At 45.9% G+C, this 136675-nt stretch overlaps 2 protein-coding genes across 2 annotated transcripts; both read left to right on the top strand.

The window, feature by feature from the left end:
• Positions 1 to 31540: 31540 nt before the first annotated feature.
• On the top strand, positions 31541 to 103636 carry LOC120844619. Its single transcript, XM_040216489.1, has 5 exons — positions 31541 to 31772; positions 31880 to 32023; positions 33657 to 33758; positions 33881 to 34052; positions 103528 to 103636. Exons 1-5 carry the CDS (start codon positions 31541 to 31543, stop codon positions 103634 to 103636), a joined length of 759 nt encoding a protein of 252 aa, XP_040072423.1.
• Positions 103637 to 105431: 1795 nt separating this feature from the next.
• Positions 105432 to 110666, top strand: LOC120844618. Its single transcript, XM_040216488.3, has 9 exons — positions 105432 to 105555; positions 105714 to 105977; positions 106140 to 106352; positions 106605 to 106700; positions 107678 to 107743; positions 107906 to 107971; positions 108053 to 108219; positions 108342 to 108501; positions 110332 to 110666. Exons 1-9 carry the CDS (start codon positions 105432 to 105434, stop codon positions 110457 to 110459), a joined length of 1284 nt encoding a protein of 427 aa, XP_040072422.1. The 3' UTR covers positions 110460 to 110666.
• Positions 110667 to 136675: the final 26009 nt, after the last annotated feature.

Genomic DNA, 136675 nt, shown 5'->3' with positions numbered 1-136675 from the left:
CGCCTCTCAGTGCGCTGAAAGCTGTCACCGCTATTTTTGCCTGCTCGGCGAGTGCGGCAAGCTTCTTTGCACCGCACGCGCTGAGCCAGCAAAGATAGCGCTGATAGCTTTCAGCGCACCAAGAGGCGCACTGCTGAAGCTTGGGGAGCGCAGAGGGAGGGGCGTGAAGACGTCGGAGTAGGCCACGCACCCTAGCTCCTAGTCTCACTTCCAGGCGGCGCAGCCTGTACCGCGAGCCACGCGCTCCTCTGTTCGCATTTCATTTTTCCCCGATAGTACAATGTACAGTGGTGTGTAATTTGTATATACGCTCCCAAACAGGTGAATGAACGATTAGCCTTTTTTAGACACGTGGAACAATATTTAACAAACGACAAAATGATTGTGTTATTGGGTGACTTTAATTGTGTGTGCAAACCGTCTGATAGGTCTAATGAGCTTGTGCGCCCAGACAAAAGTGCCCATTTCTTGAGTGAAATGACTGAGCGATTTGACTTGGAAGATGTAGCCACCGTACAGCAAAAACAGCAAGCCTTGAAGTTCACACATTTTCAAGGGTCAACGCACGCCAGACTTGATAGAATATACATTTCGGTAGAGCTAGCAGGTAGTTTAAGTAGCTATAACGTAAAACCTGTGTTTTTTCGGACCATTGCCTTGTTGCCGTAACGATTGGGGAAAAGAATCGAAATACCTCTAAGTTTAATTGGGAACTTTGGAAACTAAATTCAAAACTAATAAACGACAAGGTCTTTGAGAGTGGTGTTAAAGAGGCCATAAAATGTACTCTGGCTCACAAAGACTTCTCCGTTTTTGAAAAGTGGGAGTTTTTTAAGACAGAAGTCAAACAGCTTGCGATAGAGAGAGCAGCAACTTTTAAATTTAATGCTCGTTCAGAGAAGCGTAGGTTAGACGAAAACCTACGTCATTTATGCGCATTTGAGTGTCAGAACCCTGGACAAGGAGTGAAAGATATAGAGAGCATCAAACGCGAAATCGAGCGGTACCATGAGGAATGCTACCATGGAGCAGTTGTCCGAGCAAGAGCGGAAAAGTACCTCCTAGGAGAACAGCCTACAAAACGAGCCTTAGCAGATGAAAAGAAATATGCACTCAAAAAAGAAATATTAGAAATAGAGCACAAGGGTACTGTGTGCACTGATAACGAATCGATTCAAGAAGCTTTCACAGAATACTATAGTCATCTTTTCAGCAAAAAAGTGTTATCTAGCAACGCAGACTGCCGTGACGCGTTTATAAAGGAAATGCCGCGATTACCAAACGAAGTGACGGAAAAACTTGAAGAACCAATAACGATGCAGGAATTGGATTCTGCAATAGATAGGTACCCTCTTGTAAAACTCCCGGCCCAGACGGAATAACTTCAGAACTATACAAAAAGTATAATGATGTTATATGCCCTATACTGTATGAGGTTGTTCAGGAGGCATACCAAAGTAAAGCTTTACCGCTTTCTTTTCTGAGGACGTTTACGGTACTTATACCTAAATCTGATGAAGACGCCAAGCGTAGGCAAGTATCTGGTTATAGGCCAATTACCTTATGTAATGTCGATTATAAAATTTTCGCCAAAGTGATCGCAAGTCGTCTACAGGGCGTCGTGCGTGAATTGATAGCAGAACACCAAACATGCGGAATCAAAGGAGGTCGATACAGACAAATGCTCATGTGGCACGTAGCGTTTTAGATTTTTGTACAGACAGGCAAAGTCAAGTTGCAATTTTACAAATAGATCTCGAAAAAGCATTCGATCGTGTAGGTCATGAATTTCTTTTTGATATTTTACCTCATTTGGGTGTTGGGAAAATTATACTCGAAGCAGTAAAGATGTCATATACGGGATGCTATACGCGCTTGATAATTAATAACGTTACAACACGACGCATCCCCGTCGCATCCTCCGTGCGGCAGGGCTGTCCTATGTCTCCCTTATTATTTGGCCTATACCTCGAACCCTTCTGCTTAAAAATTATTGCCAGTAAAAACTGCCGTGGGATCAGCATGCACTCTGCCGAGATCAAGATATTAGCATACGCGGATGATATTGCGGTATTCTGTAGAGATAAGAGAAGCGTAAGCGAAGCACTTTGCATTGCGCGATCATTCTGCGAAGTTACAGGTGCCTCTATCAACTGGGGAAAGTGTAATGGTTCTTGGCATGGTCAGTGGGCCACAAAACCAATCAAATTTGAAGGTATTCCGTGGACTGAGGCGCCTTGCAAGTATCTTGGAGTGCCCTTACGTCATTATCGGGCTAGTAATGCATATTGGTCTGAAGTAACTGAAGACCTGAAAAGACGGACCAAGAAATGGGCAAACCGCGACTTGTCAATTTTTTCAAAAGCAACTGTGTCCAATATTTTCCTAATTGCAAAAATATGGTATCTCCTGCAAGTTCTTCATTGTGCCAGGGTTAACATTCAGCGGTTTCACAGAATTTTTGCTATATTTGTTTGGAAGTCGTCATGGGAACCGTTGCGACGTGATAACCTCTTCAGAAGCGTAGGTCATGGCGGAATCGGCCTCTCGCACTTGTTTGTTAGACAACTGGTGTCTAGGTTTTGTTTTTTGAGAGATCAGAAACATCCGTTTATTCGGGCCATAATTCAAACTAGGCTGGCATCTTATCTACCGACCTATATTGTCTCGTCTTACGAAGAACCTTCTAAGAGGCTCGTAGGGTACCCAAAGAAGGTGGTTGACGCCTTTAATTTTCTCAAGGTACGATTTTCTATTGAATACCTGTCTGGTGTCGCACGTAAACGCCTCACACGAGACCTTCTTGATATGTTGTTTCCAACACCTTTGTACCGAATTTTGTATAACAATTGTCCAGTACAAGATGTCCTTTGTCGAGTAAAAAAGATGTGCGTCCCACCAGCGGCTAAGACTTTCTTTTTCAAAGTCCATAGTTCTACGTTACCAGTGAAAGTGTGGCTGGAGTCAAAATACATTTTTGTCCCATGGTCTGTGAACTGCCTGCTTTGTAAACAGCCCGAAACTATTGAGCATGTCTTTATCGACTGCTGGGACGCCGTCTTTTTTTGGGACGTACTCCAACGGACCTTGAAAAAGGAGTTGTGTATTACTGGTCACGGTATTCGCTTTCTACCGAAGGAGAAGCACGAGCTCGTTCCTTATGACATTTTTTTTTCTTTTGGGGCTTTATGCTATTTGGACTTCCCGCATGGCTGTAAGACACGCGGACGTGAATGCAAAACCTGTATGTTTTTACTTCCGTGAAAGTGTTGCACGCGTCAAAAATGTGTATCAGTCGCGCGGAGAAACGGCGGAGTGGCTTCCCATCCTTGATGACCTTCAAATAATGAACGAAGCATAACATGTAACCGAGAAGCCATTGGGAACATGATTTTAACTACGCATCATTAATCACTGTACACACTTCATGCAATAAAGAAAAAAAAAACTCCTGTTTAGCTCAGTTGGTAGAGCGCTCCACTGGAAATGGAGAGCTCCCTGGTTCGATACCAGGACCGGGCGGATTTTTTCGGCCGCACACCAGTCACCTAGATGTGTTTGGAGATTTTTGTTTTTCCTTTTTTCCCCTTCCCTGGGAAATGTTTTTGTCATGTAAGTTTTTTTTTTAGTTCTAGAGGTTGCAAGCAAATTGATTCTGAATGCAGATGAAAAACAAAGCATACAAAATAAACTTACAGAAGAATCCATATAACTCTTCTTGCAATACCAAAGTATCCTTGCAAATTCTCGAATTGAAAAAAGATAGTGCCAGGATATCGCAGTCTATCGTATGGGAGTATTCACTGGAGGCCATACATGTGTGCATGACTGCTGAGCACGTGCTGATGGCATGCATAAGCAGTGTTTTTCCAACATGCATTACAAACCATCAAGATTGCCGCTCGGAGCAGCATATTAATGTGAGCTCGTTCTGAGAATGCGCTATAAATCGCCCACTCAAATATGGCATCCAGTGAATACAAGCCCAAGTTTTATTCTGAAATTCTGCCACGTCTCGCTCTGGAGGAGTGCTTTAACCTGACCACACGGGTGCACTGCGGCGAAGCAAGACATGCTAAATCGCAATGACTACTTTGTCGCTGTCGCTTTACCGCAGTACATCAGTGTGCAATGAGAAGCGCACTCAACGAACTAACTCACCAGAGCAGACCACAAAAATAAGAATTATTGCGAAACTTCCGAGTACATTCAACGTTTGACGTGAAATCAAATGGAGTAGTACGTTATTTGAGACGATTATGGAAAGTTCTGAAAACCTGCACAAGCATATCGTAATGATCCGGCCTGGTGGAGAGCCCTGAGGTATTCACTTCTCAGTATTAAAGTGAAATGAAGTTGTGGCACAATGTTGGTGCAAATTCCTTACATTTTGGTGAAATGTAGCAGAATAAGCCCTTTGGCACAGTTTGGCACAAATGGCGCAGCAATCACATCATTGATTTAAGTTGTGACTGACCCTGGGAATATACTTTGTGCAGCGACTCAGCCCCATCGCCCCCCCCCCCCCCCCCCCCCCGGCACGAGGAGAGGAAATACATTGTGTTTCAAAATTGCCTCCTGCAGCTGTTCCGGCAGTGCATCACATGCCATGCAACATGCACACTTCAAACCTGGACCCAAGGCACAAGGATCAAAGTGAAGGCCGTGTGTCCCGACAAGCATACCAGGACTTGGCTGAGTCAACCACTCATCAAGATTAAGGCTGCTTGCAACGTCCTCCTGTCCACAGCTATTGTGGCCACTGGTTCCAGCCCTTACAAGGTGCTGAGGCTCCTGGAACTTATCAACATCCAGGCTATTGCAGAACGGACATGCTTTCTTTACCAGACAGCGATCGTGCAGCCTGCAATTGAACGAGTGAGTGCTTCAGCTCACTTACTGTCTGCCAAGGGCCATGTTTCTCTAAGTGCAACTTTGGAGCCGCATACTCCCATAGCTTTTATTAATGTGCGACCTTGCCTCTGAAGTCCAGCAGGCGATGGGTACCACCAACAATATGCTTAGACAGCATCCACTAAAAAAATTAGAAGTTTGTTTTCATATTTTGCATTTGAGTTGGCATGTCCCTGTTGGAAAATCTCGATGATGGAAAGATGACGGAAAAGGCTCATACAAGCGTAACCGTAATATGGGACATCCTATACAAGCGAAAAAGGCGGCTCCAGTATAGTGGAATAAGGCGGAATGATACAGGTGGGCGGAACCATACAAGCGTGTCGTATTATGGGACATCCTATACCAGCGTAGTGGATATAGGCGGAACAATGTAGGCGGACGGAACCATACATGCATAACGTAATATGGGACATCCTATACCAGCAAAAAGGCGATACCAGCATGGTGGAGCCATATGGCTCCAGCGTGTTGGTTTCGCCTTTTCACTGTTGTACAGGGCGATTTAGTTTTAAGCTTTACATATATGTTTAGAAAGGTCGTGAAAGCTATATTAATGCGGTTTGTGCAGGCGAGTTATACGGCCAGGCGTACGTAGTATAGGGACCTAGTCGTAACGATCAGTCAGATAATTAAATACAATTTGTTAATCAACTTTTTAATTAGTGAAAATGAAAATATGGTTTCAATTAGAAACTTGCTGAGTCATTGAAAACCACAAAACCAAGTTTTTTTTAGAAGGATATAATTCAGGGGTAGCGTTTTATGCATTCTGTAAAAAGCTTTATTTGGACGAGTTTCTAGGTTTCAGTTTCTTATCAGAGCTCATCTCTGCGCCCACGGTCCTGTTCCCCAGGGGCATAGACACGCAACACACATGCGCCTTGCTTCCCTTCATCCTACAAGGGAGGCGAGGGGGCGGCTTCGCACTGCGGTCACCGGGCAGCTGGACCGCAGGTGCAAAGATGCGCTCTGGTAAGAAACCGAAGTCTGGAAATGCGTCCAAATTGACCATTTTTTTATAACGCCATAAAATGCTACTCGTCTTATATCTTTACAAAGAAAATTGATTTAGTGTGTTTTGATGATGCTTAGCAGGTTTCTAATTGGAACCATGGGTCTATTTTCCCTGATTAAAATTTCACGAACATACTATACTTAGAGAGAGGCTGAAGCAGTTTTGTATTTGAGAAAACACTTTTAATCTTCATTCGACCTCCAGAATCTCAAATATCAAAATTATTTGCTAATTTAATTAATCAAGGCTGCATAGTCATTTTTAAAGCGCTGTGAAAGCACCTCCCTAGAGAGCGACGTCACAACAGCAGCTTTCAAAATCTTTGTTCACGCATCTTCAGCGCCTATCAAAGCTATGCACGCACATGCTATTTTTTAAAAGGGCAGAAAAATGTGTCACGACTGGTGCCAGTGCCGAAGAATATACCTAGAAAACTTGCGATTGGACGCGCGGCCCTTAAGCGACACACGCTTGGCGGCCGAAAGGTCTTCTTACGATGTCACTGTTGGTGGGATGTTTTTTGTGTTTTCTCACGTTTAGTTATATCTTTGAGGAAAACGAACGGGATATTCAGATTCGCGGGATAAAACTACGCTAGAATGAACCTCCATCTAGTTTTCTGAAAGAAGTCTGGCACATCTCTGTAATAAGCCGACGGATCATTACAAATTAGCCTTTTATACTATGCCGCCCTGGCCATATAACTCACGTGCACAGACCGCGTAAACGTAGCTTTTACGGCTTTTTTAAAAAAAATCTGTAAAACATCGAAAAAAAAACTCTGTAGAATGTCCCCCAATACGATACGATTGTATGGTTCCTTCCCCGCTTGCATTGTTCAAGAAAGACTTGTGGACATCCAGCGTTAACGCTGGATGTCCACAAGTCTTTCTCATTGGAATGCTGGATGTCAGCGAGTCTCTACATCAGTGAGTGGTTTCAAACAAGCATGATGTTTGCACACCAGTAAGCTCTTATCCGAGGCTCACCAGGACCACTAAGAGCAGAGGCGAAATGTCGTGACCTGGTAAATTTGGTTGCAGGTATTTATTTTTACAAGAACTGCATGCAGCAAAGCTTAACTTTGCTTAAAAGAAGATTATTAAAAATTCAATACTGAACAATGGTGTCCCTTGAGCTGTCAGACCAAACTCCCACTCTTGCCACTCAGGAGTTCCTAACTTGTGCGTAGAGGATCAGCACAACCTAGATTTGTGCTGCGAGCGCACCTGCAATATAAAAGTTGAATAAACATGAGATGAAATATGAGACGTTTACAATTCTATGTAACGTGAAATTAGAGCACAGATCTTGAAGAGGAGGATGGGAAGGTATGCCCCTCCTCCCCCTCCCCTCCTCCTCTTCTGCTCCCTCCCATTTAGCAGGAAACTTCCCTGAATTTAGCGGGAAAATTTCCCCACTAAATTTAGCTGGTTAAGTTTCCCACTAAATTTAGCGCAGAAATTGATGTCACATGACCTCAACACAAATGCAGTTTTTCCGCTCAAAGTAGCAGGGAAAATGACGTCGCATGACCGTGTCACGTCAGCCATAAAAAAATTCAGTTTCTCAGCTAGACTTAGCGGAAATATTAACGTCACATGACCACAACATTAATTCAATTTCCTGCCAAGTTTAGTTGGGTGGTTACACCGACAGCGACGCCGCGAAACGCGGAAACGGGTGCTAAGAGCTGCGCTAAAAACTAAATGCATCAGGTGAAATAAAGTGAACATTAGAGATACTGTAAGAAAAAGAAGAGAATCTAAGATACCGTTCTCAGATCCTTCCTTTTGTCCGTTCTCAAATGTTTTGATTTCAAGAAATGTTTATCTCTTTATTCATACCCAGAGAAACCCTCCCAGTTTCAGCATCAATGCAATAAATCAATGCAGACTAGACCTTGTAAATCCACATGAAAATTAATGTTTGCCACATAGTCATGTATGAGTCAGTGGCTCAGATCTCTAAATACATTTGTATTGAGGAACATTCTTGAATAAAACTTCTGGGCTTCGAATTCAACAGTTTGTACTTCCATAAGGAACACTGTATGGCACTGATTTTTTTTTGTGACACATCAGAAACAGCACAGCACTGTCATCCTCGCATACCTAACAAGAATTTGTATTTTTTTTTTAGCATGGCATGTGCTATTCTAATGCCCATACAGCATCCTTTAACAAAATTTCCTTTGTAGAGCTTTTTATTGGTTCTTATTTAGCTCGCACGACAGATTCGGTACCTTGAATTCTCACTCGGCATCAACAGTTTTATATATTAATGTAATAGCGAAAGACAAGATGTATGGACTTGAGTACGGCTCAGCAAGCACAGATGTTGAGAAAAGTACTGAAGAAAACTCAAATGTCAAAATAAAAATAAGCTGGAATGTGGAATTATGGACATGGACATGAATACAGTTAGCAGATTCAATATGAAGAATATGTGTTAGACGCACGCTCAAAGAAACCTGTTGCATCTATATTCATTCAAATTACTTTGCAGAACCCAGCGCTGCAGTCTCAGGTGGGAGTTCGCTGAATGAGTCTACTGAAAATGAGTGTAGACGGAAAAAGCAGTTTGATCTGCGATAATGAACATTACATAAGTGACATGTCATTATTACTGTTACAGTGCCGAATGTTCCAAACTGTCAGTCGCATCATTCTGTGAGTTCCCTCCGTACATTACAGGGTTTGGCTCTCTCGAATGCTTTGCGAGAAAAATGATGAACTGGAAATATCTAGAGTAGTTCTAGAAAAACTATTTCCAGAATCTTATCTCAGCATTGCAAAGAATATAAAAAGTTTCTAAAGACAAGGTTAGTGCAGGAGTTGAATAAACTAAATACTTTGTTTTTCGAAACCATCTTGCCGTAGTAAACATATGAAGTTCCCCTAGGTAGAGCTAGTCATTACGGATGATTGTGCCCATTGCGTACCATAAAAATTTAATTTGCGACCTACAATATTTACAAACTCAATTAACTCTGAATAAGTGGACCACTTGGCATTAAAGATTGGCCTCACCATGACTGTCTGCCAACATCTACATAATAATTTCCATGAACCTATGTATTTCAAGAAAATATTTGGTGCGAGCTGCTTAAAACACAATAGCACTTTTTAGCAAGTGCTGATTGTTGGGCAAGTTGGTACGGTACGTTAGAAAACATGATAGTGCTTTGAAGACGGGGACATAGGAAGGACAGACACCACAGAGTGCTAACTTTCAACTGATTTAATTCAAGAACCTCGGCGTAGAAACACACTGCGTCACCGCACCACATCTCAACCAATCCGTGGCCCTGCCACGGACCGCAAGTACGCCAAATCCTTATCCGCCAAGTCAATTGACGCCACACTGACACAACACGTGCCGGAACTATTTATAGCATCAGCCTCCATAATCTCTCTAACAGTCATATCTTTGTGCCTAGCAAGAACAGTAGACTGAGCAAATAATGGTTTGCACTCGCAGTCATGATCTGTCGTGTCACTGTCCGACTGCGGGTGCAAACCATTATTTGTTTCGTCTATTGTTCTTGAGAGGCACAAAGATAGGACTGTTAGCGAGATTATGGAGGCTGACACTATAAATAGTTCCGGCACAAGTTGTGTCAGTGTGGCGTCAATTGACTTGGCGGATAAGGATTTGGCGTACTTACGGTCCATGGCAGGGCCACGGATTGGTTGAGATGTGGTGCGGTGACACAGTCCGTTTCTACGCTGAGGTTCTTGAATTAAATCAGTTGAAAGTTAGCGCTCTGTTGTGTCTGTCCTTCCTATGACCCCGTCTTCCAAGCGCAATCATATTTTCTACCGCACTTTTTAACACTAATAGAAAGCCTGTAGTGGGCCACAACTTAAGCAGTTTTCACTTCATTATAAAGAGCAATTACACATATGTGAACCATGAATATAGGCCTGCACTGAATTTTTTTCTTAAGCTGAACGTGCTATGCTCTGTTTACTATATAAATCTTTGCAGAGCTGACAATGTGCAAGTTCCTGTTTTTTTTATATTTCACATGTCCCGACTGGTGAGTGTGGTAGGGACATAAGATTGATGACACCAACGAAACACAATGATTATTTTAAGAATTTGTTTGGGTATAGCACGAGCAAGGCGATCTGCGGGAAGTTATTTCTGTGACACCGTCGAACCTACATCCGCGGGCTTTAAGTTCACATGTTAATCATGTCTGCAGACTCCTTTCTGTAATTGGAATTTCATCCAACCCAAGATTTGAATATGTTTTTTTTTCATTTTAGGCTTAGTAGTGCTTTTGCTGTTCTATTAATAGGTAAGAAAAATGCTTATTTCAAGTGGCATACCTAACACCTGGTGGCACGAGGACTCCCCTGTCGTGACGCAGACCGAAAGTCACAGCCAGGGAGATACTGCGATGCTCTTGTTGCTGGGATTACCTCCCCCATGGTCCTGCCCAGACCACAGAAAAAGATTGAGTCCAAGCTTGTGGCCACTAGGATCTCCAGATCTTGAGGCACCCAAGTAGCTGAAAATGAAAACAAATCACAATCAAGTACTTGGCAGAGCTACATTAGAATGGCTAGCATATTCTTTCGTGATCAGCACATAGATCCTCTTATTTTAGTCATAGTCACCCCCCAGGACAAAGCTACGTAGGCGTTAAAATGATGGGTACCGAATTTAGGTGAATGATCAAATGCATTCATTTAACCCCCTTTCGCCCCAACCTGAGACTTCTGTCAAATATTCACATTCAACTGTAAAGACTACAAATAAAACTACTACTGCAATGCAAAGCCGTATAGTGGGAGAGTTTAGCCAGCGGGTGTGGCAACGAAGGCGCCGGAGAGGAGGAAAGGGAGGAGAACGCCGAAGGAGGGAGAGAGAAGGCAGCAGAGAAACAAAGAGGAGACGACCACCATTTTGACGCAAAGCTGTCTGCACGGAGCACTGTTGAGGCTACGTGTCGTCTGCTACGGGCTTATTTATTTTTTTTGCCTAAATAAAAGTGCGTTCAAACATGGAGGAACTTCTTTCTTTAGGTTTTTAAGCCACCGAGGAATAACACTATATCATTTTATTGCCAGAGCCTGCCAAATAAAAGGAAAGAACCGAAATTTGAATATCGATCCCATGCCGGGCGAATGAATGAAAATGGCGGCCCTCCCCGCTCAGCTGGGAGCAGCCTAGAGTTCACGCGCATGCGCTCACGCCTCTTGCTCTGTGCCGCGGGCTGATCAGCTCACTCAGAAGGGAGACGTTACGGCAGCGAAATCATAGACTGCCAGACTCTCCCCATATATGGCTCTGCTGCAATGGAAAGGTTTTCCTACCCTCGTGCTCAGCGAGTGTCGACTGTGGATACAACTCCGGTTCATACACTCGCTGAACATGAGGGTAGAGTGTACCAGCAGAGGGCAGGTGTCTGTATACAAAGAGTTTAGTTGGCACACCAAGAGGCTAACGAATAAGAATGGGTACCACTCTGAGCAAAATGCCAAAAAAGCGTGGATCTCGGCTTGACACTAACAGCGGCCCACAGTATCTATTTTAGTGACAAAGGGGTACTAAATCATTATTTTCAGCTTCCTAACTAAACTAAATATTCTTCCCGGCTTGCTTTTTAGGAAAATCTCAAAATTTACAAGAACTACTAAGACAACGTCTAAAAAAAAAAAAAAAGCAATGGCAAAACCAGCATTCGAATTCGCCTGCTCTCCAGTAGCACGACATCTATGGCAGGCAGACCTGCAGAATGAGCAAGCAGTTTAAGAAACTGCTTGCTCATTCATTTAAGAGTATGTCCTATGTATAATTTTTTTTTTATGCTGCAAAGCAAGCGCTGGAAGGAGGTTTCACGACATTAACGAAATTTCTTGCAATCAGTTGAGAACAAATTAGAGCAGTGAACTTGTCCTTGCTTCTGGCATAACGTTTTAGTGTTGCCCATGGAAACTCACATAAATTTGAAAATAAAAAAAAGACTAACCTTCATAAAAAAAATCTAACTTTGGCAAAGAAAAGTTACCTTGCCCTATTGGAAAATCTCGATGATGGAAAGATGACGGAAAAGGCTCATACAAGCGTAACCGTAATATGGGACATCCTATACAAGCGAAAAAGGCGGCTCCAGTATAGTGGAATAAGGCGGAACGATACAGGTGGGCGGAACCATACAAGCGTGTCGTATTATGGGACATCCTATACCAGCGTAGTGGATATAGGCGGAACCATGTAGGCGGACGGAACCATACATGCATAACGTAATATGGGACATCCTATACCAGCAAAAAGGCGATACCAGCATGGTGGAGCCATATGGCTCCAGCGTGTTGGTTTCGCCTTTTCACTGTTGTACAGGGCGATTTAGTTTTAAGCTTTACATATATGTTTAGAAAGGTCGTGAAAGCTATATTAATGCGGTTTGTGCAGGCGAGTTATACGGCCAGGCGTACGTAGTATAGGGACCTAGTCGTAACGATCAGTCAGATAATTAAATACAATTTGTTAATCAACTTTTTAATTAGTGAAAATGAAAATATGGTTTCAATTAGAAACTTGCTGAGTCATTGAAAACCACAAAATCAAGTTTTTTTTAGAAGGATATAATTCAGGGGTAGCGTTTTATGCATTCTGTAAAAAGCTTTATTTGGACGAGTTTCTAGGTTTCAGTTTCTTATCAGAGCTCATCTCTGCGCCCACGGTCCTGTTCCCCAGGGGCATAGACATGCAACACACATGCGCCTTGCTTCCCTTCATCCTACGAGGGAGGCGAGGGGGCGGCTTCGCACTGAGGTCACCGGGCAGCTGGACCGCAGGTGCAAAGATGCGCTCTGGTAAGAAACCGAAGTCTGGAAATGCGTCCAAATTGACCATTTTTTTATAACGCCATAAAATGCTACTCGTCTTATATCTTTACAAAGAAAATTGATTTAGTGTGTTTTGATGATGCTTAGCAGGTTTCCAATTGGAACCATGGGTCTATTTTCACTGATTAAAAATTTCACGAACATACTATACTTAGAGAGAGGCTGAAGCAGTTTTGTATTTGAGAAAACACTTTTAAATCTTCTTCATTCGACCTCCAGAATCTCAAATATCAAAATTATTCGCTAATTTAATTAATCAAGGCTGCATAGTCATTTTTAAAGCGCTGTGAAAGCACCTCCCTAGAGAGCGACGTCACAACAGCAGCTTTCAAAATCTTTGTTCACGCATCTTCAGCGCCTATCAAAGCTATGCACGCACATGCTATTTTTTAAAAGGGCAGAAAAATGTGTCACGACTGGTGCCAGTGCAGGAGAATATACCTAGAAAACTTGCGATTGGACGCGAACTTACAGACCGCGTAAATGTAGCTTTTACGGCTTTTTTAAAAAAAATCTGTAAAACATAGAAGAAAAAACTCTGTAGAATGTCCCCCAATACGATACGATTGTATGGTTCCTTCCCCGCTTGCATTGTTCAAGAAAGACTTGTGGACATCCAGCGTTTCATTGGAATGCTGGATGTCAGCGAGTCTCTACATCAGTGAGTGGTTTCAAACAAGCATGGTGTTTGCACACCAGTAAGCTCTTATCCGAGGCTCACCAGGACCACTAAGAGCAGAGGCGAAATGTCGTGACCTGGTAAATTTGGTTGCAGGTATTTATTTTTACAAGAACTGCATGCAGCAAAGCTTAACTTTGCTTAAAAGAAGATTATTAAAAATTCAATACTGAACAATGGTGTCCCTTGAGCTGTCAGACCAAACTCCCACTCTTGCCACTCAGGAGTTCCTAACTTGTGCGTAGAGGATCAGCACAACCCAGATTTGTGCTGCGAGCGCACCTGCAATATAAAAGTTGAATAAACATGAGATGAAATATGAGACGTTTACAATTCTCTGTAACGTGAAATTAGAGCACAGATCTTGAAGAGGAGGATGGGAAGGTATGCCCCTCCTCCCCCTCCCCTCCTCCTCTTCTGCTCCCTCCCATTTAGCAGGAAACTTCCCTGAATTTAGCGGGAAAATTTCCCCACTAAATTTAGCTGGTTAAGTTTCCCACTAAATTTAGCGCAGAAATTGACGTCACATGACCTCAACACAAATGCAGTTTTTCCGCTAAAAGTAGCAGGGAAAATGACGTCGCATGACCGTGTCACGTCAGCCATAAACAAATTCAGTTTCTCAGCTAGACTTAGCGGAAATATTAACGTCACATGACCACAACATTAATTCAATTTCCTGCCAAGTTTAGTTGGGTGGTTACGCCGACAGCGACGCCGCGAAATGCGGAAACGGGTGCTAAGAGCTGCGCTAAAAACTAAATGCATCAGGTGAAATAAAGTGAACATTAGAGATACTGTAAGAAAAAGAAGAGAATCTAAGATACCGTACTCAGATCCTTCCTTTTGTCCGTTCTCAAATGTTTTGATTTCAAGAAATGTTTATCTCTTTATTCATACCCAGAGAACCCCTCCCAGTTTCAGCATGAATGCAATAAATCAATGCAGACTAGACCTTGAAAACTATAATCCACATGAAAATTAATGTTTGCCACATAGTCATGTATGAGTCAGTGGCTCAGATCTCTAAATACATTTGTATTGAGGAACATTCTTGAATAAAACTTCTGGGCTTCGAATTCAACAGTTTGTACTTCCATAAGGAACACTGTATGGCACTGATTTTTTTTTTTATGACACATCAGAAACAGCACAGCACTGTCATCCTCGCATACCTAACAAGAATTTGTATTTTTTTTTAGCATGGCATGTGCTATTCTAATGCCCATACAGCATCCTTTAACAAAATTTCCTTTGTAGAGCTTTTTATTGGTTCTTATTAAGCTCGCACGACAGATTCGGTACCTTGAATTCTCACTCGGCATCAACAGTTTTATATATTAATGTAATAGCGAAAGACAAGATGTATGGACTTGAGTACGGCTCAGCAAGCACAGATGTTGAGAAAAGTACTGAAGAAAACTCAAATGTCAAAATAAAAATAAGCTGGAATGTGGAATTATGGACATGGACATGAATACAGTTAGCAGATTCAATATGAAGAATATGTGTTAGACGCACGCTCAAAGAAACCTGTTGCATCTATATTCATTCAAATTACTTTGCAGAACCCAGCGCTGCAGTCTCAGGTGGGAGTTCGCTGAATGAGTCTACTGAAAATGAGTGTAGACGGAAAAAGCAGTTTGATCTGCGATAATGAACATTACATAAGTGACATGTCATTATTACTGTTACAGTGCCGAATGTTCCAAACTGTCAGTCGCATCATCCTGTGAGTTCCCTCCGTACATTACAGGGTTTGGCTCTCTCGAATGCTTTGCGAGAAAAATGATGAACTGGAAATATCTAGAGTAGTTCTAGAAAAACTATTTCCAGAATCTTATCTCAGCATCGCAAAGAATATAAAAAGTTTCTAAAGACAAGGTTAGTGCAGGAGTTGAATAAACTAAATACTTTGTTTTTCGAAACCATCTTGCCGTAGTAAACGTATGAAGTTCCCCTAGGTAGAGCTAGTCATTACGGATGATTGTGCCCATTGCGTACCATAAAAATTTAATTTGCGACCTACAATATTTACAAACTCAATTAACTCTGAATAAGTGGACCACTTGGCATTAAAGATTGGCCTCACCATGACTGTCTGCCAACATCTACATAATAATTTCCATGAACCTATGTATTTCAAGAAAATATTTGGTGCGAGCTGCTTAAAACACAATAGCACTTTTTAGCAAGTGCTGATTGTTGGGCAAGTTGGTACGGTACGTTAGAAAACATGATTGTGCTTTGAAGACGGGGACATAGGAAGGACAGACACCACAGAGTGCTAACTTTCAACTGATTTAATTCAAGAACCTCGGCGTAGAAACACACTGCGTCACCGCACCACATCTCAACCAATCCGTGGCCCTGCCACGGACCGCAAGTACGCCAACTCCTTATCCGCCAAGTCAATTGACGCCACACTGACACAACACGTGCCGGAACTATTTATAGCATCAGCCTCCATAATCTCTCTAACAGTCATATCTTTGTGCCTAGCAAGAACAGTAGACTGAGCAAATAATGGTTTGCACTCGCAGTCATGATCTGTCGTGTCACTGTCATGACTGCGGGTGCAAACCATTATTTGTTTCGTCTATTGTTCTTGAGAGGCACAAAGATAGGACTGTTAGCGAGATTATGGAGGCTGACACTATAAATAGTTCCGGCACAAGTTGTGTCAGTGTGGCGTCAATTGACTTGGCGGATAAGGATTTGGCGTACTTGCGGTCCGTGGCAGGGCCACGGATTGGTTGAGATGTGGTGCGGTGACACAGTCCGTTTCTACGCTGAGGTTCTTGAATTAAATCAGTTGAAAGTTAGCGCTCTGTTGTGTCTGTCCTTCCTATGTCCCCGTCTTCCAAGCGCAATCATATTTTCTACCGCACTTTTTAACACTAATAGAAAGCCTGTAGTGGGCCACAACTTAAGCAGTTCTCACTTCATTATTAAGAGCAATTACACATATGTGAACCATGAATATAGGCCTGCACTGAATTTTTTTCTTAAGCTGAACGTGCTATGCTCTGTTTACTATATAAATCTTTGCAGAGCTGACAATGTGCAAGTTCCTGTTTTTTTATATTTCACATGTCCCGACTGGTGAGTGTGGTAGGGACATAAGATTGATGACACCAACGAAACACAATGATTATTTTAAGAATTTGTTTGGATATAGCACGAGCAAGGCGATCTGCGGGAAGTTATTTCTGTGACACCGTCGAACCTACATCCGCGGGCTTTAAGTTCACATGTTAATCATGTCTGCAGACTCCTTTTTGTAATTGGAATTTCATCCAACCCAAGATTTGAATATGTTTTTTTTTTTCATTTTAGGCTTAGTAGTGCTTTTGCTGTTCTATTAATAGGTAAGAAAAATGCTTATTTCAAGTGGCATACCTAACACCTGGTGGCACGAGGACTCCCCTGTCGTGACGCAGACCGAAAGTCACAGCCAGGGAGATACTGCGATGCTCTTGTTGCTGGGATTACCTCCCCCATGGTCCTGCCCAGACCACAGAAAAAGATTGAGTCCAAGCTTGTGGCCACTAGGATCTCCAGATCTTGAGGCACCCAAGTAGCTGAAAATAAAAACAAATCACAATCAAGTACTTGGCAGAGCTACATTAGAATGGCTAGCATATTCTTTCGTGATCAGCACATAGATCCTCTTATTTTAGTCATAGTCACCCCCCAGGACAAAGCTACGTAGGCGTTAAAATGATGGGTACCGAATTTAGGTGAATGATCAAATGCATTCATTTAACCCCCTTTCGCCCCAACCTGAGACTTCTGTCAAATATTCACATTCAACTGTAAAGACTACAAATAAAACTACTACTGCAATGCAAAGCCGTATAGTGGGAGAGTTTAGCCAGCGGGTGTGGCAACGAAGGCGCCAGAGAGGAGGAAAGGGAGGAGAACGCCGAAGGAGGGAGAGAGAAGGCAGCAGAGGAACAAAGAGGAGACGACCACCATTTTGACGCAAAGCTGTCTGCACGGAGCACTGTTGAGGCTACGTGTCGTCTGCTACGGGCTTATTTTTTTTTGCCTAAATAAAAGTGCGTTCAAACATGGAGGAACTTCTTTCTTTAGGTTTTTAAGCCACCGAGGAATAACACTATATCATATTATTGCCAGAGCCTGCCAAATAAAAGGAAAGAACCGAAATTTGAATATCGATCCCGTGCCGGGCGAATGAATGAAAATGGCGGCCCTCCCCGCTCAGCTGGGAGCAGCCTAGAGTTCACGCGCATGCGCTCACGCCTCTTGCTCTGTGCCGCGGGCTGATCAGCTCACTCGGAAGGGAGACGTTACGGCAGCGAAATCATAGACTGCCAGACTCTCCCCATATATGGCTCTGCTGCAATGGAAAGATTTTCCTACCCTCGTGCTCAGCGAGTGTCGACTGTGGATACAACTCCGGTTCATACACTGGCTGAACATGAGGGTAGAGTGTACCAGCAGAGGGCAGGTGTCTGTATACAAAGAGTTTAGTTGGCACACCAAGAGGCTAACGAATAAGAATGGGTACCACTCTGAGCAAAATGCCAAAAAAGCGTGGATCTCGGCTTGACACTAACAGCGGCACACAGTATCTATTTTAGTGACAAAGGGGTACTAAATCATTATTTTCAGCTTCCTAACTAAACTAAATATTCTTCCCGGCTTGCTTTTTAGGAAAATCTCCAAATTTACAAAAACTACTAAGACAACGTCTAAAAAAAAAAAAAAGCAATGGCAAAACCAGCAATTGAATTCGCCTGCTCTCCAGTAGCAGGACATCTATGGCAGGCAGACCTGCAGAATGAGCAAGCAGTTTGAGAAACAGAGTATGTCCTATGTATAATTTTTTTTTATGCTGCAAAGCAAGCGCTGGAAGGAGGTTTCACGACATTAACGAAATTTCTTGCAATCAGTTGAGAACAAATTAGAGCAGTGAACTTGTCCTTGCTTCTGGCATAACGTCTTAGTGTTGCCCATGGAAACTCACATAAATTTGAAAATAAAAACAAAAAAGACTAACCTTCATAAAAAAAATCTAACTTTGGCAAAGAAAAGTTACCTTGGAAAAAATATGTACAATACAGTTGTACAGCGTGCATTTGTGTGCTTAACCAATTTTGAGGCAAATCGGCGACAATGAAAAGAAGACGTTTGAGTACAATTAAGGGAAAGACAGAAAGGATGCATACCTACAACAAAAACATTTAGAACGACCACGGGCAGGAAACTCTGGTGAGGCTCTCGGAGTGACTCCCTCATATGGGCCTGCGCAGACCACGTAGAACAAGATCGGTCAGAGCTTGCAGCCATAAGGTGCTTCATACCATGAAGTTACAGAAGCGGGTGCAATTGGAAGCAAAGTGCATTTCATTTCTCTGAAAAACGAAGAGTTTAATAGGTAGCTTGCATTCATAAGGTGATACAGTCATGAATGCACAGACTTTTCAATGCAGCGCTATATCACCAACTTGTTAACCATGCCGGGCAACACTAAAAACTGAGAGCATTATTTTAAACTATCTCAGCTTAAAGTTAACCACGACAGAAGCTTCAAGCCATCCTTGCAAATTCAGTGCACAAAGCAAGCCATGTGACCTAGTTGAACGCCATGGTACGTCGAGCTTATAATCATGCGTCATGCTGTTTTTGCTGCAAAGGCTTGTAGTTTCAAAAGTGGTCCAGCTTAAAGAGACTAAAAGTATAGACGTTTATGAGTGGGGCCCTCATTTAGTCTGCAGCTACATTGCGAAATAGGACGTTCCAACCGGGATGTTTGCTGCCTGTAACCACACGACCAGCTTGTGCCCAGCGATTGTTCGAGCTGAATACATGTCCTCGACAGTGCCATTATTTGACAAGCATTTCTATGACTGTTAAACATGACTGACTTACAGAGAGACTCCACCTCAACGACTAATGACTTGGGATACCTAACTGAATACTGATATATCAACTAAATGCAAAACAATTACCTGGCAAGCATTAAATTTTTCAAGAGGCTGGGTCGACTCCGCATTAAGTTGAAGGAGTCGATGCGTAATAGGACAATACAAACAAAAATATGCCTTAGAATTCCTTTTGCACCCCCAAAATGATGTGTTTTTGAAGGTAAGGTACACAATGTTCTTGATTTAGAAAGTGCCTCAGCTGTACAAATGCATATGCAATAAGGGCACTTGCCAAGCCTATTCTACTCAGCTCTGTGCAGGTTGAGCTAAGTTAGATAATAGAAGTACATGCTCACTGACACCATCAGAAAGGCAGGGAGAAGTCTCCGTTGTTCGACCTCCAGCCCGTCTGCTACCTTCGATGACGTTTCAGCGCCTGATGAGCCTGGAGCGAGCACATCTGTCTAAAGCGGGGTGAAAAGCACAAGCATGTGCTGGAGGACACCCAGCCATTCTCTTTTTGTCATTGGCTATACTACATATTTTTAGTAAGACATATTTTTAAGTGAGGAAAAGTACTGCAAATATGCAGTCCACCTTAAAGATAACAACAGTTGCCATTCACCATTTTCCAAATAAGTGCTCCCACGTACCGGAACATCTACACATGTGGTGCGTGAGTAGGTTCAGGACTGAGAGGCTAGAAAACGAAGCGCTCGCAAGGCTTGTCTGGCCCTTCCAACCATGCGGGTACATTCGTTGCAAGTTCCCGATTTGTAGACAAAATGATTTAGAATGAGCAAATCTTGTCTACGCCCGAGGTAGAACATTGAATTGCGATTCCCCCATATTGTGCGAACCATCCTTCAAACTGCGGTACCACCTGCAAATAAACTATGTAGTGCTGCGGCACGCGTCCTTGCTGCCTGCTTCAGAGGAAAACCACTGCTCGTGTTGAAGACGACATCCCACAGTGGACAGGCAACAATTTTTAACGAACAAAAACAAAATTGATATCATTCAATAGACACAGATAGGCTCACAAAGTGTCGGCACCATGATTGTTGTTGTTGGTTTTACTCTTGCATACAAACAAAGGTGACTTCCTCTCTCCTCCATGGACAGTAAAACCCCCTTATCTTGGTGGCCCCTATTTCTTCTCGAATCGGTCACAGAGGACATAATCGCAGTCACTGAATTCCGCAAAATTAAAGGCCGCGAAAAGTAAAGGTTCGCCAACATTAAGGGGTTTACTGTTCTTCTGAGTGTCACATGATGTTAACATTTCAAGGAGGCTGAAGGTATTGGTTTAAGAAAAAATTGACCTATGAAAAAAATGCCCTTCTCCAGGTTAGGCACGCGAGGTTCTTTTGCACTACCTATAAGGTGGCAAGTTTATTTCGGCAGAGCTTTTGGTAAAACGGAGTCACAAAAGTAGCTATACTTGGCGTCAACTATTTTGTGCTGCATTATAAAGCCAGAGCAGATTCCACAGTGCGTGCTTCAGCAGAGCACTGTTTGTTGCGAGAGCATATGTGGTTTAGTGTTGCATCCCATTTGCATAATCTAGAGAAACTAGCGCTGACAGAGTTGGAGCACTCCAAATATTAACAGCCGACTGTAGAAGCATTGAGAGATGCACACATGCGAACTGTGCATTTCTTAAAGGTGGGTCCGAGCAAAGGTAAAAACAATATCTATACTTACGGCGGCCATATTTGCCTTTCCCAAGCACGACCACTTTTCCCTCGGTAGCACCATCCAGTAAGAAGCACCAGCAACACGCCCATGAGACGCCGCCGCCTCCTGGATTGAATGACGACCCGCCTGAGGTCTTGGAAGGAGATCCGGAACACTGCTTTAGGCCAGATGTTGTATCTGGTGGGGCAGAGACTAAAAGCAAAAATTAACAAATTTATCTGAAGCGCTACATTCCTATAGGACAGCAGTATTTTTTTTAGGCCAGTGACTCGCTTTATTTAAACACAAATGGTTGGTTTATATGATGAACCATCAGCCCCTATTTTTCTTAAGTGTAACGCAGTGTCTAACGTTACGTCCGACGGAACCCGAAATAAAAATTTAAGTTACGCCCAACGTAACTGTCAAGCATTCGAGTTACGTCCGACGTAACCCAAAATAAAAATTAAAGTTACCGTATTTACTCGAAAATAGGTCAAACTCTATTTGTTGGACCCACCAATAAAAAAAAAAAAAAAAAAAAATTCAAATATAGGTCGACTTTTTTTTTTTATTTTTAAGAACAGGGGAAATTTTGGGCAAAAGAAAGAAACCTTTATTTACATCACTTCACAGCTTGGTAGACATCCTCGCAAATCCGCCACAATACTTCACTGACACCGTTGTAAAATGACGACAAGAAACGAAAGAAGGTGCGAAGCGACGGAAGACAAACTACAAAGACTCAAACAAAGCCGCCGTGTCGCCATGAGCAACACGCGAGCCGAGCCGCCTCAAGCAACTAACAAAAGTAACATCTTTTTTTTTTTCTTTTTTTGTGCGCGTTTGCGAGGATGGAGGACAAAGTGCATGGCGCATCGCGTTCCTCTCCTTCCCCATTGCCCAGCAAGGGGAACGCTAGAGGTGCGATGGCGAAATCCAATGCCCCAAGAGGTGCGCGCGATAGCGGCATCGGCCACCGCTGTTGTTTTCGGCTGTTTAACAAAAGCTTTTGGAAACAAGAAGCGGCGCAGCTCTACGGCAACGCCGGCTCGGTGACTCGATAGCTTCATGCCTCCGGTACGGTCGCAAAATTTGGTCGCGAATGTAGGTCGAAATTCTTTAGTCACGATTTCTGAAAAAAAAAAATAAAAGAAAAGAAAAAAAAAAAAAAGGTCGACATATATTTGAATAAACACGGTAGTCAGCTGCGCGACGAGACACACATTATGAAAGCGATTGGTGCGAGCGATCAAGGTGATGAGCGACGTTTTCTAGAAGCCCAGGAACCGAGCGGCGCAAGCAGCGAGAGTGAGAAATCTTCGTCGCTCGGCGCCGGCACTCGTAGCTTCTCGTCGTCGCTCGTCTCGTTGATCGCTATATTGCTTACATGCTGTTCAGAAAGGTGCTCTAAGTGGTTACCATTGCATTGGGACCAGCCTCGCATTCAACCGTAACCAGTCTTGACTTTTTTTTAAGCCGCCCAGGTAGAAGTTAACATCGTACATACATCGTTTTCAAGCATGGCTCCTCGTTCATTGCTCGATTTACTTTTTCGTAAATGACAAACCGCAATGAAGCACAATTATTCTAGTTCAAAATTGTCACGAACACTTGGCACGCATGCTTACACTGTAGCGCACCTAACGTAATTTAAAAGTAGAACGAAAACGGGACGAGATTCGCTTACCGCTTTACGGAAACAGAGTCCTTCGGATCCTAGGCCTAACGGCCGAAATCGGAAGTCGCCTGCGGTCCGGCGATCGGACGAGTTGAGCCGGCCGCGCTGTGCTGACCCCGGCTGACCACGCCTGGTTGAACCATGAGAGGCGTCGTCGAGTTGAGAGCCAGAGACGCAGTAGAAACGGACCGTAAAACATGTCCCGTAAAACGCAGAAGGAGCCAGCGCCAAAACCGCTACGTCTGGCTGCGTCGCCATCTCCGCGACGACCGGAAGTGTGTAAACCGGGACTGGCCGGGAAGTTAGAAAAGGCGCGGCAGCGGAAGCCACTGGGCGGAAGCTTTACGTTTCGGTTTCGCTTTTCTCCGACATCGGCCACGGTCGCGGGCTGGTATGTTTGCGGCTGGTTGCGACGACGCGAGGGGCCACGAAAAGACGCCGAGTTGGCCGAGTACGAGTCACGGCCCACGATACGAGCAACGGGCCATTTGCCCCTGTCGACCGGCGATGCGGTATCCGCGGCTTAGTGTCACAATCGGTTTGTTGCCGTGCACGTTGACTCAAAGCTCGAAGTTATGCAGTTCCGTCAGTTCCGTTCCGGCACCAGCCGCACCACGTTTTCCGGTGCATCGCACGTGGAGGCCTTTCGACGCATTCAGTGAACGTAAAGATCGCGCCCGCTGTCTTCGGTGCTGTGGAAGAAGTTGGGAGACGGAAGAAGCATCAAAACCAAGGCGTTTAGGACTCCAGTCCGGGCCGCCGGTCCACTCTGAACGAGAGGCGACGTGTGTGTGCACGCTTTGAGGAAGCCTCCACGTTTCGCCGCGCCAGACCTCGCCGATCGCTACCAGACCCCGAGTCCGAGAGGCTCTTGCGCAGCCAGGAACGGCAGCGAGGTAGGAGCTGCTCGTTCTGCGCAACCATGCAGTGCTCTACAGTGATCGGAGCTCTCGGTGTCATGCGTGCTTGCACCGAAGCCTTTGTGACCCCTTCGGACGCGCAAGTCGTACTTCGCAAAGGTTTGGACGGGGCCGCCCTCACCGAGCAGCTCCGCTAAATTCCGCTTACTTATGATCGCAATAAAAGCTTGCGTTTGTTCTCGGGAAAAAAAATTGCGGGACCGCTCTCCGCGCCGCCGACGAGGTTGGCCGCCACCATGTTCTCAGCTGTTCACTCGCTCCCGCAGCGAGCGCCTTCCGATAATCCTCCCCGTTCCAAAATGCGATGCGATCTTCGTTTACATGGGCTGAATGAATGCGCACTCGCCATCTCGATCCACCTCTGTCTAGCGACTTTAATGCGATGCGCTTTGCGCATTATGCCGTTTACATGACCGCATATTGAATGCGGCAACTGGATTCAATGCGACTAAGTCGCATTCATGTAAACGCGGCTTATGTTATTTTTCGACATGTATGATGTATGTAACGATACCGGTGGTAAACGATGGACGTTTTTGTTGGAAGATGGCGGTCGTCTTTCTGCATGTATGGTTTAGTTATACCGGTGGTCTTGTGGTATAGGCGTTTCGTTGGAAAGATGGCGGTCGCCTACGTCATCGGACGCAAAATCATACCAGCCATACCGAGTCATATCGGCGAGCAAACCGGCTGCCAGTATAGACAGACCCGGAGCCATAGCGGTGCCGGTATCTCCAGTTATGGAGAACGCAAAACCAAACTAGCTGCATGTATAATAACAATAAATTATGATGGTGTCATACCAGGACTGTACAAGCAGCAGGTTTGTTTCTTGTACGTTTTTCCAATAGGGGTGGTAGCACAAGTGGTGATGCAGAACACCTGCTGGACAAAGCACAAAGGACAGACGGACAGCACCCACTGCTCAAGATGACAATCTATTCTATATAGTATGTGGCACTGCATGTGAAAGACAAAGGTAATTTCGCTACAAGTGTAGCTGCCCACTCATAATTTGTTAACAACGAAAAATTTATCAGTTTGGACAAATATTAAACAAATGTTTCCTAAAAATGTAATTATTATTATTTTTTAATTTTTTTTTTGCAGGTGTGGAATCGAGAGCAAAAGAGGCTTCTTGAAGAGAGGCGGGGAAAGAAAGTTCACTTGGCTGGAGACGGGAGATTCGATTCACCGGGCTTCTCCGCTAAGTACATGACGTACACGTTCATGGAGATGGACATCAACCAAGTCGTCTACTTCATACAGGTCTGCCTTGGAGAGGCAAGAATTTCATGCTTTCAGGAAGGCTTTTTCGTCCTTCTAGTAAAGTTAATGGGACTGTGCAAGGTGACTGTCTATCGAACCTAAAAAGACGAAATTGAAATAAAATGTTTGGGGCAGTTTGACCATGTAGCCATTCAGTTTCCTGACTCATGTGTGGCTAATAACTCGTATGCAATGCTACTCACACCTTCCTTTCAATAAAATTGCTCATAACGTAATATGTTGCTGCTTATTTATTTAGTAACTCGGCATTAATTGTTTTCTACCTGCATACCGTGTCGAAACCATTGAGCCGAAGCGTTGATGACTACAAGAAAAAACACTACTTTAATCACCGGTAGCTGCGTTACTAACACTTCCCAGTTCCGAACGAAAATCCCCGATCGAAATTGTAGCTCGCGCTCGGGCCCAGTCCCCGACCCTCCTCGTCTTCTTCCCGCTCCGCTGAAGGGTTTGTTCATCCACCCCCCAAAAGGGAACAAAGTTCACTTTTAAGCACTTTCTAGTCCGTACACAAGCTGTATTGGTCGTTTTGCAACCGCACAAGCGGGAAGTCGGATCTCGCAGACTCGTACTCTTCCGTCTCTTCCGGAAAACAATGTTTTCACAACTCCCCTCTTCCAGAGCTGGCGTGGTTGCTGGCTTTCGTGAAGAATAACCAGGTCCCCAACTTTGAGGTGTCGGTTTGACCTCCTTGTCTTGTACAGTGATCGGAGTTCTGTTAGGTACTCCTTTGACCATCGTTGCCAGAACTCTTTCAGGAAGTCTTCTCTGAGTTTCCAGAGCCTTCGCAGCGATTCTGCGTCTCCGTTTCGCAAGTCGGAGTCGGACGGTTTTGGTAACGACGTAGGTCTTTTCCCTGTCGTGAAGTGCGACGGTGACAGTGGCTGAGGCTCTTGCGCTTCACTGTACGCGTAGGTCAATGGTCGAGAATTGATGATTGCTTCCACCTCAGTGAGGAGAGTCACTAACTCTTCTGCTGTCAGGACTCTTCGTCCGATGGCTTTCTTCAAAGAGTTATTGACTGACCTGATCAAACGCTCATAAAATCCGCCCCACCACGGGGCACGTTCTGCAATGAACTTCCACTGTATCCTGCTGTTTGCGAAGTAATTCCGCACTTCTTCATCTCGTAGAACATTCCAAAGCTCGCTTAAGTCTTTCTTGCTTCTCTTAAATGCCAATGCATTATCAGAGTAGATCACCCTTGGCACGCCTCTTCTTGATACAAATCGTCGGAGCGCACGCATTAATGTTTCTGCCTCATGTCCGGTACCATTTCCAAGTGTACTGCCCTAGTAACTGCACACATGAACAACGTGAGATATGCCTTCCTCTTTGTTTTCCTCGCTGTGACCCATACGGGTCCCGCAAAGTCAACACCCACGACCTCAAAGGCTTCCGCTTCTGTGACACGATCTGCGGGCAAGGGCGCCGTCACTTCTGACATTGGTCTGGCGTTCAGCCGTTGACATCCGATGCATTTCTTGATTTCTTTTTTTATCATTTGACGAGCTCTCACGATCCAGAAGCGCTCGCGCAATTGCACGAGTGTGTCACGCACTCCCGCGTGCAATAGTCTACGGTGTGCTTCAGTTATCAACAACTTCGAAAAGTGGTCGTCCTTTGGCAGCACAACGGGTTGCCTTTCTTCAAAGGAATTTTCGGAGAACTGTAGTCTTCCTTCTACCCGAAGTATTTCATCGTTATCCAGAAAAAGAGAAATGTCTCTTTTAGCAGAATCTGGCGGTAGTTTTTTGCCGTCTTGAAGATTCTTTATCTCCTGTTCGAAGGCTCTACGTTGTACATTCTTTATTATATATTTTTCGGCTCTGTTCAATTCTTCCGCGGTTAATGGTCCAGTTTGAGCGCTAATTCTTTTAGACTTCATTATAAAGCGGAGTACCCACGCCATTGTTCGCCGAAGTCGCATAGCTGTGCTAAACCGCTCAATTTCTGGAACCATCGTTTGGTCTGCTGTTGCCGTAGGTAACGCTGCAACCTTTTTCTTCTCTGTTTCTTCTATATTGAATTATTGCGGTTCAGACTTCTCTGGCCGCCGCTCTTGCACTGTTAACCAGCTAGGTCCTTTCCACCATACTTCACTGTCGAGCAGCTCCCTGGCTGTGATTCCTCTGGTCACCAGGTCAGCCGGGTTCTCTTTGCCTGGGCAGTGTTTCCAAGAGCAAGGTTCAGAGTTTCGCTGGATTTCAACGACTCTATTTCTTACAATCTGTTTCCAGTCGTTTGCTTCTCCGAGGATCCAATGAAGAGCTATCTTCGAATCGGTCCTCAAGTGCACTTCGTGGATGTTCTCCTGCAGGTTGGTCTTAATGTAGACACTTAGTCTGGTTGCCAAAAGACATGCCAAAAGTTCTAGCCTCGCTACAGAAAGTTCTTTTAGAGGTGCCACTCGAGACTTGCAAAGCAGGATCGTGGATGTCGTGGAGCCGGAATCATTCGTCATAGTTACGTATGCTACGGCTCCATACGCCTGAGGACTTGCATCGGCAAAGATGTGCAGGTTTGTCCTGATCGTCACTCCCTCTATTCCCCGTCTGTAGAAACGTGGCACCATGACGTCACATAGCAATGGAAGATCCGCACACCATCGCTGCCATTCACTGCGCAGGTCAAGAGGCAGTAGGTCGTCCCACTCCATCTTCTGTTTCCAGATTTGTTGAGATAGGATCTTTGCTCGCACGACAAATGGCGCGATGAATCCTAGGTGATCGTAGAGTCTGGCTGTAGTCTGTAGGACAAACCTTTTTGTGTCTGAGTGCTTCTCTACGAAGTTCAGAACATCGTCTGGTGGAAATGTTAAGAGGTCTGTGGCAGGGTTCCACGTTAGTCCCAGCACCTTAAACTCCCGCAACCTGCCCCAATGGGTGTTCCTCTTGGTGATTCGAGTCAACCTCATTTAAGAGCGTTTTCGAGTTAGACACCCACTTGTGCAGCTTCATTGACGCTTGCTCGAAAATTGCTGTCAATTCCTTGAAGATCTTAGTGGCTTCTTCTTCGCTGGATGCACCGGTAAGAATGTCATCCACGTAAATGGAATCTTGCAGCAGCACCGCGGTGTCTGGATAGTCGTTCTTCATTGTTTCCAGGTGATGTTTTATCGTCGCAGACAATAAAAATGGGCTCGATGTAGTTCCAAAAGGAACTCTCGTCATCCTCCAGATCAGAATTGGAGGAAGTGGTCTTCCCACCTGTGGGGTAGTTTTATATTACAGGAAGCGTAACGCATCGCGATCATCTTCTTGTATACTTATCTGAAGAAAAGCCTTCTCGATGTCGGCCACTAGCGCGATACAATGTCTTCTGAAGCTCAGAAGCAACGCGACAATATCCGGGTTCAGATTGGGGCCACTTTCCAAACAGTCGTTCAACGACTTCGAGCTTTTGCTATGGGAAGAAGCGTCAAATACCACTCGCAATTTAGTGGTGGTGCTCCTTTCGCGACAAACTGATTGGTGTGGCATGTAGAACTTCCGAGATCCAGTCTGCTCATCTGACACTTCTTCTGCCATTCCACCTTCGGTGTACTTCCGGATCGCGACGTCATAGTCTCTCATCAACTTAGGGTTCTGAGTTAACTTCCTTGTTAGCTGCTGAAGCATCCTCTCCGCAACTTGTTTGTTATCGTCTAAGTTCACTACGGGTTTCCACGGGAGGGCCACCTCGTACCGAAGACCGATCTTCTTAACTGTTTCTTTGTAAGACGCGATCACGGGTTCTGTCTCTGGATGAGGTTTGTCGGTTATACCAATCGATTCAAGGTTCCAAAACCTTTGCATTAACTCAGATGCATCCATGTTGTTTGTCGTTGCGTTGAGAACGATTATCTGTGAGCTCTTGATGACAGATGCTGAAAGTTATGTTGGACCGTGTACGGTCCAGCCAAGCGACGTCTCGATTTCTCGAAGTTTTCCGTCGAGTCTCCTAACTTGGCCCGTGACGAACTTCCAATAGCAATCGCCTCCAATCAGTATGTCCACGCCGTTGGGTCCCTCAGCTTCGCAGAAGTCCGCGGCCGTGTATCCCATTTTTTTTCAGTTGGCGACGCAATTCTTATCTTGGATAGGGCAATCGTTGACCACAAATACGGCTTGTTTCAAGTGCTTCCAAACGGAAAACTTCACCTCTCTGATTTTCAAGAGTCACAAGAACTCTGCGAAAGTTTCGTTCCGTCGTGTGGTCGCCAAATGCTCCTACCGTCAGTTTTTCGTTTCCCAGGTGCTTGCATTTGAGCTTTCGTGAGAGTAGTTCTGTGTCACAAGACCTCTGGCTTCCGCCGTTGAATAGCACTCTTACAAGGATGCGTTGTTTCAGTCCCAAGCTCCACACTGTCGCTGTTTGCAGGAGGACGGTTTTGTTGACCCCGTCTTCAATCGTAGATTGTAGGGCCACTGGACCAGCAGAAGTCAGTTTTTCCTCTTGTCTGCCTTTGTCGTCTCTTGAGCTTGACAAGAACGTTGGGTCACACACGACTGATGCGTGTTGACCTTGGCAGTTGGAGCAAGAAATGTTTTTCCTGCATTGTTTGGCCAGGTGGTTTTTCTTCGTGCACCTAAAGCATCTTCCCGAGCTCGTTAAAATCTTCCTCTTCTCGGGAAGACCTATCGTTGTTGTGCACAGCTCTGTCTCGTGGTCTGCTGACTTGCAGAAAACACAGCGCTGCTTGTCACTTTTCTGTAGAAGTGTCGCGGCCGTTCCCTTTGTCCATGGTTTTGATTTGTGCTTTGCTGCACGAGATGCTACTCTACTCTCTTTTCCTGCTTTACTTCTTGTGCCTCCTGAATCTGGTTTGTTTGTGACTGTCGTTCTTTCTCTACTTTCATCTTCAATTCTCAGAAATTGCATAAGTGATGGTAGTTGCCTTAGCTGGGACTGTTCCACAGCGTGTTGGTTTCCTTCGCCAGCCGTGTTTACAACCGCATCTTCCGGGCGACGCTGTTCTTTCTTCCGAACGACATTTCTGTTGAAGGTTAGCACAAGATCTTCTGGAATCAGCCGAAGTACAAGCGGGCAAAGGAGAGTCGAACAGGAATCTTCGTTAACCCCTAGAGACTTGAGTCCTCTTATATGCGCTTGGAGGTCATCGTGTAGTCGTCGCAGTCCTCGGACGTCTTGCGAGGTTCGAACTGGCTGCCGTTCTGCTAGTTTCATCATGTGGTCATCTACTAGCAGCGCCTCGTCGCCGTAACGGGACTTTATGATCTCCCGCGCATCTTCATAACAGCTGGCCGTTGGTGGCAATCCGGCAATCGCTGCAGCAGCCTCTCCCGACAACGCCGATCTGAGGTAGTGGAACTTCTCGGCTGATGACAGTTCTGGGTTACCATGGATGACCTGCTCGAACTGCTCCCAGAAGGGCTGCCATCGTTGACGTTGTCCGTTGAATTTCAAGAGTTCAAGTTTTGGTAGCTTGACCTTGAGTGACAAAGTGGGACTGCGGTGGTTTGTTGGGATTTCTGGACCGCTTGTACTCGCTCTTTCGTGTAGGGTCCGCACCTTGAAGGTCAGTCTTGCCGAGTAAGTGACGATACGATCGCTATACTCGACGGTCCGAGCATACTTTTGTTCGATGTCACTTGCTGCCAACAATGGTTCGAGGGCAGAGTCCGTTTCGCTAAGCTGACCGTGTAGCGCGTTGAGACGAGTCAGCAAGACATTGAGCTCTTCCTCAATCGGCAGTTCGGTTTGGGTAGCTGTATCGATTTCCGTCAGCAGCTTTGTTACATGTAAACGCAGGGCTTTCCGCTTCTGTTTCAGCCTATCCATGGCAGCGTCGTTATGGTCCCTTGCGTTCTCGAGCTGGATGGTGTCTTGTCCTGTAGCCTCGTTACATCAACGCTTGTGACACCTTCTCATCTGGCCCATCGTACAGTCCTGATCCCGGGTTTCGGCACCAAAATGTCGAAACCATTGAGCCGAAGCGTTGATGACTACAAGAAAAAACACTACTTTAATCACCGGTAGCTGCGTTACTCACACTTCCCAGTTCCGAACGAAAATCCCCGATCGAAATTGTAGCTCGCGCTCGGGCCCAGTCCCCGAACCTCCTCGTCTTCTTCCCGTTCCTCTGAAGGGTTTCTTCATACCGTATTTACTCAAGTAATAGCCGCACTGCTTATGAAGAAAACCTGAGGGTTCGCTTTTCTGTGGAGCACGCGGTTTGCCTATCATTGAGATCGACAGCACGATTCCAGCAGTTTACAGGACAGAGATAACGTCTTTGCGCAAAGATACCATCTGTGAAGATTGCATTTGTATGGAGAATCGTGTTCTCAATCTAGTTATTCGCTATGTTATTTCTGCACAATGCAATGATTGGCCCATATATGTTTTGCAGTAAAGTAGATGCAAGGGCCTTGTTCAGAAATAGTGCAGCTATTACTCGAGAAATTATGGTATGTTGTCCTTTATACTATCTGGGTAGTCCCCACCTCCATCGTTTTAATATCAGATGGCAACAGGTTTAGATGTTTTTTATGCAACCATTTTATATAAGCTGACTCATTTTGCTTCTTTTTTTTTTACCCTAATCTTTTTTTGTCATGGTTTGGATTTGAGAATGTCTAGGTAACATAATATGCAACATGCTATTATTGTGCAACCATTCTTTTTACAATTACAGGCTCTTGAGGTCAAGACCAGCAACTCCATGGAGTTGTATGGCTGTGTCAAGGGCATAGATTTCCTCAAGCGGCAAGGCATCACCATTGAAGACTTGGTGACCGACCGACACGTCGCCATCAAGGGCCACATGAAGACGAAGGAGCCCGAGATCCATCACTACTTCGATGCTTGGCACATAGCAAAAGGTGCTAAACTTTAATCATTATTCTCCATGTCCTTTGCAGCATCATACCAGTCTGTCATTAATTCGACATTAACAGCTCTGTGTACTGACTAGTTCCTTTCTGCACAGGCGTAAGCAAAAAGATGCTGGCGGCGAGCAAGTATGCAGGGTGTGGTGCCTTGGTGCAATGGGCACAGCCTGCCTCCAACCATGTCTACTGGTGTGCGGCCAACAGCGAAGGAGATGGCAAACTCCTCGTCGACATGTGGAAGAGTGAGAAACATTTTCGAAAACTATATTTTGTTTATTTCTAATACACCCAGCAGTGCCAAAGCATTATGTGAGGGAGTGGGTTACAGATAAAAAAATGCTTGTATAAACAAATCATCCCAGCGAAGCTGTAAAAATCACTAATGTGCATCTGCCAGGCCAGTAGCTACTCCACGGGTGGCTGCAGCCATCACATATAAAGGTGATTTGTGCGTTCCCTTACCGCAGGCACGGTGAGAGTTGTGAATCAGATCAGGGACTGCTTTTACTCTACTTGAAGACGCATCTGTCGTGTATTCTGGGAAATACTCGCAGCAAGTCATAGCAGTCTACCTGGAGAAAGTGTGGGTCCAGGGTCACATTTGACACTACTGTAAAAACCTGCATACACTAAAAACTTCATATAATACAAATCACTATTTGCAATCCGACAGAAAATAATATTAAAAAAAGATTAACCCACATTTAATGCGACTCCGGAAAATGAATTGCAAAAGCCAATGCTTGTTTGCTTTGAAGTCCTTTACTATTGTGGTCCTTTACTAGTTCCATCGCCTCTGCCCCTAGTGAAGTCCTTTACTAGTTCCATCGCCTCTGCCCCTAGTACCTCAATTGTTTATACCAGGATGCAAAGTACATTATTTTTTCACAAAGTGTGCCATGTCTACTTTCACCCCAGAAAGTGCATCGTTCTTTGGACACCGGACACCTCTTGTGCTGTTGCATGCAGAAAGGGGTTGTGTCTGTTGCCTCCACCCTTGTATCCTTCCCTCATTTACAGCCAACTTTTGCCCTGCTGCTGCCAATTTTCTTCCAAACTAAAGTCACTCGCTTCGCCGTGTATCACCTCCGCAATGGTCCCAATGAGGTGCTTGGCGAGATTTTGATGGCAGCGAGGCGATCGACGGTGGCGACTTTGGTTGATTAAGTGGTCGGGTGATGGTACAACAGCTAACAAAAGCGTGATAATGATTTTGGTTACTTGGGAACCGAAACTACGAGAGACTGTGTTTTAACTGACCTCATCAATGCTGAACATTGTTTGAATCCTTATATAATACAAGACACAATTCACATGCAAAAAAGTAAAAACAAAATTCATCGTATTACACACATTTCTGTGGTATATCATGCAGTAGTGCATTCGCATCTAACATTTGTCATGGCAAAAACAAATCAGCACACTACCCTTGCATTTCCTTATCATATTAAAAAAGAGCATTGAAGGATGATGTTTCAGAACAACCTATCGGAGGAATACACTAGTACATGTAGAAGGATGTAGGACACAAGCCGTAAATAACAAGCTGTAGTTGACCGTCCCAGTGGTATGTCTGTCCCTTGTTCTCTCTATATTCTATTTTCCCTAGTTCAACTGACCTTTTATAGCCGTATGTAACTTTTGACTGAAGTTCACGCCCCAATGCCAAAATCACCCAATTTTGAATAAAAATATTATATTATAGAACAAATGTGAATGCAAAAAGGAAGCCAACATGACAAAATCAGCAGAGCCCAGCTATACGAACTAGCTCCTCAAACATCGCCTGATCAGAAAGCAATTCTATAATATAAAACTGGTATTCGGTAGTCATGTAAACTGGAGGGTGACAGCAGAAACTTTATGAAACTGCAGGCTTCAACAATCATGCCTCGGATGTGCATACTGGCCACGGAGGGATCTACAACCGCTGCGTCCATGACTCTCTCATTGGAGAGAGGGAGTGGCTCTCTCCAGGTCAGTAGATACCCATTTCAATAACTTAGCTTCACTCACTTCTCTGTCTTGTATGACTGCATATGTATATTGTGGGGAGGGTAAGTAGAAAGAACCTCTACAGTGAGCAATTTTTATTTCAGGTACCCCAGCATATAAGCGTTTTGCATCAATCACGACACAACGATTGCTGCTCAGGGACCTCGAGCACGTCTCACCCGCGGGCCAGACCTACAACCTCGAGTCTTATCACAGTACTCTGACAAGATTAGCCCCCAAGTCTTTTGCATTCAAGCCCGGCATGATGCTTGCCAGGTTTGTCTTTTGTCAAAAAAGTTGGCACACCTGAAAGAACCCAGTCTAGCTTTGTGTCAGGTGCGCAGCCAGGAAGCGGGCCTATCGTGTTTCAGCCCAGCCTACAGCCCTCCAACCCTTCCCCTTCCCCCTGCCTACCGAGTGTGGTTCCACTCCTATCCTATGCTCAAGGCGCCATTTTGCATGTCCAGCGCAAAAAAAAATGTTTCCATATATGCTTGCTTTGTGATATGCTTGCTTTGAAGCATATATGCTTGCTTTGTGAAAAGTAAATTTTGTGAAAAATCAAACAAAATACGCACGACAAAAAAAAAGAAAGAAAGGAGCGATTTATTTAATTTCGGATATTTTTGCAAGACAGTAAATGCCTAAACCCTTGAGCAATAAAGAGTCGTGCATGATGCATAATTTTCACCGAATAAGATGCAGAAATTGAAGAACAAATATAAAGCTCAAAATTATGAACACAAGGAAACCATGCAAGTTTGGGCTTTCGAAAACATGAACCCATACTAAAAGGTTCCGTGAGTCACCGCGCTCACACAAGTCCCTAAATGTTTACATGTAGTACATAATCACGGTTTTCGTTTTGGGTACTGTGACGTCTGCGCCACGGCTAATACGTATAAATCTGTATTGGGTACCCGACGTCAATTTCCCCCCCCCAAATTTAGCCGTGAAACTTAACCCGCTAAATTGGGCAGGAAATTTAGCTCACATTTTCTGCTAAATTGGAGGGAAAGGAGAGGTAAACCCTCCCCTCCTCCTCACGGGCTGCGTTCTACTTTCGCATTACAGAGAATTGTAAACGTCTCATTTTTCTTAACGCTACTCTTCCGTGGAGCTTGTCAACCGATAGATCTGAGAACATTGGCGTGTACCGCCTGAGCGGAGGCATCTGTTTTCCCAAGCACCGGTTTTGAAATCCCCCTTTTCTTGAATCCTTTCAAGAAGACACTCAGTTAAGAGAAAATGGCGACAAACAGCCTTTTAGCAAATTTGTTTTTAGAAATACACAATTCACCGAACTTGGCTGCATGCTCTAGCATTTGCTTATTCCGCCTTCGCCAATGACAAAGCCGAGCCGGTCAGTCAGCAAGTCAGCCGCTTGGGCGGCCAGCATGTTCAGAGTATGATAGACAAGTTTTCGTGCATGTCACAACCCTGCTGTTTTCACAATAATTTTACGTTCTGCCTGGTTTACAGCCTAACAAAGAAGAGCGGGTGCTCAAAGCATAGGTCAACAAGCCTCACTGAATCGTGCGGTAGCCTTTAGCGTCTTACAGATTTGCTTACGACGATCGAATGGATTCATTGAACGGCGCTCCTCTACAACTGTTTGTTGTATGTGCAGTGCATTCCATTAGCATAAAATAAAGGCCCACAGCTAAAGCAATTCAGTGATGCCTAGCAGGTAGCGAAACAAACTTCTCTGTAACAAAGCGTGCGTGGTTACCGAGACATCACGTTATTCAGAGTGCAGATGCAGAGTATAACCACTGTACAGCTTTGTCTTCGTATTTGCACTATCTTCCAAGGTATTGTCCAGGCACAGGCGGCACTGCCAAGGAGACAAGCAAATAAATAAATATTTAACGAAGGGTACTATTCAGTTTTGTATCACCAACATTACCGTCTTGCTTCGGCTCGTCACTAGATAATTGAGAGCTGCCCGATGCTTTCCGGATATGCGGAAGCAAACCATTTCATCAACACAAGTGCTATCCGCCACCGCTTAGCCACGTGTTCTTTGCAAACGTAACTGGGCTACCTAACGATATTATAAAACGCCGTAAGCTAAATAATATATTTCAAAACAAAAGCGGTTCTTGCAATTGCGCAACATAAAAAGAATAGTGCAGGTAGAGCTGCATGGTATCTACGTTTCTGGATATTTGCTAGCAAAATAGCAGGTATTGAAAACAGGAAAATTAACCAGAAAGTGTGACGGGTTTGGGAGGGAAAGAAACGTGGACAAAAGGCAAGCAGTCCAGAGGAGACGACCCACCGAGCTAGAGCTGTACGAAGAACAATCTGAACCTGAAATACTACTTTCTGTACAAAAAGAAGATACCCACGTTATTACACTATAAATGGCCACCAAAATCAACGTACCAATTAGGCAGTGCTGTTCGTAAATCGCGTAAATCGCCGAAGTCACAGAACGTTCACGAAACAAAACGGCCATCTTGGAAAAATTAAATTAGTGATAATAATAATAATAATAATAATAATAATAATAATAATAATAGTTTTATTAGCACAAAATAATTCACGTACATTAATTACTGCCTCACGAAAGCACTTGCGTGCTTGTGTGTGAGAACAGGCAGTCCATACAAGAAAAACAAATCAAACAGAAAAAGAACAAGCGTAAAATAAACACATCTCAATTTTGACACCACATGTTGCAAACTTAGTTTTATGTAAACATTGCACCTTACCGCGAAATAAAAGGACAGATTAAATAACATGTCACACGCCATCCAAATACGGTCAAAGCTAAAAAAAAAAAAAATTGTCTATGTTGTTTGCCTTATACAACCATATATTTTACATTGCACTTCGCAGAAAGTTGGGTACACCTAGGAGAACACAATGGGTTTGTTAACAGAGCAAAAAGCGACAACAAAAATGCATTTTTCCCTCTCCTCTCGATCCATGATATGTTTGCAATAGTACGAAAATACCTCGAACACAGTGGGAACACAAGGAGACCGCTTATATGTAAACATTCAAACGTAAATGTAAAAAAAAAAAAAAAAAACATTAACACTCATTTTCACTTTTGCACGACGTTGAGCCATTTCCTTAATTCTTTTTTCACCTCTGTTAAGGACGAGAGATCTAATAAATTATTTGGAAGATCGTTGAAATATTTAGGAACGTAATGTTTCCTCATTTTTTTCCCATAATTGGTGTATATCCTTGGAATGTCAAACCGTTCTGTGTGCCTCAGACTTTTTTGTTTGATGGACTGTACTCTGAAATTACACGAGAAATAATATTTTGTGATGACTTCGAACTTGCGTAGGTTATCAATAGCCAACAGGTCCAGGTTGGTCAGCTGCTCTTCAAAGGTTCGATCCTCAAGATGTGTGCCGTACGTAATATTTTTTATCATCCTTTTAATTAGGTTATCTATTTTTTGTACTTTGTAGTTTGAGCAGAATGCGTAAACTGTTATCTCATACCTTAGATTAGATTCCCCTAGCATCTGGTAAATCATTCGTCTTAAGTTAATATCTGCACAACTTCGTAATTTATAAAGGTACGATGAAATTATCCGCAAATGCCTAAGTAAGTAATCGACATGTAGATTCCATGTTAAGTACTCATCAAAGTATATACCCAAGTACTTCGTTTCCGCAACGTAGGGTAGTGGTAAACAACAACACTGTCTGCATATCGTTGAATGCAAGTAAAGAGGCTCTGTAAGATTAACGCGTTTTTGACGAGTTCTAAAGCACATCAATTGTGTTTTTTCTCTGTTCACAAAAATACAATTTTTTGAAAACCAGCTCATTATTTGTTTTATATCCGCCTGCAGAGTTGAGACCGCAGTGAAGTAATTTTCATCTGCCAAGACTAAAGCCGTATCATCGGCGTACTGATAAATGTTGGACTTTAAGGGCAGCAAGGCGAGATCATTAACATATACATTAAAAAGCATGGGGCCCAACACAGAGCCTTGGGGTACGCCGTAGTTGAGGTACAAGGCATCACTTGTATCATCCCCAATTCTGACTTTTTGAGTTCTGTTGGAAAAGTAGCTTCGAAACAAGTTGAGAAACGGCCCTCGGAAACCAATTCTTTCCAGCTTATCTAGCAATATTGTGTGGTCAATTGTATCGAAGGCTTTCGTCAAATCTAAGAACAGTGCGAGTACTAATTGGTTCTTGTCTATGTTGTCGTTCATAAAGTCCGTTATATATTCGAGTAACAGTGTCGTGCTTTTTTGTTGTCTAAAGCCGTACTGACTGTTGCCAATTAATAAATACTTGTCGCAAAAGGAGGTCATTATTTTTAAGACAAACTTTTCCATGATCTGCGAGATGACAGGTAGCAGCGCGATGGGCCTATAATTGGATAATTCTTTTTTATTCCCCTTCTTTTATATAGGCCGAACTACTGATACCTTCAGCTTATTAGGTATATTTCCTGTAGCAAAAACGCCATTTAATATCGCAAGCAAAACATCTTTTAAGCTGCTAAAGTTAGTTTGTATATCTCTTACCCTTATGTTATCGTTCCCGGCTGGCTTTGTTACAGACATACTGTTAACTATATCCCTTAGTTCCGAGACTGTCATTTCTGGCAGATACGCAGAATTCGGGGAATAGCCCAAAAGCTCTGGTTTTTCTGGAGTGTTGCTTGTTTGGTTCCGTAGATTTTGTACTTGCTTAACAAATGTATTATTGAACTCGATGCTTAGCGCATTACCGATAGTTGCCCCGAAATTTTTGTTTATACATTCATCTATGCTGTCCTTAGGGGGTTTTCCGATTATTTGATTAACTGTATTCCACGTTTGCCGTAAGTTTTTCCCACACTGCTTGAGTTTCGTCACATGGAACCTTTTTTTAGCCAGTCTACTTTTAGCAGTCACCTTGTTTCGCAGTTGTCTGAATTCTTCCTTTAATGCTGCATCCTGGGGATTTCGTTTGCATCTATTCCATAATTTACTTTTTTCAGAGCTTAATTCTAATATTTCTTGGTCTATCCATTTGTTACTAGGTTTTCTTTGTGTCAATTTTATCGTTCTTTTCGAGCTCTCGTATATATCATTGAACTTCTCGACCACCGTTTTATATAGGGTGACGTGATCAAGATGGAACAAAGAGTTCCAGTTGAATCTTTTCACCTTATCATCTATTTTACTGTTGTCTAGAATCTGGTAATGTACTTGCTTATTGGTTTTGATCGTAGGATCCTCACCCATAATCCTAAGCGCAATGAAATAATGGTCGGCCACTTTTTGTTTTATTACTTCTGCTATAAAATCTAAATTACACGAACGTACAATGACATGATCAATGCACGATCTTGTCACTTTATTACTCAGGTACTCCTCTCTTGTATAATTATTAATTAAATTTTGAAGCCCATAGCTGCATAATATGTCGAGATATTCGGTTACTCCACATTTGTGTTGGCCCATGACATCGATGTTGAAGTCCCCTATGAGTACGATGTGCTCGTCATTATTAAATTTATTGAGTAATGTTACAAATTCGTCATAGAATAAAGTTAAATTGCAGTTAGGTGGTCTATATACAGCAAATATAGTAAATGACAACTCAGCCCTATGTATTGATATCACAAGAACTTCTGCGTGATTTAATGACGCTTCAATACGGTCGGATAGCCAACTATTTTTAATGTACACTAGAATCCCACCTTCCCTTCTGCTTTCTCTACGTACTGATATTGAATGAAAACCAGCTATGTGAAAAGGTAAAGGCTCTTCAGCTTCGATATTTATTTCAGTCAATATTATTATATCAACATCTAACAAGGGGTTCAATAGGTAGACATTTAGTTCATCCCAGTGTTTTTTTAGGCTTCTTACATTAATTTGAATGATGTGTAGAATCTGCTTTTTGTTTGCTATACCCTCTTCAGCTATAACTTTTTGGGTGTATCTGTTCCAGTCTTTAAATGAGTTACATGTGGCCATTTTAATGAATTTTGTTCAAGTCACTTTCACTTTCGATACGTATTGCAGCCTTCCCCTCCCTTTGTCTGACCAAAATTTTGCCGTTCTTCATCCATACATAGTTGTAGCCCTGTTCCTTTGCACAATCTTTTGCGGCCCAGAAAAGCCATCTCTGAAGCTTCGTCAGGTTCTCATTGACGTAAATTCGCTCTGCTTTCAAGGCGGTACGTTTGCTGATCCACTGGTTCCTTTCTGACCTGTCATTGAACCGCACAATGATCGCAGGAATTTTGCCTTCCCTTGCTCTCAATCTGTGCATGGACTCAATCTTATCAGGCTGGGGTACGGGAAGTTTCAGCTTTCTTGCTAGGTTATTCATGACCGCTGATAAGTCCTCCTCGTTGTTTTGAGCGATACCATGAATTTCGATGTTCATCCGTCGTGAATATTGTTCCGCGTTCTCCACTGCCCATTCTAGTTCTTTAATTCTTTCGTCTCTTTCTCTCCCGAGTTTTTCGATTTCATTCGTCCTTTTTTTCAACTCGTTCGTGACGCCTACCAATGAGTCCACCTTTTTTAGCAAGTCATCATACTGGTTCGAAAGCATGGTAGCCGACTTTTCTATTGCTTCGATCGTTTTCTCTTGCCTATCCAGTTTCTGTATCATCGTATCGTGCTTTGTTGACTGCACATTTATCTTTATTTCAATTTCATCCATTCTGCTCAAGACCTCTGTCAGTTTTCTGTTTGTTTCTTGCAGTTGTATTAACACAGCTCTTTGCCTCTGATCTTCGGTTTCATAGGCTAAGTCTGCTGCCTCATTATTGGCTTGTGATGATTGTCGCTGGTCATGTATTTTACAAGTTGTGCATCGCCAAGACAATGAATCAGCGGTCGTCATGCTTTTTAGTTTGGTTTTGCTGACACCCGAACATTTTCCAGTATGATAGAAATGTTTGCATTCCGCGCATTCTAATGCTTGGGTATCTGGTGTCACTTCTTTTAAACACACTAGGCAATCGCTTTGGTTTCCAGACAAGGGCATGATTCACAGCAGAAATTGGCAGTCCAGCGGAGAGTCAGGTGCTAACAAAAGGTCAAGCAAAGGCTTGCACCCACCTGAATGTCAAAAACGGTGTTGTTAGGCCCGTTCCGAGCACTCCGCTGGACTGTAGTTCCTCCACGTCAAGTGCCCGCTTATAGGCATCCTGCGTTGCCCAGGAGGCGCTGCAAAAAATGGCTTGTTAGGACTTGTTTTGGGTAGTACAAACTTGAGCGACTCAAACTGCCACACATATAGAAGCGTGCCTGCTCTGGCGCGAAACACGATAACGAGTGAAATAGAAAAAAAAAACAAAAAAAAACACCAAAAATGCTAACTAATGCCGTCGAAGCACAGGCCAAAGCTGGGACGATAAGAGCGTGAACCAAAAAACGCCATATCACGCGTCCCAAAGAAACTTAAAGGGGAAGAAAAAATAAAAACGTCGGAACGCCAGATGTCCTAACGTCACCACTGAGAGATGCGAGACGCGTACCCTAGCGGTGGTGGCATGAATCCGGAACTTTCGACGGTCTTGAGGCGTTGAATGTAGCCGATTTCGGACTCCCAAAGGTGTTTTCCCGTTCTTCTGCACTACAGAAAAGGAGAAAAATCACAGCGAAGGCGCCACAGTAGTGGGAGTCCCGGCCAGGTGAGCTTGTACTACCCAAAACGAGGGCGCCACAGCTTGTTCAAAGCTTCAGTGCAGGAGGCCCATATGCGCTGCATGGGCGCCGTCCGGTAGGTGTTCATCCGCGCTGTTCTTTGTTGCTTGTCATCAACGGCCCGTGCGCTAGGAAGCTGCGGCTGCGATGACTGTGCAGTCGCCGTTGATCGCCTGTTCCAGTTGGTCGTTTGCCTGAATGTCAAAAACGGTGTTGTCAGGCCCGTTCCGAGCACTCCGCTGGACTGCAGTTCCTCCACGTCAAGTGCCCGCTTATATGCGCTGCATGGGCGCCGTCCGGTAGGTGTTCATCCGCGCTGTTCTTTGTTGCTTGTCATCAACGGCCCGTGCGCTAGGAAGCTGCGGCTGCGATGACTGTGCAGTCGCCGTTGATCGCCTGTTCCAGTTGGTCGTTTGCCTGAATGTCAAAAACGGTGTTGTTAGGCCCGTTCCGAGCACTCCGCTGGACTGATGGTGATAGCTATGGGTCTTCTGTAAAAACTCCGAGGAAAAATGTAATGTTTTTTTCGTTTTCTTGTTTTAATTAATGTAAGGAACACATATTCATCTTAGCAGAAACGTAAAATTCTGGCAACAAAATAGCCTAAAGTTTGAACTTTTAGTTGTGCCGAAATACACTTGGTAATGTCTATTAACATGTTTCAGTAATTAAATGCAAACAGAACAAGACTTGGAAACCCTTGCTGATAGCCTTTCCTTGCAAGTGTGAATGGTCAAAAGCCGATGCAGTGATAGGCTGAAATACATCGGGGATAGCATGCTTAAAGTGGCCAGAATTAAACGGGGTATGTCTATCGTCTTTCCATCAAACTTTTCGGAGCTTAATCTTCTCAATAATTACCTTCTCGCATGTTTCACAGTAATCCGTGGCATGGATTCACCACTATTTTTGTCAGGTGTGGCAAGAGGTACCCATGCACCAGCATCAGAAAAAAATATGACAATTTATTTAATTACGACAGGAAGCCACGAAAGGGGAAGATGACAAGACCCGATCCACCAAAAAGGAGTGGGCCTAAGAGTGCAGTCTTGGTCCATGATTCAGGACGGAATGCAGAGAAAAAAGGAGTCCATCATGTCAACAGGAAACAATATCTGACCCGAACATGCAGGGCAATGCAGAGCAGGGGCAAACTTATGGGTCAGCCTGGGGGGAAGGGAGATGATATCATGGGCAAAATGTTGGCCAGATCTGTTTTGTTAACCTAATATTTGTTATGTCACTAAACAGCAGCGTTACTAAAACATTCAGTTGGAAAACTCACTCTTGGAACCTGGACCGCTGGCGTCCACCGAGACCAAACTAAGTACGATAAAAGCGCAACCCTTTTGCGACGAATTAAAACATGCAAGATATTTTATTTAGCTACTGCAAAATGGCCCTGCGAGATGGCGCCACGTAGAGTTCCTGTATAGGCTCTTTACAGGAGCCACAGTTGCATGACTGTTTCCCACGTACCGCCACACCGCTACTCACCGAGATTTGATCATGTGAGGAGCAGATTCAAATGCCGTGCACGAAAGTAAGCGTTGCACGCACCGTGGCATACGTTCCCCTGCTTTTGAGCGCACCGTGCTCCCATTCGCCGAATTCAGTCATATGATGAGCAGGCTTCACATGCCGTGCAGGTAAAACGGTGCTACGGGGATGAACACTCAACACTGGCTCCCGTAGGGAGCCTATACAGGAACTTTAGCACCACTGGCTCTTCTGCGACTCGACAAAACCACTAAGTGTAGCCGTATAGTTTCCTTAGTGGCTGCTGCGGGAGAAATGGCGGTGTTGCAATAGACTTCTTCCAAAACAGACGCGCCCCGTCGCGGCGAAATGCCACGCAGTGCACTGTGGGAACTAGTTGGCCACTCAGTTTCGGTTTCGACTGAGCAGCTTCATCTCATGCTATCACGCCACAACCGAATACGCTGCTTGCGTTTTCGATTATATGACTTTTTTTACGAATGTTCAATACACTCATTCTCGAGCGATACAAAACGAAGACCGGGGCACTTTCCTTGGTTCAAGAAACAACGGATATTATGCGTGCGTATGCAAACGTAGTAAGACGTGGCTTAGTCACCTCACCCCACGAGTCCATCTTTGAGCTCAGTGTCAGTAATCCCGTCCAGTATCAGTGAACTACAACTGAACTTTGGTCACCTTGAGCCCTACACGTATTTTGTTTGCCAAACGTACGCTTCTTGTTACTTCATTGGGCGAAAAGCAGGCCGCATCCTCACAGGAGTATCAAAGTTTAGCCCAGCATTGGCGCATTAACTTTTAAGGAAACACAATAATATCGACCTTACAACTGCACAAAAGTTACCATGATGTCTTCCTCATGTCATCACATATCTCACACTCAAATTTTATGCTGATAGAAGATTAAGTTTTCGCAAACGCTAAGATTGGGTAGCTACGACGGAGGCCCTAACAAGCGCCCCCTACTCCTCACTAAGCCTTCTTGGACGATATTTTACTGACGCCGAAGATCTGTGCCTGAACAGTGTGTCTGCAATAGAAAGCAAGCACATAGCAAATATTATGGCCCTTAGCAACCGTCAAATGCACTTTGAATAATTTCATTCGTTCGGCGCACCGCAGGGTTCATGCCCGTCCGGTGCACTTCCGGCGAAGGGTGCTCGACTGCTTTCTTTTTTTGTATGTGCGAATGTACCTATATTATTGCAGCATAACTTTATGCGCATACGCGATGTTGAACATTGGTGGAAGACAAGCGGGTGGGGACTTCACTTCGTGCAGTGCTGCGGGGCAGTATAGATAAGAGATAAGAAGTGTGTTCGAATGGAGCTTTTCAATGGCGCGTCCGGGTTTTACTTCGCATACTCAGGCGTATTAAGAAAAACAGTAATTGCAAAAAGTTATATTTCGTCTATGGACGCACAAAAAACAAAAAAAAAATTCCTCATCAACAACAATAATGTTAAGGCGCGAGCTCGATGTATGCATACTTATTGGCTGCTACAGCTTGTTGATTCGTACACAAGCAAGATCCCCGAGCTTCGCAGCGTCGAGATTCCCAGCACTGGCTCGTCCACATACCTAGATTGGAACGCTAACAGGAAGGCTCAAGTACAAAATTACAACAAGCATGTGTTAAGACAAGCTAAACGTCTCAGGCTTGTGCTAAAGTTTCGAGGTCTGGCCATTTAGGTTAGTTTAAAGACCACAAATGGCGTTCTCGGGACCAGAAAACATGACATAACGGCCGTTTATAGTCCACGCTCCGTGTATAATCTCTTGTCGACGTGTCGATCGAAGCCGAAACCATGCCACTCTCCTCCCTGGCTAACTAGTTCCAAGAGTGTAACGCGCGCCGTGTTGCATGCAGGAATTTATGGAACTAGTCTATTGCGTTTAGTTCGGTTCTCGAGTATAAATGGAAGCCACTATAGTCGGTTGCAAGCTAAGAAAAAACCGGAAATGCCTCTCAGAGGAAAATGTAATCCTACGCCGAGGAACGCCAGCCAATCGTTTTCATGACGTCACGATTCCGTGGACCAATCGCGATCCTTTTGAAAAAAACAAAAAAAGCTCAACATGGCTGCTGGCCTTAGCAACGCGACGCTAGTTTCTCGTGACAATTATTCTGCTTTTTCGCGCCGTGTCTTACGTGCCCGAGGTTACGCCACGAAATCTTAATGGTATCGGCTTGCGTTTGGAGCAGTTTTTGCGCGACAACGTGAGAATCCAGCGACGCTATCGCCAACGAAATTTTCGAAGCGGGCGCGAGGCTTAGCACTGGAAGACGCTGGAAGACGGTATCTTAGACAGTATCTTGGACAGAAAATTAATTGGGAAGACGGTACATTGGACATGACTTTCTTTCTTTACTAAAAAGCTATTTCGTTGACAAAAACTTATTCTAACTTATTTACATGTCCTGGATGAATTAAATAAATATTGTAGTAGTATAAGACACGTTTCCTGGAGAAAGAAAAAGCAACGTTGCTAGCGAACTACTTTCTCGACGGCGGAGGCACCTCAGATGGGCGTAATGTGCTTGTGGATGGAGCTAAAAGATTGTTCTCAGGTTGCATCCGACTATAATCATTTCTTCCTAACAAAAACTGGCGTATGTAGATTTTTTACTGAAAAAAGTTAACCTTGGGGGCCCTAGTCCCCCCACCCTTAAAATCTGCCCATGATGCATGTGCCAAGAAAATGAGGGAGAAGAGTGGAAAAGAGCACGCGGGGACGTCAGGACACCCGAGCTCTGGTTAGAATGATTGGTGGGTACACCTAAAGCTAAGTGCCTTTGTCTCCACTGCACTCGTCGAGGACGTTTGAATGCGAGAGCCAAACACTGGACGCCGGCGTTCTGCAGTCGAACGTGTTCGACGAGTACAGCCGAAACAAAGGCTGCCTTTATCTCCACTGCAGTCGTCAAACGCATTCGAATGCAAATGCGAAACGCTGGACACCGACGTTCTGCACGTGCAGTACAGACAAAGGCTTAGGTCTACCCACTAATCGTTCCAATCGGAGCTCTGCGTTTTGACATCCCCGCACTCTCACCCCCTCCTCTCTCTCAATTTCTTGGCACATAGAGTTCTGGAAGTTTAACAACAGTGGCCAGTGAAAAATCCAACAGACATGACATCCAAAAAAAAAGCAGCTTTCTTTGGGATTTTTTAGAGGTGTTCTAAATTGCACAGAGCTCATAGGATCTCTTCGCACTTGACCCGTCGCCCGTAGCACACTTAAGGACTAATCGCCAGACGGCCGTCAATTCAGAAGACCGTCCCACACGATCTCGCAGGTCCCCCGAAAATCGGAGACGTGCGGAGGAGTGCGAGAGTAGGCCAGGAGGGTGGTATACTCTCCCTGACAAGATTCGGAACGAGCAGACTTAAAGCCAGCCCACTCCAGAAGGAACGTCTGCACGTCCGCAGCTTACGTCCCCTTGGGGGAGGGAAACCAGTGGCTCCCACAACAGACACTCGCTTTTCCTTTAACAACCTTATCGAGACTTTTCAATACAGTAGTGAAATAAAGCAATCGTGCTCAGCGGCTGAAGAGCTGGGCTTGTTTTGACGTTCAGTAGGTGCACCGAGAACTCCAACTCGAGTTACTCCATTTGGAGCTGAGGGAGCCGCTACTGAACGCACCATCACCACTACTGCAAGGGAGGTCACGTGGAAATATTGTGTCCCTGAACTGCTCCTGCCGCTTCAAACACCTTAGAGTTGTCGGAGCTGCTCGTCGGTTTCAAGTCGTACCCAAACCCAGCAATGTGTGTCGCTGTTGAGGGGGGAATAACTCATCAGCTGCCCAAAAACAATATGAGTAACGTATCCCACGAGTAGCAGACCTTATAGCAAGCTCGTTTCAAACGCACTGGCATTATGAGAGTCATCTCCCATAGTGCACCGCACTCGCGGAGTGCCACACGAAGAACCGGTCTCAAACTAACTTACCGAGTGCAGCCTGATGCTGTCACCATCAGCATTGTAGTAAGAGTGCAGACCTCAAACTGAAATTAGCGCTACGCTGTTCGACATGACGGGCAGGAATGCGATTGTGAGTCGATGCAACGTGTAGTTTATATCTGTGATGACTTCAAACAGCTCGGCTGTAAGAGATATCCACAGATGGCATTAGTTCCTGTAGCCAGCTCAGTGCAAAATAGCTGTAACTTTTTGTTGAACGATACACTGGAAAAAAACTGTTTGCGCGAAAGCTTGATCCGACAAAACGCAAGAAATTTGAAGGCTAGGCACGCCTTGCGAAACAAAGGGATGCCCACACGACGCTTTCTCTGAAGCATGGTCCCTCTATACGAACAGCCCAAGTTAATTTTAGGGATAGAATATTGTTTGCCAGTTTCATGCTGTTTTGGATGGGTGTGAACTTGGTGGCGGGCTCAGTCTCGTCGTAAAGCGGTACTCGGTCTTGTTGACTGATATTGCCGTTTCGTTTGACACTGCAATGTGCAATACTCTCGAAGCTAGCTGGCTGTAGGGCATGTTTCATTCTTGATTATCGCCGCTTGTCCAGAAAGCTCTTTGACACTTGTTACAAATGCAAGCTATTACCCTCGAGATTCCAGAAATAATTTTTAAAAAGTGCAGGACTGTGGAGAGGCAGTGCAACTTGCTTTGATCAGAATCGTGGTGCGGTCAAGAAGAGCCTGTTGCACTCCTCGTCAAGTGACGGCAGAGTGACTCGTGCCCCCGAACGCTTGGATGCCCATCAAGCACCAACGTCCTGGACACATTCTGTTGGAGAACTTTTGCAAGTGCAATCCTAGGGCTACCTTTGCTGCTTGTAGTGCTACTAGAGTTGGAATGAAATTCCATGTCCAGCATTGTGTCTCTGCCATGGTGTTTGCCAAGCTGAAAAACTGTGCTTGTGTGTTAGCAGCCAGTCAAACAACTTAGCAAAAAGCAGCCCGTCGTTGAGACAAGGGTGAAACTTCCTCATTTTGAATGTGATTCAGCTGTATGTGCGAGAGTGCCCACCAGGGTCATGGACCTGCACAAACCGCTTTATTCCTGTCCAACTTTATACTGAAAAGGGTGTAGACCTATATTCAGGATTTTGAACAGTTTGATTTGGTCCTCGGTCGTGCAGTCACTCAAGTCCGGAAATAGAGGGACTACAAATGTCGGGATGGGCAGGCCTTTGGGCTTTTAAGGATACCGAAAGAGGCAACAAAAACCTAACATAGGCATTCTAAAATTAAACTTTTACCTGTTTACTTTGCTCACCTTCTGCAATGCGACATGCCATCACATTCTAGTCCGTTTCACCTTGTGTTGTACCACAGCCGACGATATGAGCCACCGGAGCCAAACCAACTCTTTGTCGCTGCCAGATGACACTGTGCTCCACGTGCCGTTGCGCCCAACGGACAGGCCATGTGACGCACCTTCGGCACTGGATTGGCTCCGATGGTTCGCAGCATTCAGAGTAAAGTGTGGTATTGCATTCTGTGCACTAGTAACTTATCACTGCCGAGCTGCTACGCCAGAAGCACTCAGCAGACCCCCCCCCCCCCCCCCAACTCTGCCGCCCTTACGCTGACAGGGCGGTAGGATCCATGTCGTTGGTGGGCCAAGCTTTTATTGTCTCATGTCCGATTTGCACATCTGTATGAAAAAGGGGCATGATAAGTGATGCAAGACTGACAATCGGCTGGTTCACCGAGCATGTAGCCTCCAGTGCCCCGTGAATGAAATCTAAAGTTGGTATATAACAGCCGTCTACTGTCCGACTCTCAGGCACGCCACCCTTGACCAGTCCAGTCGTTGATCCTTGAGCAAGGTTAAGCAATAACTGCCTCGTGCCACCTCACATGAAGGTGTCCACGGAACAAAGCCGCATTTGTGTCTACTCGCACCTTTGAGAAAATTGGTCCTGCCATAACCCACACCTCGTCGAGGCAGAAAACTTTCGGCCCCTTTATTTCCTGTGTCGTACAATACCCCAAGAGGTATCTCTGTTGAAACGGTACTATCTTGACCCCCTCGGTCTTCTGACCGAGGGGATCAAGATAGTACCGTTTCAAGATAGTACCGTTTCAAGATATAGTACCGTTTCAAGATAGTTTATAGTACCGTTTCAAGATAGTACCGAGGCCCCTTGCGGCCATTCAGCGCCTTCTACTCATTCATAAATGTTGCTCCTTTCGACAAAATGTCTGTGCCGACAGCTAGAGCTAGTGAAAAAGCGGACACCATAGCTCTTCCCAAAGCGCCCTGTTCTTCCTCAAGAGTGGCTAGTTCATCCAGGAACAGTGCAATGATGCTTGGTGGTCTGGGATCGCAAACCACCGGTCATAGTCCCACCAATGCCCGCCCGCTCGCCCCCCCCCCCCCCCCCCCCCCACTGACGTGACTCAGGTGACAAGCATTTCACTCGCATGACGTGACTCCAAGCCTTACTCACTATGGCTGGCGACAACCGATAAAACGCATGCGCTGGCCCTTTGACCCACGCAGAGTGCAGTGCAGGAAGTGAAACGATATCGGTGACCCAGTCGCTGCAGTTAGCCAGAACTGTTTTACTGCTGTCTCGGCGAAGGTGCAGGCCCGCTGTTTGATGCACGTAGGTAGAAGCCATCAGCCGCAAGCATCGGACACATGGGGTAGAAAATTTAGACCCAACGAAACAATAACCATGAGAAGAGTGGTCTAGCCGGTGAATTGCAAAAACATAAAAAGCAGGCACACAAAGAGGTATTTCTGTTAGCTTGTCCTGCGAAAATACAAAAAGCAGGCACATATAGAAGTATTTCTGTCATCTCGTCTCATGCTCAAGCATTATTTTGGATAGTATACATCAATAATCCCTGTCTCGCAATGGCTCTCTGAACAAAATGTAGTAGAAAATACAACCAGTCGAATACCAAAGGAGAACTAGAACAGCGAGGCAGATATCTGTTGTCACTTTAACATGCACATTATGGAAGAGCACAACTCTACGCGAATACCTGTAGCAGAATCGCTTAGCAGTTCTGCTGCAGGTGTGAATATACCACGAGGCAGAATACAGTATTTGTGCAGAAAACACCATCGCAGGCCTATCAGGATGAACAGTAACATTATTACCCGCCACAAATTCGACGCGCCGGGAGGGCCATTCGCGAAGCCTGATCTGTTTGTAGATCCCGTCTTTCGACAGAACGCTTTTGTAACTCCACGAGCTCGTCAAAAGCTGACATTCCCAACGCGCTCGGTCCTTCTTTAAGTGCGATTACTGAATGCAAATGCGGCGCAGGTGGCACCCGGGAGCCACATGCCACTCCCGTTGATTATCTCTATTATCTTCTTCTTTGCCCCCGACGCCACGTGATGTAGCCAAGCGCTATAAAATTCCACCACAGCGGTGTCGAATCGACGATCGAACGCCACCAGTAGGTAAATTCCACTCACCTTGTACGTTCCGAACTAGCGTCCCTCGGGCCTCGATGTGGCGAGACGGGGCCTGCTAGCTTGCATGAATGCGCTGTGGACTTCACTGTCCGACGCTCGTTCCCAAACATTGAATATCACGACCAGTTCCCAAACATTGAATATCACGACCAACGCCACTCGGCAATACCGCGGGACATAACACAAGAAAGACTGCTGGAACCGACGCGACCGCTCCGAAAAGCGCCCAACAAGCACTTGGAGGAAAAAAAGTAAACACAAAACAAACATATACGTACGCACACAAAAAATAAAATTGAAAAAATAAAAACAAACAAAACAAAAACTTACGTCACTTCCGGTTTGTGTTGTTTTGCTTGTCTTCGCTTTTTTCTTTCAGCCAATAGGCGTTGCAACCTTACTGCGGCGAAACGCTCGTCGCGGAATACGGCATGCTCCATTTTAGCCTCGAGGCGGTCAGGCTGCGACTAACGCCGCCGGTCGCGTCGGTTACGCCACGACGCCGGAATATAGAGAGTCGGGTTTTCGCTGACGTGACGTCGCTGTGACGCTCTCGCACGCGCACACGCGTTACGTCGGAGTATAACATAGCCTTAAAGGGTATTCACACGAGGGAGAAATCCCGGGGATTTCTTCACGGCACGCGCATCCCACGACGAAAACGTCAGGCTTTGCGATGTGCAAAAGCCTCGCGTTTTCATCTCGTGATGGGCGTGTGCCGGGGAGAAATCCCCGGGATTTCTCCCTCGTGTGAATACCCCTTTAACAGAGCCTTTACAATACGTTGTCCCAGATTGCGACGTGGCCCGGCATGCGGCAAGATGTACTGAGGTACGCGCGTAGTTGCCCGTCATGTCAGAAAGCGAAGCCCCGTGGTGGCCAACCCCCAGGTCTCATGCAACCAATCGCGAGCAGGAGCCCTTGGCAGATTTGTTTCTGTGACGTCATGGGTTCATTTCCACGTAGCCCACGCGGAAACCAGTACTTGCTTGTAGTAACAGACCATTTCACCAAACGGGTGGAGCTGTTCTCTTTACGAAAGTTGGACTCGCAAAAAATATGGGACTGCCTCCCTCAAGTTTTGACAGGTTTTGTCTTCCCGGCAAGCTTAATTTCAGATAATACGTCACATTTCACGAGCAAAGTGTCCGCCGATGCATCCGCGGTTCTGGGAATTCAACATAAACGGACTCCGCCGTATCATCCACAGGGAAATATAACCAAAACAGTAAACCCGGAACCTTAAGATGATGAGTGTTGCTTATACGAAGCATCGCAAAGACTGGGATGCGAAGCTCCCAGAAATGGCCTTCGCCACCTGCACCACGGTTAACCGGTGAAACTGGTTTCACCCCTGCCCAGCTCAGGTTTGGCAGAGCTTGCTTTTCCTCACTAATACTCTCTGTTCGACAGAGCCCAGGGTGCAGGACCGCAAATACACAAGTTCGCAGACGACCGGCGGAAGCGTTTCACTATCATGCTCAAGGAAGGCCGGGAGATCCTTGATGTTGGCAGACTGCAGCAGTCCGACCAGTAGAACCGGGAACGCCGAGACCTACAGTTCGAGGTGGAAGACTTGGTTCTCAGGCGCACTTACACCCTGAGTGACGCGGCAAAAGGCTTAACGTCCTCACAGGCCAACAGGTGGGATTGTCCATTTCGGGTAGGTAAAAAGCTTTCTCTGCTTACATACACACTAATTCACCATTCCAGAGGTGAGTCCACAGGACCAACTCATGTGACCGACCTTAAACAATTCCACATCCCAGAAGATCGTTTATCGCAGGATCGGACCGATGCCGACGACGGCCCGGTCCCGGAACCCCCCTCGCCGCCACAAAGGTGGTACAACCTGCGACGTCAGAGACGGCTGAGAGAGAAGTTATAGAGCGGTGGACAAGATTACTCTCATTTTTTTTTTCTTTCGAGTTTCGAGTGTTGTACCTTGTGTATTATCCCACGGATCTGAGGGCCATTCTGAGGGGGGGAAATATTGCCCAATTGTGTGCCCACCCCAGATCGTTTATTTTTTTTTAAGCTTTATAGAGACAGTGGTGAGACAGTAAAAGTAACCCATGGCAATGTCTTGTTCTGATCCGCGAAGATGGATCCTGGTCAATGCCACCTTGAATCCCGGTCATCTGGACGCCAGGGTCCTAGGAAACGTGGTGGTCCCAGTCACCAAGAGCGGCACCGGCCAGCCCTACCTCGCGGAAAAGCGGGCAGTGGGCAAGACATTCCAGAGGCACCGGAAACTGCCTCCGCAGGCAACGCCGGAGACGGCAACAAAGGACGACAGCGACCTGGAGCGCGCCATAGCGCTCATACAGCGCCCCCGTCCACACCTTCTCTGAAGACCGCCTTCCGACGACGACCACGAAGGTAGCCATTGACATGCCGAACGCTTAAAGGGGGGGGGGGGGGGGGGGGGGAGTGTGGGAGCGAGGGTCTGCCACCACGCCCAGGGGCCGCTCAAAAAGGACAGTTCAAAGCGCACAACGGCGCATAAGGAATAGGCGCGAGAGCCTATAAAAGGGGGACACGGCCACAGAACAGGGGGAGACGGACCGAGGTCACGGAGGCCTGTAGGTGGAAAGCTAAGGCAATGTTATACTTTAATACTAACATTTGTTACTCTAATAAATGCAGTTTCTTGTTTTTTGGAAACCCCGGCTTCGTGTTGTTCCTCTCGGATGGGCATGCAGCAAGGCAACCCTACCACAAATTGTGGGATCAAAACCATCCGCCAGACAAAACTCGAGCGCGGCTCATGTAAAATTGGGTTGTGTGTGTGTTTATACAGCCTAGAACTTGGTCTGCCTCACAGGGGCGACGAGTCTCCCAGCTGTAGATGAGAAATTTAGCCAGTGCGGTACAACCGCTAGCCTGGGGTCTTTAACGTGCATCACGCAGTAGTGATACACGACCGCACGCCGGTACGATGCTCATCCAGATCGAAACGGGCAGGGTGGGGCTCGAGCCCAGGATCCCTGGGTTCTGCAGCGCGAGCTTTCGCTCCACGTGCTCCGAGCTGGTGTGCGCTAGACCACTCGGCCACCGATCCCCCCGCGGCTCATGTATTAGGCACGAGAACTGAGTGAGCACTCTACTTCGGCTCGTAACAATTAACGCCTCGACGGACGCTCGGCTAGTGGCTCGCGTCCAGCCACTGCGGTGATGAGAATATCCGAACTCTAAAAATGGCTGGACCTCAGCACGCGCTTTGTACATTGCCAACCCCAATGCGTGAGTATGATTAACGTTGACTCAACGTTACTTAAACACTCAGTTGGGAAACTCGCCGTCGAAACCTGGGCCGCTGGCGTCCACCGAGACCGAGCTAAATGCGACAACAGCGCCACACTTTATCATTTGTCTGTACTGTGGTCACCTTGAGGTTTTTGAAAGCCTGTTTTTGCGTAAAAACAAACGGAAAAGACTCTTTTTGTATGAAATTTATTGGAGTTTAGTACAAAAAGAGGGGGGCGCGTTATGATTTTAATATCTTTTGTTTGCAGGGTTTTGCGGCACAATTAATATTGTTTTTATACAACCATGCCTCAGCGGTCCTTTCAGGTAGCGCGTCCTGACCTAGGTGCATTTTAACTTCAGTAGATTGACGCGGCGCGTCCGCCGGGGAGTCGGGGGTGGAACCCCTGTAACCGCTTCCGCTGTTTCTGTTCTGAAAGCCAAAATAGGAGTCACGTGCAGTTCCTCAAGTGGCCGCTGCGTTCGGTGCTCGGAGACAGATCTGGGCCACTTTTTCAAAGCTGTCTCTATGGGAGTTTCCCAACTGAGTGTTTTAGTAACGTTGCGTTGACTGCACGAGATAGGCACCAGGCCACGTGGAGGCTTGTTCTGGCTCCGAATGGACCTTTTGACAAATATGTGCTGCCACCAATGGGGCGATGGACGAACCTGAGGCGCACTGGGTTGGAGGGTCTTTGTAGAGAAAACAACGTCCACGTTAGGCTTCTTGTGTGCTACCGGTTCGTTTTCTTTTTGCTGCTCTTAGTTTTCTTTCGCTGCTCGCATTCATACATCGGCCAAACTGGCCGATGTATAGATGATAGAGCAAGGGAGCACGCAGCCTCGGTGAAAAACACATCAGCAGGACATCTGTCAGCTCATTGCCGGACCTGTGGATGCGATGCCGAGCTCACCAGCATAACCGTCCTTCATAGGAACAAGAACTTCTTTGCGCGTGAAGTGCTGGAGGCCTTGGCCATCGAAGAAAAAGGAGAAGATTGCGATCTGCCACACCCCGTTGCATACTAGGCTAAAAGGTTGTTATAAGTGTTTATTCTGCCGTTAGACGAAGAAAAAGAAAGAAAAAGGGCCTAGGCCGATTCAGTTGATATCAGCGTTGTCTTTGTCCAGTTCTTTCCCTCGTGTACTTGATTTTTTTTTTTTTGTGTTCAGCTGACCTGATTGCCAACAAACGGTTCTCACCTTGGGTTGATGATCTGGAGGACCAGCGTTGAAACCGACCGAGGGCTGACGGCCGTGGCTGCGAGTAGCTAAACAGTGTAGGGACATAGTCCGGTTGTGCCTTGTCTAACGCCGGCTGTGATCATCGCCGCACTTAGCAAAGCTCTATCGCTTGCAAACATTACAAGTCAACTTACCTGTTATAAAATGGGCGCTACATAGTCTGGACAGCTGACTTGGCTTCCAGTTCTTCAAAGGGGTCGGACTTGTCAACTCTCTTGACGGCACGAATCCAGGATAGCTAGGTTCGACATTGTACATGTACCTTTTTTTAGTACACGGAAGTGACGTCATCACGTCTGATTGGTTGGAAACAAAAGTGACGTAATTTCCCTAGAAAAATGTGGGCGGAGTCGGCAAAACTGGGCGGAGTCGGCTACCGGACGTGACAACAAAATGACGTTTCGTTTTGTACCGAGTACGTTTCAAAAGGTACTTGCTCGGAACTAGGTGTCATTGGCAGCATGTGTTCGGCGGCGAGGCGTCGCCGTCTCGTCAATTCGTCTTTTTCTTTAATAGAGCTTTTTTTTCGCCAGAAAGGCTGTATCGGGAACACCGCGATGCATTCGAGCTCGCGGAGGAGATCTTTTGGAAGCAATGCCGCCTGCCCAAGATCGTGGTGCGGTGGTTGTGCGACGAACTTCGTGAGGAACCGGAGGTGGGGAGAGTGCGTACCTCGTGGACGGTCATGACTGTGGAGCTTCAAGTGTTGTGTGCACTGCGCTTCTACGGCACGGGGTGCTTCCAAGGCATGGTGGCGAGCGACGAACACGTAGCGCGGGACCATAAGACAGTCAGCGTTGCGGTCCGCGCCGTGTCCGTCGCTATCGTGCGTCGTCTCGGGGTCCAGCGTGGCTGGATCCACTTCCCCGAGACGCCGAGCGAGAGGTTCGACGCGGAGAAGGGCTTCAGGATGTTCGGCAGGATACCCGGCGTCATCGGTTTCGTGGACGGGACCATGGTCTCCATCGTCGGCCCGTCCAAGAGCGACCCTACCGTCACGAAGGCGGCGTACTGGTGCCGCAAGTACTTCTACGCCCTCAACGTGATGGTGGTAAGTACACTCATGTTACGTTGTCAAAACGCGCCCCAAATCTCTAGAAAAAAAAAAAAAACGTATTGCCGATACGGTTTAAGTATGCCGTTTTATGGCTGTGGGGTCTCACGACTGCGCGAGCGTGTGCTCTACGTAGCATGTGAGCTTCCGTAAAAAAAAGAAAAAAAAAAGAAACATTATTTTTGTTTTAAGGTAGTTAGTTGTACCTTGCATCCAGGAAGGTGTGTTGACATGCATGTGTCAGACAAACTAACTTAAAAGGTTCTGAAATTGCGACTGCTTTGTGAACCATAAGTACAATTTACTACTTGTGGATTCAGGTAATTACATGTCAATATCTCTCTCACTTTCAGGTGTGTGACGCCGACTGTCGGATAATGTGCATCGACCCACGGTATCCCGGGTCGGTGCACGACTCCTTCGTGTGGCAATTTTCCTGGCTCCGAAGCCAACCCGAGCAAGGGCAGGTACCACGCGACGGCCGGTTCCTGCTTGGTGAGCATACTAAATTCATTCCTTACGCACACGGTGGCTCCCACTGCTTGAAAGCCACAGTACCACACGTACTGTGCTTGTTGTGAGCACACAGACACAGTTGCTGGAACTCCTTGAAGTGAGACAACACCCAAAGTTTGGCCATTAATCTGTTTATGTCCACATAACTCTCACACTCTGCAGGCTACGAAAGCCACACTACACCAATCTCACGACAGTGATAGACTATGCAAGGCATGCAACCGCAGTGCGAGTCGTTGTCCGGTTCGGCCCACTCACTGTTACTGTCGGCCTGTACCCTCTTGCTGGTTGGTTTTTGCATGAAGTTGGAGCTCTTTCGCCGATCCCTGAGGGCTCGCCTGGTCGCTTTGACGGTCGTCAGTTTGTACGGAATGGGATCAATTCCTCCTTGGCCACTTGGGGCTCGCCAAATCTGTCCTCGGGTCGTCTTTGTCCCACACACTGGATTCTTTTCCCTGACCCTTCTTCTTCGGTCTGCCTATATAGCTCCTCCTATTAGACCCTCCGTGTCCCAACAGGACCTGACTCCTTTCCAATCTAACCACCCCCTCTCCTTTCCCCATCTCCAACTCCACCGAGGATTAGGAAAGAGGTTCGTCAAACTGGCGCCTTATCCCCTTGCTTGCCAAAGACAAGGCCAGCGTGTTCTGCTCTGCCCGTGCCTAAGGTCACGGCCACACTCCCAAAAGCAACAGAGCTTTTATCTGTCTGATGCAAGGGCCTAATAATGCACTTGCATACAACACAGCACCCCTAAGGAATCGTGCACACATCCCATACAACCCACCAGGAAAACACATAGTTACATGAAATAACAGGGAGTTTGCAGGCAAGCTGGTACTAATTAATCATAATGTAAACTGATGCTGTAGTGCAGAAATATTAACACACTTTTAAGTCACACTTAAGTTACATTATAATTGACATAGTTGCACACAGCTGTTTTCTTGCCTTTTATTTTAAAAAGTAAAGAATGTAATATGTTCCATCCTCTACATGTGCAGGTGACAGCGGCTACCCCTTGGAGCCTTGACTCATCACCCCTGTCCCCGGGAACCACGCGACCTCCACCGCTTGCGGCCGGTTTAATAAGGCGCATTCCTCGATCAGGTCTGTTGTGGAGCGCTGCATCGGGCTGTTGAAAAACAGATTCCGGTGTCTGCAAAGGCACCGGGCTCTGTATTACCACCCTTCAACAGCCACCGCCATTATTTCGGCATGTGCAGTGCTCCACTACATCTGCCTTGCATCGAGCGAGCCAGAACCGGAGTCAGACTCCGACCCTGAAGAGTCAGAGTTGGGGTCTGAGCCGAGCTCGGACGGTTCTGAGCCGAGCTCGGAGAGGTCAGCGACGGCTCCCGAGAGGCTGGCTCATGCCGGCCCTCCGGTCGGCCTTCCGGTCGGCCTCTCGGACAGGGGGAAGGCTCTGAGGCAGCGCCTTGTCGCCCGGTTCGGAACCCGCCGCAGACGTGCCCGTGCGGAGCGCCACACGCTAGGGGTCCGCCGCCACGACGGTAGTCCCGACCACCAGGGACTCCGTCGGGAAGCCCCTCAGCGCCCTCGCTGCGGTGGTGCCCAGCACGGACGCCGCCAGCGACAGGGAACCTCTCGCCACCACGACTGAGGTCCTGACCACCAAGGACCCCGTCACATTCTTGCCCTCAGTGAAGCCCTCCCCGTGGAAGCCGTAAAGTGCACAGTTCGCTTCCTACTCCACAGTCATGGCCGTCCACAAGCTACATACTCTCTTCAGCTCCTACACCTTGTGAAGTTCGTCGCACAGCCAGCGTGCTGCCTCCGGATACGTGTCGAGTGCATCGCGGTGAAATCGATACAGCCTTTTTTTATTTTTATGAGCAGAAGGCACGAGACGCAGTCGACAGTGACAGAAAAGGTTCGGAGGTTTAGTTGCCAGACCAACAGGTCATCTGGATTGCCCCTGCAAAGAACTCAGAAGTAATTTAGACTACCTATAGAAAGAAATGCTTGCTTTTGCAGAGATTGCTTTCTTAGTTGCTGATTGAACCAGGGATATTGTTGTCATGGACATTGTTTCATTTTACAAATGCTTCAAAGCGTCTTGCCTTCTGCTCCATTTTATTATCTCTCTTATGGTACTTCATCAAAGTTAGGTGATTGTGTTATCTCAAGACAGTGCACATGTAGTTTGTTTTGAAAATTGCTTTATTTCTTAAAGAAAAACCTGTGACTTCATGAATAAAAGTGTGATAACATGGAATGTAATATTTCATTCTTGGAAGTAAAACTGAGCATCGACTGGAACCATGTAAGCAATTGGGCAATCTTAAGTATATATCACAGATATCTTGTTGAACACTCTGGTCTTATTTGAGCACAATAGTTAAATTTCGATAGGAAAAATATATATATATATTCTTTGACTAGCATACCACCATATAAACACTGGACCACTCTGAAAGAATTATCACAGATGTTGCGCCAAACATTCTTATTTGAGCACAGCAATAGCAAGTTCTCGAAAGATAAAAAGATTGTTTCTGACTAAAGCAGCCGTCACTCGCGCGCTCCCCGTTGGTTCCGCCGACCCCTCCGCTGCCCCCGGCACACCCGGCTCCTCGTGGTTCGACATTTTGGTTTGAAGAAGGCGCGTAGCGCACATCCCGCATAATATTGGAACAACTTTCTCTCCAATTAATTCTTAAATGTATTGCAAAAGGGTACAAAAAAGTGGTTTGTTTTAACAACGCCCAAAAGGTTTTGATTGTTTTTCAATACTTTTACCTGTACTAGAACAGATGAGACGGCCAGCGACGCACAGGATTGGTTGCTGTTCCTTCGCTAAACGCAGGAACTGCTCCCCGCGTCGTAGTAAATCCTACCCCGTATCCCGCGCGTAGGGACGCCTCAGGGAATGCGTAGCTACTTCCGCTCGTCGGTGGTTGGCTTCGGACGTCGCTGAAACGGGTGACGGGTGTCAAGTTTGCGATGACGTAGCGGCGTCAAAGTGGGCAGAGCCGCCACGTGAGTGTTGCTAGGATACGCTCCTCCTTCGCATTACGTCACTTCCATGTACCTTTTCTCAAATGTCCAACCTAGCGATCCAGGATAGCTAGGTTCGACATTGTACATGTACCTTTTTTAGTACACGGAAGTGACGTCATCACGTCTGATTGGTTGGAAACAAAAGTGACGTAATTTCCCTAGAAAAATGTGGGCGGAGTCGGCAAAACTGGGCGGAGTCGGCTACAGGACGTGACAACAAAATGACGTTTCATTTTGTACCGAGTACGTTGCAAAAAGGTACTTGCTCGGAACTAGGTGTCATTGGCAGCATGTGTTCGGCGGCGAGGCGTCGCCGTCTCGTCAATTCGTCTTTTTCTTTAATAGAGCTTTTTTTTTCGCCAGAAAGGCTGTGTCGGGAACACCGCGATGCATTCGAGCTCCCGGAGGAGATCTTTTGGAAGCAATACCGCCTGCCCAAGATCGTGGTGCGGTGGTTGTGCGACGAACTTCGCGAGGAACCTGAGGTGAGGAGAGTGCGTACCTCGTGGACGGTCATGACTGTGGAGCTTCAAGTGTTGTGTGCACTGCGCTTCTACGGCACAAGAAGCTTCCAAGGCATGGTGGCGAGCGACGAACACGTAGCGCGGGACCAAAAGACAGTCAGCGTTGCGGTCCGCGCCGTGTCTGTCGCTATCGTGCGGCGTCTCGGGGTTTAGCGTGGCTGGATCCACTTCCCCGAGACGCCGAGCGAGAGGTTCGACGCGGAGAAGGGCTTCAGGCTGCTCGACAGGATACCCGGCGTCATCGGTTGCGTGGACGGGACCATGGTCTCCATCGTCGGCCCGTCCAAGAACGACCCCACCGTCACGAAGGCGGCGTACTGGTGCCGCAAGTACTTCTACGCCCTCAACGTGATGGTGGCAAGTACACTCATGTTACGTTGTCAAAACGCGCCCCAAATCTGTAGAAAAAAAAAAAAAACGTATTGCCGATACGGTTTAAGTATCCCGTTTTATGACTGCGGGCTGTGGGCTCTCACGACTGCGCGAGCGTGTGCTCTACGTAGCATGTGAGCCGTGAGACTCTTCTCCCGAAAATAATACTTGTCTGTTAAAACGTGCAAGCTTCCGTAAAAAAAAAAAAAAAACATTATTTTTGTTTCAAAGTAGTTAGTTGTACCTTGCATCCAGGAAGGTGTGTTGACATGCATGTGTCAGACAAAATAACTTAAAAGGTTTTGAAATTGCGACTGCTTTGTGAACCATAAGTACAATCTACTACTTGTGGATTCAGGTAATTACATGTCAATATATATATCTCTCTCGCTTTCAGGTGTGTGACACCTACTGCCAGATAATGTGCATCGACCCACGGTATCCCGGGTCGGTGCACCACTCCTTCGTGTGGCAATTTTCCTGGCTCCGAAACCAACTCGAGCAAGGGCAGGTGCCACGCGACGGCCGGTTCCTGCTTGGTGAGCATACTAAATTCATTCCTTACGCACACGGTGGCTCCCACTGCTTGAAAGCCACAGTACCACACGTACTGTGCTCGTTGTGAGGCACACAGACACAGTTGCTGGAACTCCTTGAAGTGAGACAACACCCAAAGTTTGGCCATTATTCGCTGTTTATGTCCACATAACTCTCACACTCTGCAGGCTACGAAAGCCACACTACACCAATCTCACGATAGTGATAGACTATGCAAGGCATGCGACCGCAGTGCGAGTCGCTGTCCGGTTCGGCCCGCTCACTGTTACTGTCTGCCTGTACCCTCTTGCTGGTTGATTTTTGCATGACGTTGGAGCTCTTTCACTGATACCTGGGGGCTCGCCTGGTCGCTTTGACGGTCGTCAGTTTGTACGGAATGGGATCAATTCCTCCTTGGCCACTTGGGGCTCGCCAAATCTGTCCTCGGGTCGTCTCTGTCCCACACACTGGATTCTTTTCCCTGACCCTTCTTCTTCGGTCTGCCTATATAGCTCCCCCTATTAGACCCTCCGTGTCCCAACAGGACCTGACTCCTTTCCAATCTAACCACCCCCTCTCTTTTCCCCATCTCCAACTCTACCGAGGATTAGGAAAGAGGTTCGTCGAACTGGCGCCTTATCCCCTTGCTTGCCAAAGACAAGGCCAGCGTGTTCTGCTCTGCCCGTGCCTAAGGTCACGGCCACACTCCCAAAAGCAACAGAGCTTTTATCTGTCGGATGCAAGGGCCTAATAATGCACTTGCATACAACACAGCACCCCTAAGGAATCGTGCACACATCCCATACAACCCACCAGGAAAACACATAGTTACATGAAATAACAGGGAGTTTGCAGGCAAGCTGGTGCTAATTAATCATAATGTAAACTGATGCTGTAGTGCAAAAATATTAACACACTTTTAAGTCACACTTAAGTTACATTATAATTGACATAGTTGCACACAGCTGTTTCTTGCCTTTTATTTAAAAAAAGTAAAGAATGTAATATGTCCCATCCTCTACATGTGCAGGTGACAGCGGCTACCCCTTGGAGCCTTGGCTCATCACCCCTGTCCCCGGGAACCACGCGACCTCCACCGCTTGCGGCCGGTTTAATAAGGCGCATTCCTCGATCAGGTCTGTTGTGGAGGGCTGCATCGGGCTGTTGAAAAACAGATTCCTCTGTAATACCACCCTTCAACAGCCACCGCCATTATTTCGGCATGTGCAGTGCTCCACAACATCTGCCTTGCATCGAGCGAGCCAGAACCGGAGTCAGACTCCGACCCTGAAGAGTCAGAGTTGGAGTCTGAGCCGAGCTCGGACGGTTCTGAGCCGAGCCCGGAGAGGTCAGCGTCGGCTCCCGAGAGGCTGGCTCCTGCCGGCCCTCCGGTCGGCCTTCCGGTCGGCCTCTCGGATAGGGGGAAGGCTCTGAGGCAGCGCCTTGTCGCCCGGTTCGGAACCCGCCGCAGACGTGCCCGTGCGGAGCGCCACACGCAAGGGGTCCGCCGCCACGACGGTAGTCCCGACCACCAGGGACACCGTCGGGAAGCCCATCAGCGCCCTCGCTGCGGTGGTGCCCAGCACGGACGCCGCCAGCAACAGGGAACCTCTCGCCACCACGACTGAGGTCCTGACCACCAAGGACCCCGTCACATCCTTGCCCTCAGTGAAGCCCTCCCCGTGGAAGCCGTAAAGTGCACACTTCGCTTCCTGCTCCACAGTCGTGGCCGTTCACAAGCTACATACTCTCTTCAGCTCCTACACCTTGTGAAGTTCGTCGCACAGCCAGCGTGCTGCCTCCGGATACGTGTCGAGTGCATCGCGGTGAAATCGATACAGCCTTTTTTTTATTTTTATGAGCAGAAGGCACGAGACGCAGTCGACAGTGACAGAAAAGGTTCGGAGGTTTAGTTGCCAGACCAACACGTCATCTGGATTGCCCCTGCAAAGAACTCAGAAGTAATTTAGACTACCTCTAGAAAGAAATGCTTGCTTTTGCAGAGATTGCTTTCTTAGTTGCTGATTGAACCAGGGATATTGTTGTCATGGACATTGTTTCATTTTACAAATGCTTCAAAGCGTCTTGCCTTCTGCTCCATTTTATTATCTCTTTTATGGTACTTCATCAAAGTTAGGTGATTGTGTTATCTCAAGACAGTGCACATGTAGTTTGTTTTAAAAATTGCTTTATTTCTTAAAGAAAAACCTGTGACTTTATGAATAAAAGTGTGATAACATGGAATGTAATATTTCATTCTTGGAAGTAAAACTGAGCATCGACTGGAACCATGTAAGCAATTGGGCAATCTTAAGTATATATCACAGATATCTTGTTGAACACTCTGGTCTTATTTGAGCACAATAGTTAAATTTCGAAAGGAAAAAAAAATATATATATTCTCTGACTAGCATACCACCATATAAACACTGGACCACTTTGAAAGAATTATCACAGATGTTGCGCCAAACATTCTTATTTGAGCACAGCAATAGCAAGTTCTCGAAAGATAAAAAAATTGTTTCTGACTAAAGCAGCCGTCACTCGCGCGCTCCCCGTTGGTTCCGCCGACCCCTCCGCTGCCCCCGGCACACCCGGCTCCTCGTGGTTCGACATTTTGGTTTGAAGAAGGCGCGTAGCGCACATCCCGCATAATATTGGAACAACTTTCTCTCCAATTAATTCTTAAATGTATTGCAAAAGGGTACAAAAAAGCGGTTTGTTTTAACAACGCCCAAAAGGTTTTGATTGTTTTTCAATACTTTTGCCTGTACTAGAACAGATGCGACGGCCAGCGACGCACAGGATTGGTTGCCGTTCCTTCGCTAAACGCAGGAACTGCTCCCCGCGTCGCAGTAAATCCTACCCCGTATCCCGCGCGTAGGGACGCCTCAGGGAATGCGTAGCTACTTCCGCTCGTCGGTAGTTGGCTCCGGACGTCGCTGAGACGGGTGACGGGTGTCAAGTTTGCGATGACGTAGCGGCGTCAAAATGGGCAGAGCCGCCACGTGAGTGTTGCTAGGATACGCTCCTCCTTTGCATTACGTCACTTCCATGTACCTTTTCTCAAATGTCCAACCTAGCGATCCAGTGCTTTCTTTTCGGGGCGTTTGTGAAGTGTCCTTGTGTGTGTGTGCAGGAAGCGTGAAGGCGAACGCGGCGAACGTGTGGGGCTCCTTGTCGCACGCGTGCTTTGCGCATGGGATGACCGAGCTTTTCCCAAGGAAGTCCCGCAACCGACCTGTCACTGAGCGAGCAGTCAGATTGCGGGAACGCACACAGAGGCGAAGGTCCCACCGAAGCCGGAGGGGGGGGGGGGGGGGGGGGGGACTTCGTAAGTGTATCGGGAGCTTTATCTCGTGGATCGGTGGACAAGACGAGTTCTACAAATCGGGTGGCGCCTTGGTGCCACCTAACTAGGTGGTGTGTTTCGCGGAACCCATAACCGCAAAAGGTACCCATTACGTGCTGGCGCTCGTATTTGCACCCCGTTTGCTTTCACTGCGGGTGTTCGAATTCAGGTTCGATTCTCTGCATTGATGATGTTGCTGGAGAAGAGTTCTTTTTTGACTAGGGCACGAACTTTTGATACAAAATGATGTATATGTTGTACTTATTTGGTAGCCCTCTGGCTGTAGTGTATTGTGAAGGTTGTGGGAAAAAACGCGCATTGAGTAATTACAAAAAAATATATATATATATATATATAATATATATAAATAAATAATGTAGTGTCGAGTGCCGTCCGACGGCACTCTTGCAGAACGTTCACGTGCCGTGCAATGGCACTCCACTCGCGTCTTCAAGTGCCGTCCGAATGTCGTATGTAAAGCGAATTGTTAAAACGAGTTTTGCGAAGTTGTAGTGTAGCTTATTGGAATGTGTAGCGTAGCTCGCCTCATAGGCAGCGGAGCCGGATTCCATCCGCAGTGTGGGCTTACTTTTTTAAATCTTTTTCTCAAACATTTTGTTTCGTCGAGGCATTTGGCAATATTTACGTCATTTCTTTTTTACCATTAACGCTGGAAACAAAAAAAAAAACAAAAATGGATATTGTCGACGAAACTTTGCTTAAAGGGGGCCCTGCAACAACTTTTGGACTGGTTTTTAATTTGCACCAAACTTGAGCGCACTGAACTTAGTAACTTAATCTTTTCTCAAATTTTGCTTTATTTTAAAAGTTATAGGCAACTTAGAAGTACAAAAACAAACAGAAAATAACCTCCTTCGTGACGTCGTAGGTCCTGGCTTAAGTGGCCGTGAACTAGAGGAGTAGTGAGCTCATCGAGCGCTCACGGCTGCCGTACTCCGTGTCGACGGCTCGAGAGGGCTCCACTAAAGCATGTTCTGGATAGGCTGTATGAGGCGGGTGGCCAGGGCGGCTTGCATTGCATTTGCTGCGCGATTAAGGACTAATTTGGCATAACACTTCATTGGCCACAAACTACAGCAAACGCGGTGTAAAGATCAGTTCAGAACGGGAGCCACTTCGCGCTGCCATACCGCCAAATGGCCAAATCGCCAGCCAAGCCCGCGCCGAAAGCCTTCGGAACGCTCGGAACCGGTCGGATCCTCGAGCCGGTATACGACCGCAGCGCTGGCGTGTACATCCGGGACCTTTCTACGCTCGCTGTTCGTCGGAGCCTCATCCCACACACTCTCAACAAAAGGGGTTGTCGTAGGGTACTACACATGGGATAGTTAGAAGCCGTCACAGATATCGCTACCCCCCTTCGTTATACTAACAACCCCATGGGCAGTCACACGGCACGCAATCAGCAGGTAATCACAGTGAGCACCCCCAAAAGCAACATGGCGGCTGGCAAGCGACAGTGGAGCAATACGAGTAAGGCCTAGCGAGCTGGACTGCTTTTTGCTAAAATACGATTCTGAAGTGCGTGCGTCCGATCGCTGCCTTCCGTGCTCACAAAGCACTCCGAAACACGCCTCGAAGCACCGGCACCGCACCTAATACGAGTAGGGGCGACGATGTGAGGGGGGGGGGGGGGGGGGGGGGGGGGGCGGCGGCGGCGCATTCGAGGGGGTTTGTCCGCGATTGCTTTCGCGAGGCCGGCTGCATTTTACTTCGCGGCCAGAAAACATTCAAAGAAGGAAACAAAATAGCAACAAATGGAATGATGTCTTTATTGAACACAGCATCTGCTTGCTGTGCTTGCCGCAAGTGATCCGGCGTTTTCGGTCGACAGCGGCGAGGCGAAGCATCACCGATTTAAGCGGCGTCGGTTCCGATCGTTCAACGCTCCTGCTCACCTGTTACATTCGTTATCCACTTTCAAGTCCCTGGTAATCCTCACCGCGTCTGTGCACGCACTTGGCGCTATTCACCGCACGGAACACCCATTCAACTGGCTATGGGACTGATCCCATTTGGACGAGAGGCCGAGAACCGAACCAGACCGAACTCTTTGTGGCTGCTATGGAACGCCTCCATGTTTTTCACTCAAATAAGTAGACACATAAACGCGTGACTCCTTGAATTGGGCGGCGACACGCGCCACCTAACGGACAGCGCTCAAACTAAAGGAAAAAGAAACCAGCAATTCTTGCTCTGAGCGCCTCGCCAGACAATGCCGTATACATATCCCACGCCTCACTTCACTGATACGCGACATACAGACATCACAACATTTTATACATTAACGCATTCAGAAACAGCACAAGATACAACATCACATATTGACACTCTGGATTCCTATACACACGCCTACTCGACACACCAGATTATATACTGCTGTATTTTATGTGACCGATTAGGATGGTGACCACTGTCATATTTTGCATAAATACGAAAAGACTGTGCAATATTTAGCCGTATATATTCTTTTCCTCTACTGCCCTTAGGAAAGCGCTCGTATCTCTAATGTAGGGCCATTGCAAAAGTGAACTGTCGGTTATAAATAAATTTGAATAGTTGCTACACGTCACATTTTGAACAGTTTCGTTTTCCCGCTTGCCGACACTTCAAGTATACAGAAGCTTGTTTAATTAATTGTATTAATTATCGAAACCAATTTCTGCAATCACAACTTTCTGAACACACTGATGCATTTTCTTTTCTCTTTTTACATATCCAGACTGACTTTAGCGGCGGTTGGGTACACGTTGAGTACACTGAGCACGCGCAGTTGATTTTAGCTACAGTGTACTAGAATACTTGGGTATGTTGGGACCGGAGAGGCTCGGCAACGAGAGCTCGTGAGGGCGCGTGTATTGACAGTTCATGGCGGCGCTGTAGTCGAGTTATCCGGCTCGCGCAGCCCGCCTTTTTTTTTCTTTTTTCTTTTTGAGCGGTGAATGTAGCGAAAGCTAGGAGCGCGAGCTCATAGCGTGGGCAGCTGCCCTTGGTGCACTGGAGCTTGTGCCGCCAATCAGTGTTGTACGGAACGGCGTTCCAAGGAACGGCGTTCCTGGAACGCGTTACTTTTAGGAGGAACGAAGGAACGCCGCCGTTCCATTTTGCATTGGTGGAACTGGAACGGGAACGCGTTTCATTTTACTGGAACGGAAAAAGGAACGGCGTTCCTTTTTTTCGTCCAGTGGAGTAATTTGTATTTTATTTCTGAAAGGGAAATTCCAAAAGTATAAAAACAATATCCATCTATACGAAGAGCAGGATTTCGTTAACTCTTTGTTCACATACCATATGGTTTATTTTGTGTGATACTCGCTTGGTGACAGTCGGGTGCAGGAGAGCTAGTGGACATCGATTCTTTTTTCAGTGCCCAAGACTGCGGTACAAAAAGCCAAACTTTCACTCGAAGTAAAAAACACAGAAAGAAAGACGTTTGAAACTCAGCTACTTTCTTTGCTTCCACGAATCCTCGTATACCCAAAAATCTAAGACCGACTGCAGCCATCACTGAACATCCACAAATAGACGTGCAGTTACAACAAAAGAGCAGGTTGCACGATATCGAACGCACCCTTGTATCCCGAATATTGGTGACATCAAATATACACAAAAATTAATTTTTATTTATTCTCTCCTTGTTCCCTATCTTCAAACTGAACAACGAGTCCAACCTTCAGGAAGAAGGACTTGTACTTTTTAAGACTGACCTTCCAACAGCCCTACCTTCTTCACTTGCTCGTCTTGCGGACAGCAACATCGAGAAGCAGCTGTTGTTATGTTCGAACAAGTGACTTCGTTAGATTGAAACGCGTGAAGTTGTTGTGAAACGCTCGTACAATGTGGGGTAACAGTACATTTGGCTCGTCTGAATCGCCCACCACAGAATATGGTTAAAAGCTGCGATTTTTAAAGGGATACTACAACGAAATTTCGGCGCTCATTTTTTGGTCTATATGTTTTCAAAAGAGCAGTATCACATGGAACATACCAATATCTTGTTAAAAAAGTCTCGAAAAGGAATTTTAAAACGAATTAAACGATTAGCAAAGAGCACCTGGTGGATGTCGCTAACGCCTCGTTTGTAATGCTCGTCTAGGAACCTTGACAGCTAGTGACGGAGGTTGTCTCGTCTCCGGCCACGACGAGAGAAGGGGGGAAGGAAGAACTCCCCTCTTCCCGAGAATCCCTTTTGTGTGTCGCAGAAGTCGCTATTGTCCCCCTAGAAGATTATAGAAGATTAACCCGTCACTGAAAATTCGTACAAAAGCAGCCGCTTCGGTGGCTGGAACGACTAGGCCATCCTCTCGACGTCAGCCTCGCCGTAGCTTTACTCGTCTTGAGACGACCTACGTCACGATTGCGTTGGATGTCACGTGCTCTAAGCTGGGCCTTCTCCGAGCGCTTGCCAGAGTGGGCCGTTTATAACGAAAAATACAGCCACCAGGATCAAAATACAAACGTGCGATTGTCATTTCCCAATATTGTGGATCATATTGAACCTATTTTTGAACACGACGGGAATATTTCAAATTTCGTTGAAGTATCCCTTTAAAGGTGAATATATCAACAAATGAAACACTGCTTCTGCTTGTCTTCTTCTCTTGGTGCCTTTCCATCACTGCATTCAAATTTGTATGTTGTCATTTGATGGGATCGATAAAAAAAACACTTAGTTTGATCTAACTGTTTATGATAATCGTCAAAATACAAATGTTACGTGTATGTAACGATCCGTTCCAATTCTTCAACTGTAACAGGGAACGAGTTCCTTTTTCACATATAGAACTTGTAACGGGAACGCGTTCCAAACATCAGAAGGAACGAGGAACGAGCTTGCGTTCCTTTTTTTGAGGAACGTGTGCAACACTGCCGCCAATATGTGCCCTAGAGCACGGAGCTCGCGCTTGTAGCCTTTCCTGCGGTACAACACAAGGTGAAACAGAGTATAGGGCACGTAAAAAAAATCGGTATTTTTAAATCTTTTTTTTTTTTTTAATTTTTGCGGTAGGCAAAGGGTTAATGAAATGTTTGATGGGCCATGTTGCAATTGCAGCTTTAAAGGGAGCCATCATTAAAGGCCAACCTAATTTAAAAAGTTCGCCAACAAACAACGAGCTTTGAGCGAAAGTAAAAAGGCGTTCGTTTTTGCTGTGCTTGTCCGTCCATTTTCGTTTCTTCCTCAAGCTTAATTATCTCTACCAACCCGCTCGTTCTGTCCTGAGATATTCATCGCTAAAATTTTGCCTTTCTTCACTTAATTAAAAACACTGCGCGCTGAAAGCGCAAATGAGGTTGTGCTGATATTGATGCGTAGAAGAATGACGCAGTTGTTTCTGTCCCCTCGTCACTAACTCGACAGCGTTTCTTCGGTGGACTCGCCGGCGCCAGACATCAAGACGACTAAGTTACTATTCTACGTATTATTTTCATAACGCGGTTTCTGAATCAAGCGAAGAAAGGCAAACTTTTACGACTAATTTTGCGAACCTCGTTGGCCTTTTCGCGAATTGTCGAAATTGTGTTTGCCTTTAATAATGACTCATTTTAAAACTGCAATTGCAGCATGGCCAATTAAGCCGGTTATAAAGAAGTTAACTAACAGATCTTAGTTCATTAATAAACATTGCAACGGTTATTCACCCATTCGTTGTCCACCGAGCCCTACAGATATAACGAAAGGCGGCATCCACATATCTGCCACATCCTTTTTTTTGTAAAATATGTAAAGTTCTGTAAAGAATAAAACAAAAACACCCTGAATGTCTGCGTGAACAAGATACGCCCCCTGTGGAACCATGGGTGTTTCCCTTCGAATACCCAGCTCAGGCGAGACTTACCTAGTTGTCAGAAAGCAGCTGTTGGTTAAATGTATTGTTGTGAGCGTGTAGGTTTCAGATGGTTTACCCTCAAGAGGATAATGCGCTGCATATTGTAACCATGTATGCGCTGTACATTGTAGCCATTATTTCATGTGCTGTAAACTATTACAACTTTTTCCTTGCCTGATCTACGTGTGCTCATGTTTTCTGCTCAAAATGATGTGAAATAGTTTCTTGTTTTCTTTGAATCTTATAAAGCATTACTTGTTCAGCCCACATTGTCTCAGGTTTTGGACTTAAGTTAAATGTTAAAACGCGTGATGAAAATTGTCACGGCTTATAAGCCATTTCTTACAAGTGAACGTCGGGTGATTCTCGGATGGTCGTGGCAGCCACGAAGAAATAGAAGATTCTCACCCCTTTGTGACCGTCGCTTGGGTGGTTCGTCGCATAAATGGACACAAGAATCAGTGACAAGTGAAGCGAGCTGATTAAGGTCAAGAAAAAGAAGACGGGCAGAAAAGAAGACAGAGAAGTTAACCTGGAGTATTAAAAACATACTAAAACAATCTCGAACTTTAGTATGTGCCGTTTCGTTCCGTTATAAAATAGGATAGGAAAAAAAAAAAAACTGCTTCCGAGTTTTAGATATTCCTTTCAAATATCTAATGTTCGGCATTTGCGACCAAGGAAATGGGCATTTCATTTAAAATGCTCACGATCCGACAAACCGAAACCGCTTCTTTAAAATCGCAATTGTTTTATGTAAAGGAAAGGTAATGTAGCTTGTACCGTCCAATACATTGGAGCATCATGTTGCTAACGATCGTGCCGCAGCGTAATTGATGCCGCGGTACGACCGCTGGCAGGTCGTAGCTGTATCAGAAATCCTATGTGCACTCCAACAAAGCGGCACCGAAGATTCATATTTTCGCGCGTGCAGCCGCGCATGCGCACACCTTCCGGATAAGGCGCCGGACGCGACACCTGTCGCGATCAATACCACGCGCTTCAGGCGAGCCCTTTCGGTCCCAACACTACCCAAGTATTCTAGTACACTGTAATTTTAGCGAAGCCCGTCCGCCGGTCCTCCCCGAAGCGTTATTTCAGTTCTCTTCTTTTCGCTAAATATCCGTTCTATGCGCTCGCGCTCGCGCCAAGAGGACAGTGCAGAATTGCTGCTTTCGGGCCCTTGCCTTCACGTGCAACGAACGCGAAATACGTATGCTAAATTATCTAAATCCTGGTTGAGACAGTAGTGTTTAGGGCCGCACACACTAGCGAGAAAACGCGCGTGGCACGCCGATCGCGGCAAGTAACAAAAAGTCGCCGTAGCACAGTCAGCGCCACGAGCGCGTGCAGAGACACGCCCTTTATCTTCCTGCTCAACCGATTTTGCGGAACGCGTTATCAACGCGATCGGCGCGCCGCTCGCGTTTTCTCGCTAGTGTGGGCGGCCCTTTTGACGGCGTGCGTCTGACTGCGTTGCGGCAGCAAGAAATCAGGACATCCCTGCTGCTTATATCGCGTGCCAAGATGATTCCTTGAATTGGATTCCACGCTTGATACGAAGCACAGACGTGCCGGTGAGTGGCTTTCGGTTCTCGACGCAACGCTGTCAAACGCTGGTGTCTGAACCGGCCTTGTTTGAAGCATTTTTTTATCGAGTATGCTCGATGAAATGTGCCAAATGAACCAGAGAAGGCGAATCATGTACCTCGAGACAGAGAAATAGTGAAATACACGGACATGATCCCAGATATCTGTGTACGTTCGTCCTGTCCGGCCTCAGTCGTGGTGTTCAATGCTTCATACTTCACTGCACTTGAAAGCAAAAAAATTGGGTACGACAGGCGCGCAAGTTCGGTGGAACCGAGGAGGCCAGTTGCAACTCATCTGCACGCAGAACTGACCGATCACACCTTTATTGAGAGCACGCTCTTTCCTGAACGGCACAATAAAAGACGACGAGAGTATCTCATCCGGCGAACATTCAAGTCAACTCACGCCTGTGCGTAGCTTCCTGTGCTTTTCTAGAGATTTGGGTAAATTCCTCGAGCACGACGCCAGAAGCCAGCTGTTTACTGCTGTACATGGTAAAACCCGCGACGGAACCAAAAAGGACAACCGCGATACTTTTTATCTGCCTCGGGTTTTAGCAGGTGCCTACCAAGGTTGCCTGTACTTGTTTGTTTTCTGCCAGTTTAGGCGAACTGAGCCACACGCTTGTTTTGATCGGTTCAAATTTGAATAAATGATAACCAACGCACAAGGAAAACAAGTTTCAAGTACTTTTTGAGATTTTTGAAGTGACTTTTACTATTGAATGACTGCATACACTTGTATGTTCAATTCAAGAGTTTATAAAACGTGACTACCCCATGCTTGTCACCTGCCAACAGGGTGCTAACTCTCAATGGCTCGAGCCCAGTGGGTAGTTAAGTAAGCCTGTGGGGTAGTTACAGCCGTCAAAACGCATGATGACGAGGGGCGGTGCTCACTTTTTCTTAGAGTGAAAGCCTTTCCTAGTATGCGCCGTTTTTTCCGCCGCTTGGTGGTGGGGTTTGTTGACGAGTCTTTTCTTGTTTCCGTACTTTATAAACTGCATTTGTTTCTGTTCTGATCTAAATTACCGAACAAAAACTACTTTCATATATAATTGAAACGGTTCGCGACACTTATATTTTGTATTCCGACTAAAAAAAAACGCTTTTAGCGGCTTTGACTAGTGGTAAGCCCAGGACCAAAGACGTCACATATTGCACGCTTTCGGCAATGCAGGTCGCCCTCGTAGGTGGAGGAGGTTTCCGCGTCTTCCGGTTAAAATATGACTCACTGATATTTAGTTACTCTCTCCGTGCCCGCTGGCTTGCCTGAACTCCAAGAGACGTGGAAACCGCAAAGAAGGTAGGCGCTTAAATATGATTGCAGGGCCCCTTTAACAAAATGGTATGGGCGTCCCTTTCCGGAGGTACATGGGGGACAGCGGGGGCTGGACGCTGCGAGGCGTCATGTGCAATGGGGCCAAGTAGGTTAATAGTTTTGTAATTAGCAGCCACATACTGTTGCCGCGAGGCGGCATGAATGTATGCGAGGGGTTGGTTAACGAGCTCCCCAGGGATGCGTGTGCTGTTCGACTTTCTTTCGGACGACACTTGTAGGCGCGGGTGGAGTGCCGTCGGACGGCACTGTAACAGCCAAAAAAAAAAAAAAAAACAAGAAACGAGGTGTTTCGAACAACTTTCTTGAAGAGATCATGAACTGATTTTTCAACTACTTCCTCGTTGGCTTTCCTCCTCAGTACATAAGCAGAATGAGAAACCATGTGTTCGTATTTCACTGAAACCCAAAGTTCTGCCAGCAGTCTGAGAGCCGGCATGGACAAAGCCCTACATAAATGTCACTCTTCACATTTTTGCAAGCGCTGACAACCACGAAGGGAGCGACGGGACAAGCGATGCCGGGGGGGGGGGGGGGGCGACCCTTTTTGTTATCGCTCAGCCGCACGACGAGGCACACTGCATGAAAGCGACAGGAGTAAGCGACCAATGTGATGAGCGATGTTTTCTAGTAATTCAAGAACCGAACAGCGTTACAAGCGACTGTGACAAATCTCTGTCGCTGTTGCCGATGCGTTGCCGATACTCGACTCGTTGCTCATTAAATCGCTTACATGCGGTCCAGCCTTAATTGAATGGAAGCGAGAGACACATGCCACGAGTGAGTGCCGTGCTGCCACTCACTTCCAAGTGCCTCTCATTTCAGGGCTACACTGCCATTTGCTTCCAAGTCCTGCACGGGCCTCCTGCTCAGGCGCTTTGATGCCACTTACGAAACTAGCACAAACTCGTCAAGGGGTTTTAGGTGGGGTTAGCCATCAGGTGTGTTTGCCGCACCATTCTTTACGGTTCCTCGACAGTCCACAGTCACTTCACAGTAACAAGTTGGGACGCCATGATGACAGCGGCACTTGTGCCTGCTTGTCTTATTCACTAGAGGTTTAAAGACCAACTGCAGACTTTCGACAGCATGACACTTTTGGTTTTGTAACATCAATAGAGAGTTTTAGTAGATCGTTCCGATACCTCCGATAACGATACCCGATACTCCGCCACCGCCTCCCTTGAGCATGCATAGTATCGTTATCGGGGCTATCGGAGGTATCGGAACGATCTACTAAAACTCTCTATTGTTGCTTCCTTGGGACAACTCTTAATACATGGGAGGAACTAGATGGCAATTGCACCAGTGGGGAATACGTCCATACACTATACCTGTACTAAAACTTGCTTGAGCACCTGTTTATTTATGATTATCTTTACTCTTGCAGCGTTACCTCCGAGGCGGGGTTTCCCTACCAGAAGAAAAATTTGACTGGGCCATAGGCAAGGCCAAGTTCGACTCGCGCTGCTGATACTGTTGTCCCGGTGCCTCTACAAGGGCGAGGACCTGGTCAATAGGAGTGTGACGGGCCAACCTTCCAGGCGTGACAAAGTATGGCGCCGTGGGAAGGAAGCCCATTACACCTGTCAAAGTGGATGCAATTGCAGGTGCGTGCCTTGCTGCATATCCGCCTTCCCGGCTCTAAACTATGTAGAAATTGGCAGGTTTCAGCATCGTGCATTATATAGGTTTTATAGACCATACGCGAAATAGCTCTTGGGTATCATCATCATGCCGCTCGGAGCGACATGTGGTGGGTTTTGATATCTTGAATGTGAAAATGTCACTATACCTCGTCTCGCCTCAGCATGAACTAACTGCGAAAGCTGTGCAAGCGCAAGCGGGTAGCCTTGGCTGGAGGATGGAACCGCAGTATCTTTACATTCCACAGGTTTCCAAAGTCAACGGCAGAAGCTTCCGAGGGTGTGCCAAACATGCATCAGCAACTTCGGGAGGATACACGGGCACTGCTATCTTGGAAGCACTTTCCAAGATTAAAGAAAATGAACACAGTTGGCAAAAACTTGAGTCTTAAGGCTCGTTCACACTCTTGCAACCGAGTACGACCGAGAGAGGCGAGATCTGTTAAAACTTCTTAAAAGTTCTTAGGACGAGAGTACACACTGCATTCTGGCGCCATCTATGCGGTGACCCTGGAATTGCATTTTACAAGAGCGAATGTTTCGCGGAATTTCCGAGGTCAAACGTGTGTAATTACCTTTAAGAAAGGCTTGTTTATAACGTTGACAAAAGTTTTTCGAGCCAAGAAAGAAAGGATAATGCGCAAGAGAAATAGTACATATGCCGGACCGCCAAGTTTACACTGCTACCCAATAGATGGCGCCAGTGTGTCCTTTCGTAAGAGGTTTTAAGGAACCCAGTTTTAAGAGGTCGCAAGGGTGTGAACGGGCATTTAGAGAACCATGCAGTGAACGGAAAACTTAACATTTCATGCGTTCTTGGCATTTCATCAGGTTGTCGGCAGGCCTCTTCACGATGTATAATATGTGCATTACTTTGGTTGATTTTTCTGGAAACAGGTGCCAGCAGGTACGGGCATAGACAATGGTAATTATATTCGTGCATCTGTACAACTTTTTTTGTTATTTTATTTTAAAGCTTGCTATTTAGTTTTGAAAGAACTTCCCATGGCGAAGTTGCAAACATTATATTAGTGCGCTCAAAACCAGTCCAAGGTCAGAACTAATGCCAAGGCATCTAAAAAATAATGTGACCAGAAACAATGTCATTTATTATGTTGTCAAGCTAGGCCTCGCAAATGTTAGCCATATCGGGTCCACTAATACCCACCCATGTAGGATGGTGTCTTTAGTGCCCATGCTTGTTGTTTAATTAGACCTTGAACATGATTCCTTACTGCGTAGGACTTGCATTATGAATGAGTTTTCTAGTTAACGGCGGTGTTCCTGTTAACAAACCATTGTATTAGGTGGGCAGAAAATAAGAGTGAAGAAGTGAACTTTGGTCTTTAATGGCAAGTAGGTTCGTATGAAATCATTTTTGCTTCAGTGGAGGCTCAGGTATGCACGACACTGAAAGGGCTTTCCTTTCAGTCGACGGAGACAAGGGTACCTACCACAAGAGCCAGCGAGGGAAAGAGAACGGGACCTCTTGGTGTAAACGCCTTGTCGCCTGCGTGGGTTGTGTGTGTGTTTATACAACCTAGAACTTGGTCTGCCTCACAGGGGCGACGAGTCTCCCAGCTGTAGGTGAGCAATTTAGCCAGTGCGGTACAGCCGCTAGCCTGGGGTCTTTAACGTGCATCACGCAGTAGTGATACACGACCGCACGCCGGTACGATGCTCATCCAGATCGAAACGGGCAGGGGTGGGGCTCGAACCCAGGATCCCTGGGTTCTGCAGCGCGAGCTTTCGCTCCACGTGCTCCGAGCTGGTGTGCGCTAGACCACTCGGCCACCGATCCCCCTCGCCTGCGTGGTTGTGCCCCGAACCGTGCAGTTTTTGCCGAGGTAAACAATTCAACCTTTTGAAAGTTTTGCGGATAAAAAAAAACATGACTCACTTGCATGCCTTGCTGTAAACAATACAATGCAGCACTGAAATTTGTGAGTTGCAGATAAGGGTCACAGGTAGGATAGATAATCTCTACATTCTCAGAGTTCTGTGGACAAAGGGGCTGCCCAAAGATTACACAGCAGGTTGGCGCCTCGTTACAGAGCACCAGTTTGTGGTACCATAGCCTCCTTTATACTGACAAAACCTGGCAAATTGCCAAGAGGAGCGGTCGCCGAAATGGAAAAGGTGGAGTGGCATACAACGGAGAAGAGTCTCGCCGCAGCGGATGCGAAACACGAAAAAAGTAGGTTTTGGGTACTCGCCACTGCAAAAGCTGTGTGCTGACGTCCAGGTTCCCCGAGGCATGGCTCTTTAATGCTCTGTGCTACCAAATCCTCACGTTCCAAATCTGTGACCAGGCACTCTGACTCCGTCGTCGAGCTGGCAGGCTTTGTGATTATAGAGGTGCTATGGTCATACTCTAATCCACTTTACTCTTTTTTTTTTTTTTTCAGTGAAAGAGCATCTTTTTGTTTGCATTGTTAAAAAAGAGGGTTAGACTGTTATGATTAAATTGGTGCGGACAACCACTAACAAGCTCTGCTGTCGTCAGGGCCTACGCTATTCTTATCAATGCCGATCTTCGCAAAAGAAAACAAGATGGGGGAAGGGACAAGAGCAGAGGAAAGCCGTGCCGTTCTCGTGGTCGAAGTAACTACTCATGCTGAAGATAAATCACATGTAACTATGGATGTTTAAGATAAATGTGTTTGAAAGGGTGTCTTCGCTATGCCAATCTGTAAACAAATTTTTTTTTTAAAGCTGGAGACCAAGTGAGATAAGTATCATCTGCTGTCTTCTCAACTGGTTATTTCAATATTTTATTAGGAGTACTTGGCCATGACTTCAAAACAAACCAAAGACCAGATTCGGGCTCATGTTGGAAGGCGGTTGTTTCCTGCCAAACTCCAGAAACATTTATCTAAGCAAAGATGATAAACAAATTACTATTAGTTTTAGTGTCCCACCATTTCTGCATGCAAAAGATGCCTATATAGGTACAGCACACGAAAAGTTGTAGGAGACTTTGTATTGCAGAGATGCATTATGTACTCTTTTTTTTATTGTTGATAAGTGATGATGGAAACTGTAATGATTACTACCTTGTAGTAGGCCTTGTACATGAAGCATTCCCTCACATGCACACAGATGTTAAAGCAAGCTTTAAGCCCTCTCTAAATTCCATCATGGCTTGCTTTCGTTACAACTAAAAAGGGAGCACAATAAGACGGGGACGAGAAAGGAAGAAACAAGCGCTCACTACCAACTAGTTTATTCAGAAAAAAAGTCTTCCCTTCCTTTCTTGTCCCTGTCTTAATGTACTCTTTCCTTTCATTGCAGCCAAGAAGCACCTTGCCCAGCAAAGAATTTTATAATGCTTTCTTTGACTGTACTAGACACTCTCAGTAGATAAGCCCCAGTCTTGCCTAGCACCTAGCTTATGCAGGGTGCTGCAGAACAGGTTCAGCTAGACTTGGTATCCTCCCCTTTTTCCTCAGTAGGGACCGTGCCCCTTGTGCTTAAAGTGCTCTCAGTGCACTTACTGATTTATTATTTACGTTCCCTTTGAGCCTTAAATTGATATTCTTTTAAAAGAAAAAGCAGACAATAACAGCAACAGTCTCCCCCGCCCCTCCACTCTCGATCTCTCTCCGTGGGAATATTTTAGGTTCCTCCTGATGGCTAAAATAATTTTGAATGCAATAGTCTGCATTTTTATGGTGTCCATCTGTAGCCTGATACATCATCAGGGTGTCTACCAACCTGAAATTCTCAGGGAAATCATCAAAAAGTTGGCTTCATCAGGGAAAATGACCACTGAAAGTGGAACGGCGATACAAAACAAAGCTTGATGATTGCGCATGGGCACGACTATGCTGAATAATGTTTCCGAATTATGATCCTTTGACCCCGAAGTGGTCAGGAAGTTCTTATCAAAATAGTCAAGGAAAATTCTAGAAAAGTCAAGGAATTGAAATCAGTAATTTGGTAGACACCCTGATGCACTGGTTCCACCGTACGAAACGCTTCACAATCAAGTGAGAATTGCGGAAAGCGAAATATAGAAAGGCAGCAATGGGCGTCTGCCTCACTTGCCTTCACTCTGCTGCATGGACTTTCCATCTATGACACTGCGGGCACTTAACATGTTCTCGACAATTTTACTTTGCTCACCTACAACTTCGTCTGACTTCCAGAACTTATTTCTTATCATTGGCTTCTTTTTTCCCAGGACCCAGTAAAGACTTTCGGGAACCCGGCGTTACTTTTCACTGGAAAGCACCCATGGACATCTGGTAGCATCTGCGTTGTCTGCGAGGACCTATGAATCGACATCCTGGACTTTTCAGCAAGAATCTCTCGGGTATTAGCCATGTACTGAGCATAGAAAGGTCAGTATGTGGTGGGGAATCGACGAAGCACACCTTTTGTGCTTGAGCACCCTCATGGGTAAAAAAAATACAAAGATTTCGGTAAGAGCTGTGAAAGTTGTGGCAGCACTCGGAGCACATTCCTAGAACAGGGAAAAAGAATTACCAATATTGGTTACTGTTTTAATGTTTTCCATATGTATTTGGTGAATATTCCAGCTATAATACAAAGGTTTGTGTGTTCCATTGTGTATCTAAACTTCTGTTAGATGTTTTTTTTGTGCATCTGTTGATATGAGGATTCAAACCATAGAAGAGGAAACTGCGAAAAGAAAAACAAAGCTTTGAAAAAACAGCTAGTAGGCAAACAAAGCTTTTAGGAAACTTGTTGCCATTTGTTTTTATTCTAAATTAATAGTCAACGTCAAGCAGGCAAAGCAAGCCTTCACAAAACTTGTCATTGTAATTTATTTTCGTTTTTGTCTAATAGTTATACCAGTTTTGTGTATTAGTATTATTTGTTTAGTGTTTGTGGTAAAATTCCTGTGATAAGCCGAAGCAGGCTTTTGAGCCAATATGTATCACATTAGTTTCTAATAAAGTAATTGTTTTAAATACTTGTGGCTTGTTTTGCAGTGCCTGCATGGTAGGGCTCATGAAGTTGCATTTGCACAAATGGCAGTGATATGAGGTAAGGGAAAACAGCTATCTTTATTGTTAAATTTGAACATTCCTGCAATTTATTGCCACCCACCTGTCCACTCAAAGCAGGCATAAAGCAACAGAACATGCTCGTTCACACCAGCTCTTGCCAATAGTATAGACATGTAACAAAAAAGATATACAACCTATTGTAAATGATAAGTATTACCAAACTAATAGAAAGTTGAGCTGCCGATTGAAAAAAAAAACTTTTACTTTTTTTGTTGTGTGCAAATTCCAATTTAACAAAACAATGCTGTCCTGAGAGCTTCTGTTGTGTTTCATGATAAATTTTAGAGCAGCATTCAGTCCAGCATCGTTAAGACCATCATCGTTCATTTTTCCATGTTTCATTACAGGAAATTGTGAGATATCAGTTCTGCATTTCGACGTTTACACTTGCAGACAATTGATGTTACCACTTCTTTTAGGTGGAATCGAAGTTTCCATTTCAACTTTGATACTTTCACAGAGTTGATGTTACTACCCTTGTTTTAGAGAAATTCAAGTTGAACCTCGCAGGCGGCAAGAAGTCTCCTAACGATCACAATGCCTCCCTTTGTTCAACAAACTGATACTTGACTAGGGCTGCTACATTCCAGACAAAGTGAGAGTCAGCACTGACGTATCTTTCGGAGAGTCGCTCATACACTCCCATGACTCTTTTGCGATAGGAGTCGGGGGACTCTTCATAAAAGGAGGGTCCTCACAACTCTTGTTACAGAGTCACGGGGATTACCAGGAAGGAGTCGTGTGACTCTTTTTCTCCGTTGGATAAGAGTCGTTAAAGGGTCGCAGTTGACTACGTCACATGGAGTCGCCCATACACTACCATGACTCCAGTGTGATGAGAGTCGCAGGACTCTTCTTTAAATAAGAGTCAAGTGACTCTACAAACGAGTCGTGGAGGAGTGAAATCTGTAGCGCGCAAAGGAGTCGCGGCGACTTTCTTTAAAAAAAAAAAAGTCTACAAGCTGGAGTAGATTCTGCGGCGCGCCAATACCCCACCAAAGAGAGTCATAGCGACTCTTTTTTTTTTAAGAGTGTAGGGTTACGACGGTTACGACCAATGAGAGGAGTCGAGGCGCCGGGCGGCCGGGCTGGCCGTTGGACGAGCTGCTGCCAGGCTGCTGTGGAGATTGCGGTGTACACTTGCGTTTTTGGCGTTTAAATTCGAAGCATTCGAAGCTGATAATAACGGACCTGCTGAGAAGCTTGTAAGTTGTCTATTATGATTTTTGTTATTGCAACCCTATTGGAAAACCCCAATATAAACAGCGTATTATGGATATTGGTAAACAATATCTTTTTATTGTATTGCAATACGATATGGACAGTGTATTGGAAAACATTATATTTATTGTATTGTATTACAATAAGGGTTTGTTATGGGATTCCAATATCCATAATACGCTGAAAACATTGGAATCCAATACCGTATAAACCCTTATTGGATCCCCATGTGTCTATGGGGATCCAATAAGGGTTTACGATTCCAGTGTACTTAGCGTATTATGGATATTGGAATCCAATATATTATATCGGCTACCAATAAAACTATACACGAGTTGGAAAATCACGTTCAGCGCAGCATTTCTCCGCAACGCAGTCTCTTCTTGTGTGTATTTCTGAGTGATAAAATAAAAAATGTTGCTGTTGTCAAATTATGAATAAAGAAGCAAAACACTGGGCTTATCCATAGCAAATATATTTAACATATTCCTGAACTAGAGGATCTGGCATTTATTGCAAAAGAAAGTTAATTGTTTAGGACCCTCATTCAAAAACTTGTTGTTTGAAAACAGAACGTGAAATCCTCACCTTTCAATGAAAACAGCACCTGCTAGCTGTAGCCATATAGAAGCTGCAAAATAAAAATTTGGGATTAGTTTGCAACAAGTAGCAATCCTTCACTAAGCTGGATAGATTCAAAATTATGTCTGTGTTTGATTGCGGAAAGATAAGCTTCCATTCCACTGCCACGGGTCATTCTGAGCTCGGTCAATTAAATACACCTATCCGCTCGTCTGGCTTCACAGTTCCTGCTTTGCACCTAACCACGGTGAAAGATACACTCTTTAGGTGAGGACACGCCGGGGCTGAACGCGCGGCGCGAGGAATCAAATAGTGTTCGTTCGCCGGGCATCCGAAAGACTGCATCATTCGCCTGCCACCGTGCTTGCGACTGACAGTGTCACCGGCGGCCAAACGGCGGAACTGTGTGACAGCAAAAAAACATTATCTCGTTGTCATGACACCCCGGTACACCATGGTCTTTCTGTACGTGTGACAACCTCGCTGGAGCTCTGCGCGTGTGGTACATAAGGCGGCACGAGCCGTCTTGAACGCGCTTACGGGTCGACGAGTCACCTGCTGGCGTTGCTTGAAACCAAAGTGAGAGAGTGTGAAGAGCGAACTTCATCGGGCCGTGGCCAAGAGCGCGCTGTCCTCACCTGAAGAGTATTATCTTACATCGTGCACCTAATTAAAGTATCTGGAATGCTCACCTTTGAGGAAAAACGTATTTTAGTATACGTTTTTACATTTAGTATTTTACAAAGAGAGAAGACTTGACTTGGACGCTGGGTACGAATACTGACTACAGCCTCCTGCGTGCTCGGGGGCCCAGTCCCGAGACAGCGCAGAAGGTGGAACGCTGGGTGGAACGAGTGCCGAGTATTAATTATAACCAAACTACAAAGAAAGACGTGATGGCCGACGCGCCGGCGAGCGGCTTACGGTTCGGAGGACCCGGCTGTCCCCATCGTCGCTGGACTTCGGGCCGGCGTGGCCATCAGAGACAGGATGTTCCAGAAGAGCCAGACGAAAGAAAGACACGTTCGATCCCGGGCGTGGGCTGGTAACGACTGCTCACGAAAACTCGTGAGCCCCAGTTTTATTGAAAGAAAAACCCAGGTGGCGCCAGTAATAAGAAATAAAAGGAAACATGGCGCCATCTTTTAAACAAACAAAATAACACAAGAAGATGGCGACTGGCGCCATCTATCGCTAATCAAGATTACTACATTCTTCCCTCCTTAAAAAATTAAGAAAAACGGAGGGAAGTACTGGAAGACATGCATACTTGTAACAATGATCAAATACTGAATAACAATAATATTTTAAAACTCTGCCACATTATACTTAACTGTCCAAATACTCAGTGGAAAGTTCAACATCAACACGATACTTTTCCCCCTTCGATAAGGAGAACGAAACGTCGCAAAACTGTCTGCACGGACACCAGAGTTCATTTTGGGACTGGCCCAACTAGCACGTTTCGTCGGAAGCCGACCACAAGACGAAATTCAAAGCATATTTTATCAAGAGCATTTATGAGTGATGCAAAAGTTCATGTCCATGACACCCTTGTAGTGTATTGATTAGTTTGTTAGTAGAGTTGTTTTGTGTCTTGCATTTGTCATGGACATGTCTTTTAAGTACCTTGGCCAAGGATTTTTACTATGAAGATATGATGATGCATCAGAACTATAAGCATGAGTCACTTTGGCTGCTGCCTTTGAGGCTGCCCAACAGTGTCAACCATGGGCTGCCAACAAGTAACAAAAACAGTTTCACGTTTCAAAACACTTGTGCACTTAAAAAAAAATATACTCATGAACGACACATGTTTTACCAAAGTTCCAAAATCAAATGTGGTGAGTTTAACTTGTATGTCTATCCACTTTCCTCTTCCACTTTCCACTTTGAGGAAACTTTTCCACTTTGAGGAAAAACAACAAGTAACAAAAACAGTTTCACGTTTCAAAACACTTGTGCACTTAAAAAAAAATATACTCATGAACGACACATGTTTTACCAAAGTTCCAAAATCAAATGTGGTGAGTTTAACTTGTATGTCTATCCACTTTAGTCCGATTCATAGCTACTATCTAGCATAGACATTACATAGTCTTTGAATCTAGCTGGAAGACTTGCTTGCTTGTAGGCCGTGGAAACTGGGACAAACTGGGAGAGAGATTTGCGATTAGTTGCGTTCAAGTAGCAATTACATTGAGTAGCCCCGTAAAGTACACTAAGTCGATAGGATGGAAGCTTGGGCGAGTTAGTGAACCATACTTGACGGTGACAGCGCAGCAAAATTAATCTCACACCAGACACTCAGGAAGACAAGCACACGCGCTGAACTTACAACTCTTGTGTATTCGACTGCTTCATTTTTCTCTTCAACGTCTGGGTTGACTTTTTAGAACGGGATAAGTAGAAGAAGTAGCACGAAATACAAAGGAAAATTCTAAAGAGAAGGCAAACGAACAGTAAAAGAGAAGACAAATGAGGAAACGGAAAAAATATCTAAACAAAACACTTTTCCAAATTGTCCCTCTCCCTTATCGCTATCATTTAGATAGAAATTGGAGCTCTTTGGTCGACAGCGCTATAGAAGGACTACTTACAGACTTGTCCTTCAGCTGTGCTATCCTTTCCGCTTCCATTATTTCTCTAGTCAATGCGTCTCTACTCCTACCTATTACAGAACAATTTTCAAAATGTGCTATACAGCCACAATCGCGACAATGAATTCCCAAGTGTCCAGCTACGACTCGGTGGGTGTTATAAAAATGCTCTCTTAAACGATCATTCAAACACCTTCCAGTCTAGCCTACATACTCTCTACCACATGAGAGTGGGACAGAATATACGACTCCTTCAGTACAATTTACAAAGCTCTTTTGGTGCTTTTTCAAACAACCAACTTCCCGGTGTGCCGTCATTTACCTTCCTGCACAGGCTTAGAAGCTTATTTGGTGCTGAAAAAGCAACATCAATGTTAATGCAGTTACCTATCTTTTTTAGACCGTGCGAAACTTTATGTATATATGGAACAATGGCCGTCCTTTTCTTTTCTGTATTGCGTTTAGGTCGTTCACCCCATCTTATTCTCTTTAATAAATCCTCTGCAACGGCTGTAAGTAATGCACTAGGATATCCTGTTGACTTTAACCTGGCGATTTGAGGATCAAAGCTAAGCTTAAGTGAATGAATACAATACTTATTAAGCACACTGGTGAGACATAATTTAACAATGCCTCGCTTAACAAGCTTGGAGTCTGCTGACTGAAAATTAAGAGGTTTCTTCCCTCTCGGTTTGTATGACCAACATACATGATGCTCCGAAAAAAATAATCTGAGGTCCAAGAACCATAAGGAACCTTCTGTGGAGAGCTCATGAGTGATTACTGGTGGATCTATACAGGATTTACAACAGGAAAGAACATTACAGACTAATATTTGAAAGTCCTTAGCTGCACAATCTAGCACAATCAAAAAATCATCTACAAAGCGAAACACCTTCACAACAGAAGAAGCATCTAAGCTACGTGAAAGGATCCGGCCCCGATGCGCGAGGTAAAGGTTACTCAAAACTGGTACTATGCATGAACCAATGCATACCCCTGCTTTTTGGAGAAAGGTGTTACCCTCCCAACACGCAAACATAGATTTAAAATATACGGTGAGCAGTTCAAGGAAACCACCTTGCAAAAATCCTGACGCGGTCTGAAAAGCAATAAGTAATGTATTCATTCAATTAAGGTTAGCTTTGATGCTCAAATCGCCAGGTTAAAGTCAACAGGATATCCTAGTGCATTACTTACAGCCGTGGCAGAGGATTTATTAAAGAGAATAAGATGGGGTGAACAACCTAAACGCAATACAGAAAAGAAAAGGACGGCCGTTGTTCCATATATACATAAAGTTTCGCACGGTCTAAAAAAAATAGGTAACTGCATTAACATTAATGTTGCTTTTTCAGCACCAAATAAGCTTCTAAGCCTGTGCCGGAAGGTAAACGGATCGGCACACCGGGAAGTTGGTTGTTCGAAAAAGCACCAAAAGAGCTTTGTAAATTGTACTGAAGGAGTTGTATATTTTGCCCCACTCTCATGTGTTAGAGTAGAGAGTATGTAGGCCAGACTGGAACGTGTTTGAATGATCGTTTAAGAGAGCATTTTTATAACACCCACCGAGTCGTAGCTGGACACTTGGGAATCCATTGTCGCGATTGTGGCTGTATAGCACATTTTGAAAATTGTTTTGTAATAGGTAAGAGTAGAGACGCATTGACTAGAGAAATAATGTAAGCGGAAAGGATAGCACAGCTGAAGGACAAGTGTGTAAGTAGTCTTTCTATAGCGCTGTCGATCAAAGAGCTGCAATTTCTATCTAAATGATAGCGATGAGGGAGAGGGACGATTCGTAAATGTGTTTCGTATAGATATTTTTTCCGTTTCTTCATTTGTCTTCTCTTTTACTGTTCTTTTTCCTTCTCTTTAGAATTTTCTTTTGTATTTCGTGCTACTTCTTCTACTTATCACGTTCTGAAAAGTCAACCCAGACGCTGAAGAGAAAAATGAAGCAGTCGAATACACAAGAGTTGTAAGTTCAGCGCGTGTGCTTGTCTTCCTGAGTGTCTGGTGTGAGTTCGATTTTTCCTGCGCTGTCACCTTTAAGTACACTAAGTCGGAAAGATAAAAAAATTACATGCGCGGGACATAGATAACCTCTTGCGACGTAACTAGGCATACGTCAATTGCGCTCGCGTGTATTACAGAAAAATAAGCTTCAATGAAGGAGCCCCCAGTCGTTCTGAGCTTCGTCAATTAAAAATGCTGTACCGGTCGTCTGGCTTCAGTATTCCTGCTTCGGGAATCTGGGATTCTCACCTCTGAGGAAAAGCAAACTGGGACCTGCTGGCTCTTAGGCCTTGGAAACTGCCAGAAAGATTTGCGATTAGTTGCGTCCAAGTACCGATTTCTTTGACCAGCCACCTACAGCACACTAAGCCGGATAAAATCAAAATTACATGTGCGTGACATAATATGCCTCTTGTGACAAAACTTGGCACATGTTTTGTCGCCTACAGCAACACTGAAGCCAGACAGACAAGCGATACGGCATATTTAATTGACGGAGCTCAGAACGACTGGGGACGCTTTCACTGAAGCTTGTTGTGCTGCAATACAAGCGTGTATTGCAGCAAAACAAGCTTCAGTGAAAGCGTCCCCAGTCGTTCTGGGCTCCGTCAATTAAATATGCCGTACCGCTTGTCTGCCTTCAGTATTGCTGCTTCAGAGCAATCTAGAAAATCTAGAATCCTCACCTTTGAACAAGAATGAACTGGCGCCTGCTGGCTTGTGGGCCGTGGAAATTGCAAGAGATTTGCGATTAGTTACGTCCAAGTAACAATTTTTTTGAGTAGCCAACTACAGCACACTCAAAATTATATGCACGGGACATAGATGCCTCATGAGACAAACTTCCTTCATCCTTGTTTTCTGTTAACTCTGCCCACCTTCACCACCCGCCTCCAATTTCTGTGCTACTTTTTAAATCTCGATTCCCTGGTTCCCAAAGGCCATGCCATGGCTTGTGCCAGTCACGGGTCTGTCAGCTCTGCAACCGGCGCCATTGTGGCAAAGACGCCAAAGCACCTGGCGCTTGATGTGCTCTTTTAATATTTTGAGCATGGCTCAAAACAGGTGTATGGGCGTCTGGTATGCCCTTTGCTTATTTGCGGATCGTTTCGAATCAGAGGGTAGGTGCTTCTGCGATCTGAGCGCATGCTCGGTTTTTTACAATAGTTGAAATTGAACTCTGCAGGAATCTTCAATCATAACAAACAGAATGTGCATGCCAAAAGGCATAGCAAATGAAACATCCACCGTCTATCTATTTTCGATTCTTGTCCGCAAGAAGCTGTCGTATATGTAGCCTTCCTTGCTTAAGCCACTCATCCCTAATGTCCCGGTTGGGTCTCGTCCTGATGAATTGTCGGTGCAGACCTGAGGTGCAGTCAACATCAGATTAGACCTTTTGAGACAGAACCATATACTTGCTGGAAGGAAGTACACCCAAAAGAATTTTAGACATGTCATTTATAGTGAGTTTTAAAATGAGAGGCCTGATGTAAAATAAGACGTCAATACTGACACACCAATTTTGCGAACCTAAAATTTTGAAGGCCTTGTTCCCCTCGCTAGGGGGACAAGGCACATGAATCCCGGCATGTGGATGAAATTTTTACCTTAACATCCCGACTCAATGCCCATCCCCGAATATTCGACCACCACACTTTTAGAAAAAGATAACTTTTTAGAAAACACAGAGTCATCGACCACCCCTACAAAAGCCTGAACCAAGCCTATTAGTAACGTGGCTTGTTTGCTTCGTGCCGCCCCCAAGTTAATTCGGGCTGACAATGTTTTTTTTTCAAATGAAACCCACATTCTTAGTTTTGGTTTCACTTGTAGAGGCAGGTGGATACTTTTGTAAAGCTTCCTCCCTATGCGCTTCCGAGTCAACATTTTTGCAATGGCCAACCCCCGGGCTTTGATTTTTGCGCTCCTTGACAAATGCTGAAACTCATATAGCAGTGATGTGATTGGCCTAAGCCGTTTTGGAGCACCTTTCGGAGCAGCCAAAACACTGTTTTGGAGCAGCAAAAGTAGCTTTTAAAGCAGATATTCTAATAAAAATAAAAATATTTGTTTTAAATGCTGGACACGCGAAGGGAATCTTGCTCGCCGAAATAAACCAATTATGGTCAAGTTTGGCCACCTGGGATTCTTTCAAGATGTAACTGAAATGCCAATGACATGACACATTTCTTTTTGGTTTTCGAAACATTCTGCAAAGCTGGAGCAAGCTTTGCTTTAGCTTAGGGTAGTATTGATTGTCCAATTTTAATGTCTCCAAAGAGACATTGCGACATCCCACAAGTGTACAGTGCTGTAGGCATTGCTAAGCAATTCCGAAAAACCACTTGCCACCGTTTTACTGATTGCCGACGTGCCAGATTTTCGTCAAAAGTAATTAAATGTAAAACACTGAATTGCAAGCGTCCCGGCTGGTGCCTCTGTCGTGCAATTATGTTCGCATCGCTGGTTCGCATGCACGTGAGGGCAACTCCGGCAGGCTTGCAGCTGCACGTGCTTTGTCGCGCGAGCGAAACGGCTGTTTAATCGAAACCGAAAGCATGCCTCTCCGCTCCGTCCCAACTGGTTTCAAAAAATCTATGCAAAATGTAACTGCCCAGCATGCGACAAAAAAAGAGTCCAGCGCCGCGTGCTTGCAAGGCCGGCAGGCGAGGTATGAGCTAAACACAGAAAAAAAGAAACTGAGCGCATTGATGCAAGACATCGTCAGCCAGGGTCGCTTTGTGCAACGACTGAACTCGAGACAAACAAGCGTTCTCTGCGGGTTCAGCGTGCGGACATTCCCTTCTTTGCTTTAGCTCACTTCAACTTTTCTTCACAACACATTTTTCACGTACCGGGGTCCCTCTCGAAAGAAAGCCCACTAAGAGAAACCTAGGTAATCAATACTTCGACACTGTGAAAGATGGAAACAGACCCAGGTGGAAAGGCTCGTTCTGTTTCACCTTAGTCAAATAGTGTAGCTCATTTTGCTAAAACAATGCATATTTGCTAAAAAAATGTATAATATATATTTTGCCCCATTTAGCAGAGTTTACTGCCAAGGGTACCTGCACACCAGGATAAGTCAGACTTAGTCAGTTTTTTTTTTTCTTTTGATGAGCGACAACAGAATCCTAAACGGGTGATGAAACAAAATATAAGCCTACCAAGCCAGGCTAGTTTGCCTTGATGCAAGCACAGTGCCTCGGCCGACAAATGAGGTTCTATTCTTGGTCACTTGCCATATTTGGTGGGAATAGTAAAGTAAATGAAAATAAGGCTATCTCTCCTGCAGCCCACAGCTGCAAACGAAATTCATATACCTCGATAAACGACCTAAAAATAAAATTGGGTGGTGGCCAAGCGGTTTATGGTGTCAAATTTCAAATTTACAGACTGTGTTGTTCTGGTTGAAGTCCTCCTGGTGTATATTTTTATCCTTATTAATTATACTTGAATTGTTTTTTTATTGTTGAGGCACTAGCACATAATTTATACGCTAATTCAGCTTTAGAAGCGTTTTAAGAATACTCCACGGCTTCCTAGTGCTTGTAATAAATTCTCAATAAGAGCGGCTTTCAATTTTTTTCTTGCTCTCGCTGCTGCTTGCTTCCTCACCCTTAAAATGCTGACAACTCGACACAAAAGTAATAAAAAAATGTGCTTCAAATGTGATGAAGATGAGCATTTCCAAGTTGTACCCCTGCTTCATGCCCTGACCATGCCACCATACCACAGCTGAATGCAGCGACGAATGGTCCCAGGTGCTGTGACCCGACCGTATATAGCCTTACGGTGTGGGGCGACTCATGCAGCCCCTATGCTTGATGATGGAGCCAGTGTGCGAGGTGCGACCTGCTAGAGCTGTGCAAGCCACAGCTTTACAGCCTGCAAAGGGTGGGAAGATGCCCCTCCCTTTGCAGAGCTTGCAATAGCTTAGCAAGAAGCTATTGCAAGCACTAGGGAGCCACAGTGTGTGAATAAAAGCACTTCTGAATGTGAATTAGTGTGTAAATTATGTGTCTATACGTTAAAACTTTAAAAAAAGTATTATTTATAAATATATATATATATATATACTGTATACTAAAAAAAAGGCAAAAAGAAAAGAAACGTCTCCAGGTGGGTTTGAACCCATAGTTCCACTGCCCTTGATTTCAGTTCCCTAAAACCCGCTTCAGATGGGGCAACTTTTCTAGCAATTTTGAGGTTGCTGGCGGGTAGTTCCCTAGGTTTTCCCAGATCAGCACGAATTTCTGAGATCAGGTTCGGCTTAAAACAGACACGCAACTCGAACAAACTGGAAAAGTTTGAAGCGGCAGCAGCCAATCAGGGACGCAATATTTTCACGTGACACCCCTGTGGTGGTGAGGATGACAGCTGAAGACTTGGTCCTGGTTTCAAATGGATCGTTTTTGGAAATAAACTTTTTCAGAAACATGAGTGAGTATTAATGCCACTCAAAGATATAAAAACACGTTTTTAGCACGTAGTTGTGCGTCTATATAGTGCAAGAAAAATCAAATTTCATGATGATGATGGCAAGTCGTAGCAATTTCAGTGGTGGTCCAGCCATTTTAGGTTTTGGAGCAATTTTTGGAGCAAGAAAAACCCAATTTTGGAGCAATTCGTATCACATAAACTCCCCTTTTGGAGCAGGGAAAAGCTCGTTTTGGAGCACCTTGGTATCAGGAAAACTAAACATTTTGGAGCAGCATGAACATAGAGCAGTTCTGTGCCATGTCTTTATTATTATATAAATATTACGGCTGCCCTGGTCAATCTTACCTCACCCCCCATGTATATATATGTCTGTGTGTGTCACGAACATCTGAATTTCATATAGTAATTTACAAAGAAAAGAACTCACCATAAGAAAACCCTTTTATTTATGACGGAACATTCTTGCAGCTAAAGCTTAACTATGTAACAAAATATCACAGATGAAAACTAAAATATTACGTAATACTTCTTGCCTTTTGACTGTAGGCTATATATCACAGGTGAAAAAAAAATATTGACTTAATGCTTTTTGCATTTCTTTTTCAGTTCGTCCAGCTCGCAAAGAGTGTGTTTTAAATCATTATTTGAGTCCACCTCACTGAGTACTGAGTCTTTAAACTTGGTGCTTCGCTCTAGAAAAAAATGACAAAATTACAATTTTAAACAAACCAAGAAAATACGCCAAAACTTTTTTGCCATGATCTACAAACTTTAAAGTTACCGCGGTGAATATGTATTTACACAATTGTAAGTCGACCTGTTTTTCGTGAACGTGATAAATATACTCAAGGCGTCCGAGAATCCGAAACTATAGCGATTTATTAAACATGTTTGTAAGCTCTATTCTGAGTTCGCACGCAGTGCGACAGCATGACAACCAAGGGGTGACCAATCGTTTACGGCATTTGACATGAAAAGGAACACGCAACAATTCGCAACAAGGAAATCAAGCAACGACCACGCGATCGAAAAGAGTACCACGTTCGGTATTGATGCCGCTGGTCTGCCGGTGAACGAGCGTCCGAGCAAATTTCTACTATGGGGTCTGTAACTTAAAACGCGCATGCAGAGAAAAAAAGTACTCACGTTGACTCATCTTCAAGAGGACTTAGTAGTGGCGATGCAGAAATGAACAGCCACAACGCCGCATATCAAAACGGTCGCAACAAAACAATAATGAACAATAATGCCACTGGGCCGGAAACCTGAATTGGATTGTGATGGCTACGGTAACGGCTCTACCCTTTATATCGGGCGGCAGCTTGCGCCACCTAGCCTAGAAAATAAAACTCCCACCGGGTTGCCAGCCGAAAACGCCATTCTTCCAAAAAAGGATTCGTTCACGGACCGACTAGCCCTTTTTGGCGCAGTTTGACGCAGTTTGGCGCGGTTTGGTGCAGTTTGGCGCAATTTGTGTCTTTAGGCGCAGCAAGGCGCAGGTAAAGGAGAATTTATCAAAATGGCGCAATTGGCGCAGCTGGACCACCCCTGCAATTTGGTTGCAGCGTCTGAACGCAGGCGGCCTGTGTTGCTGGTGTTGCGACGTTAAGTTGCTGGGGGAAATTGCCCCGTCTGAAGTGGGCCTTAGGCTTGCTTCCACCGTTCACGCTCAGCGAGCAAGCCCGCTTCAACCGTTCACGCCTCAAGGCAAGCTGGATAGCTACAAGCCACCTAAATGTCTACCGCCGCATCCCCGGCCAGGCCGTGACGCGACATAACTTATTAAAAGTCTTGCTGTCAGTGCCACGACCGGCCAGAGTGAAGTCGAGAAAGAATCATCTAAATCAATTCGTAGCTTTCTTGGAACGACCCCCCTCAAGGGAGAGTCGTCCCTCCGCCTTTTGTCGACTGTTGGACTGACGCGAAGAAACTAGCCGTCTTGGCCCAGCAGTTACAAATCATAGTGCTCATTAACTCGCCTGCCAGCGTTCCAGGTGCCAACCGCAATTTCCACCAGTTTACCCGACACCCGCTGACAATCTCGTCTGCCGGTGTTCCCGGTGTCAACTGCCATTTCCGCAATCTTTCCAACACCCACTGTCAAAAACCCATCTGCACTCCAGGCCTCGACAAGTGCTTACTTGCCTACCGCATCACCCCAAGCCTAAATCCTAAATCTGCAATGAGTCCTGGCTGTTTCCCCTCCTGCCACTCGTTATCCTGCCTTCCAGCGAACATGCCGTGACTCTCCTCTGCCTCTGGAGACGACTTTCTTACATCTTAACCGCGCTCCCCGTCTCCTGCCAACCACTATTCTAGGGTACCTGAGAAAGCGTGTATTCAACCTCGTTCTTCGAGCCCCTTAGGTACTTGATTCGAGGAGACACCTGCTGAGCTCTGCCGTGAGACAAGTCGCCAAAATTCCAACATATTTGTCTCAACGGGCATCGTTAGCGTTAGTGAACAACCCGCTCAACGAATCCGTGAGACTCCCTGGGGACGACTAGAAGCAGAGGCATACCGAACGAGCCCCACGTTGGATGTGCCATTTTAATACTGGTTTCTTTATGGAGTTCGCTTAGCTACTAATAATCACCGCCCAATCGGTATGCGCTCCGCCCGTCACCCAGGGAGTGACATACAGCACCGAGAAGACAGCGAATAAGTTTACTACCTCACGGTTGCCCGTCGTTCAGAGCCAGCAGTCCAGGCACGCCGACCCTTGTTGTCGTCCGTCGATCAGAGCTCACAGTCGGAGTCAGTGTCCAGGCCTGCGGATCGTCCTTCCCATGCCAGCGCTGCGTAGGCTGGCTGTCCCGGGCTATCACTGCCCGAGTCTCGCTGCGGAACCACCCCGGGATCGTCGTGGCCTAGGCTAGATGGCCAGGACTGGCCGTTTCTACCGGTCCGGTTTGAACCTCGCTGGTGGACCGCTCCAAGCCAGGCAGCCCGGCTCCGATGTTCCTGCCCAGCTCCAGCCTCGCTCAGCACGCACTGTCTCGCGCCAGCTCGTGACTTCTTTCTCCGCCGACCGCCTGTCACGTGCCCTCTGCGTCGTCTTTCACCCTTGGCTCCCACAAAGTTAAGGAAAGGGAATGTACCATTATGCTCAGTGAAGTACGGTGAGAAGACCCGGGACTCGAGCAGGAATGCCGTTATCCTTGGTGTGACCCTACGAGACTCTCTTGCTGCTTTTGCTGGGGTTTATCTAACTGAAGTACCTGTCTGAAAAGTAGAAGAAACATATGTGCATAACACTCATTATTCACAAGAAAATTTGTCAACATCCAAAATGACCCATGGAGAAAATTATGTGAGGAATTTGTTGGCCACGTTGGCAGAGTCACCTCTCGTGGCCAATGTTTCATTGCAACTTTAATTGTAGTAAACAGTCATAAGGTATATTACAAAGTGCAATTTGGTTTTGTACGAACCTACAACACACAAAACAGCACTCTAATACAGTATTTAGAGGTACCTCTAAACAAATTCCAGGGTTTCATGGAGCCTCCTTCAGATAACTGATGTTGAACATAAAATATGTGCACCAAGGAGTGAGCAAACAGTGACTTCCAATTAGTCTCAAGCACCAGCGACATGTCGACAAGGAGTGCAATGTGTAGAATGTCGTCTAGAAATGTGCAGCCAAGATGAAAAGGCGAGATATAACGATAACAGAATAAGATCACACCAAAAAGGTTCCGTTACAATCTAGGCACAGTAATGAGTCAACCGACGTTCAGCCGCGATTCACTTTGCGTTGAGGTGAAACATGGCCAACAAAATATAAAAAAAACGCGTTTTTTGTTGTTTTTTTCTGTACATTATTTACTTTGCGCCGTTGATAGAAGCACAGTTGGGCGGCGTCACAAAGTCACTCGCTAGCGTTTTTCAAATTCGTTCATCGGCACTCGTGGTATACCCGGGAGGAGAAAAGTACGAGCTCAGAGCCAAGCCACCGAGCGTCGATTGCGACTTTCCTAAAGAGAAGCTCCGGTATACTTCGGCGAATCGTCAGCTTCAAACGACGCCTCTTCGAACGAAGCCAATGCGCCAATGCGCGAAGCCAATGCGCCGAACGGGCGCGGCAGAAAGCACGCCGGAAGGAAGGGGGCTGGAGGCTGAGTATCCGAAAGAGACGCGGCGCTGGTTTCTACGTCTATTTCGCACATGAGATAACAAACTGGCAAAGCTAGCCGAGTGTGAACAGTGACTGACGTTACATTGGAGCACACGCAGTCGAAATGACGCCTGCAACAGAGCACAGCTAGGTGCTTTCAACAGGGGACACAGGCGTTCAAAAAGACCTCGAGTTAAAAACTTCACGTCTCCTTTCTGTCCTTCGGTGTTTGCTTTGATCCGCGTACGCCAAAGCACTCAATGCTGCAAGTAATAGAGTCGTGTATACGTACCTTTCGAAGCAATTGAAAGTGTGTAGGTTTCGCTCGATGCCCACGAGTACAGAGTGCGACGAACGCCAATCACGCCGGCTAGCCAGGCTGGCCGGGTCGCGCAACACACAGCAGTGGTGGTGACAGTGGCGCAACCGACGCCCGCCCGCTGCGCACTGCGCATGCTCAGCATGCTCGTTGCTCGTCTTGGCGGCTCGCCAGCACGCCGGCATCGCGCCGGGCCAGCCGGGCTCGCTCCCTTCGAAGTTCGAACAGTTCAAAGTCCAAACCATAGTGAAATCATAACCAGTGGTCCCACTCAAGGCCACTTCCGGTAATCGCGCATACACAGCGCTCCTCAAGCCGGATGGCGACCACTGAAGTTGTAAAACAAAAACAAACAAAAAAAGAGGGTAAAAAAGAATCGCAATTTACTAAATTGAGTGCATTAATGTTAATATTTTTAGAAAAAATAATAAGCTAGATAATAATGATGAACCAACATGGAAAGAAAAAATCGAGCAGTTACCGTTAGCTTCAAAAAGTTCATTGCCCTAACCGAAGCCGCCGAAGCCATGTTTTTAAACGTCGCCGGTCGCGTTGTCGGTGTTGCTGTTCTGCGAATTTCTCTTTCCTAGTACATTTCCCTTTCGGTTGGATCCTCGCTTGGCGTTTTAATGTCACGTGAGTTACCGAATCACGCTATGAATGTGTTCTAAATGGGCCTGCTCAGGCAAGAAGCCAAAAAGCCGGGGACTCACTTCGCCGTTCGAGATTCTGGGATTTTCGTTGCTGGTGAGTGCAAACATTTTAAAGTGCTCGTGCTGTCCTTCGCGTCAGGCCATGGCACGATCGTCTTTTCTCCCACGCAGTGTATGTGACTCGGTTAATTTCTTAGTCGTTGTACGTCGGACGTGACTTGTAAAACGGTCAAACGCAATGAATTGCTTGTTCACGCGCAACCTCCACGTATCGAAGCTTGCACACCACTTTATTGGAAAGATATAAATATCGTGGCAAATGACGCGGATCAGGACCGAACCTGGGATTTGCTAATCTGTAAAATCATAAAAGAGAAGTTGGCATCATTGTATAAGATATTAAAAAAAACACGCAACATTATAAAAAGTGAATTTACCAGTTGTTATATATTTGCAAACAGGCTAAGCAAGTTGACTGAGCACATTGAACATAATTCTGAACTAAATAGTCAGATGGATGTCCCTTAAAGGGAATTAACGGGAAGGCACCTCTAAAAAAAGTGTTGCTCAAACATGCCGATTTCCTGGACTCACACCTGTCTTCTCTCTCTCGTCAGGATACCCTGTGGTTATGGCAGCATCTGGCACCTGTCGTTCAGCATGCGTCGAGACCCCCCTGTCCCCGTCAAGCTCCAGACATTATTTATCTCCGCTTGGCACGTCATGCAGTAAGACCCACAGTACTTATCTAATTTAGAAGTATAAGCAGGGACAGATCCAAGGGGGGGCGACGGGGGCAGCCGCCCCCCCCCCCCAAAAAAAAAAGTCGACCCCCCCCCCCCTCCCCCCTTCTCGGAGGGCAGTTTGACATGGCTGGACCCCCCGGTGCACACGAAAGAAGGGGAGAATAGCATCCTTAAAAATTTTCACCCTCCCCCCCCCCCCCCCCCAAACGGAGTTCTGGATCTGCCCCTGAGTATAAGGTGTGTCTCACTTCGTCCATTGACTGTATGCTGTTACTTTCTTGTTCTAGTACGATGGTTCCTCGGAGAATCACAGAGAATACCACGAGGGCGACAAACTGTGGAGGCAAGCTGCAAGAGCCGGACACCAGAGACAAGGACCATCAGTAACCAGGGGGACGAAGTGAGAAAACTCAAGAGGCAGCTCATCATCTGGGCCACAAGAAGAAAATCGGAGACTGTACGCTGGGAAATTTGTCGACCTCATCCTTGGGTGGCATGAACATTTTCTGGTCATATTCGTACGTGAGGTGAACTGTTACTGGAACTAGGTTGACTCATCTTTCTGTAGTTTACAGGGCATTACCAAAGCTACGGCACCAACGAGACAACCGGAACATTTGGCTGAGGGACGGGACAACATATTGTGGGAGTATACTCCTCCTGCGGAGAGCTCTCACAATACTTGCTTCGTTGCTCTGATTAGCTCCAAAGGGCGGCAGTGCTTTTTTTTGTAAAATTAGGCTGAAACAGATTATAGCTGTAATAGGGCCACCGAAATTGACATTGCGGCAGAACATTCCTCATGAGGGTTCTGGCATCTATTCTATGATCTCTTATGCAATTATGAATGTCGCAGCCACAATTGGTCACTTGACAATAATCTGCAACTCGTCATATGACAAACTGCGTAAATGGTTGGGTAAGTGCAGTAAAGGTACTTCTGCATATCTGGGAAAAAACAGTGGCTGGGAGGCTCTAGCTCTTCCTCATCACAATCTGTCTTAGGGAGGGCTGTCTCAAAAACCCCTTTCAAGTCATTAGTCTGAAAGCGAGTTTCTGGGATACCACTGACGCATAGTAGTTTACGGCATCTATGAGACACTTGAGAAGAAAAACCTTGTGGAGTTGCAAGCTGCGAAACAGGTTGCAAACTGTGAGGATGACTTAGATCAAGTCCTGTTTTGTACGAGTGGCCTCAGCATTTGGCATGCAAGCTGTGGAGCAGTTCTGGTAATTGTAACTTCAAGCTCCTGAATATTGGAGCTATTCCCATCAGCACGACAACCACAGCTGGTTTTCGTGCCAGTAGACCTCGTTCTGAAGTCACCGGAAGAAAACAACAGTAATTAGTTGCTGCCATCATGTTGTGTTAGCTAGTGGTCAAGAACAAGATTTTTTCTCTTGAGCTTGGACGAAGTGTTCTTCAATTAGTTTTCTCAAAGCGCCCTTGACACACAATGGCACACATAACCTAGCTCAGAGGCCACCCTACCTGTTAGTAGTGTTTCCAGTTTGTGATAAATCACGAAAAGATCCCTTGAAGAATAAGGTGGTGTGAAAAAGGAAATTTTTAATTCCTCATGCCGGAGATTCCCATCTGTTGGACTTTGGATAGGAACAAGCTGTGGTCTGCGCTGTTAAAAGCCTTTCTGAAGTCTAACTGGACGATCTCGCACGGAATTCGGTTGTCGAGGCTGGTGCTGAGTGCATGAGTGGAAGCTGCAAGGGCCGATTCGCAGCTCCTGCCGGGCGGAAACCATATTGGCGGGGGCTCCATTGTTTGGTTTAGCCATCGCAAGCCTTCGGATGGAGAACGTCGTAGCAGTTGTCCCCGACGTTGAGGAGAGACAGTACCCAGGACTAGTTCCGGCACATATAACTTTATCTAAACTCCGCTTGAGTTCGCGACACAGACAACCGCTACGACGTTCTCCGTCCGAAGGCTTGCGATGGCTAAACCGCCCTTTTTTGCTGTCCCTCTTCTTTGTCCTCTTTTCTTCCCCTGGCCGCGAGGCGAGGATTCTTTGTAATCTGGCGCGAACGCCACGGTGGGACACAAACACACACACACACACACACACACACACACACACACACACACACACACACACACACACACACACACACACACACACACACACACACACACACACACACACACACACACACACACACACACACACACACACACACACACACACACACACACACACACACACACACACACACACACACACACACACACACACACACACACACACACACACACACACACACACACACACACACACACACACGTGCCCGCACGCACCGCACCGAATGAGTCGGTAATACACTCCGTCACAGGTGGATGTTAGACTTGAGGGGGCACCGTGTCCCTTTTTGAGAGGCGTTACTGACTCAACTTTCCAGGATTTAGGAACAGAGCTGTGGGAGAGAAAATCGTTGAAGAGGCGAGTGAGGACGGGGGAGATACGGCCAGCACAGGATTTATGCAATGCAGGGTGGAAGCTGTCTGGTCCAGGGCGTTGAGAGGAGTTGACACAGGCGAGGGCTTCGTAGGTTTCACTTTGAAGAATGACTATGGAAGAGAGTGTGATTGGTGGTGTGGCCTTGATTGGCTGAGTTGTGGGTTGGGTGGGACAAAGGTTAGGTGCGGTAGGGTCAAGTAATGCTACAGCCTGAGAAAAGTGGTAAAAGAAGAGCTCTGCTATGTCGTCAAGATTAGAATAGGGCCTGCCGTGATGTGTGAAGACCGGAGCGTGGAACATTTTTTTTTATAGTGAAAACATGCCCAAGAGTTTGGGCTGGCAGGTTGCTTTTGCTCTTAGTTGGTAGGTAATCGTTATGGGAGATATTGATGAGATGCTTGACTTCGGTACGTGCCTGGTGGGCACGTACCGATCAACAAGCCTCCTGTTGATCCTTAAGGCCTGTTCACATTCTTGCGACCAAGTATGACTGAGAGAGACGAGATCTCTTAAAACTTCTTAAATGTTTTTAGAATGAGGGAACACACTGGCACTGTGGCGCCATCTATGCGGTGACCCTGGAACTGCATTTCACAAGAACGAAGGTTTTGCGGGATTTCCGAAGTCAAATGTGCGTAATACCCATAGAAAGGCACGTTTATAACATTGACAAAAGTTTTCCGAGCCAAGAAAGAAAGGATAATGCGCGAGAAATAAAAAAAAAATATACCGGACCGCCGAGTTTACATTACTTTCCAATAGATGGCGCCAGTGTGTTTTCTGGTTTAAGAAGTTTTAAGGAACCCAGGTTTAAGAGGTCGCAAGACTGTGAACGGGCCTTTAGGGTGAACACTTTTGTGCTGAATTGCTGATATGTTGAGTGAGAGGTTGTCGGCCTCGTCAGCCGATGGGTGATCAAACACGATGAACCAGGGAGCGAGGTGGATGACCTAATTGAGATGAGGGAAATCGGTGTTTTAGAACTGCTGGAATTTCTTGGCTTGATGACCTCGCTTAGGGCAATGAATATTGGTGAGGAGAGCACTGCGATCACTGCCTGGTAGGCTGGATTTCACTGTGCAGCGGTAGGATAAGGTGGGATTATTGGTGCGGATGAGGTCGAGGAATGTAGCGTAGCTGTTTTGAGAAATGTAGAATGAGGCGTCATGAAGTTGGGTGAGGCCAGCAGTTTCCAATACGTCTAACAGCATGTCATCAAGTGGATCAGATGAACAGTGCAGAGAACTTGCTGGGGTCGACGCGCTGTAGGCTCTTTTCGAGGAGGGCGTACGATTGTTCACGGAGGGAGGGTGGGCGGGCAGTAGGTAGACACCAGAAGAAGCTTTCCATGTTTACAAAATACCTCGACAAAGATGGCTTCTAGACCCGGAGGGGTGAGGTGGTCAAAACGTTGGCAGGGCAGGTGTTATGGCATAGCGAGGACGGACTCCTTCGCCTCAAGGAGGGACAGTCTTGCTGGAATAAAGAGAATTGTGCGAGATTGATTAATTCCCCATTAATTACCCACCGAAGACAGGCGTCCAGCCATGTCTCGCACACAGCGAATATTGTATTCGGGAAAGATTACCTCAGCGCTTTAAAGTCAGGAAGTTTGTTTTTTAGGAAGCAAACGTTGGAAAACCAAACGGGATTGGAGTCTGTAGACTCCGATCGCGCACTTTTCACACGACAACTATGCCAAACGCGGAGTTGTCATGCGAACGGTGAACGCTGCCGATGTCGCGCGCCGGAGGCGGGTCGGAGAACTACTTGGTAGAGTTGGCGATGATGGTGGGGTACACAGGGGCTCCGTGCTGCTTAGGGGATGGAAAGAGGTCATCAGCCAGGGGTGCGAGCTGGCACGCCGCACAGAGCCACTCGGTTGATAATGAGGAGAGGCGTCTATACAAAGCGAGAGATACGTCTTCACATTTCTGGTGGAACCACAAATCATAAACGTCGCATTGGAGAGTGGCGGCATTGTCGACAGACAGGAAACAGCAGGGGCAGGTGGGACGTGAGCCGGAGTTTGAAGGTACACCCGTGAGCGATATGAAGGTGAACAGCCCTCTTCTTGTTTTTAACGCTCCTGCAAGTTTTGGAACAAGCTCTGTTCCAGCAGAGGGCTAGAACGCAAAGTTTAGACCCCAAGCCACATACTATTTGAGACGTTGAGAGTTAATATAGCTTTAGAGAGCCGTGAAATGGGCAAGAATCCAGGTAAGGTGTTCACTTTCATATTGCCGGCGGGTGTGCTTCACCAGTGATCAGCAATAACGAGATTAGGTGAGGTTGTTGGCGAGGGCGATAAGTGAAGAATGCTCAGCCAGGAGGTTGCTTCATGGACGACAATGTTCAATGGTGACGCTGCAGTCAGAAAGTGGCATTCTAGGTGCTTACTGTTTGTCGACGATAGGTGACATTTTTGTTGGAGGGCCAGTAGCACCGTTAGGCAGATCAGGTGACGGAAAGTTGTAAAGGCGCGCTGTCATTGAACCTAACAGCTAAACATTGTGCTGAAGAAATTGACTGGCTAAATCCAACATATCTCATAGAAAACTGACCAAGGCGGCAATGTTCGACATATGTCTTGTTTCTCCTAAGAAGTAAGGGAAGTGATGGAAGTGACGATATCGCGTCTGATTGGTCAGAGGCTCAAATGACGAAAGAGGGAACTTTCATAATTTGAGCCTCTAACCAATCAGGCGCAATATCTTCACTTCCATTTCTTTTTAGGAGAAACGAAACATTTGTTGTCGAACATATTCCCCAGGTGTGTTGAACATTCATCTTCGGGGGAAAGGACGGGCAGGTCAAATGCACTTCCAAGCACAGCTTTATTTACCACATTAGCCTGCAGTTACTGTTAAAGCAACTGGTTTGTAATCGCACTCGTTATGTAAAACTGTCGCGTCTGTGCAGTTTTTTTTTTTTGCATGGTTTATGAATGGCTGTTTTGAAATACCTTTACCGCGACTTTACCTCTACCTTTTTAGACTGTGTTTGTTTGTCCTACGTTTATCGTGTTTTATGCACATAGCTTGAAGGCTAACATTCAACTTGTTTGTACTACCGTGTATGTTCGATAATACCCGTCAGCAACCGCATCATTGCATGTGCTGTTTGTAACATTTTCTTATAAATTGTACTATGTAGAGCGAAAATAAACATTTGCCTGCTTGAAATAACTCTTGTGTGAATAAATTACCTGTGATTGTCGTCCAGTGGTGCTCACGTCACAATAAAGCGAAAGCGCAACGCAAGCGGACGCGAGAACCGGGTACACAAAATGCCATGGGAGCCGCCATCTTGAAAACCAAAACAACAAAAACGAAGCATAAAATGTGGTTAGTTACCCCATCCGTGGTGAGAGGGCGCTTTTACGAGTTTAAATAATTGTTTGAGGAACTTCCGCTCTTTTTTAATTATTAGGTTATCAATATAATTTATATTGTGTGAGTAATATGTAATGAGTTTAGTTCTAAAATGTACTTTTATTCGCACAAGGCCCTCGATCACGTGGTTTGCGATTACCACAGGCTTAATCTACAGTGGGCAAACTGTGTATGATAAACTGTGGTCCAAACTGCTTGCGCGCGCGTGTTGGCGATGGAAACTGTTTTCTCGAGAAACGAGGCTGTAACGTATCGTTTGATGGCGCAAGTGCACGTATTTTTCACGTCGTTTTTTGGACAGTGTGTGAATCTCGCGAAACAGGCGACGAAAATTGGTGGGTGAAATGTGCTCGCATGTCGTCGTGGATTTTGTGTACCACGTAGGATTACCCAGAAAGGTGGGTCAATATCGATAAATGTGCGCGTAAGAAGCAACTAAATGCACGTGACCTGTCAAACCTATTCACCCTCATTATTTTATCGTGCGAACCGACATTGTCACGTATAGCGTTGGATTTCGGTCCCAACACCGGTAACTAGTATATCGTGTCATGATGTTGTATTTCTAACCGTCGGTAACTTCGTATTGATATCGTATTCGATGTGGTGGTCGTGTCCCAACACCGATCATTTCTTGTTGTATTGCGATGGTGTGTTGCAACATCGAATTGTATCCCCCCAGACAACACACATACTCCTGAGGACGTCCTCAACTGGTCGACTCGTCTTCATCCTGACAGAGACGTCCTGGGGACGTACTGAACTAGTCGAGAAATATTCGTCCCGTCGAAGACGTCCTGGGGACGTATTGAACTAGTCGGGGAAATATTCGTCCCGTCGAAGACGTCTTTACGACGTCTTCGAATCGCCTTATTTAGGACTAACCATAAGACGCAGTAGTTTTGCGCAGCAAGGGTGTCGTGCCGGCAGTTGAAAACGAAACCACGCTGAGTACGAAACTTGTAGTTGATGTAAATTAACTTCGTTTAAGCATTTCAATAAAAAAACATTGATCTGAAACAAAAATACTTATTATTTGTTATAAATGGTTAAGGTATATTTGATATTGCAGTTTAACACATACTCTAGTTATGCGCTGTAAAAGCGGCTGAACTGTGTATGACGCCATTATCAATTTTGTACGAACAAAGAGTGCGGAGCACGTTGGCGCGAGAAAAGGGAAATGGCTTATGCTCTGGAAATGCTGGAAATTGACGGAGGAATGAACGGACACTCTGAGGAAGGTAAGCAGATCTTAATATTGTTATTTTCGTGTCTCAGATTGATTGTGCGAGTAAAGCTCAAGTTTCGGACTACCGCTAAATGTCAGAAATCAACAGTAACATGTCGGAAAACGCAGCTGCAGCACGGCGCTTTCGCCGTCAGCTAAATCGAAGTGTCGGCGAAACCATTTCTTTGCTGGCTGGTGTTGGGGAGTTCGGTGACGACCGAGAGGGCGATCTACACGTCAATGGGGCTGGTGAAGAAAGTGCTGTGGACGAGCATCGCGACGCCGGTGTGTGCGAGCCGGGCCAGCCCTCCCGGCGAAATGGCGCCAGCACCGCCGAGTCCCATGCTTTGGAAAGCCTGCAGCGCTTGCTCGTAAAACCCGCCAACGATGGTGAAAACCCAGAGGACCGCTTGAGGGGCTTCAGGAGGCAACTCCAGGAGTGGGCAATTAATAATTTTGTTCCGCACACAGTTGTCACCGCCCTTTTAGCAGTTCTCCGCGGTCACTCGTGTTTTTCGGCACTTCCGAGTTCTGCACGAGCCCTACTGGAAACACATAGAAAAAGTCCAGGAATCAGAAACATGGGCTCCGGGAAATACTGTCCCTTTGGCTTGGCTGCTGGCCTGGAGGAACTTATGCGTGGCATTTCCCGGCTTCCTGAACACCTCATCTTGAACTTCAACGTGGACGGCCTGCCACTTGGAAAAAGTTCGAGAAACCAGTCCTGGCCGATTCTTTGCGAAGTCCGGAACGTTCAGAACGTCGCACCATTCATTGTGGGTCTGTTCTACGGTCAAAGCAAGCCTCCAGATGCAAACGATTTTCTGCACGACTTTGTGCAAGAGCTGAGTGAACTTCTGCAAGAAGGAGTTTGTATCAATGGCACAAAAATTGCTCTTCGTGTTGGGGCCTTCATTTGCGATGCCCCAGCAAAATCATTCATACTGTGCATCAAAGGCCATACTGGCTACTATAGCTGCACAAAGTGCACTGTTCGGGGCACCTACATCAATGGCAGGGTGTGCTTTCCGGATCTGACCGCGAGCCTGAGAACAGATGCCGATTTCCGAAGCATGTCTCAAGAAGAGCACCATCTTGACACTGGGCCGAGTATTTTGCTCGAGCTACCGGTTGACGTTGTCAAACAGGTACCACTCGAATATATGCGCTTAGTCTGTCTTGGGGTCGTGCACAAGCTCCTTGTGATGTGGTTTCGAGGGCCTCGACCGACCAGACTGGGAAGCCAGGTGCGAGATACAGTGTCGGCTATGAATATTGCACTGGCACGCTATGTTCCATCTGATTTCAATCGAAAACCACGAAGCCTGTCAGATCTTGATCGCTGGAAGGCTACAGAGTTCAGGTTCTTTTTGTTGTATGGCGGTCCAGTCGTCCTCTCCTCAAGTCTATCAGACAAGATGTATGAGAACTTTCTTGCCCTCCACATTGCCTTAACTGTTTTGGCAAGCCCCGCTAGCGACTCAAGCGACATTGATTATGCCGAGAAGCTCTTGCGTTATTTTGTCAAAACCTTCGTAAAGCTCTACGGAGCTGAAAATGTCTCACATAATGTACATGGTTTGGTACATTTGGCTGACGATGTTCGCTCACTTGGGCCCCTGGATGCATGGAGCGCTTTTCCTTTCGAGAACCATATGTCCTCGCTGAAGAAACTTCTCCGAAAACCTGACCTCCCTCTTGAGCAGGTGCACAACCGCATTTGTGAAAAGAGGAGAGTACCTTCCAGCCAAGCTGCTGCCAGTAACGAGGTTTTGCTCCATATGAACCACAAAAAGGGCCCACTGTTGTCCCAGTGTCGTGAGCCCCAGTTTCGCAAAGTCACAACTCCGAAGTTCATGCTCAAGAGGGGCAAGAGGGACAGCTGCTGTGTTCTTAGTGATGGTAGTATTGTAACTATTGAGAATATTGCTCACTTCTCACTATCAGGAGAGCCATGTATCATTGGCCGCAAGTTTCTGAGGTGCAGGGACTTCTACACATCACCATGGAGCTCCTCTGTACTTGGTATCTGTTTGCTGGACCAGGCTTCCAAGTTGAATTGCTGGCCGCTGGCCACTGTGCAACACAAGTGTGTCAAGCTTCCATTCAAGGGGCACCATGTTGTTTTTCCACTTGTGCACACCATGATGTAAATTTCAAGTGGTTGACTTTAGAGCAGTCCAGTGTAGACAACTAGAGTTATTTTTTTAGCTTCAAGTTACAAGGGATTTCTAAGTACAATTTTTCTTGGGTGCGTCTTGCGCATCGTGTAACAATGTTCTTTTATCTTCCATTTGTGTAGAACGAGGTGATTTCCTAGTTGTGAGGTTCCCTGAACAAGACGACGAAGTGGCAGTGGTTCATACCAAGTGGGTGCACGGCAACAGCTGCCTGTGGCCCCCAGAGAAAGAGAGCAGGAGGCTGCGAGAACTAATTAAAAAGGGAGCAACTCCGATGTCGTCATGGAAGAAATTCAAGTGTGTCGAGATGGATGGATACCGTAAGGATTAGCATGGTTCTACATTACACTTATATCTGACTTGAGCTACTATGGCATGCCATGGAGAAAATTTTAGGAGCATTATGTTTGTTAAAGAGCATGTTCCAAGGGTAATATTTGATTGCTTTTTTGCCCCCTCTGAGTTCCTGTTCACTTTTCCAGCCACTTATGAGAAAGCTCAACAGAAACTGCGGATCGCTGAGTGCACATCGGATCTCCAGAGCGAGAATGACCTTGGCAGGGGAAAGCGAAAGAAAATAACTCGACAACTGAGTTCGTCTGACTCTGATGAGCCTGAAGCACAGCATGGAACACAGAAACAAGATACAGACTCTTCAGAACCTCCTACACCACCACGTGGAAGGGAGAAAAGAGGTATATGGAATCATAAGCTTATTTCTTTTTCTGAAAATGTTACAATAATACCATGTGCCAGATTGCTACTTGTGTAATTTTTAAGATTTGTAGGGTTTCCAAATAACATTTTAGCATTTCTGAGGTATCACTCTTTCCCTGGTCAGCACAAAAATAATTCCTGGAATGTAAATAGGAATGTAAATATTTTTGAGTTTTGGTTTTCAAGTGCTTTGGCATTACCTAATTACACAACTGCTTGTGAATTTTCAGGTGCTGAAAAGACGTGGGGGAAACATACGGAAAAGCGGAAACGCAACAGTGCACTTTGCCATCCGGCTAGCAAAGCAGCCCACCAGACAGCCTCTCGTGAGTTTCCTGCTAACTTTCATCTTTGAGTTGTCTGGTAAAATACAGTAATTGTAATACGAGCAGCCTGCAGTTTCGGAATAGTCTTATGTTATGCCATCATACTTTTTGCGATAGATGTGGTAAGCAACAAATTGGTATCATGGCACTTGTTGAACATTTGTCACAGACTGCAAATTATTTAGTTCTTACATTGGTCTTCATGGTTATACTTAATTTTCTGTGTATTTTTTTTAAATGAAAGTTGGTTTTAATGAAAGTTTACTCATATTTTTCGGTTAATATGTATTGACAAAACGTGCTCTTTTCAATCATGTTTGTCCAAAATATAGTTAGGTTGATATTTTTGAGCTTTTGCTGTCTTTTTAATTTCACTTAAATTATTTAGTGTGTAATGCTTCCACTTTCATGTGCCGTGCAGACTTGGCGTGCTCTTCTAGGCGCATTGAGGCCCTGCCGTTATCTGAATTAATCGTCATGTGGCGTCACATGCAGACAAGACTTACATAGCCTTGGCTACCACTTTCGTTTGGAGGACACACTTTGAATCACGAAATTCTGAATCATAATTCTTGGACCACTTTTTCTTGCCTCCTATATTTAGGACTGTCAAATTGGGTTAGTAGCACAAGCAATGAAAATTGCAAAAAAAAAATGTATTGCTTTGACCAGAAATTAAATAAAAGCTAACGGCTTGACAGAATGAAAACTGTCCATACCCGATCCCTAATGGCTGTGTTGACCCGTGAACGCTCAGCCAACAGGACACTTAGCGGTCACGTAGATATCTGAATACTGGGTTGCGCTCAATGACAAGTCCATCCCCTACTTTGGCGCACAGTTCTGGTCTAAAACGCAACGTTTTGAAACCACATATTTGAAAATGGAATCGGCATACTTGTATCGGTGCGAGCTGAAAATGCTGAACCCTAAATATAACGAATTTCTCACCGACTTATCCTTTTTCTCACATTCAGAAAGTCAAGGAAGCACTATGATGCATGGGCCGATGGGGCACAAGAGGAATGAAGAAGCTTCTAATGGTGAGTATACATCTATGTAGTAAATCTGGAGACAAGTTTTGGTGTAGGTACAGAATATTTAATCCGCTTCCTCTCTTGATTACTTGTAGTGGTGTGAACCTAAAATGCTGAACCCTAGATATGATGATTTTGTCCCACATTTGTCCCTTTTCTCACATTCAGAAAGTCAAGGAAGCACCATGATGCATCGGGCAATGGGGCACAAGAGGAATGAAGAAGCTTTTACTGGTGAGGATATGTTCATGTAGTAAATTTGCAGTCAGGATGTTTTGGTGTAGCTACAGGGAATTTAATGTGCTCCCTTTCTAGGTCTTGACAAGCAAGTAATTCGTATTTTGCACACAATCCGGCTCCGGGTGGAACAGCATTCTATGCAGCTGGATACCATTATGGGAATCCTAAACAGCAGTGGAGCAATGAACGTACCCAACGACGAAATACTTGAAGAACCTTTTGACAACGTGGATGACTTTCTGGTGTTTGACAAAAAATTGAAGACATGCAAAGCTACAAAGGAAAGCCTTATGAGTGTTATGGCATTATTGTTTGTTTTTGTTAAAATTGCAGGCTTTAATTGACCTCATTGACTGCAATGCAGGTCAATCAGCTGGCAGCAGTTGGAGGTTCGTCGGTGGGCAACAACACTCGTGGGGTGCTAGAACAGTTGATGACCCAGAAGGTGGCGGTGAAATTCAGCTGGCTGGGTCAAAGGGAGAAGATGAAGTTTAAAGACCTCGAGTACCCGGATGTCATCTACAGTAAGTATGAAAAAGTCTTAATGTATGTTTGGGGCAGGAAGGTGCATTTTAGTGGCTTCTTGTGTTGCCAAGCTCCACAATCCAAGAGGAAAGCTGCTTTCAGGATATTAGCCACTCAATATACTATGCTAACTTGCATGCCACAGGATGAGATTCCATGCTACACAAAATGTGATTCGCTCGTTTAACCAAACATGGAGATAGAAGCGACATGCAGTTTTGTTCTAACAGCTGTTCACAGAATATAATCCGTTCACTCCTAAGCTGTTAGTTTAGTGGAGACTACAAAAAGTCGCCCTGGGTATGTAATGTATAAATAAATAAGAAACCACAGTGTTGGGCTGTTTTTTCGTAGATCGATCTAGGAACATTGGGTCTTAATGGAAGGTGCATTTGCTAGTTCGTGCTTGTAGCTTTTGCTGCTCTGCCATCATAAAAGGTGAACGCAATATTGGCGATTTTCATGCTGCATTTTCTAACCAACTTTCACGGATTCACGTTTAGGCTGCCAGGGGCTGTCATACTTGCTTCACTCGTGCAAGCTAGCTGTCAAGCGAACCAGACTTGACAGCTTTGTGCCCTAAGTGGGAAGTCCTGTCAGTATTGCAGAAGTCACCAGTAGCATGTTTATTTATTTGCATAAAGTACAATGTACAGGATACTGCAGGCTTGTGTAAAAAGCTGTCACAAGTTCAGCTTGACAAAGCCACAGGCCCTACATTGGCATTTCTGCATTTCATGTTGTAATCAAGGTTATGACATTCCACTAATAGTTTTGATGACAGACTCCATTCAAACCTATAAGGGCACTAAAGAGGTATTTGTAGATGCTTGTTTTTGTTTTCATATAACATAGTAAGTGCCAGTTAATATGTATTCAAAGTTTCATGTGACAAAACAGATTATTAAGCCCGCGACGATAGAAATACACGAGGTTTCCCCTCGCCTTCTTCGGAGGGTGCGATGTGCCAGCTCGTCTGCTCCCCGGGGCGTTCGCTTGCGATGCTTGCGGAAGACGTTTTCCTTCGCCCCCAAGGATCCCGTCCATAATTCTTATCATGTGGGGAATGCGGTTTCTAAAGGATTGTGAGAGATTAGGCGTCCAAGAGGGCACAGCTGACTGTGGACGGAACCAACACTGAAAAGTAGCGCGCATACGAATCACTCCTTGCGGGAAACTACCGCTCCCGAGTGGCTGGCAAGCGCCCTTCGTCGTTTTGGCAATGGTTCAGCCTCTGCGATATATCGCAGAAAAATTAATTTCAATAACATTTTTAATATGTAAATAGGTGGCACAGGACTGTGAATTGTGGATCTTAAGGACGCTTTGAGCTCCAGGAATGAGTTATGTCCAAGAACAGACAACCTCAGAAACTTTTTCAGTGCTAATTTAAGCATACTTACAATGCAAGCTCTGGCTTTGCAAAAATGCATTTCGACGCTGTAATGCTACAACAGCTTTGCCGTATAACATACTACTGTGAGCAATACGAAAGTGAACACGGGATCATGTGGCAAGTAAACTCAAACCATACTTTTGTGATACATGGTCGCGACTATTACTAGAAGTAATGTTTGAGGCTATGTACTGTGTGCTCCCGTATTTCTTTTGATGTCACCCTCAGTACTAGCATATTATCTTTTTCCATTGAGCCTTTTCGGCCCTCGCAAGTTATATGGCAACCTCATCCCAGTGTTTATAGTGCTGTCTGTAGGTCATATAGACACCCTCTAATTAAAACAGGTTCAGGCATTATACATATTTGAGTTTCTAATATGGATATACATGTCAATATAATCAGTTAAAATAAATCTCCAAATTTATTTCAGGAGCCGTAAAGAAAAACAAGCGGTTGGAAACGGACAAGGCAGAAGTTTGGGAGGTTATAAAAACATGGCTGAAGCATGCCGCAGAAAAACTGAAGAAGAAGCAGCGGAAGCTGCAGCCTGATGAATAATACGATTATTTGTTGCATACAGTGGAACACTTCTAGTCAAACTTTTAATCCTGTAATGCCCAGAGTGATACTGAGCGTCGTTGGTTGTTTGTAACTTACGCTGTGGAAAGTAGACATATCTCAATTTCTTTTTCAACTACAAAAGATACTGGCTGTATCAGATGTTATACATTGGGCAATTAATAAACTATATCTATGAACAACACTGAGTTTATTGATATTGAGTAGACAGTCCTTGCACCTTTGGGGGGGGGGGGACTGCGCTTTCTTCCACATCATTTGCAAGATATGTCTGAAACCTGCCTTCCATGTTAACCATAGTTGAAGTTGTTGACAATGTGGATGCACTACTAAGTTCCCCAAATATATTTTTTAGATATGATATCATAAACCTGTGTGTATTGTGTGCAGTTTCCCGTTAGCACTGTACCCGCCATGAGGGTGTCGTGACTTGGCACGTCACTGCGCCAACCAGTCATGTGACAAGCTTTGCATGCCGGATAGGCTTGTAGCATTGGCTGTAGTACACCAGAAGACAACACTGGGTATGGTGGCCACACTTGGGATATGCGTCCTGGAAACACGCTGGGGCCGGACAAATTGCTCTTTTGAGGACTACAAAAAGCGTCCCGGACGTTTCTGTGAGACGCTTTTAAAGGGTCACTCCAGAGATTTCTGAGATGACTTACTTATGGCCGTAACTCGACCTATGTGCTCTAAGCACCCCAAAAATCTAACAGTTACAGTCATGTGCGGCCTATTTTCCTATTAGAAATGTGATCAAGGATCGCGAACCTCAGACCTACAGACGGCACCACCGAGCCCGGCCGAATCTGGTCGAACGACGAAGGGCGCTCGTGAGCCAATCGTGAGCGCCGTACGTCATCGGACCAGATTCGGCTGGGTTCGGTGGCACCATCTGTAGGTCAGATTTGCGATCCTTGATCAGACTTTTAATAAAGAAATAGGCCGCAGATGACTGTAAGTGTTGGATTTTTGGGTCACGTAGAGCACGTAGATCAAGTTACGGTCATAAGTAGGCCATCTCAGAAATCTCTGGGGTGCCCTTTAAGACGTCCTCAGAATGTCCTTGTGTCGTCTGTGTGGATGTTTCCAGGACACCGTCAGGACGTGGTGGGGCCGGACAAATGAACCTGCCGGGGATCATTTCAGGACCTGTAAAGACGTCCTGGGAAGGTCTCTACTTTCACATAGGGACGCCCTTAGGATGTCCTCAGGGCGTGCTTATGTCATCTGTGTGGACGTTTCCAGGACATCCTCACCACGTGGTGGGGCCGGACAAATGGACCTGCTGGGGATCATTTGAGGACCCCGTAAAAACGTCCTCAGGAGGTCTTTACGTCCCCATGTCGACAACCTTAGTATGTCCTCAGGATGTCCTTGCGTTGTCTGGGCCGGTACGTTGGGTTTATCGTTTGGCGATCAACTTTTGTTGCATTACAACTGCAATAAACATTTGTTGGAAAACGATCACTCCAATGAGCACGTCGTTATTGGGCTTTCTCATTAAAAGGTAGGTCGCGGCGGGTGTTCCGGCTAGTTATTCTGAATGGTTTGGTGGTTGTCTAGTTTCAAGCGCGCGAGGCTGTGTGTACTGTGTGCCGGACTAACAGCTGTACATACTTGCACTGTCGATCAATGTTAATGTGTTCGCAACGCAGAACGTTTATGTTATGTGTGTATCCACGCCCAATATATTTTTCGCGTATTGCCGTGTGGATATGCCAACGTAATGCATGTTGGTAACTTGGTACCCGCGTTCTGAGATATATGCACGCGATAACATATTGTATTCTCCTTTGGTCCCATGATCGACGACCAATATTTCTATATCGTGTGGCCGTACAGTATGTCCATGTCGGTCACCAATATGCACGCGATGTCGTATACTATTCCAATAACCGTGTGGTATATCGGGGTATTGTGCTCCGATATCGTGTTGTATACCAATAACCGCAAGTTATATCGGGATATTGTGCTCCAATATCCTGTTGTATACCAATAGCCGCATACTATATCGAGATATTGTGCTCCGATATGAATTCCCATCGTGCGTATTGGGTTAATCGGATAACAATAAGTTTTTATTGGTTTCCATCATCTTCATTGGAATACAATATTTCCAATAAGCCGAGTTCATATTGGCCTTTTTCAATAGGGAAATAGCATTGTGTTATATATTATACTTCGCATTCTGAAAGTCGTCGTTTCCGTGGCAAATATCGCTAAGGAACTCGCCGTTATAGACTCGTATAGTGGTGAACTATAAATGAAGCTACTGCCGAATCGTCTTTCTATTCAGAATCATGAACAACAAAGTAACCGCTGCTTTGCACATGTAGAGAGAGACTCGAAACTGATGCAGCCCAAACGAAACTGAAGAAATCGCTGAGCGTACTTCGGCGTCGCAAGTTTCGATTTAGAATTTACTGATCCCGTTCATTTTAATGCGTTCTCAAGTAGTGCCCTTGAAATAAGGGCACCCAACTAGTGCAAACATGTGTGCTCGTTCTGGTAGGTAGAAACCCTAGTTCAAATCGTGTTAGAAAAAAAAAAAATCCTCGGTGAATTGCTGCATTGAAAACGGCACTACGTCTCCTTGTCAATCGGTGTTCGGGAAAAATTAAATGTTTACATTAGAAAAAAAAAACAAAAAAGAAACACACGGGGATGTTGCTCGAAATTCTCAATCTTATATGCGCCATTTTCTTGGTCAGTAAAAGAGCTCCGAGCGTGCTAAAAAGCCTGTGCTTTATATAAGCAACAGAGCTTATGACACCGAGAAGAGTCAGATGCTTTCAATTCTGTAGAATTTCTTAATTGCTGTAGATAATGCTGTATGCATGCAGTTTTGAGTTTTTACTGTATTGTTTACTTGTGCAGTACATATTTGATTTTATGTGCTCTATTTTTCATGCCTCTTGATGTCCTCGTGACCTGTCAAAATGTGTTGCACTAAGCTGTGTCTCCGATCATCGCGTTTCACACTTGCCATAAAAGCTGCCATCCTCAATATTTTTGTCATAACATGCCAATACTCCGCAAAAAAAAAAGAAAAAGTGTCGTCGGCCTTGTTTCATGTTTTTAAATTGGCCGGCATCCGTGCAAACTTTGTTCTATGGCTGTATTATGTGCTATGTTTGTGACTGTTTTCGTTTTGCATTGTACCAAAGCATCGATCCAATAAACAGTCCCCTACGTGAAAAAAGGCTTTCTTGTCTGAATGTGATCGCCTGGAAATGGTGCCCTGTGACTGGCGCTTTAAATAAAGCAATATGCAACGCGAGAACGCGAGGAACGGAAACCAAAATACCATGGGCGCCGCCATCTTGGAAAGCAAAACAACAAAACAGAAGCATAAAAAGTGGTTTAGTTCGCGATATGTGGTGAGGGGCGCTGCATGCAAAAATACTCTCAACACCATGTTTCCCTGTTACCACAGGCTTATTCTACAGTGGGCAAACTGTATATGATAAACTGTGGCTGCGGCTTTCCATCTAGGTGGTGTTGACCCGCTACGCGGGCGCTGCGAGCGGGCGTTCTCTGCGCGCGCGCCTGGCTTTGTCTCCGCGTCAGTCAGTGTTGCCAGGTCTACTGATTTATCAGTAGATCTACTGATTTCGTTCCGGGTCTACTGATTCACTGAAAAATAAGAAAATCTACTGACTTTTTTTTAGTAAACATATTAAAAATGTATTATATGGCCCCTTCAGTTCCCAGTGTCGCCCATCAAAGGAAACTCATAATGTCCCAGAATTAAATACGAAGCAGAAGCCCGTCCTATTCGAGTGACGTAGCCATATATTCATCTATCTATTCACTCAGAGCAGGTTCGGCAGGTTCACTGATCTCTCAGTGGGCAGGTTCGACCACTGATCTCTCAGTGGGTTCGACCACGGTTCGACGGTGACATCCGGGCGAGAGCCATATATGGAGAGAGTTTGGCTAGTCTATGATCTTGCCGTAACGTCCCTCTCCCGAGTGAGCCAATCAGCCCACGGCGCAGAGCGAGAGGTGTTTGCGCACGCGCCTGAACTCTTGGCTGCTCCGATACTATATACTAGAAAAGCTCCGACTTGAGCGGAGAGAGCCGCAATTTTCATTCATTCGTTCGGCGGAATGCATGGGTTCGACATCCAAATTTCAGTTATTTTCTTTTATTTGGCAGGCTGTGGCAAAAAAATGATATAATTCTATTCCTCGGTGGCTTAAAAAGCTAACGAATGAAGTTTCTCATTTCGACAAAAACCCCGAGACTGGGACAAGAAGGGACGGACAAACACAAAGTCTCTCCACGTTTGAACGCAAACTTTGGGTCAGGCGAAAAAGAAATAAGCCCGTAGCAGACGACGGGTAGAATCAAACAGTGCTCCGGACCAACAGCGTTGCTTCAAAAACCTTCCACAGCCCAGTAAGGAAAGATGGCAGCATGCAGAGGACTTCCAGTGGACATGTTCACGCGCACTTGCCGGAGCGTCTCGTTTCGGTTGCGTTTCAATAATAGCGACAGGTGAACGTCGCACTGTCGCCTTCATCTGTGATCCCAAAAGTGCCTCAGTCTCGATTTTAAAGAATAATCCTCGAAATAGTCAATAATGACTAAAACAAAAACATTTATGGTGCCATTTTAATTTGTCCTTCATATAAAGTTACTCGAGAACTGGTCTTGTTTTTTTCTTTCATTTTTATTTGTGTTTATTACCATGTTATTTGTTACTCTATACTATTTCTTCGAAGAGTGTATTAATGGAGATAGCAAAACATGGCAAAACACATATTTCGTGGAATCTACTGATTTTTGTGCAAATCTACTGACTTTTTGGGGATCAATCTGCTGACTTTTTTTTTCTCCATCTGGCAACACTGGCGTCAGTTTAGTTTTGTTCTTCGCGCTCGTCGGACGGTCGGTCGGCGCTCGACCGGCTGCGACGTTCGCGCTGCGGGCGCACGGATACTGACGCGTCCATCGTTGCCCTGGATGGATACCCACTGTCCTCGGCTTTGAATCTTTATTTAGTGTGGAGCTGCCGATCCATTGCACTTTGGCTCGGCATCTGGATGCGCTTGGCGCTGGTGTGCTTGGTGACAATACTTGGACAACTCGGATACCGCTTGCCCGCCGGAACTTCCTGATGCACTCCAACACTGGATACTGTGCTTGTGCGTGCTGTGTGTGTGTGTTCTGTGCACCGTGTTTGGTGACGACGCGCGCCTTGCTTTCATTGTCTGTTGCAGTCAGCGGCAGCGCTTCGACAGTTTCGGTTCTTCTCCGCTCCCGTCGGACTGCCGGCCGGTGGCGACTTTCGCGCTGCGGGCGCACGGATACTGATGCGCCCATCGTTGCCCTGGATGGATCCCACTGGCCTCGGCTTTGAATTTTTATATAGTGTGAAGCTGCCGACCCATTGCACTTTGGCTCGGCATCTGGATGCGCTGGTGTGCTTGGTGACAATACTTCGACAACTCGGATACCGCTTGCCCGCCGGAACTTCCCGATGCACTCCAACACTGGATACTGTGCTTGTGCGTGCTGTGTGTGTGTGTGTTCTGTGCACCGTGTTTGGTGACAACGCGCGCCTTGCATTCATTGTCTGTTGCAGTCAGCGGCAGCGCTTTGACAGTTTCGGTTCTTCTCCGCTCCCGTCGGACTGCCGGCCGGCGGCGACGTTCGCACTGCGGGCGCACGGATACTGACGCGCCCATCGTTGCCCTGGATGGATACCCACTGACCTCGGCTTTGAAATCTTATATAGTGTGAAGCTGCCGACCCATTGCACTTTGGCTCGGAATCTGGATGCGCTGGTGTGCTTGGTGACAATAGAGAGTTTTAGTAGACCGTTTTCACCTTCCGCTCCGCTCTGAGGGTGCCAAACTGCGCATGCGCGGCCCGCTTCGCCGGAATGGAAAGCGGAGGTCCAAAAACGCGTTTTAGTAGAGCGTATTTCTTCAGCGTAAGAGAGTTTTGAGCGGGTTCGAAAAATTTGCTTGCGTAGCCCTACAAGTGGACGTTTTTAGTACTAGTAAGACAAAAAAAGACCTAAGCGTTAACACCAAGAGAGTAAAAGGGAGCGTGATTGTAGAGGTAGTAAAAACGAAGGCGACAATAATAAACACAAAAGAGTAGGCACACACCCGAAAATATATTAAGCTATAAAATATAAATACAATCGTTCCACCTTGTGTGCGAGTGAAGCCGAAGGTATATATAAGCATGAGCATGTTGCTCTAAACGGTACTTGCGCTGCACGAGCGCGCGTGCTTATCAAGGACGCTGAAAGGCCGGCACTCGCTCTTGTAGCTTCTGCTCCACTCGATATAAAACTGAAACAGATTTACTTATTCGAAGTAGAAAAATAAGAGAAAAGAACGAAGTTTGCGCATTGCGAGTACATCCTTTTGCGTAGTACGAGTACAGTGTTGCTCAAGGCTAGCAAGGCATCTGCACGATGAATCCCCTCTGTTCTCAAGGAAGGAGACTTCTACTAACGAGATTAAGCTGGCGAGACAACGAATCTATGATTCGTATCCCTCGTGCCATCAAGCGCCGAAGCTTCCTTTCCGAACGCGGTTTGCTGGATATTTCCAACGTAGAAAAGAAACCCTTTAGGAAGCTATCCTGCTTAAAGAAGGACCTGGCTGTTCTGCATGCGGGCCTCCAAATACCAGCACCCGACAGATCGGCGCAGGGTGTTGCCAATCTGGCGAGACGCTTTGCATGGTTCTTCCTCGACTGGCCTATCCCAACCGTCTGTTCGTACTTGGATGAGCGTTTGGACGGAACTTGTCGGTGTTCTTCAGTTCTGTGAACCTCATCGTGGGTCACATCAACGAGAGGTTCGGCCACCTGCTCGCTGACATGAACAAACATAGGTGGTTGACCCTGGCGAAACTAGAGCTGTGCTCACAGGTGAGACTCTGCATGGTTTGTGTAAATTTCGCGTTTCCATTGTTTCTAGCACAGCTGCTCTGTCTGGTGAAAAGTTACTTTTTTCTATACGCCAAAGGTGTACATGGGCAGTGTCAGGACAGGTCACGACGAGCGCGTTCGTAATCTATGAGTATTAGTAGGCCACTTTTATGAACCCTCTTTGTTCTACTTTACGCTCTGCGAGAAGCATCATCCCCACCGCGCATGCGTGGCCCGCTCTGAGTTGGAGCGTATAGACGCTTTACACACGCGCCAAATTACAGCCGCCATGGCTGACCTTCTCTTGTCTTACCGAGATGCCTAGCAACTGAAACGGTAGTTGACGATCCTCTACAAAGGCCGGTGCTTTAGAAAAGGACACAGTTGAATCTAATATGGCAATAACGTGGCCTGCTATGGCAATGATGAAGTGAAATAAACGGAGTAAGAGGAAACAAAAACTGAAGGTCACCCATGGCGGCGTCCATGCACAGCTGCTGCAAAGCGTCTATAGTTAGCGGAGTGAGCGTGCGCTCCGCTTCACAAGTTGTAGAGCGGACTGCCCTCAGCGTCCTTAGCGTGATCGCTTAGATCTCAAGATGGCTGCACTTACTCAATACGCGTCGATGTTTTTGACCGTGACCTCAGCTTGAAAGAGGTCGAATCAAGAAGTAAAGCGTACGCCCCGCGCGTAAAGTTCTATGTAACACAAAACAGCATAATCAAACGAAGTGAACGAGTATCACTTTGCAACCAGCACGGCGTCGGTAAAGTCGTCGCGTTTTGTGGACGTCCTATGGCTATGCAGTCAGATGTACGGGTGCGCGTGCTTGAACGCCGATTATATCTGTGCACGCGCCCTCCTGTCGAAAATGCCACTGAAAGCTGACCACGAGCATAGCGCTCGCAAGCTGCACCAAAGAAACCACTCCCCTCTCAGCTTTATTTATTCACACTCGCTCGAAACTTTTGAATTGTTTAACTTTCGTCAATAAATGTTTCCGTTGAATTTCCTTGGTAGATTTAGAAAATAATAGAAACTTGAATGCAGCCTTTTTAAATGTGCAACCGATGGTGCCGCTAGTCTTCGAGGCCGCCTTATTTTGGCCAAGTGTCTAGGGAGCCAGAGAGCTACGTCATTGTTTGTCGCGGACGCGAGTCTAAATGTATTAGACACGAATGCTGCGTCAATACTGAATATGAAATGGGTTCTAGTCACAAGTCTCGCACTAAGAGCGATGCCCAAAATATGGCGGCCGAATATGTTACCCGGTGGTGTTTTGAAAAGAGTTACCAATAACGGTCGAAAGAATATTCCACGTCAATTTTTTGCCTGGTGAAAACCAGACAGGCATAAACAATGCAAAATTTAGCAAACACAACCCTGGACCTCTAAGCAATAGTGGTAGATTAGAACAGTTTTCGGAAGTTTCGTTTTGAATTCCGGCGTAGCGGGCATCGCATGCACAGTTTGACGGCCTCAAACCTTAGTAGAATTAAGGAACAACTACATATATATATATTAAGTTACGATACCCAGTTTTTTACAACCCTACAATGGAAATACGCTTTATCTTAGAGGAGTAACAAGTCCCATATCACATGTTTTGGTAGTGTTTAAATACTGCCGTGTTGTAAGAGTGTTTTTCTTTGTCTTTCTTATTAGGCCGTCAAGGACAAGAGAACACCCCTGAACAACTGTTGGGGTTTTGTTGACCGCACAGCATGCCCACATGCCGTCCATCAAAAGAATTAGAAGAAGACCACAAGAGGGTGCTCGTCCTGAAGCACCAGGCAGTGATGTCCGCAGACGGCATAATTTGACGGCTGGACGAAACCTACAAAGACCATGGGCATTTTTTTGTTTGTTTAATATTAGAATGCATAAAATTATCACAGTAAATCATGTTCAAGCTTTTGTACTGGGCGAAATGCCGGTCCAACTGGGCTGAAAGGCATCTAGAAATATTTTAATAAAAAACGTTTACTACCGACTCCCATTTTACTTCTCAGATGTGCGTGTGAATATTGCATCTAACCAAATTACAGTGTTACTGTTGAATTCAGCATTGTAAGAGTAGACTATGTTGCGTGGCCTTCTATTGCAGGAAAAGACCATAGCACAAGTGAGGCAGAAACTGGGCAGGAGCTTAAGCTGAAAAACGCACTTTCATAAACACACAAAAGAAATAAAAGAAGTGTATAGTCAAGCAAAATGGTTTCATGTCACCCCCCAAGGCAGATAGATACACTGCGCTCCACTTTCAATACGAACACAAAAAAATCGCTTTTATTTGCAGTTTATTTCCTTGACAGCTATTGAAAAAGCTGAAAATTTGTCGCTCAGATTAATGCCCCAAACGAGCGCTTTATTCCACACCAATAGGCAAATGTCAGCCCCTCGAATTTAAGGTGAAAAATGAAAACAGGATATTGAATGCTCCCGCTAACAGTGTCGCGCAGTGTACGTAAACCCCAAGGCACCATATCACAAACCGAAGCATACGAAGAAGAAAAGACTCATTTCATTGGGAAAAAAAAGTAGAGATATAAATGGAGCACTCGCTTTCGCTAATTTTCACTGTCTTGCTGCCTGAAGTAACCAAACAAAATATCTGTCCGTTTGCCGACTGCTTTAGTCTTTTGTCTTTAACCTTTAATTTTTGGCTCTGGAGAGCCGCGGCACCGCAGAAAGCAGCAGCGCGTACCACCGAGGCCCGCGGTGCCGCGTCTAGGGAACATGGTAATGTGATGAGTATATACGTGCAAGATGACGACGACATGGGTTGTTGGTATTGGGGAGGGTGGCAGTCCGATTCGCAGAAGTCCAGACTTCGTGGAGGCGGGTTGGGCGGGTGAGCAGCGAGCTATGAGGATCTTGCACGCCGTTCGATCTGTGCATGAAGGAGCACCAGGAACATAATGGCGCTATTGCTCACTGGGGTCCACTGGGGTCAAAGCATCATGCTCTAAGGAGGTAGTCCAGCCGATGTAGAAGCTGCCGCCTCCGAGGAACCGCGGCCTAGGGCTCAGATTGAGACACCGCCGTCGCCCGGTGTGTCATCCTCTCAACGTCGTCGTCGTCATCTCGCATAAAAAAATCGAGCCCGCTGGCTTAGACAAGGCAGCACCTGTTCCCACCGTTCAGGGGCCGTGAGAGGATTGCGGCCAGCGATTTCCCGAAGCAGCCAGAGGTTCTTGAGCACCGTGAAACGTTTTCTGGGGGACGCCTTTTCAAACAAAGCCTGCGCAGCCATCTTAGTGCAGCGAGGTTCATAACGGTCAAGCGCGCTCCCAAGCATGATTTCAAATAGCGAGCACCCACCTTTCCAGAAAAGCACCATCTACTGAACCTTTACTGAGAGTGGAACGTACTTCTTAAAATGGCGACGATAGCGGAGCTGACGCTCCACGCTCAAATCCCAGAGCGGGTCGCGCATGCGCGATGGCGACTCCGCTTTGCATAGAGCGGAGCGGGAAACCGAAAACGGTCTACTAAAACTCTCTAATACTTGGACAACTCGGATACCGCTTGCCCGCCGGAACTTCCCGACGCACTCAGCACTGGATACTGTGCTTGTGCGTGCTGTGTGTGTTCCGTGCACTGTTTAATGACGACGGGACGACGCCTGGACGACCGCGTGCGCCGCCATTATAGAGAGTTTTAGTATACCGTTTTTATTTTCCGCTCCGCTCGGGGGGTGCCAAACTGCGCATGCGCGGCCTGCTTCGCCGGAATAAAAAGCGGAGGTCCAAAAACGCGTTTTAGTAGAGCGTTTTTCTTCAGCGTAAGAGCGTTTTGAGCGGGTTCGAAAAAATTTGCTTGCGTAGCCCCACAAGTGGACGTTTATAGTACTAGTAAGACAAAAAAACCTAAACGTTAACACCAAGAGAGTGAAAGGGAGCTTGTTTGTAGAGGTAGTAAAAACGAAGGCGACAATAATGAACACAAAAGAGTAGGCACACACCTGAAGAAATATTATGCTATAAAATATAAATGTAACCGTTCCACCTCGTGTGCGAGTGAAGCCGAAGGTGTAAGCATGAGCATGTTGCTCTAAACGGTACTTGCACTGCAAGAGCGCGCGTGCTTATCAAGGTCGCTGAAAGGCCAGCACTCGCTCTTGTAGCTTCTGCTCCACTCGAATTAAAAATGACACAGATTTACTTATTCGAAGTAGAAAAATAAAAGAAAAGGACGAAGTTTGCGCATTGCGAGTACATCCTTCTGCGTAGTACGTGTACAGTGTTGCTCAAGCCTAGCAAGGCAACTGCACGATGAATCCCCGCTGTTCTCAAGGAAGGAGACCTCTACTAACGAGATTAAGCTGGTGAGACATCGAATCTATGATTCGTATCCCTCGTGCCATCAAGCGCCGAAGCTTCCTTTCCGAACGCGCTTTGCTGGATATTTCCAACGTAGAAAAGAAACCCTTTAGGAAGCTATCCTGCTTAAAAAAGGACCTGGCTGCTCTGCATGCGGGCCTCCAAATACCAGCACCCCACAGATCGGCGCAGGGTGTTGCCAATCTGGCGAGACGCTTTGCATGGTTCTTCTTCGACTGGCCTATCCCAACCGTCTGTTCGTACTTGGATGAGCGTTTGGACGGACCTTGTCGGTGTTCTTCAGTTCTGTGAACCTCATCGTGGGTCACATCAACGAGAGGTTCGGCCACCTGCTCGCTGACCCTGGCGAAACTGGAGCTGTGCTCACAGGTGAGACCCTGCATGGTTTGTGTAAATTTCGCATTTCCATTGTTTCTAGCACAGCTGCTCTGTCTGGTGAAAAGTTATTTTTTTCTATAAATAGAAAAAAGTAACTTTTCACCAGACAGAGCAGCTGTCTGGTGAAAAGGCGTACATGGGCAGTGTCAGGACAAGTCACGACGAGCGCGTTCGCAATCTGTGAGTATTAGTAGGCCCCTTTTATGATCCCTCTTTGCTCTACTTTACGCTCTGCGAGAAGCATCGTCCCCACCACGCATGCGTGGCCCGCTCTGAGTTGGAGCGTATAGTTAGCGGAGTGAGCGTGCGCTCCGCTTCACAAGTTGTAGAGCGGACTGCCCTCAGCGTCCATAGCGTGATCGCTTAGATGTCAAGATGGCTGCACTTACTCAATACGCGTCGATGCTTTTGACCGTGACCTCAGCTTGAAAGAGGCCGAATCAAAAAGTAAATCGTACGCCCCGCGCGTAAAAAGTAAACCATTCGATTCGAGTTCTATGTAACACAAAACAGCATAATCAAACGTAGTGAACGAGTATCACTTTGCAGCCAGCATGGCGTCGGTAAAGTCGTCGCGTTTTTGTGGACGTCCTATGGCTATGCTGTCAGATGTACGGGTGCGCGTGCTTGAACGCCGATTATATCTGTGCATGCGCCCTCCTGTCGAAAATGCCACTGAAAGCTGACCACGAGCATAGCGCTCGCAAGCTGCACCAAAGAAACCATTCATCTCAGCTTTATTTATTCACACTCGCTCGCAACTTTCGAATTGTTTAACTTTCCTCAGAAAATGTTCGCATTGGACTTCCTTGGTAGATTTAGAAAATAATAGAAACTTGAATACAGCCTTTTTAAAAGTGCAACCCATGGTGCCGCTAGTCTTCGAGGCCGCCTTATTTTGGCCAAGTGTCTAGGGAGCAAGAGAGCTACGTCATTGTTTGTCGCGGATGCGAGTCTAAATGTATTAGACACGAATGCTGCGTCAATACTGAATATGAAATTGGTTCTAGTCACAAGTCTCGCACTAAAAGCGATGCCCAAAAATATGGCGGCCGAATATGTTACCCGGTAGTGTTTTGAAAAGAGTTACCAATAACGGTCGAAAGAATATTCCACGTCAATCTTTTGTCTGGTGAAAACCAGACAGGCATAAACAATGCAAAATTTAGCAAACACAACCCTGGACTTCTAAGCAATAGTGGTAGATTAGAACAGTTTTCAGAAGTTTCGTTTTGAATTCCGGCGTAGCGGGCCTCGCATGCACAGTTTGACGGCCTCAAAGCTTAGCAGAATTAAGGAACAACTATATATATATATATTAATTTACGATACCCAGTTTTTTACAACCCTACAATGGAAATACGCTTTATCTTAGAGGAGCAACAAGTCCCATATCACATGTTTTGGTAGTGTTTAAATACTGCCGTGTTGTAAGAGTGTTTTTCTTTGTCTTTTTCTATTAGGCCGTCAAGAACAAGGGAACACCCCTGAACAACTGTTGGGGTTTTGTTGAACGCACAGCATGCCCATATGCCGTCCATCAAAAAATCAGAAGAGGACCACAAGAGGGTGCTCGTCGTGAAGCACCAGGCAGTGATGTGCGCAGACGGCATAATTTGACGGCTGGACGAAATCTACAAAGAGCATGGGCATTTTTTTTTGTTTGTTTAATATCAGAATGCATAAAATTATCACAGTAAATCATATTCAAGTTTTTTTACTGAGCTAAATACCTGTCCAACTGGGCTGAAAGGCATCTAGAAATATTTTACTAAAAAACGTTTACTAACGACTCACATTTTACTTCTCAGATATGCGTATAAATATTGCATCTAACCAAATTACAGTGTTACTTTTGAATTCAGCATTGTAAGAGTAGCCTATGTTGCGTGGCCTTCTATTGCAAGAAAAGACCGTAGCACAAGTGAGGCAGAAACTAGGAAAACGCACTTTCATAAACACACAAAAGAAATAAAAAGAAGAGTATAGTCAAGCAAAATGGTTTCATGTCACCCCCCAAGGCAGATACATACACTGCGCTCCACTGTTAATACGAACACGAAAAAAATCGCTTTTATTTGCAGTTTATTTCTTCGACAGCTATTGAAAAAGCTGAAAATTTGTCGCTCAGATTAGTGCCCCAAACGAGCGCTTTATTCCACACCAATAGGCGAATGTCAGCCCCTCGAATTTAAAGGAGCGATGCAACAATTTTTGTACTGTGCACAAATACCGCTTAAATCGGATCCCTAACGTTAATGACCTATGAAACACGCGTTCGTTTTTCACCCCACGCAATAGAAGTCCCAGAAAAAAATTTAAGAAAAACGAGCAGCGTTCACCCCCTCAACTCGCAGCCAGAACAAGCGGCCACGTGATCTGGAGCCGATTATATGCCGCCAGTGTTGATCATAGCCACGCGCAGGGGTTGGCAAAGCGCAGGACACGCGCTGAGTTCCAGACATTGTTATGGCTCGGCTGTTGTCGTCGTTGCAGCGATTGGACACGGGTCACAACCCGAATGCTTCTCGAGCTAGCAATTGTCACGAGCCCAAGTCGAGTGCCCACGCAATGCTCGGGTCCAATCTGTGAACCGCATTCAAATATCGTCACTTGGGTGTACTGCGATCCCCGAGTTACGTCATCAAATTTTGCAAAGGAGAGATTGAATGAAAATGATCGCTTTTGTCCTTGAAATTACACCACAACAAAGGAGTTTCTTGGACAATGGTGTTGCGTGTGAGTATCCTTGAGTCCGAGGTGTGCCAGTAAGCTAGTGTAGAGAGAAAAACATTCCAATTGAATATCGTTGCACAGCTCCTTTAAGGTGAAAAATGAAAACAGGATATTGAATGCTCCCGCTAACAATGTCGCGCAGTGTACATAAACACCAAGGCACCCTATCACAAACCGAAGCATACGAAGAAGAAAAGACTCATTTCATTGGGGAAGAAAAAAGTAGAGATATAAATGGAGCACTCGCTTTCGCTAATTTTCACTGTCTTGCTGCCTGAAGTAACCAAACAAAATATCTGTCCGTTTGCCGACTGCTTTAGTCTTTGGTCTTTAACCTTTAATTTTGGCTCTGGAGAGCCGCGGCGCCGCGGAAAGTAGCAGCCCGTACCACCGACGCCCGCGGTGCCGCGTCAAGGGAACATGGTAATGTGATGAGTATATACGTGCAAGATGACGACGACATGGGTTGTTGGTATTGGGGAGGGTGGCAGTTCGATTCGCAGAAGTCCAGACTTCGTGGAGGCGGGTTGGGCGGGTGAGCAGCGAGCTATGAAGATCTTGCACGCCGTTCGATCAGTGCATGAAGGAGCACCAGGAGCATAATGGCGCTATTGCTCACTGGGGTCCACTGGGGTCAAAGAATCATGCTCCAAGGAGGTAGTTTAGCCGAAATAGAAGCTGCCGCCTCCGAGGAACCGAGGCCCGGGGCTCAGATTGAGACACCGCCGTCGCCCGGTGTGTCATCCTCTCAACGTCGTCGTCGTCATCTCGCATAGAAAAATCGAGCCCGCTGGCTTAGACAAGGCAGCACCTGTTCCCACCATTCAGGGGCCGTGAAAGGATTGCGGCCAGCGATTTCTCGAAGCAGCCAGAGGTTCTTGACCACCGTGAAACGTTTTCTGGGGGGCGCCTTTTTCAAACAAAGTCTGCGCAGCCATCTTAGTGCAGCGAGGTTCATAACGGTCAAGCGCGCTCCCAAGCATGATCTCAAATAGCGAGCACCCACCTTTCCAGAAAAACACCATCAAGTGAACCTTTACTGAAAGTGGAACGTACTTCTTAAAATGGCGACGATAGCGGAGCTGACGCTACACGCTCAAATTCCAGAGCGGGTTGCGCATGCGCGATGGCGACTCCGCTTTCCATAGAGCGGAGCGGGAAAGCGAAAACGGTCTACTAAAACTCTCTAATTACCGCTGTGCTCACCACTGAACTTTACAGAAGTCTTTCGTGCGATGCCCTTAGCCGTTACAAGCGAGACATCGTCGCGATTTTAGACCCAGTTCGCCTGGGTTTGAAATCGCGACGATCTCTCGGTTGTGACGGCTAAGGAAATAACACGAAATTCTTTTCTAGAGTCCAGTGACGAGGGCAGCGGGACATCCGGCGGTGCACCGCCTGGGTTTAAAATTAGGGCTGGAAATGCGCGGTTCCCGGCTGGATACAAACTGGTGCCCCAATTTTGGGTCTAGGCGGAACCGGCATTTTTCATTCCGGCCTGAATCTGACATTTTCGTACGGGCACGCAGTCTGCCAAGAGCGCAAGCCCAGAGGGGGGCGGGGGCAGACCACCCGGTTTGCTCGAACCCATCGTGAGTACGCAGCCATGGGAGATCGCGGCCTGCGACTTGATGGGACCCCTGCCGCGGTCAAGCGGAGGCTATCAACATGTGTTGGTAGTAACCTGCCACTTCACCGTATTCGTCGAGATGCTTCCGATGCGGAAGGTGACAGCCAAGGGAGTCTTGAGCAGGCTGTCCGAGGTCTGGTGCCGCTACGGGTTCCCCGAGAGACTGGTGAGTGACAACGCCTCGATATTTTGCTGGAAAGTTTTTGCGGCAACCTGCCAGGCCCTCGGGATTAAGCATTGTAAGACTTCGTGTTACCATCCCCAAGCAAATGTGACCAAGCGGCGGAACCGCGACATCAAGCCGCTGCTCGCTGCGTATGCTCGTAAGCAGCGGGACTGGGATCTGCACTTGGATTCGATTTCGTTTGCATTGCGGTCCAACCTCAACCGCAGCACTGGTTCACACCCGCGTTGCTGAACTTCGGCAGAGAACTCTCTACGCCGACCGATGCGGTTCTTCGTCCGCGTCAGAGCGCGGCCAGAGCGGTGCCCTCGCATGAGGATTTCGCGACGCGGACGAGAGAGCGACTGTCGCGGGCGCTGGAAGCCGCTCGCGGAAACAGGGCTCGCGCGGGGGCGGAGCAGAAGAACACCTATGATAAAGCGCACCGCGATGCGCAGTTCGAGGTGGGCGACACCGTTCTTCGGCGAAGTCACGCTCAGAGCGATGCGAGTAAGTTCTCCTCGGTGGCGTTGGCCCCCAAGTGAGTTGGCCCCTTTGTCATCGATTCCAAGAAGTCCCGACTGACATTACACCCTGAGGGACCAGAATTCTAACCTCGTCCGCGGGACAGGTCACATCGGCGAACTGAAACCCTTTTACCCCCGGGAAGGGGATTAGCCGGTCAAGCGGCCGCAAAGGGGAATTCGCGGACGCCAACGATCTCAGGATTTCCTGGGACCACCGCGGCACAGCTACAACACACGTAGCCAGAGGCAACCCGATGGGATCTGAACCTCGTAGAGTGCGTGGCCCGGGAAAGGGAAGAAAAGGGTGAACGATCCGAAATCGGCGTTCCTGGCATAGTTTCTTTTTTTTTTCTTTGTAGGGGGGGAAGGGTGCCTCGGAACCCTCAGTGTTTTTTTTTTCTTGTTTTTGCTTTCAATATTTTTATTTTTGTGCACGGCGTTCGGCTGGTAAACTGTCATCGGCCCTGCGGCTGCTGCCTTGAGACGCAACTTGGTGTGCACCGAATGGTCTTCTCCCAAGAGACGATGAAAGGAGGAGTCACCGTTTGGACGAACACCAGCCTGGGCTCAACTCCTCGTCTTCGGGCAGCGTATTGCCCGGCCGGAACCACAGCTCGGGGAGCCTCGTTGGACGTCCGCGACGCCACGCAGGATGCCGGGGTACAGTTCTCAGTGACATTGGACTTTAGCCCCGCATCGCTCCAGGAGGGCTGTCGCAGCTGGGTCACAACCACAGTCCCTCTCCGGTGCACCACTCCATTGGGGGGGGGGGGGGCATTTTCATGGTGCCCAGACACACTGCTCAAGGACCCCGTTTCCCCGGAGGCCGTCTCCAAGCCGAAGTCGACACAGTCTACTGTGAGGTGTGCAGTGGCCGCGCACCCCAGGTCTCGGGCGAAGTGATGGACCTCAGTGAGGACGACCCATGGGACCAGTGCTGTGTGTGTGCGTGTGCGGGGGTCTCCAGGCCAAACAAAGCGACGGTGTTCCCAGCAGCCTAGCCGTACGTCTGAATTCCGGCGTACTTCGATTTTTAGGAGAGGGGAGTATGGCGCACCGTGCATTCACGAGGGCGCCCATCAAACCACTGTGCCATCTTGGCCGCGAGGCAGCTACGTAGCTGCCTCGCCTCAGACACGATCCTATGTCCGTGTCGCCGCGGGGTCGATCGGGAAATCGAATTCGGCTCCTGACGTGCCGCTTTCTCTCCTAGCCACTGGATGGCGCTGCAGGCGCCCCGTGGCGGGCAAGGAGAAACCTCTTCGCCCATCGATCGATATATACTCGGTAGACAGGGGGCGAAGGGCCTCTTAGAACTTCGGACGAGACCGAGACGCAGGCAGATGGGTGGCGACTGTATCTAGGATATCGCGGGACGTGAGGCCTGGGGGCCTTCTTTGTGTTTAGCTTTTGGCTTAACGTGCGTTTGTAAATATTTGTATAATGTCGCGTGTATTCGTAATTTAGATTGAGTGTTTTGTAGAGTTGTGTTTTATTGTGCCAATAAACGGGGAGCGGAATCCCGCTCCCGTGAAAGAACCAGGCTGGACTAGGTTTGTTGACGGGCCACGGGGGAAATGGCGAATCGGCAGCGGTACGCGATTTCCTACAAGCCTGATCCGCAGCTACTTAACATCTCTTCAGTGTACGGTCCTTAATGATACGTGCTCTTCTCTAGCGAAAATTCAGTATGGTGTACCTCAGGGATAAATTCTAAGGCCTCTACTTTTCCTTCTTTGCGTTAGCAACATAATAAAATCCCAGAAACTCCTTACATTACTTTATACGCAGATGACACGAATGTATATTTCACCGGAAATTGCATATGTACTTTAGAGACACAGAGAAACACTTGGTTGGACCAACTTCACTTGTGGTTAGTGGCAAATCAGTCAGAACTAAATACGTCGAAAACTAAGTATGTCATTTTTAGGGCAAAAATAAACCCATTCCTAGCACAATTAACACATAATCTCAAAACTCCATTATTGAACACGTGGAATCGTAAATGGTTTGGTGTTCGTTTCCACGAAAATTTGTAAACGATCCCCGAAAAAGTTAACGATCCCCGAAAAGAGATTCCTAGATGCACTGGCATACATTTAGGTGCAGACAACTTCTTCCAAACTGGTTAAAACGGCAAATTTATACATCTATGATTCACTCGAGGCTTTATTATTGATTATTGGTATGAGGGACGGCCACAGGACGTAATGTTAAGCAATTACTTACATTACAAAAAGGCATGGTTCAGCTACTTTGTAATTTGACGCGCTTTCAATCGACTGCTTCCTATACATTTACTAAGCATAAAATACTTACGGTAGATAACCTTTTTTGCCTAAAGGAGGCGATTTTAATTCATACTCAGATGAACACTGATCCTGACATCTTTCACCAGACGTACCTACCCAAGCAAACAGATTACAACCTGAGGCACCAACAGTTTCCAAAACAAAAAATCAGAACTAATAATGCCACTCAAAAATTATTCCACCAGATTACAGATATCCTAAACAAACATTATTGCGTGTGTGAGATGGCCCCGGAAGTCACTTCCATGTTTCATTTTAAAAAATGCCTAAGGAAATGTTTTAATATTGCTAGTGTACATACCAAGTGAGCTGAGTTATTAATCAGTGTGATTTTTTTTATTTTATTTGTTAGTTGAAGAGTCTTTTGCTGGCTCAGATAATTTCTTTCTTGACTTGTGCAGTTAGCTGGCGTTTCATATAAATTTTTCTCTCTCGATTTGTGCCCTGCAGTTGAGTGTTGTTACAGGGGTTGGGACCCAGTCAGGTGATTGTATTCGCCTTTTGTCCCAACTTTAGTCCCAACCCCCTTGAGAATTCCGTCAAAAAAAAAAAGAAGCTGAGTACGCTTAAGGTGGTCTACGAGCTGTTGTCGTTTAGTAGGGTACGTTGTTGGGCTAGATGGTTCATCTTAGTTAAACGTATAAAACATATAGACATACTTCTTGTCCTTGTCTTTTTGGCGCCATTTTATATGTTCTGTAGACGCGTACTGAACGCGGTCCGGATGCCCCAGGATACTCCAGGGTTTTTCTGGTTCCGAGTTGGGACAATACAAATAAATGTTACAACCAGTATCCCCGAATTTTACCCCAAAGTGGAACTCCCGAACAAGCGATCCTGGTCCGACGGCGTCTAGTTTTCTCTCTTTGCGGCAGGCACCTATTCATGTTCTTGAACGGATCGCGTAGTCAGGAAACACGCAAACACTGATCTTGACCCCTTTCCCAGCTGAATAGCGGTGCAGCCCCAGTCGTGGCGTTTTAACGGCGGGGCATTTTTCTACCAAAGCAACGTAGGAATGCCCGAATCGCATGGCGTTTTCTGTCCACTTCCCAGACCTGAAGAGTGGCCGAAGCGCCGTTGCCGCGGCGTAAAGTAGCAGAGTTATTTCAGTGACGACTGCAGCTAAAAAAAAAAAAAAGAAATTATATCGCTCTTCTTAATATACTCAAGTTCGTTGATCTCAGCGACCGATTCCAGTGATTGCGCTAGGGCTGCACATTGTAGCCTTAAAGATACAATGAATGTAGCAGTAATTCCGTGATTGCAAAAAGCCAGTCTCTTTCTTATTGTAAGGCTCCAAAGCAGAGATTGTAAAAACTGGAATTACATAAGTGTTAGCTGCATTGTGCAAGATGAAAGTGCAATGCGCTTTCTTGTAATTTATAGTGAGTAGTGTATTCGAGGTAACATTTTATTGACCTGAGGCACGCGAAGATAAAGCACAATACATATCCAACTTGGGCAACATAAATGTAAACAGATACGTTTCTTTCAAGTTCTATGGGTTTTATTTTTCCCCTAAGTTCTTTATGTTCATTTATATTCTATGCTTTTTTTTTTTCAAGAGGCCGACGTACACTTTGCGCTTTGCACTACTCCTCTCCAGCTTTCAACTTTCCCTAACCCTCTAACACGGCTGTCCTTGCAGCTTAGGAGAGCGGGCACTAAAATGGTTATCTTCCTTGCAAAAAACCGAGGTTGTTTTCGGTCTTTAACTCTTGTTTTATAGCTATAACGCACAAGTAATATTCACAACAATGTTAGCAACGTATTTTTTTAATCTCTTGGGCATGGAAAAATACTTCGTGACGTACTCGTATGATTTCGATGACTGCAGAACATCTAATCATTCGGAGGTATATCACGAGTGGAGATTTTTCAGGCAACCATTATAAATCGGAAAACCACAAAAGGCGTATTCACACTATGTACCCCTTCACGCTGGAAACATTTTGTTTCCGAAAAACCCGAAAGCCATAGTGGAAGGTTTGGTGAAATGTGAAAGAGCCTTTAGCAGTTTATGCAATTTAAGAGCTCAAAAGCTACTGTTATAGGAAATTTTGATTAAAATAAATAGCAACGAATCATATGCTCACAACGGCTGACTCTTAATACTGAAGTCATCTCCTTATAATAATGTATACACTTTCTACGGCTTGCCTTTAGGGCCCTCGCTTATAAACGTGCAAGAACGACTCTCTAGTATATGTAGGAGCCATATTGCTACAAAAGCGAGCAATTCATTTGATATAAGCAATACTTTATTATTAATGAAAAGGTTTTTTTTTTAAGTCATGCATATACCCAAAACAATCCTTTCAAATGTTTGTCTAAAATAGAACCAGTAGTAAGCTCACCAGAAATATTTACAAGTATGTACAAAAAAGCAGAAGTCTAAACACGACGGTTAACTTTCGAATTATATTATAACGTCCTTGACATTAAAAAAAATCATCGCCTCACTAAAAAAACATATAGTAGTAAACATTACACGTATATATGCTTAGAACAGGGAAATACCTACGGTTGAGGACTATATAGAGAATTGTTTTTCAACATCTGTCATAAAAAAGCGCGACCGATTTTGTGAAAGAAAAATCATGTAAATGAGGATTTCTAGATAATACAAGCTTTTTTTGTGCTACCTCAGCAGGTAGTATTTTTTTGTTTTGTTTTTTTAAAGTTGTGTTGCGTCCGAGAAATCTTGCGTATGGACCATGCCCATGTGCGGACTATGCACGTGCTGGGTGCGGACTATAGCCTCTTCAGTCCCAAGTTCAGAAACCTTGCGCGATTTGCTTCAAACTTGTTTATTTGGCACTTGAGCACACAAAAACCACTGGAAAAAATAGTTCTTTCAAACAAAGAAGGAAAGTTGTGAAACTTGGCTGTCCCCGATTGGGTCCTGTGGGACTCAGTGCGTGTGAAAGGCGACAAAACAGTTCCGGTTCTGGAGGCAAAGAAATACACCACACTTCAGGCATTTCACCCTTGATTTGCCGCCGCAACCTGGATACCTACACCTCATATGTGATCCAAGCCTTTGGTGCTCTGGGAAGTGTCCTGTCATGTCGTATCTGACATTATCTGGAGGAAGCGGAATGATTTTGCTCCTCTGCCGCCAAGTGTGTGCAGTCTCTTCCTCATTGCTCTCTTTTTCCTGCTCTCGCAGTCCCTTGAATCCCCGTATTTCTGCTTGAATGAGTGAAATTGCAATGTTTACTTTGAAGTCAAGAAGATCTAGTCTCTGCTGTTTTGGATCGTCAGCTCGTTCACACGCTCTAAAAAAAATGAGAGTCGAAGGGAGTCGAGCCGGTGCTCAACATCCCTAACGAAGAAGAGCACCCCGTCCTGGCGAACCTCCTCTCTCACTAAGAGGGAATGCGCCCGTAAAGAGAGGAGAGGGGTGCTAAACAAGAACCCTGGATAACTCCCGTCACGCCAAGAATGAGGCGAGAGGGACGTCGGCTCCCCATCGGTTGGTTCTGCTCCTCCATTCTGTACTTCCCGACGAGCTTTGAACGCCCGCCCGCAGGTGGCGTGACTCCTGAACTGTCCCGAAGGATTCCGCTATCTAGCGAAAGATGGCGCTACCATCGTTCCTCCGACTTCCTCTCCATCCTTTTACGGGAAATGCCTTTTTATACAGAGGGGCGGGCGCTTGCGTTTATTCTACTTCTGGGTCCTTGAATCTATACGTTTTAGGGGAGTTGCTGAAGGACAACCTAGCAATGTCAAGAAGGTTCGAAATAATAACGGTGTGTATATTTTTTAATACTCGATAAAAAGAGGGGTATAGATTTTTTGTACTTGCAACGCTACGATCGCTTATTTAAATGTTTGTTGGAACGCGTTTTTTCGATGGTATAGACATATTTAATACATACATATTAAAGTAAATTTGAACGCCTAAAGTGTTTTATTATAACTTTTTGCATTACCTTTGTTTCGCTGAGGGGAGCTATCCCAAGCACGCTTCATAACGACCACCTCTCTATGTAGTACAAAAGTAATAGACAACGTGAAGTAGTACACAAATTATTTTATTTACCACCCTATGCAAGCACTGAATACATGCTCACACGCAGGTCTATATACAAAAAAGTGGTCCTCGGTTAGATAACGGATAAATAAAACAAAACTTCGCACCCCGGGAACACATACGTCCCAAGATACATGTCTAGTCGTTGCCATGAGGCTTCCCTCCCAGGCTCAGAGAGTTCGAACAAGTATGTTTCAGCAACCTTAAACAAATGAGCATGGCTACAAAACTCTTGTACCCTCAGCATCTCCAAGACAAGAGTGACTCTTTCAGTTGTTGCATAAATCTGCGCCACCCCCGCAAAGATTGGTGGTTCAGCCTTGTGAACTACGAGAATGTCTTCCACTTTGTACGAGCCTGATAGCAGCGGATAGAAAGTTATTTTTTTATCTAGCTAATATTTATTTATATTAATTAATTTTATTTATAAGAAATGTTTATGGTCACCAATGGATGTGGGGGCTTGCTATTGCATTTTTTCGTTCTCATACCATGGTATTGTATACCATATCTTTACTTGACAGCTAATAGTTTTCTACTAATATCTAGGATAAACGGGTTGGTTAAACGATTCCGATATTATAGAAACTTATAATAAAACAAACCGACAAACACGGTTCCCCGTCAAACTTAAATCTGTCAGAATACACACAGATCCCTCTATGTCGCTTGCGACAAGGAATGCGTGTATACCATCCCTATATATCCTGCGGCGCAGGGTATATATGACAAACGGGGCGCTACCTTAACGACCATTTCCGAGAACGCGACAATGAGGTATGGAAAGCTGCAGCCAATGCCGCGGAGCAAAATTACCACTCCATTGTCAAGCACGCCTCGAAATGTGGAACCTGCTTCGTCGACTTCCTCTCGACCACCAGGATCGGTGGACACAGATCGAGGAGAGGAGGTGAAATTATTGAGGCATTTGCGATGTACCCCCTTCATCAGTGTACCTCGAAAAGAGATTAACTTTCTTAGCCTCGAGTCTAAGCACGTCGCCGCCGTCTCCCGATTTATGACGTCCGTGAACCGGTCAGCCTTGGGGATGCCCCCCTCGCTCAGGTCTCCCTAAACCACCCGTCCTGACCTAACCCTTCCACTCTTTCCATTTTCGACTGCTCCCCTCCCCTTTTCGTCTGCAAGTACAGGTGGCGAGGTGATAAAATGTTTTCAATAATGGGAGCCGTGTTTGTCCGTCCGTTTATTTCATGTTGCAATAATATCAGAATAGTTTTCTACGTGTGTACATATATCTCCCATTCCTGGTTATAAAGATTATGTACAGTGCTAATTACACTTGTCTATAACGCGCGAGCGTGCGGCTTTCTTCGGGGAGCGCTAGACTTGTGGCATTCGCGGAAACTAAGCTAGGCACGTGGCACAACATGGAACGGCCCGTTCGAGGGGTGTCCTGCCAACTCTATCAGCTGGCGGCGAACGCGGAAGGCTGCTCGCACGCTTTTTACAAATATAATTGCTCGTACAATAAACAAACTAAAGCATGAAGGCGTATCAACGATGTCGTCATCAAAAAACAAAAATATATCATAAAGCACTTCCCGTTTATCGCTTATCAAGCTGATAGAGTGGGCAGGACACCCCTCGAGCGGGCCGGTCTATGTTGCGCCACGTGACTAGCTTAGTTTCCGCGAATGCCAACAGTCTGGCGCTTCCCGGAGAAAGCCGCACGCTCGCGCGTTATAGACAAGTCTGATTAGCACTGTACCCTGCAGAAATATTCATCATCAGCGCACGATTCATGTTGCACATACTAACTTCCTGTCTCCCTCAGGTCGTATTCAGAACTACATAAATTATTTCGAATTATTTGGTGTTGACAGATATATTTCAACAAATATTTCAACCTATTTAAAAAAAAAGTGCTTGCGATGTGTATGTAGTTCAACGAGGTAGAGGGGCTTAGAGTGATAAACCGGAAGTTCGGAAGTGGCACCCCCCCCCCCCCCCCCGGTTGCCGCCATGTTTTACGCAAATGTGACCACTCGTCACGTGACCACACAAGAGCCGTGACGTCGCAGGTAAGATGGCAGCGCCCAGAGCTGGCGGATGCGAGTTTGTTCGGTGCGCGGCAGCCGTGTTGTGCAGCGGCTTTCCGACGATGATTTGGGGCTTTTTCGTGCTTGCTGACGCAGGTATAACGTGAAAATATGAAGGAATGAGACCTTATACCCTTTTTGTGCAAGGTCGTTCTGGATCATCTGGATATAACACCTGTGAGACAGCATCAGCCGTATCGCCGTACCGTACCAGTGCTCGGATTCGGGATCTGTTCGAGGATCGATAAAACTTTGTGTAATTTTAGCATAAAATTTTCGCATTCTCTTAGCTTTGTTTGAACGTTGGAATGTCTGAGAATCGACGCGAACGGTATACGTCGCGTTAGGGAGAGAAGTTGTTTCAGGCCTGCGTCACCGAATAACCATAGCAACTTTTAGCGAGGAAGCTCCTGCGATCTTTAACCCTTTGTGCTAATCGACGATTCTACATTTGATCACTTTTCTTCCTTTTTTGGTGAGTGCGAAGTGCACACTTATTTTCAGCTACGAGGATGAAGTTTTATTGAGTGTGGGGATGAATAAATCGTTGCAGGCACCTGCTTCAAAGCTATTCGACTTGCAATAAGAACAATTGTTTTGGTGTATGCATAGATTAACTGCACCTTTTTCTCTTTCGTAGGATTTATTGCAGAAGTACTTTTTTTTTTCATCAAGAGTGCATTGTATTAGTCGGTCAATTATTTACTTGCTCTAATTACCTGGATAAGATGATTCATAGTTGTGTTCATCCCTTGCGTGAAGAGCAGTCTTGTTGAAAAATGTTGACCATTCCTTTCGGTCTCTTCAATAGCCTTTTTTTAAAAGTGTGGGTTGCCTATACTTCGTATCATTGTAACTTGGAAAAGGGCAACCGCCACAGCCCCCTCGAGCCAATCAGAAAGACGGAGCGAAGGTGTGTGACAAATCTGTGCAGACGAGCACTCTGAATGACATGTTGTCATGTGTCTCTCTCCAACGTGCATATTGGGTCACCGAGACTGTAGCCTTTGCTGTTTGCCAAATTGTGATGAAACGAATTACAGTAGCTATTACTCTAACTACCCCAGGCTTTCATACTTTGCAAATT

This window comes from Ixodes scapularis, unplaced genomic scaffold, assembly GCF_016920785.2.
Source record: "Ixodes scapularis isolate PalLabHiFi unplaced genomic scaffold, ASM1692078v2 PGA_scaffold1__304_contigs__length_218370807, whole genome shotgun sequence".
NCBI lineage: Eukaryota > Metazoa > Arthropoda > Arachnida > Ixodida > Ixodidae > Ixodes > Ixodes scapularis.
Note: the sequence above shows the minus strand (reverse complement) of the source record. Positions and strands in the feature narration are given on the sequence as shown.

Excerpts from the sequence above, each read along its gene's own strand:
- LOC120844619 (XM_040216489.1), top strand. The coding sequence starts at position 31,541 with ATGCAACATGCTATTATTGTGCAACCATTCTTTTTACAATTACAGGCT. Across the intron at positions 31,773-31,879 it reads TGCTTGGCACATAGCAAAAG|GCGTAAGCAAAAAGATGCTG; the intron begins GTGCTAAACTTT and ends CTTTCTGCACAG. Across the intron at positions 32,024-33,656 it reads CCTCGTCGACATGTGGAAGA|GCTTCAACAATCATGCCTCG; the intron begins GTGAGAAACATT and ends ATGAAACTGCAG.
- LOC120844618 (XM_040216488.3), top strand. The coding sequence starts at position 105,432 with ATGTATCATTGGCCGCAAGTTTCTGAGGTGCAGGGACTTCTACACATC. Across the intron at positions 106,701-107,677 it reads AGCCCACCAGACAGCCTCTC|AAAGTCAAGGAAGCACTATG; the intron begins GTGAGTTTCCTG and ends TCTCACATTCAG. Across the intron at positions 108,502-110,331 it reads GTACCCGGATGTCATCTACA|GAGCCGTAAAGAAAAACAAG; the intron begins GTAAGTATGAAA and ends AATTTATTTCAG.